Source organism: Thunnus thynnus, chromosome 3 (genome assembly GCF_963924715.1).
Source record: "Thunnus thynnus chromosome 3, fThuThy2.1, whole genome shotgun sequence".
NCBI classification, from domain to species: domain Eukaryota; kingdom Metazoa; phylum Chordata; class Actinopteri; order Scombriformes; family Scombridae; genus Thunnus; species Thunnus thynnus.
In genome coordinates this window covers 33,434,541-33,562,485 of record NC_089519.1, presented here as the reverse complement: position 1 = coordinate 33,562,485, position 127,945 = coordinate 33,434,541, and the positions used below count along the sequence as shown (strand labels likewise).

The following is a 127,945-nucleotide window of genomic DNA, read 5'->3' as shown; positions in this document are numbered from 1 at the left end:
CCTCTGATCCTTTTTACAGTGTTGAAAAAGGCAAAAACACTTGATCCACATGGCTCCCTATTTACACGCCAGTCGCGATATTAAACCCAAAGAAAAGTATATGGACATTATTGACCTGAGCACAAAGGTAGCTCCATAAAAAAAAAAAAAACATTTCCCAGTTTGGTATGGAAGAACTTTACTGGCCTACACAGATCCCTGACCTCAACCCGGGCTGTTAGAGTGTCTACATACTTTTGGCCATGTAGTGTAGTGGTAGTTTATATTTCCACCGTTGTAAATTTTCATTTGAAAGTTACTTTTAACAACGCTTTCTCTATTAATCACCACAAAAACACAACAATACTACAAGGTGATGCTATGTCCACAACCCAACAGTTAATATGTTCAGTGACACTTAATACTACAATACCCATAAGTCTCATCGGCCATTGCTCAGTTTTAGCAAACTGTTATTGCAAGTTGAAATATAACATCAGTGAGGCTGCAACTAACGATTATGTTAATTATCAATTAATCTGTCCATTATTTTTCTCAATTATTCGATTATAAGTTGCATCTTATTATCACTGTTTTGCAAAGCTCAAGATGCATCTTAAAATGTCTTGTTTTGTCTCAACCAACAGTCAACAACCCAAATATCTTCAGTTTACTATCACAGAGGATGAAAGAAACCAGAAAACATCCACATCTAAGAAGCTGGAACCAGAGAATTTTGACATCTTTTCTTTAAAAAATGACTCAAAACAAAAATAAATGATCAAAGGAGTTGGCAATTAATGATCTAATTGTTGCAGCTTTAACCAGAAGTGATCCAAACTCCAAAATAAAAAACTAAATTTATCCAACAAGTTCTACATTTCAGCCATTAGCTGCACAGCAACAGAACTTAAAGCTCACTGATTGGACGTTTTCTCACCACAATGCTCCTTGGGAGTCGTAGTTGATTTCTCTCCTCAGGTATGTATGAACACGGAGTCTCTTGTAACATTCAGGGGACCAGGATTCTTCTATGGAAGTTTCTGACTATTTGTACTCAAAAAGCTTCACACGCATCCAGTTTTTAGGCAAACTCTGACGGCCAGTAACCTCTCGCTGACTTTTACCACCAGCCAAATATAACCCCACCCACTTCACTACCCTATTTTTTCCCCCCACTTTTACTGCCATTTCTCTCTTAAGATGATATTTCAAAGGAATTTGTCCTTCTGGTTTTGACCCTTACATTCATTACTACGGGTTTCAGCTCTTCCAGCGTGCGACACAGTGCTCTCATTGTTGTGTCAAAACTGCAACACTGGCAGCTGAAATCTCCAAATTGCATGAGGCTGCCATGTTAATTAACCAGAGAGAAATGTGTTTCATGCAGCTTTTTGAGTAAGGCATGCAAAATAACTACAAATTAGAGCCGCATCAGGAAAAAAAAAAAAAAAATCTTTCATTTCACTCACACGGTCCAAACCTTAAACATCTTCTGAACCTTTTTTTAAGCGTTGAAAAAGCAATTACTTTGAAAACACTTGCTTTACATGGATCACAATTTATCTCCCAGTTAGAATATTGAACGCGGAGAAATTGCACTTTGATTTTTTTTTGGTCTCTATTGTGCAGCTTTACTCTCAACTAAATAATGAAATCACATGCTTGTACTGTGCGTTTGTGTGTGCGTGTGTGTGCACAGCAGCTGCACTCAAAAAGCTCTGTACATTTATAATACAGACATCTGAACATTTATCTGACCACAGCGGCGTGACATCTGTACACAAGTATGAGGAAGTAATGATATTAGTGAGAAAAAAATGTTTATCATAAAAATCAACACTGACAGATTTGAAGAACAGAGAGGAAATATGGAAGAAAAAAAAACCCCAACCTGCCTACGCCTCAATTAAGTCTGAGACGAAAATGTCTCAGTGTGTGCTTGTGTCTACAGACGCACGCTCGTTTGAGGGTGGGTGTTAGAAAATCTACCGGAATAAAAAGTTGCAGAATATAAGTGCCTCTTGGCAGAAATGAAATGAAACAATTCAAGAGATCCTTCAGCGAGCTGCAGACTCACGACGACTGATACGTTTCTATATCCCTCCGTAGGAAAAAAGTAGAGCCACAGTGAGAGACGCTCCTTCATCAGGTATCAAAATACAGAATCTGAGGAGGAAAAAAAATGTAGGTTGTGAGAAGATAAAGAAGAAAAAAAAAAGGAAAGGGAGATAAGGATGGAGATGAAAAGACGAGGAAGAGAAAAAAAAGTCATCGGGGGGGGATGAAGAGAAACAGGTGAAAAAGTATAGAAGAAGAAAGAAGAGCATAATGCAGAATCGAACTTCTTATGGCATAAGAGGACTGAAGAAAGACAGGAGGAAACAGAAGAGGAATATAGAGGATAAAAATATATAAGAAGAAGAAAAAAAAAGCAGACAAAAGAGAAGTGACCATGAGAAGCGAAAAAAAAAAGAAGCTAGAAGAAGAAGAGTGAGGATCAGCGCTAAATGAAAAGGATGAGTTGCTGGAAGAGAATAAAATAAAAAGAGAAGAAGAAATATGGATGAGACAGAAGAGAAATAGAGAGGATGCAGCGAGGAGGGAGGGGGGGGGGAGATAAAAATACAAGTGACAATTCTCCTGACGGTGATGAGGGTGATGGCGGCGGCGGAGCAGCGTTTGTTGCTTGACCTTCAGTTTTATTGGAGTGTGTGTGTATATGTGTGTGTGTGCGTGCAGTCTGGTGGGCTTGACACCTAACTGAGGGTGACACGGTCACACACGGTGGAGAGTTGAGAGCCCCCCAGCTCTAGCTAGTCCAGCCCGGCCCTCACACAGCACAGCTGGCCCTGTCACCTCCACTTATCCTGCACGGCTCCCAGTCTGCATGTACAGTAACTCTGTAAACTGCACAATCTGTGTGTGTGTGTGTGTGTGTGTGTGGCTCCAGTACAGAGTTGGGTAAAAGCCAGATGCAGAGACTCATTAACATAAAAGGTACAATAACAAAAGCACTAAATGACTGTAAATTAGCTGTGAGCGTTGCCAGGTTTGTTGTTCAATACTTTTCTACAATCAGGCGCCACAAAATCTGTTTAAACATCTGGTTGACATGGCAACTGTTAATCTTGCATGAAGCAACAGGGTTGCGGCTAGGATTGGAGTTCAATAGCATTTTATTTACTTTAATATTTTGTAATTAAAATGTTTAATTAGCTTTACCAATTTATACAGAAACATAACACAACACTTCATAAAACAGTGTGAATATTTACTTCTTGCTGTGTTTCTTTCTTTAAATACATCAAAAACTGAGACCGAACTTCCTAAAACTTCCTTTGTTAATTATTAGTCGTCGGCATTTGAGCTTCAAGGAAGTAACGTCTGTCATGTTTAACCAATCAGCTTCCACTGGTGCAGAACAAGCTCCAGTAAAACCTGCCAGTACAAGTCCAAATTCTTTTTTTGAAAAAATGTCTTGGGGGGAGATATGAATGTATATTTAGTATCTAATACACTGATAGAGTCCGAATATCTATTTATGTCTTGTTTTTGACAGTTTTAGGTTGCAAAACTTACAAATCTCAAATAAATACAAACAACTAAAATATGTTGTTGTATTAGATAGTATACATAATATACATGAAGTATATTATTATAAATAAGAATAGAACTACTGTAAATGAAATTAAGACTAAAACTTAATTTTGACATACAGAATCCATATTTACTATTTAGCTAAACAACAACCTGAAAGTTTTGCATGATGCTCTTTGCTAATAAAAAAGAGAGAGATCAGATCTATTTCCTCAAGCCTTAAACAATCATCTATGTAAAGAAAAATGAGTATTTTAAAAGTATTTTCAGTATTTAAGTATTGATCTTCTATTGAGGTAGCTAATACAGCTAATAAAAGCATGAACAGTCTTTCTATTTTGTTTTTTTTATTGTAGGCATTCATACTTAAAAAGGAGACATGTCACGTTCTGTAACTATGTTGTTAGAAGGGTCGCTGTGTCTCGACCATCTATGATCCGTCTCTTTCTGCCACAACAACAACAAACCATTAGCGACCAGTCAGCATCCTTTACCCGATCACAACACAAGCTAATAAAATTCAAAATTCAAACTAAATGTGTTTATCAATGTCCTTTTAAAAAGGTGCTAAATGAAGAATATTTGGAAGTTTGGACTACTTTATCCCCTTCCAGGTGTTTAGATCAAGAAGAAGTTGAAGTTGAAACTACGCAATAACGTGTTTATTACTAGCAAATGGTCAAACAGCACCATCTAGCTGTGATCTGTCATAAAGCAGTGATTCAGACTTTGGCCTCCACAGGTCAGAGTAAAGATGTTGCCAATATTCTTGACAGTGTTTACAGTAATTACACTAATCATGATTGTTTTAAAATTACACCACTGACTGATTCTGTGGCATGAAAACGCTACACGGAGCATCTTGCACGACACAGTTCACTATTGAGCCGACAGAGGAACATGCATCATACGACGCAATGAAACAGCGGCTTTGGATAAAGGTTGCACAAACCCACCACTGAAAACAGGCAGGGGACTGTTATGTGTGCTGTCGCCTCTCTGTTACCTGAAGGTGAAGAATCTTGAGAACACAAAAGAACCGTGTCGTAGGAAATTCAGGCTTCTCGTCAGCCGAACGTTCTCTACGTCTTTACCGAGCTCTAAACAAAAGAACGGGGATACAACAAGTGCATCGCAAACTCCAAGAAACAGACCGTGCACATCTATGCATGTGAGCAACTGAGAGTCTGAGTGAATGACGGACTGCAGGATAGTGGATTAAGAAGCAGAAACGGCTGGTTAGGTGGGAGTTAAGGTAGACTGTAGGCGGAACTGAAGAAATGGCTCAAGAGAAGTCCTGGAGAGAAAATCTGCATTGCTGCTCATCACATCTACGACTCACTGAATCTAATATAATGTAGAAACCAAAGCTTTAAACTCTACTTTATCATATTGTGGAGACAATGGCTGACCAGATAGGATAATAACTGGTCCAGTTACTGACAGTAAGGCTGCAACTACCAATTATTTTCACATCGATTGACTGAAAATCTTAAAATGTCAGAAAATAATAAGAAATTGCCATCAAAACGTCCTAACTCCCAATGTGATGTACTCACTGTTTGTTCTGAACAACCAAAAACCCAAAAATATTCAGTTTACCATCACAGAAGATGAAGAAAAACAGCAGATTAACAACTGAGAAGCTGAAACCTGTGCTTTTATTTGGTATTTTTGCTCAAAGTAATGACATAAATGAGTGAATATCATTCAGCTGTGACTGACAGTATAAGGATTTTTTTTTAAAAAAGGGGTGGAATGTCTTGCCCCCTTATCTGATTATTGACTGCATTTTCCTCCTTTTCACAAGTGGTAATTGAACTTTAAAATAATGGACTTGCATTGTGAGTCATTTCTCCACTTACAACAAACAATCACCTCCAGCTGCGGTCGGTCGGTCGGTCCGATCAGATCGCCTTCCAATCACAATGCGGTTTTTACCACCTGCGTTAACATGTGTTTTTCCTTTAAACGCCAAGAGTAAATTATGTTTTAACTTCCATCTTGCTGCTGGAACCTGCTGGCAGGCTTCCATTTCCTCCACCTCTGCATGACTAAAACATCCCATACTCCTCCATTTTAGTGTTTTTTATATATATATATATATATATATATATATATATATATATATATATATATATATATATATATATATATATATTGTTGGGTTTCTTATTATTTACAGTGCGTTGTTGTTCATCTACTGCTTGCTGTGTGGTGTAATTTCTCCTCCTATTTTTACCCAAATCACACAAGAAAGAATCAACCTCTCATTGGCTCCTATGACTCACCTACAGTGGCCCACAGGGGACAACTGTATTCATATGTGTCGACAATTAAAATATGAGCAAGGTGAAAAGCAAAAATGATTCTTTAAAGTATCAGGGTATTTTTTTTGTTGCTATATTTCTAATTACTTTGTTGTTTTATGAATTTTAAAAAGCACCTTTGCCCCTGAGCTGCCATTAATGTCTGACCCCGGTTAACAGACTGTCAGCTTTAGATTCAAATGCTCCCTTCATGTGACACTTCACCTCTAAATAGCAGATTTTAGCCTCATGTGTGCCCTGTTTCATTATGATAAACAAAAGTGTAAAGCCTCGCTAACAGCCTGCTTTCATTTTCATTACACTCCACTGCAGAAAGTGTTGGACAGAACAAAATTGTCTCAGGAGCAAGAACATGATTGGCAAATCTAACAGCGCTCAGTCCGTCAAACTGTGAAAAACCTTTTTTTTTGTAAAGATGACATTTTGACTTAATCTTAGTGCGACAGTAAAGGTTACTACAGTAGTTCCCAAAGCACAAGCTTATAAGACCTTTTTTTTTTGTCTTGTTACACCTCCTGACTAAAAAAGAAAAACTCACAAGCCACAAAGTGTGTTGTTGTTACTATGACAACCGGCAATTGTGAGCTCTAATTAGCCGGGGTGTTGCTGCATATTAAACATTTTTAATTCATTGATTTGTTGCTTCTTCCTCTGTTTTAATCTATTTTAGAACATAACATTAAACATAATTAACTGTAAATGTCACCTCAATTTAACAAGGTGAAATTATATTAAAAAATGCATCTTAAATGCAGAATAACATGAAAATTTTTTTTTGCAACAACCTTGGCCCATCCTCAAGGCACCCGAGACTGTTCAATATGAAAAAGGTTGTTTTTATGACAAACATGAATGTATTTGATACTTTTCATGAGTTTGTACTTATTAGATTTTAATTTTCATTGCGTACAAGTGGAAGCTTAGACCTGAAGACACCAAAAACATCAGGATTCATCCTCTGGGGATCACGAATCCACAGAAAAATTTAAAGGGAAATCCGTCTGATGGATGACAAACATTCTTGGAATCTCAAAAAGTATTGATCCTGATGTTGGAGCTACAGGAAAGGTTAGGAAGTTATTAAGAAGCATCTTTTCACAACCATGAACATCTAGAACACATTTCATGGCAATCTGGTGAGATATTTTGTTCTGGACAACCATCTTTGACAGACCAAACGACCACCTGACAGCACTCATCTCAGACCTCACTCAGCTCTTTCCTGATGACATCAAACGTCACCGTGTACAAGTGGAAGCTTGGACCTTATAGTAGCACTACAGAAGACACCAAAAACATCAGGATTCATCCTCTGGGGATCACGAATCCATAGAAAAATTTAAAGGGAAATCCGTCTGATAGATCACAAACATTCTCAGAATCTCATAAAGTATTGATCCTGATGTTGGCGCAATCTGGCGAACAGCTGTCGAGATATTTTGTTCTTGACAACCATCTTCGACAGACCGCACGACCACCTGACAGCGCTCATCTCAGGCTTCACTCAGCTCTTTCCTGATGACATCAAAAGTCCAAACACAAGCCGGCCGGTACGAGAAGCTTCTGCCCTGACTGTTGTTTTGTACGGAAGGATGACAAGGAAGTCAGTCTTCCTCGAGCGGTGCTTCAGAAATCAGCACATGTGGGGGGGGGAGATCCTCTGTTCTGCTCTTCACACAATGACCGCTGTGTGTTTTTAACGACGCTGACATCACCGTGAGACTCCCTCTGCGGTTGCCGGGTTGTTGAATGCGGTCGGCTGTCAAAACCGGCTTATTCTGACACGGCAAAGGTCGGAGGTTTGCTTCTCACACAACGTCTAGGTTAAGATTTATTTGCAAAGATAATGCAGCACAGAGAGAAAAGACTAAAGACTGTGAACTATGCAGACAGAAAAAGGGGAAAAATGCAAAATGAACAGACGCTGGAATGAAGCTGAAAGTGAGAGAGCGGCACTAAGTGGGGAGGTTGGTGCTTTCTCTCTTTCTCTCTTTCTACTCCTCTTTCTCTTCTGCTTTACTCTCTCTGTGTGTTCGTCTTGACAGGCTGTCAGGAAGAGGAAGAGAAAAACACGGCGGAACGACAGGTTTGTTGTGATAAAAGCTAAGCGAAGCAGATGAAGTGAGCATACAGGTTCAGATCCTGCCTTCCTCTTCCAGTCCTGTCACACTTGTTTTGATTTTTAACCGAACACTTTGAGGCATTTAGCTCTTACCCTGCGGAGAGTTGGCACACGGACAATGAACAGGAGGCACTTCAGTCTCGAGCGCACCTTCATAGGCGGGAACTGAGATCCGACAAGTGACCTCTGTGTTTCGGGGTGATGGCTGCGTCCCCAGGTCAACTTGTTTCAGCGTCGCTCTTTCTTTCTGTTCTCTAGGTTTGCTTCGATGAATCACAAACACCTGAATATATCTGTAACTGGTTAAAGCAAGTTTCTTTTGTTGACATTTAAAAGGATATTATCGCCTGTAAACACTGATTTATTCCCCCTGCTGTTTTTGTTTACATGAGGACGAAAATAGCTGAAGATATTCTTCTAACTGTAAAATTTACTCTGCGAGGGGTGAATTCATGGGCAGATTATGAGGACATGACGAACATGAGGTTTCTTAAAGTTATAGGTGCAACCATTAGTTGACAGGAAATTCACCTGCAACTATTTTGATAATTGAATAATCCATTTAAGTCATTTTTTTGAGCAAAAACGCTGCTGGCTGCAGCTTCTTGAACGTGATACATGATGTTAAACTGAATATCTTTAGATTTTGAACTGTTAAAGACGGCACCATAAAGTCTCGTTTTCACGTTTTATAGACAAAAACATAATCTGAAGATTAATCGATAATGAAAATTGTGCAAGAATGACGTCATCTAAGGCAGTCAGGTTGTCATTGTTTAGTTGTACCGGGTTGAAAATGTCACAAATTTCTATGAAATTTGGTGGAATGTTTAGACGTTAATCAATCAATAAGTGATCCACAAATTTCTAGAGGATTTCTCAGTATTGGGCGGACTGAGCATTTTCCCTTTTTTACACTTATTGCTGGCTGCAGCTTCTTGAATGTGAGAGTTTGAAGCTTTTCTGTGTGATACATGTTGTTAAACTGAATATCTGTAGAGTTTGAACTGTTACACTGAACTGATAAAACAAGACATTTGAAGACGGCACCATAAGGTCTAAGAATTTGTCACATTTTTTGTATTTTCTCGTTTTATACACAAAAACATAATCTGAAGATTAATCGATGATGAAAACAGCGGTTAGTTGCAGCCTGAACTGTATCAACTGTGCAAGAATGACATCATCTAAGGCAGTCAGGTTGTCATTGTTTGTTCGGGTATCTCTAAGTTAGTTGTACCGGTTGAAAATGTCACAAATGTCAATAAACGATCCACAAATTTATAGAGGATTTCTCAGTATCGGGCGTACTGAGCATTTACCCTTTTTTTACACTTATTGAAGAATATCAGCACTGAATGTCTGCTGAGATTTCTCATCTTATTCATTTGATCTAAATAGAAAATTTGCCAGTTTTAGATTAGAAAGAGGCTATATCCATCAAAGGAGGGTATCTATAAGCTTTAGCATCTGTGTGTTGGGTATTGTACTGGAGCTCTGGTGTCACATAGTATTGAAAAATTTCCAAGCAATACTCAGCTCAGCAAGATCTGATGTTTTCCACTATAAATCCGTATTTTGAATTAAAGGAGATTAATTAACTTCCATAAAGGTTTTTTCTCTGATTCATCTATGAATGAATGTCTTATCTATTGAAAATAACGATGGTGCTTTAATAGTTTATTGTATTTATGAACCACGGTTTACTGTCTGTGAGGAAGCAGTGGAGGGTTTACCTGTGCAAGTCTCCTGTCCAAGGCCAAATCATAATGAAGTGCCAGTCGCTCTTTGAATTGGGAATAATTGCTCATTGTTTCCATGTCATTTGTTGTGCAAACCTCATCCGTCATGTGCCCTCCCAGGGTTTGTTTTATGAAAGCAACATACCTCACTAAATACCCCCTCCTCTCCCGTCGTCTCTCTCTATTATTTCAACTCCTCTCTCTTTGAGGAACTTCATTTCCCAGGGTGCAGCTGTAAGCAGCAGCAGCGGCGGCGGCGGCGGCCTGGCTCGCTGCCATGCCCAGTGGGTACAGTCTTGAAACAAACATGCTCACATTGAACCCCAATGACACACACACACACACACACACACACACACACACACACACACACACACACACACACACACACTTTCACCTCAAACCGCTGATCAACAACCAGAACTAATGATACACAGTAATCACACACTGTAAAGTCACTTTAGCTCTCAGTTATATTGCAGCTTTGCTAAAATTATCACATTTTCTACAGTGTTTTTAATTAAAGGTGCAGTGTGTATAATTTAATGGTGGAATGGACTTGGCAGAAATGGAATATAATATTCATTAGTGTGTTTTAATTAGTGTATAATCACCTGAGAATGAGAATCGTTGTGTTTTTGTTGCCTAAGAATGAGCCCTTTATATATCCTCCATGGAGCCCGCCATGTTTCTACAGTAGCCCAGAACAGACAAACTTAACACTAGAGGCTCTAGAGACGGCTTTTCACATTTGTCGTAAGTTTCACGGCCACCATAGTTTCTCTTACACACTTGGAAGGTGGAGGAGAGGTATTCAAACTCACAGCTACTAAATCCTACACACTGCTCCTTTAAATTATTATTCCGTTTTCTTAAATTTACATATTTCAAATATTTAGATCAGATACATGAGATCATATTGTTATCAGGTGTTGAAGATGTAATAGTAGTATGTCTCTAAAGACTCATTCAGAACATCAAAAGGTTCGCAGGCTGTCAGGAAAATATCTTTTCTCCCTTTTCTGACTAAACGTTACCAGCTCGACTTCATTTATCATGCTCGGTGAAAACATTGGCTTTGTTACACTGGAACTAAGAGAAAGTACACAGTGGTACACAGTATAACAGCTGATTACAGTATTTGGCGGTGTGAGGGTACAATAATTCCAGCTCACATTGGTCTGATTTAATACTTAACAAACACACACACACACACACTGCAGTTTGCTTTATTTAATTTCAGATTTGTTAGTGCAGGTTCTACAAAAAAGGATGAAATAAATGTGTAATATTAATGTTAATTCTTCATTTTAAATATAGATAAATTACAATGCAATACAAATGACCATCATGTGGATCTGTGGTCAGTTTGTTGCAAATTAAGATCGTTCTGTACAAAAGAAAACATTTTCTTTACATGTTTATATCCAGTCAAACTGTCGTCTTTATGTCTGTAACACATCACTTCCTGCTGCGTCGAAGGAATCATGCACAGATCTAATTTTCCATCAGTTAGTGTTGTCGATCACATTCTTTGAGACGACAACACTGAATTTATGTATTTGTCAGGAAAATATGCATATATATCCTTTAATGATTGAGAGTAGACGTGTGCCCGCGGACTGTCCCTTTAACTCTGAACCGTAACACTGCTTAACCACTTGGATGCAAACCAGTGGTAACTGATTTTTTAGTATTTTTGTTTGATCAAGAGGCAAAAAATCACAACTGAATTAAATTTAGACTCAAACAGGCAACAAATCTTGAAGTTCTGATTAAATGTTTGCTCTTTTTATTTGATAAATGACCTGAAAATGAATATTAACTATTTTCAATTTATTAATATCAACTGACTTATTGATCATTTGACTCATTTTTTCAGTATTTTGTGTGCATGTTTGATTTCTTTTCAAAAAACAGTGAGAAGCTGTGAAGGTGTGAAGGACACAAACACACACATAGTTCTATACTTGAGTGTCCTTATTGACATACTACTGCATTCCACAACCTGAACCATCACAACTAAAGTGCCCAAACCCGAACTTTTCCTTAACCTTAACCCTAAAAACATCCATCTGAAGAAAGCACAAGATGTCCTCCTCATTCACACAGGTCTAAAACTCAAACTAGTCTTAGAAAACAAAAATAAAAGTACATCACACACACAGAGAGGCTCCTCTGTGCCATTGATCAAATACTCTGAAAAGCAAATTGCTCAAATATGACCTTCAACACAAAAGCAGCCATTATTGAAGAACTAGGAGGAATTCACTAAAGGCGGGTCCAAGTAAACATTCCTGCTGCTCTAAAGCAGGGCCTTGACACCTCCGAGTGTGTGTGTGTGTGTGTCTGAGTGTGTGTGTCTGAGTGTGTGTGTGTGTGTGTGTGTACTCCAAACACAAGCTCCAAACCCTGCATGAGCCCACATGGCGTCAGTGTCCAAAGAACTGTACCAAAGAGGTCACGCAGCTCACATAACAAAAGGAATTCACACACAAACACACACATACAACAATGGGACACTTAAATAAATTTTTGGTTGGAGTCAAGGACGCTGTGTACAGAGTTTAGTTTAAAGGTGCAGTGTGTAGAATTTAGCGGCACCTAGACTTGGCAGAAATTACATTACATTTCATTTAGCAGACGCTTTTATCCAAAGCCACGTACATATGAGACTGACAACAGAAGCAGGGATCTAGTCAGGAGACAACAACACCAGTAAGTGCTATAAAGCTTAAGTTTGGGCCCGACAGGACGTAGATGCCAACAGGCGGTGCAACAAGGTGATTAGAGTGCATAGAAGTATGTTTTTTTGTTTTTTTGGGGGGTTTTTTGGGTTTGTTTTTCTCCCTATAGTTCATCAAGTGCAGAGGTGTTCGCGAAAGAGCTTGGTCTTAAGTCTTTTCTTAAAGATTGAGAGGGACTCTGCAGATCGAACAGAGTTTGGTAACTCGTTCCACCACCTGGGAACTACAGCAGAGAAGAAGAGTCTAGCTGGTGACTTAGGGCCCTGTTGTGGTACCAGGTGCCTTTCGTTGGCAGAGCGTAGTGGGCGGGAGGGAGCGTAGACCTGAATGAGGGAGTTCAGGTAGGCAGGAGCCGTTTTAGCTGCTATTTTGTAAGCAAGTGTCAGGGTTTTGAATTTGATGCAGGCAGCAACTAGAAGCCAGTGGAGGGATATCAACAGCGGGGTGACATGTGCTGTTTTGGGCTGATTGAAGTTCTGGATCATCTGCAGAGGTTTAAGTGTACATGTAGGGCGAATCGACACGATCGAGCGACTGAGGCCACGTGAACCTTAAAGGTTAGTTGGTCATCGATCATGACAACCAAATTTCGGGCAGACTTTGTCACGCAGAAATGGAAGATAATATTCATGAGTATGTTTTAATTAGTGTATAATCACCTGAAAATAAAAAAAAATTGTGTTTTCGTTGCCTTAGAATGAGCCCTTTATATCTACAGTACATAGGGAGCGGGTCCGTGTTTCTACAGTAGGCAAGAACGGAGGGCCTTTTGTGTTTTTCGTGAGTTTCGCAGCCTTGAAATGGGGGAGATGCTACTAAATCCTACTCACTGGTCCTCTAAGGAGAGCGAGGGCTTTGGTTGCTGTTGGGACCCGAAGGAAAGGAAAGAACGACAGAGAGTAAAAGAAATTCAAGATTTTTGATTTACAAACTACAAACATTCATCAGGATACAGGATTTCCAAACATATGATTAAAATTTCCAAACGTATCTGCTAAAATACTGTTTGTCTTTAATTCTGTACATCAATGTAAAGAGATAATAAACAGTAAGAAAATATGGACAAAAATCTGAGAAAATTGTTTTTTTAAAGACTTAAAATCTTCAAACAAAACGGCACTAAAAGTCAAACAGTAACAGAACAGAGTGAAGAAAGAAGTAAAATCAGTTTAATTTGGCCCATAAAGATGTTTTTGGGAACAACGACAGAAACATAAAAGAAGACGTGCCGCCATGTCTTGGAGCAGTTGGAGGTTATCAGCAGGTTAATCACTGACACTGCTCCATCGGCAGAAGTCAAATAAAAACCTATAAATATCAGTAAACTGATAATGAGTCCAACTATAACATATCATAGTTTTATTCTTTTATTAGGTGAATATTGGCCCCTGAGCAATTCATTTTTATCTTCAGTTAGGATTTACTGTACAATAAATTCAGTAAAATATTTTTCTCCCCTTTCTAAATAAACCCCCCCCACACACACACACACACACAAGACTGGATCACTTTTACATCATACAGGTGTGTAAATGACTCAGACACAAAAACAGTTTGGGTTTCTTAACCCTTATAAAGCCCGCAGGACAAAAGTTTTCCATAATGTGCAAACAAACTAAACGCATATTAAACTACTTTGGATAATCTTTCCATTTTCTTAATCAATCCATTGATTGTTTTGTCTATAAATGTCAGAAAAAAGTAAAAAAACAAGTTCCAAAAGCCCAAAGTGACGACTTAAAACTGCTTGTTTTGTCCGACCAAAAGTCAGTGACACAAAAATATCATGACAGACTAACAAAACAAGCAAAAAACGACATTTAAGAAGCTGCCACTGATTGTTTTTTGAGCATTTTCGCTTAGAACATGACTCTTGTTCTCTAAATGAAACCAACTGACGTCAAATAAGCAGAAAAGGCTTTAGTTCATTTCAGGTTCAGGAGGAATAACCGCAGTTAATCTGATAATCAGACTAATTTTGTCCAAATCAACTCTGCTAACTGACTGTAACAACAAGCATTACAGCCTATGAGGTTTTCAAGACACTCTTGACGACACTCCAACCCTCACAAACAATAATTAACAGCTTCCCGTTAGTTTAGTCAGAATTACCAGAAAGCTCCCAGTGAATGAAAGATGTTAAAAAAAACACTGACTATAAAAATCAAAGAAGTAGGTTTATGTGAAAGATTTTTTAAAAAAAATAACAACAACCATAAAGGAAATAAGCTTACTTCCTCCTCTCCTGAGACTCAAAAAACAGTTTGTTCTTTTAAATCTGTCACACTCACGCTCCAATCACAGTCTGAATAAAAAGGATTATTTTCTGAAATATTTGACTACTTTCTTAACAGCCGACAAAACCGAGATGAAATAGTCGCTCGTCAGGAACAAATTCAGGCTGGATGATAAAAGGAGCACAAGTAGTATAACCAGAACCATGATGATGGCTTCAATCCTTTTCAAGTTTAGATAAATGTGTTTTAGTGTGTTTGAACGTTGAGGCAGGACGTCGCTGGGAAAGAGCAGAGCGCTCAGTGGACGTTTTCTGGATAAATAAAGGTTCACACACACACACATACATACACACATACACACACACACCTTCTGTCAACATTCGCTCAGTGCCAGTGGTGTATTTTGCTTTTCCACAGATTGCAGTCAAACCCCCCCAACCCCAAAGAGAGCAGCCCTCCTCCCACGGGGCTCCTGGTTGGCATGGACGAGCCCCCGAGATAGCAGCACGCACACACACACACACACACACATATTACTGTCGAGCAGAGGGTGTGTATGCATGCATATGTAATGAAGGAAGAGATTTACAGTGTTGGCACCCGGTCTGGTCAAATGGGTGGATTGCTGCCACTTTCAACACCAGCTCCGACGAATGTGCCATGTTTTGTTTTCCTTTTCAAAAAGCCCATGAAAAGAATTAACAAGATGAGAAAGTAGCAGGCAGATCTCTCGGGGCGTCCATCTGTCCATTACTGAAATAAAAGCCGTCCGCACAGAGAGGGAGGCGTGGTGGAGGGATAGAGGGATTTGGATGAGTTGCTAAGACGCAGATTTGACTTTGAGTACAGGAAGTAATCGAAGATAAATAGACAGATAGCCACTGTAGATAATCAGAAAGATCGTTATCAAAATAAAAATGCTATCGCACATGGAGCTTCTGTTTGTTCACCATGACTCAAAGTCTGGTCATTTAATGACACTCTATAAGCCAAAATGGATGATCTTGCACAATGTGGTTTAACTATGAGATACTGTATACAAGGAGGAGACATTTGCAGTCTTTATAGCCCCTGGGCAAAGCTGTCAAATCCTCCTGCAACTTCAGTATGAATCATCTCCAACTCGCTCACTAATCGGCTGTAAACAAAAGCAAATAAAAACCAAAACACACAAAGGACAAATGCAACTATTCATATGACATATCGTCAGGGACTCACAGTCATTCAACTAGAGGCAGAGCCACAGACATTCTGCCATGTAGATTTAAGACCTGTTCTGGAAAAAAATACCTTTCTGTACATGACAGCGGTAGAGTGGAACAGACTTCCAGTAGAGATAAAAGCAAGTCATAGATTTAAACGCGCAAGTGGGGAACGGTTATTTGACCAAAATGAAATTACGACTCAGGAATGTGTGTGGGTGTATTTATGTAGGTATGTGTGTAAGTGTATGTAGATATGTGCGCTCGGAGGACACTGTCATGTGAAAAACGTAATGAAGTGGCCTCACTCAAAGACGGGAGTGGCCTCCTTTCATGGGTGTGCAGGGGTTCCTGGTGAGGTGGCTGCAGGGTGTATATATATATATATATATATATGGATGTAAATAGATGGGAATGTGTGTAGGTATGTATATAAAGATGCATGTATGTACAGTAAGGGTATGCATATATAGAGATAGATAGATATATTTATGTGTTTTTCTTTGTAACTTCATATATATAAGGAGGTATTGTTTTTTCTACAGGGTACCTTAGTCATGTGTGACTTGTCGTGCTATCTTTGTCTGCCTTGAAAGAGGACCCTGATAGAAATAAGTTGTCTTTCAACTTTATTGTGTTATCCTTGACATTCTAAATGAATATGTATTTGTCGCAGCGTGTGACATTTTTATATATCTATTTGTTTTGATACATCAGATAAATCAAATCAAATCAAAAAAGACAGTGAACCATGTGAACCTGTGTACTCTTTATTGATGAAAGCCAATGTTACACATAATTTCGGTTGCAAACCAGAGCCAATTACACTGTTATTTCTCTGCCTTTGTTGGCAGGTTGGATTTGTACAGACTTCTCTCAGAGGCAGCATGATCTCAAGAGTTACACTTGAGCTTAACCTCAGTTTAAGTAACATTACACAGGAATCTTACTTATTTAAAAAAAAAAAAAAGGCCAAGTTAGCTATTTGAACTTGAGCTCAGCAAGGCTCAAACTAGCTTAGCATGTGCTTATATAGTGGAGCTTACAACCTATAAAAGCACAAACAAGTATGACCTCTATCAACTTGTTGCCAAACAGTTAGCAGTAAGCCCCTTTTTTTTTTTTTTAGCCTTTTTGTATTTGATATTTGACAGCAGCTGGTTAGAAGATAACAGGAAACAGAGAAGGATGGATGACAAGCCACAAATGCCCCCAGTTTGACTCGATGTGAACAAAAGGTTAGATGATATTACAGCTATAAAATCTTCCGTCATTGTATATGTAATTCTATAACGTATCATCGATGCATATAGTCTTTTGGAATTCGGAGAAACCGTTTAAGTAAACAGATGGAAATGTTTGTTTTAGGCTAAACCAGAAAAATAACTACTAAACAATCACACTTCTTCACCACAAAAACTCTTGCACAATTCAAATTGTTGTAATTGTTTGGTCTATAAAATGTCAGAAAATGGTGAAAAATGCCCGTTAAGAGTCTTCAGATGTCTTGTTTTGTCTGATCAACAGTCCAAACCCCAAAGATATTCAGTTTACTATCATGTGTATGACAAAAAAGAACGAAATCTCCACATTTGAGAAGCTGAAACCAACTCACTTTTTGGCATTTTTGCTTAAAAAAAAAAGAAGTTGCCAATTAATTTTCTGTTCCAACTAATTGATTAACCAGCGAACGGTTGCAGCTCTAGAAACTACATAACCGCTGTATGTTGAGAACTTCAGTCACACTGTAGCTACTCAGACGTTTGACTCAACCGGTGGCATTTCTTTCTGTGTTTGGAGCAGCTCTGCCAGTGTGAAGTGTCGGGGAGGTAAAAAAAATGCAATCTGCCACTCAGGGACTCACATCTCTCTTTCACTCCCTCACAGTCTGTCTCTCGCCAGCACTGCCACAACCTTTCAGCAATCAAATTAGCTGCACTCTCTTACCCAGAATATGTGCCAACAGAATCAGCAGTTGGGCTATAATTGCTACCAACTAATAATATTAACCTTTCTACGGCATATAGGACCCCCTACTTCATTATCAGTACAACACAGGGGCAAGAAGATGAGGCTGAAGCTAAACTACAGTCCGTCCACCTTTGCTACTTGAACTTGATGAACCGAATGTCTCGAAAACAAGGATCATTAAATCTTTGATAACAAGGGCTTGTATGACTCATGATAGGATGTGCTTTGCCTTTCATGCCAGCCGTCATTTTTTTCCCCCCTTCAACTGTAAGTTTGGAAAAGATTTCAACAGTGGAAACAAAAAAAAAACAGAAAATGTATCTCCAACTATTCTGAGAATCAGTGAATCATTTTTCAAGCAAAAGCGCCAAACATTCCCTTAATTCTAACCCTTAATTGTAAGGATGTGCTGCTTTTGTTGTCTTTTGTGATAGCAAATGCAATATATTTGGGTTTTGGGCTGACATTTGAAGGCATTTTTCACAACTGTCTGACATTTTATTGACCAAACATTTAATCAAGGAAATAACAATTTGCTGCAGCCCCTAATAATACCTGCCATTTCAGAAAAAAATGACAAGAACTCACAAGGTGACTGAAATGTTATTCTGGTAACAAGAAGAACACACTGAACATTTCAAAAGGACTCGAAGCATTTTTTTTTTTTTTTTGGAAGTGAACTCTTCCGCTGTGTTAGAAGACAAACATGCCATATGATGTTCCGGGTTTCTCACAGTTTCAGAGCTGATTAGCCTTCAAACAAATAAACACGTCAGACTTCAATCTGACTGCTGATAACCGCTGCTGCGCTCGGCTCTAAAAACCCGTCACGCATACACAAACCAATAAACGTCAAACAACCAGAAAAGAAGAAACATGCCGAACTAACGCACAACCTATTACCATGCACACACACACACACACACACACACACACACACAGAGCAACCCATATAGAGTTAAAGCAAGCTGCGATATCCAACTGTGAGTTCATTATTGTGTTTTGTGTGATTGTATCCCCAGTGGCATCATTGTGATATTACCACTTCCATTCAAGGTGCACAATAGTAAGCTTACAGTATGTTTATCACACTTATGGCGTTTGTATTGACTTTGGTATCGTTCCAGTGTGTCTACAGGGACTCAAGAGAAATCTGAATAACATCCTGCCAGTGATTATTTCAGATTTACATACAGCTCTTTTGGCATTAAAAGCAACCGCAGCCCTTAAAATGTATTTACGGGAAGTGTTAGACTTTTTAACGAAGGGCCAAACACCATCCTCTAATGCTTTTAACTCTAGTGACCCACTAAATCATTAAAACAGAACTAATTAGACTATAAATGCAGCAAAAGCAGGACACAAATTAGGCAGCACTGGAGCTAAAACTCATTTTTATTGAGTCAAAACATCTTTTTATGTGATCATCTGGAAATATCTCACAACAAGTAAGCAAAGTGATGTAAGACAAAAACGAAGAAAGGGAGGAAGAGCCTTTTGTTGCCTTCTGTTTACATTGCTGATTGTGATTCCTTATGGCTTTATACTGGGGGTCAGAGATTACCAAACCTTTAATTTACCACTACATCCCCTCATTAGGGAGGTTTTCTTACTAAAAAGCCCCGCTAGCCTACTCGGAATCAGGCCATGTGAGTTATTATAAAGCGGTCGGATGGGTAAGTAGGTGACAGGTCAACGCGCAACATCTGGACACAGAAATGGATCCAAAAACAAGTGGAGCCGCAACACCCCGAGTCTAGTAGTGCTGCTGCTGCTGCTGCTGCTGCTGCGGTGCTTATACCGCCGATAAAAGCCAGATTAGGAGCCGGGCAGAGAGCCGAGGAAACCCGGAGAGGTTAGGAGATCAGAGGCGAAGAGTGGATGATAATCTTGACATAACATCAGGATAGGTCGATGTAACCGGATTAAACTGAGCTAATGAAATACACCAGAAATGGAGGGTTGGGGTGGTGGGGGGAGGAGGAGGAGGAGGAGGAGGTGGGGCAGTGGGTGGGAGATATGTATGGATGAGAAAATCCAAAATAAAAACGGCAAAAAAAAAAAAGGCTGGAGAGGTTAAGAACTGAATGTAGGCTAAATTCTTCAACAACGCAAAGACTGACACATGTCAAGGCCACAGCTGTGAGTGATTTGTCTCCTGCAGTGACGAGAGATGTTTGTCCTGTCATAAACATTTGAAAAATCAGAAATGTGTCTTAATGTAAAACTGCGCCGGACAGATGTCAACCGCAGAGTTTTTTCCCACCGCATCCAGGAGCGCCGTTTCAACAAGTACCGAGCCCGATCCGCCGGCGAGCACGGAGGCTTTTTTTTTTTCTTCCACTGTCGACCCCCCGCCCATACCTTCCCCCTAAAATACAAAAATTATTTCCACTGACATTTCCCCCAATGCAGCAATGCGCGCTCCCAAAAGCCGATTTCCAGGGCAGTGGAGGAGGAGAAGGAGGAGGAGGGGAGGGGGGCGTTATGTTTGGAGATTGAGAACGCGCACCGCCCTCCCCCCTCCACCAAAAACTGTACCCGGCGGCGCGCACGCGGGGACGGGACAACCTATAGCGGGGGAGCCGATTGGCTGAAGCGCAGCTCCATCTGCACACGTGACATACCCTGCTTACAATAAATAAACAGCTATAGAATAATGTATAAAAAATACTCCCACGGCTCCGGAACCGCCGATAATCTGGATTAAACATCAACACTCAACAGCCAAACAGGTTACAAACACACAGTGTGCAGGTGAAACACCTGACGACAAGCCCGACATGAGCCCAAAAACTTGGGAGCTGAATATTTTTGGATATGTCCGGTGGGAGGCGGGCAGCGCCAGGCAACAGCCGTGCGTAACAAAAAATGACAGCTTCATGGAGAGCTATAGGTTTTTTCCAGTGGACATTACAGCCCCGGCTCTCTGCTCTATACACTTCCAAAAAAACAAACGCAAACACCAAATCACCGGCACCCTCCGGCAGCCCGGACCCCGCCACACACACTCACACACACAATACCAAGCGAGCTTACCTACACAGTGAATGAGTTTGTGCCTCCAAGAGTCAAGTTCCTGCCGAAAGCCGCGCCTCTCTATCGTGCATTGCTGTCTTTTGCACAGACTCGCCATTTTCTATCGGCCCCTCCCGTGGGCGCGCACATACTGCTGGGTGCTTCCCTGCGCGCACGTCACCGGCGGTTTTTATTCTAGGGCTGGGTGGAGATATGAGGGGACGGGGCTGCAGCATCCCCCTTTCTATAGCGCTCATTTGTCCCACCCACCAAAAGGGCCCCCTCCTCCTCTTACCACCACCACCACCACCCCCTCCATCCCTCCCAGCATCTCTGCGCGAGGATGTGCTGTCATTGGTCGTTTAAAGGGATGTTTGTCTGTTTTAATGTTGTGTAGGGTATAGCACATGGCGCCTGTGCTCCAAATTTGCCATGGCTTAAAGCTATGTGTGTCAAAGGGCGCCGGGGATTTAAAATGCGCATAAAGACACTGCATTGTTTAAATTAACAGATGTGTTACAGTGTAGCTCCCAAAGCGGTAGTAAATAAACTGCAGTCTAGATTATGAAGGCTATATACAAAGAGGCATTGTTATCAAAAATTGCTGGGGTATTATTCCACGAAAATAAAAACTCCCTGATATGACTGTAAACAAAGTGGGACTGTCTGAAAAAATCCCCGCAGTATTCCTTTAAGGCTCACAGTGTGTCTACTAAGGAACAGTAAATTCAGCCGGTGACTAATATTCAAGGATTACAACTTATCTTTTAAGGGATTATGTTGCCTTTTGTTAATGATTAATCTTAATCAAATTTAAAAAATAATTGATTGTTCAGGTATTTTCACCCATGCATTGCTTCTTCAATTTTTTCCATGACCTTCATCCCTGTAGAGGATCTTCCATAGTACTGGTCAAGAGGTATTGTTTTTATTGTAATATGGTGCCTTCTTGACCAGGTCTCTCTAAAAAAAGATTTTAATGTCAATGAGACTTTTTACCTGGTTAAACCAACCTCAAGAAAGAAACTCTTATTGATATATTTGTATTTTTCCAGGCAACATTTCAATCACAACATATTTTCTGCAAGTTTAAATGGAGCCTTTCTTTCATGGAGATTTCTCCAAAAATCCAAAACTACTTACATGGACTCAACACAAGTAAGTATATCTCTCTAGTCTCTATTTTGCTCGTATACCAGGGATGTGCAGAGATCCCAGTATTTGTATTTGTTGAGGCAGCAAAATTATTTGTATTTGTATTTGAATAAAAGTGGAAAGAGGCTTAAAAATCCTGTTTTTGTTTTTACTACGCTTTTAATTTTAGAAAATTAAAGTGTTACAATAAGTGTTCATAAATAAACTACCTCATGAAGTAGGTCCCCACACCAGGTCTTGAACTGGAGTCTCCCAGATCATAGACGACTGCACTGATTACTGAGCTAAAACTTTACTTATTGCCTCATTGCAGACAGACTTCTAACTAACAAATATTTTTCGAAATATGAAACAAATATTCGTAAAAAAAAAACATTATTTGTGCTTTGCTGAATAATGTATTTGTATTTGGGCTCACCACTATTGTATACCATGTAAATTTTTTCCAGGAAAGGAAGTGACAATATCTGATATCTTGTATTTTATAAATATGGAGTGTTACTTCAGTAGTTTATTTTTTTAATAAAGGTGTATCATTGACACAAGAACATTGTATGTTTAATTTGCAAAGTTTATAATTTGACACACATGGATACGGTATCATGTTTGCTTTTACAGTACCTGTAGGCAAGTCTAAGTAGAGCTGCGATGATTAGCCAATTAATTGCTAATCATTAGTCAATCAACAGAAAATTAATTAATTGGTTTAAATCAACTTTCAAGCAAAAAATTGACAAACATTTGGTGCCTCCAGGTTGTCAGATGTGGAAAATTGGCTGCTTCTGGCTTCCATACATTTGAGTAAATTGAACATCTTTGGGTTTTGGACAAAAGATTACTTGATAATGAAAATAATTGTTAGTTGTGTGGCCCTACATTTAAAAAGTGCATGTAGAGTGGGAGCCTTTATAACACTTGAAATAAAATATGAATTAATTTACTGGTTTGGTGTGTTGACAAAATCTTAATTTCACGATTTACATATATCCTTTTATGAGACTTTATTGTTGTATAAGCTGCTTTTTAGCAGTTATAGATACATTATGATTAATCAGCTTAACTTGCACTAATGAAGTTCAACATTGGCTATGTCTAATTGATAATCAGATAGTTAATCCTAGTCCTGGTTTCTCCCCCCTGAGAAACTAAATCAGGGCGGCAGAGTTTTGTTTAAGTTGGGTCACCTTGATTCTACCACCCACCCATCCACCCTCCTCCTCCTCCTCCTCAGCTTTTTATTGAATTAAACCCTTACTGGCTTTGAATCCATATCACCTCATTTAACAGACCCTCACCACCTCAGTGCAGCTGTTTTAGCGCACAGGGAGAACAATAAATCAAGTTCCATAAAACTCGCCAAAACGCAGGCCTAATCACCAAATTGAAACATGAAATGACACGGTATCATTAAAAGAGAACCTCGCTGCCGCTTTATAATCCTACAGAGACGGTGGGCAGCACATAAAAAGGCAAGGGCAAACGTTTTAACGGAGGAGCACTCCGGCTAATTAAGTCGTTGAACCCGTTGCCCTCGACAAAGATGTCTCCCATGGAGGGCTGGACAGCAGGAAAGAGCAACCAATAGAGGGTCGCTTTGAAAAGAGGTGGAGGAAAAGCGGACAATCGGAGCGCGGCACCTTGGAGAGACGCTGAGGCAACAGAGAGGAACAGAAATCCTCCAACTGCCGTGTTGTTGTCAGTGATGTAGAGAAAAAAAAGGACTGAATTGCTCTTTAATAAAACAGGTAAACCGTTTATTTTATTCCTGCTCCCTGTGTGTGTGTGTGTCTATGTGTGTGTGTGTATGTGCGTGTGTGTGTGTGTGTGTGTTTCGGAGGCTGGCAGCGTCATGCCGGCAGGATGAAAGGGATTAGGGCGCCGTTACTGTGGCAACATTAGATGGAGGGATACACACTCCTCCTCCCGTCTAATCTGACAGCGTGCCTGATGGCATTTGTGCAATTATTCAGCCTAATAAACGGGCTTTAGATGTTTTTCTCTCTTATTGCGAAGCCTAAAATGTTTCTTTCATGCTCCTGTCGGCGGCAGTTTGTCTGTAGCCTCATTTTTTTTTTTTTGAAACAACAGGAAAGAGGGGAGAGCCTTCACAGAACCACAATAAACACAGCTGTTTAAAGGGTAGGTTCACCGTTTTTTTTTAAGTCTGTCTTAAAACAGGTGTCCATGTGAACAGTGAAAGAGGTTTTTATCGCTGTAATCATTCCTAAAAGATCCTTCAAATGTGCTTTCAATGTAAGTGATGGTCAGTATGAATGAGAGGAATGATTATAGGCACCCGAATATTGTTTTAAGACAGACTTGAAAAATTGTGAACCTGTCCTTTAACAATTGTAGGTGTGTTTGAGTAAAACTGAATACTGAAAGTGGCATACAGCTATGATAAACACAGACAAGAGACAGAGGAGGTCTCTCAACACAAATAAGAGGTGTAAATGAGTTAAAGGGGACATATCATGCACATTTACAGGTCTGTATTTTAAGTCTGGGGCTCTACTGGAATATCTTTGCATGATTTACAGTTCAAAAAAATATTTATCTTATACTGGTCCTTTATGTTCTGACTGGTCAAGCTCTTGGAATCAGCTCCTCCGGAGACTTCCGCCAGCTCTGTAGGCTACGTCAACAAACAACAGTAGTAGGGTTTCACTTCTTTTTCTAGTTCTTAACTTAAAATGTCAACTTCTCAAATACATGCATACATGTTAGAGCTGGAATCTGATCCGAAACATGAGAGCAAACAACTCAAACAACTCATGGAAAGACCTTAGCAACAACCTTAGCAACAAAGGCCGTCAATGGGCGTGTGCGACGAGCCGACGTTAGCTTGTCGGCAAGGTAGGAAAAAGTGTTGAGAGCAGGTTGAAGCCCTTTTGACTTGCATTTCAACATATGTTCCCCTCAAGTTTTGGAACTTTGACCATGTTTGTCACAGATAGTGTAAAAATAACAGAAAATCACAAAAAGCATAATATGTCCCCTTAAACTTCTGACATGCTAGTGTGCTAGCGGTCAACTAGCATAGCTGTTTTCTAAATTATATAGAAGTGACAGAAATGTTTATCTGCCACCTGTGCAGGTTCTGCATCAAGTAAACCGACTGGTTTGACTGTATGAAGCAGAGAGAGAAGGTTGTTACTTCAACTGGCTGCAACTTGGCTGCAATTTACAATTATTTTCATAATCGATTAATCTGTCTGATCTATAAAATGATGAAAAATGTGGATCAGCATTTCCCAAAACCCAAGGTGACATCCTCAAATGTCTTCTTTTGTCTCGGCAAACAGTCAACAACACATAGATATTCAGTTTACCATCATAGACGACTAAAGAAACTAGAAAATATTCACATTTGAGAAGCTGGAATCAGAGAATTTGGGATATTCTTCTTTAAAATACACTCAGAACGATTAATCGATTACCAAAATAGTTGGCGATTCATTTTCTGTCCGTCAACTTATCAATTAATTGACTAATTGTTGCAGCTCTGCTTTAAACCCATCTGACACCTTTGCAATGAACTTCAACTGCTGAAAATTAAATGTCAGCAATTTGTTAATTGATTAATTGTGCAGGTCATTTATCAAAATGCCAAATATTCCCTGTTTCCACTTGCTTGAGGTCTGTGTTTAAAATCACAGTAAATAAAATCTTTTCAGGTTTTGGGCTTTTGCTCAAATGAAACGAACAATTTGAAGGCATCACATTGAGCTTTGGGATATTCTCATGTTGATTTTTCAATGTTGTTTAACATTTTAAAGCTTAAACAGATTACAAGACAATGGGGAATAATGCTAATGCTCTTGTGTCTGAATGGGAGCAAATCCCTGCAGCTGGTCACATGTGGGTGTAATGTTCAGGTGTCCACATACTTCTACAGTGTATCTTTACTTCCCTCTGAGGTTGTGCAGTGGAAAGTTTTCATTATAGTTTGTTGAACCAAAGTGGGGTTGTTGGGGCTGTGTAGGTTCTGTGGTCGGTGCTGCAAACACACTGCAGCGTTCAAAAACTAGCAATTAACCCTCGGCGGGTTGAAAGGTGGACACATTATTAGATGAACTCTCAGCTCTCTATGTGTGTGTGTCACAATGTCAGAGCTACAGGTGAATAGCTCCAGATCATGATGGTGGTTTGTGATTGTCGCTGTGTGTGCCAGCAGGACCCATGACCCTGACACGAGGTTCCTTCACCTACTCCAACGGCGAGGAGTACCACGGCGAATGGAAAGAAGGCAAGATTGATCTTCTCAATCACCCATTCATACTCCATCCATCACCGGCCACATTTGCATGCACAGCAGAAGTGTTGCTATGTGATTAAGGCAATAATGCATGTAAGGCAGAGCCTGCATGTAAATACCACACTTGTATTTGATTCATTTAATAATGCTCTTAGCTGAAGTAAGCATAATCACAGTAACATATGTGGAGTGCTCAGACTTTATTTGCATGTACAAACACCGATAGGGACATGTATAGAGCTTAGTGCTGTTTCTGGATCCGACGTAACGTTGAGTATGTGCTCGGCTCGCTGTATGGAAAGTGGAAAGGAAGTCAGTACTGGATTATTTCTATTAGGAGGAGAGCAAGGAGACAAATACTGCAAGGTATGGATATCACCTAGTTTTTCGGCAGGTGTAAGCACTGTCAGGGTAACATTTTTGGACAAAAGGAGGGTAAATCTTCCAGAACATTTCCAGAAATGTAAATGGAATCAGTTTAGGCAAATGTCACTGTGTCATTATTCCAAGTGTTTTCTGAACTGACGCTCTTATGGGGAGTTATCAACAGGATTATGTAATTTGTCTGTGCTTAAACCAAATCACTGTTTAAATATAATGTTGTGGTCAAGGTTTGGGCTCAAAAACCACTTGGATTACTTGGATTGGTTTAGGGAAACGTCATGGTTTGGATTAAAATGGTTAGGGGATCTTCATTGTCATGGTTACGTTAACAACCACGATGGTTGAGTTTTGGGGAAGATCTTGGTTTAAAAAAAAAAAACATTGTACACTTGTGGTTGGAAACGGGAAATGAACAGCAATCATTCATTTAAAGTGTTTAAAGTCTGATGTTTTGTTGACCTTTCCAACCACCCCGACTTCCTCCCTACGCAGACTTTGTCACTCTACAATAACATCACCTGGTTTCCTCCTTTTGCTCCCGTCATTATTAATGCGGCTGCTAGAGGGCTTTGTCACTTGAACATGAATATATGATGTTTTGGGGCGCTTGCATAAAGGCCTGATCCTGACGTTGTTCTTGGGAGGACTGACTCCAAATGGCAGGTGAATCTTCTCCAGTATCTGGTTCTTCTTAATCCTCCTGGGCAGTCACGAGGCCGACAACAGTGATTTATCAGAGTCACTAAGAAAAGTCTCTTATGTCGTTAGAACATAAAAAATGAGAGTCAGCTGTATAACCGGTATGTCAAAGGAATTTGTATTTAAAAGTATCTTAAGTATCTAAAAGAGAAACTGAGAAGGTGGGTCATTGTCTAGTTAATACATGTACTGCAGTCTTAAAAAACTATTTACATATCTGTAGTTTGACAATCCGTCAGAGCCCCTTTCCAGCATGCTGATACAAGCTTTCCCCAGAGGGCTGAGCAGTGTGATGCCCCAATAATTGGAGCAAACCCTCCAGTCTTCTGTTTTAACGGTAATCTACCACCTACCTTCAACTGCCAGTCAATCCAGTCCAACAACACACCCTCATCATTAAACGACCACGTGGGTCGATTGTACCTGCACTCCAGAACGACCCATAGGAGCGTTTTCAGGAGCATAATATGCATCTTTACAAAACCTTTATGAATCACTGTTTAAATATAATGATGTTTGGATGGACCAGCCATGGACCAGCCCTATAACCATGGTTGTCTATGAGTGAGTGAGTGATAAAGTTGGCGGTCAACCTGCTGTTGCTCTTTAAAAATGAATGGGCGTTAGATGATGGAAGCGGAGGGCAGCAGTGTTTCCTGCTCTGACGCTCTCAGCTCTGGTGTTAAAGACAATCAGTGAAGTCTTGTTTAAACAGACGCATACCAACGTCTCTGCGTTTCCTCCTCTACCGTCCAGTGTGATCGACTCTCCAGCTGGTAGCGTTGTCAGCAGCCGGCGGAAGAGACGCTCCGCAGTGCGTTTGGATTTTATAACTGAACTAAATACCAGGATGTAAGCTTTTTATTTCTCTGATGTAAAACATGAGACACATGTAGGCTGTTATATCAGTTTAGTGTGGGGTGGCTGCTCTGCAGGTGCGCTTGATTTGACTGTAACTGCGGTAACCAGGTGGAGATAAGCCTCCTGAATTTGCAACCAAAATGTTGTCAAAACTTTCATTTACAATTTCCATCACAGCCTCCATGATCATCAACCAGGAAAGAGGCAGAAAAAAGTGCATAGAGGGAGAGCACACAGTTAAAGCAACCCAAATAACCATCACTCTGATAAAACACTCAATGCAGAGTGAAACAGATGAAAGAGCAGGGGGAGTAAACAGATAGATAATTAAAATAGTTATAATTAGACAAGTTCAAACATCCCAAGATATGAGTGGAAAGTATTGTTCTTGCAACTGCATTTATAACCTTTTTTTTTTCACTCAAACGTAGCATAACCATGTCATGTGATGCTACTTCAGTACACTTTAACAACAAATATTACTGGAACCACTACAGATGAACATTTAATATCCAGGAATTCACATTATAAACACTACAACTGAGTATCCTTAACAAATTGGCCACAATTTCACACATTGACCATACACGGTTCAGCCATATACTAAGTTTTGACCTTGTTTATGGTGTGACGACGCTGTGGTTAAGGTCTGGTTAGGCTTGTCATAAAGAGAGGCAAGACACAATAATCGTTCAACTGGCGATAACAGTGAACACTTTCTGTCTCTCCGAAGGCATGAATGATGTGGCAACGGGCTGTACACATGACAAGTGATGGAAGTAGTTGTGTGGAGGCTGAAAAAAAGAGAGCTTACACAAGAAAAAACATGCTTCACTGTGCAGAATGATGTATGTGCAGTTTGTTTTCACATTCATCTGCTGAAAGTGGAAAGTTTCTTTGTGCTCACCTTAAATCTGAGTTGAAGGCCTACCTACCTATAGGCGCGATTTGTGACCTCACAACTAGTTTGGAGCCAATTGTGGTCCAGTATGCAACTTATGTAAGTGTGATGTGGATGCTTGAAGCTTCAAGTGCACATTCACTGAGAATGGACTTTACAAGGAAGTACACGTCTTGCATCCAGCAGTTAAACCATTGAAATGATTGATTCAAGATTTGGCAATGAGGGAGAAGGAGTTGATGTCATTTAAAGGGAAAAACCATATCAAATACAATTTTATATGTCTTAAAACATGTGTTGATAAGATCTTTTAGGAGAGAAGCTCAAGCCCTGCTCACTTTCTTGCCTTCGAACTCCTGGCAAATGCATTGCTGCATGAAGGGAGCCTGCTTGTCACATGATAGGATTTGGAAAATTACAAAAATTTCCAGAGGCAGCTCCCCCAATTCTGATGTCAGAAAGGTTTGGGAGAACTGGGTTTCAAACAGTGTTTGACTATCCAACAAGTAAGTAAGTAGCTTGTCGGCCAGATCCCTCAAAGGGTTCCTTTCCCAGTTACACCTACTCTTGTGGGTGATGTGTCCACATGGCACCCTATATTATTTCTTCAGGTTTAGCCTTACCAGACCCCATAGGTACAATCTCAGCCACCAGGCACCACTATTGTGAGCTCCCTATGAGGCCTGGTTCACAGAGGAGACAGGCTAGGTCACTCGTTCCCAAAGATACCAACCTAAAGAGCACTGTATTAGTATAACTCCTCATCTGGGACCATTTTTCCTTGGGAAATCCTACCAAGAGCTATTGCCCCTGACAACAAAGCTCCCAGGGACCTCCACCGCGATTCTCTGAGGGCTATATGTGAGTCCAGTCTTTATAGAATTGAAGGAACAGTTCATTTTCCAAAAAGAAAGTTCAGTCATTCAGAAAATCCAGGATCTTACTCATTCCTTAAGTTATCAACATGAAAAATAGGCGACACGTCCACATTTGCAGCACCTGGTAATGTTACATTTGCTCACCTTTTTGTTGGTGTGCATATTCTTGTAGTTTGCAGCTGTTTTGTTGCCAAGTTTTGTCTAATTCTCAGTGGATTGTAGATGAATTTAATCCATAAATCTCTTATTATCATTAATAGTGCTATGGGTAAAGCAGCTAAATCAATTTTGGGCAGCAGTAGATAGTGCTTTACTAATCAGGAACTACAGTGTGTCGTTCTGCAGATGCATGCAGGTCAACTTTGCATTTACTGACAAAAATATAATACATTTTGTCCCATCACATATTGACCATTTATCCTTACAGATGCCCCCAAGTGGTGTTTGTTCTTATTTAGAAAACAGCACCAGCAGAGAGTGAGAGGGACTGGATTTACACTTGATTTATGGATATATACCATTTTTATTTTAAAAATGGTTCTAAAAAAGTTACTTGTAGCAGCTTGGAGGAGAGTGTACTGTAAGTTAGTCACCACAGTAAAACTAGTTGGCTTTTAAATGAACCTGCACGCTCACACAAACAGATTGAATCTAATACGCAAGAAAAAAAAAACAGAAAAAGGTGTGAAACTGAATTCTGTAACTACAAGCATATCTACACACACACACATATGCACACACAGACCATCTGGTGCCAGTGAACCTGCTGAGATAGGATATCACACCACCTAAACCAGTATTTTCAGTTTGACAAAAACACTTAGACAACCTTTAGGGCAAGGTTAAACAAAGAACAAAAGCTTCGCAATGAAGCGGGTGCAAGGCTGCGGGGGGGAAACATATGGTCGCTGCACAGTTAGCAAAAAACTGTTAAACTGGTTTGGGTGTGATGCACTGATATGTGCAGGTTTTAGTACACAGCAGTGTCTAGTTTTAGCACAGACGTCTCTAAGTGATGTCTGGAGAAATTAATCCACAAATAAAACCGATGCAGCTCTGTGCAGTCTGTTCAGAAGACAGGAACTCGTTCATTATTTTCTTCAAAATACATGTTAGAAACATTCAAAAGCATGAATATGGAAGTTCATTCTTGACCTTAGAAACATGTATCTGTGATAAAATTATAAACACAAGGTTCACTTACTGTATATTATTCCAGAGCTCTTGACCAGCTCTTGAAGAAAAGCTGTGAGATACAGTCGAAACCTCGTAAAAAAAGTTTTGGTTTTTGTTTGTTTTGCATCTTCAACAATGTTCATTTGGCCCACTTTCCTTGAAATATGCATGTTTTAACATTTAGAGTATTTGTTTGACTATATCTTGGAATGGAGTCGCAACAATTAGTTGTAAATCGATTAGTTGATTGACAGAAAATTAATTGCCAACTATTTTGGTAGTTGATTTATTGTTTTGAGTTATTTTTAAGCCAAAATTAGCTGGTTCCAGCTTCTTAAACGTGAATATTTTCAGGTTTCTTTAATCCTCTATGATAGTAAACACATTATCTGGGTTATGGACTGTTGTTTGGAACAAAACAAAACATTTTAAGTTGCATCTTTGGCTTTTGGGGAACAATGATTGAAATTTTTAACCATTTTCTGACATTTTATTGACCAAACAACTAATCGATTAATTGAAAATAATTGTTAGTTGCAGCCCCTTTCTGGCAATAACTTCTGTTACGGTTTCACTTATTTCCTTGTATTTTACACCTGCTGTTTATAACATTTTATTTAAGTATCTTTCTCCACTTTGTAAAGTTCCTTGTGTAAACAGAGCTGAAGTGCTTCAGGGAATATATATTGTAACACTTTCCATTTCTTTTCCTACGACACAGTTATTCTCTGGCATTTCCAAAATATGCATAATTGCGCATTCACATGTGGATTTCAACACTACAAGTTGAATGAACGCTGCTGACGTTGCTCTGTAATAAGTACAGTGTGCATCGGGAAGTGTTGTCATGAACACAGATTGATGCGTGTCGTGCATCGTGTCTCTGCGTCCATGCATGCAAAGTCACTGTTTGCACACAAACATGTATGTCAGACAGAGGTCTACGGTGTCACATGAATAATTCAGCAGAGAGCGCCGGTTGAAGACAGGCCCGGGGGCTATCAGGTTACAGGAAGTAGGCTGGGTACATCCACACAACAGCCGAGGCACAGCCAGAAGCCATTTACTACTGTACTTTGCCCGTGTGGTCATTTAACATCTATGCATTACCGCTATTGATTGACATAAAAGCTGGACAAATTCAGCTAAACCATAATTAGCTGGAGACTGTGACCCAACAGAGAGATTGGAGAGAGGCGTTACTAAGAAGCTGAACGACAGATTAGAGTCTGTCTGGAGGGATCAAATCCAAAGAGACGAAGAGGAAATTACTGTCCCTTGCTGGAGTAGTCCGCTGCTAATCTGTCCCTTCAGTAAAAAGTAAACTGTTAGCTTCATAGCGGTCTGTAAAACTCTTACACTGGTGCCACTTGATTTTGATTATATTCAATAATACCATTCATACTATGACAGCGCTCCTCTAGTGCTTGATTGAAGGGACCGCTCTTGGCGTTCGTGGCCAGACTGCGACCTCTTTGACACTCCACAGATTGTTATATTTGAGTGGGCAGTCCGTGAAATTTTTGCCTCCAGCTCTCACTCGCTTGTCAGGGCTCTCCACTGGTTGAAGAGTTGGATTTAAGCCCCTGCTGGCCCTCTTCTTCACCCATATATATATATATGTATATATGTACTTAATGGAGTCCGGCTTGATGTTTCAGAAGAGGGGAAAGACTTTGAAAATGGAATGCAGAGCTCCAGATTTAGTTTCGGCCAAATCTCTTCTCCAAATCTCCCGTGAAAACCCTGCCGAGATTAGGCAGAGAGCAGCACTTTAAGCAGCCCTGACAGATGGACCGCCTAATTTACTTTGCCATTAGCTGGGAGCAAGGGAGAACACTCACTAGCCTTACCCCTTGCCTCACCCCCCTGCCAAGCAGCCCGCCCCCTCCTCCTGTAAATCCCAATCCGCTGTTAGGGTTTCCCCCCTCCTCCTCCAGATCTTCCCCTCTCCTCTCTACCAGTTCCATGCCACTTGGCGAGCTCACAGTAAATCCTATTCCTCGCTTACAGCTGCTACGAGGAACCCAGGATCTCCTCAGCTCGTGTCCAACTGTGCCTCACATCCAGTTATTCTCCTAATTCCTGCTGGGTCTGCTAATAGATGTTGGCAAGGAGAAATGCTCCTTCCACTGCCATCCTCCTGATCCTGGAAATTAGTCACAGAATTAAGGGAGGGAGGGGAGGGGAAATTGAGTCTCACCTCACTGAGAACATGTTAAGAGGTGAAAAATTAAAAAAGAGTGATTCACCTTTTCTCAGTTAGCACCAATTATGGATCTGCAGTTAAACAGCTAATTACAAAATTTGAGTTAAAAGAAAAACACCTGTCTTCTTCAACTGCCTAAAATCACTTGCACACCTTTTAATAAGGTTCTTAAAATCTTTAATGTGGTGAGATTTAACCAACAGGTTGTCTGAACATTATTGGATGGGTTTACTAGCATTTTTGTATTCATTTAATGACAACAAAGTATCTTTTGAGGCTTGCTGCTGTCTTGTAAAATAGCTTGAAGTCAGATCTAAATTTGTGCGCCATCACGGAGCCTGAGTGAAGCTGAGGGAAGAAAGAGCCATCAGGAACCGCAATGATCATGAAAGGCCAAGAGACCTGTTCATTAAGCAAATTTGCTCAATACATACCTTCTTTTTGCCTCAACAGGTTCTATTAATAAGTTGGACTGGAAAAAAAAGCCATTTAGATTAGACTGTCTTTTGAATTGATCGACTTCGGATTTCTAAAGATTATTGGAGCCAATTCCCAAATGTTGAGAAATCCTTTGTGAATCAGGATTGGTTTTAAACTGGATGCATGTTTCAGTTAATCCGTCATTGGCAAATGGAAACGTCCATTTATCCCATATAAGAGAGAACAGTTCTTGGATGCTGAGATGGATGTGTGTAGTGGATACATGGAGATGTTGAGCAGACACCTACCAGCACTAAGAACATCCCAATTCAGACATCATGGATCACTTCCTTGTCTCCTTGAAATTACCTTCATATACGTTTTGTAAGAAATGTAATGCTGGCTGAATGACGTTTTCGCAACATAATGAGAAAATGTTGTTAATCGACGTATTTGGTAATGTGCAGAAATGTTGATGAACGTGAATGCACAGCGTGAAATGTACAGAAACAAAGTTTTTGGGGGGTAAAATATCTGATCTTGCACTACAGTATCAGCTTGTAGTGATTCATGGCAAAGTGTGATGTGAAAAGACTCATCAACTCTGAAAAATAATGTCTAGATAAAGAACACATGAGATACTGTTGATGATAGGAGTCATAAGAAACTTGGCCTCCAAAGTTTGTTTGTTTTCAAGGAAAGAATCAACTGTGCTTTAGAAATATGTGTGGATTTCAATTCAGTCTGGTTCAAATACGACTATAAAACCTCTCTCAGCTGTTGTATATTCTGTATAATTACAACAATACAAACAGAAATTCTAACCGATGCAACAAGATTGTTTTGTTTTCCAGTTTATCGGCTGTTCTGACTCAAGTGTGGGACACAAACATGTCAAATCAACTCTTATAGACTTTACTTTTGTTTTTCCAATCCCATCCTTGGGGAAAAGGAAATGTAAATGTAACAAAGAAACAGGATATTTTCTGTCATTCACTCAACAAACCATAATATCTTAGAAGGCCAAATAACCTCAATTATTATCAAGGTTTCATATTCAGTTATTTTCACTTCATAATAGCTTATTTTAAAGGCTTTATTTAGCTTACCTTCAACACACGGGAGCTGATTGGTCCTTTTTGAGAAACAAAAATAACTACAGAGACCGATGTGATGTGAATTTCTATACAACTCTATACAAGCAGACAAACGACCCGAGGAGTCGTCACGATAACAGAACCGCAACACATGAAAATACACAAAAAACACATAGTAATAACAGAACGGATTAACCTAAGAATGCTAATACTGACATTTGAGAGTTAAAAGAAACAATAGCAATAGTAAAGAAAGCATCCAGTATGATTTATTTCATGCATTCATGCTTTTGGTGTCCGGTTATTTTAGTTTTTGAACTTCAAACTTCGTTATCTGGTTTCTGTTTACCTTCGTTTGAACTTTTTTCATCTCTCCGGAGCTGTTGAGATGATTTAATGAGCCTCTTTGGGTTCCCACATCTCACAAGTGGAATAAAATACTCCTTAAAAAGAAGTATTTAATTATTTTTATTTAAAGCAACTATAGTCACGTATGAGTTGTCAGTGTGTAATGTGTTGGTCGTCGCTCGTACTGATGAACCTACAGAGAATTATCAGCGACTCTGCAGCTCCTCTCGACTTTACGGAGGTTCAGCTCATTGTTTATCTGTCCGGCTGCAACTTTACTGTTCTGGTTCACTCTCAGGGCTCTCATAACGCTGTTTCAGTCGCAGCAGACAGCTGTTTTCAGAGAAAAAGGGCTAAACAGCAAACAGACACAGTTAGCTGTAGACTAGCTGGTGAACATAGTGGAGCATTTAGCAGCTAAAGAGCCAGATATTTCCCTCATGAGTTGGTAGAGAGTAAAAACAGAGCTAAAAGAGAGTGAATATTGGACTTACATTCACCAGGTGGACTGAAACACGACTCCAAATGAAGGATAATGTTGCTTCGTAGCTGCTCGATGTGGAAATAAGTAACTGTTCAACTTAAAAGATGATGATATGTCAGGTGTTGTGTTCACATCTTGTTTCTGCTGCCCCCAAGTGGCCAAAAAAAATCTGTTAATGTAGGTTTAAATGAACTAAACTTAAGTTGTCACAAGCGGTCAGACTGTATCTCAGCTCTGTGTGTTTGCGGATGCAGGTCTGCGTCACGGCCTGGGTCAGCTGACCTTCAGCGACGGGACGTGTTACACCGGTCAGTTTGAGAACGGCCTCTTCAACGGCTGCGGGGTTCTGGTCTTCACCGACGGCTCCAGGTCTGTACTTCATCTGCTGACCTCTTTACAATAAAATCTCTCTCTCTCTTTAAAAAAAAAAAAGATGTTCAGAAAGCTGATAAGATAAACAGAGAAGGAAAGAAAGTTCAGATCAGTTCGTTCAACAAAACCACATGTAGATTTACAACCTCCGAGTTGTTTGAGTGCTCTCGCTTTTAAAATTTTGAATATCAGATTGAAGGTTTTTTTGCTGTGAGGATCATTCCAGAGCAGAAAGCAGCATTTGTTTCTTTTATTTTATTTTTTTTTTTATTAGCAAATTTAATTAAAGGCTTCAGGTCTGGGACCATAAAAGATATTTCAGGCATGTCAGGCATTCAGATTTCATTACTTAAGAGTTTTTCATTCGCTCGTCTTTGTCTCATCGGAGGTGAAATGTTCAAGTGCAGTTAAAGATGTTTAGGAACCAAAAGTGTGGGCTCTTCAAGGTCCTCCATTGATGTTTTTTTTCCAAGGTGTTTGATGAATGCCCCAATGAAAATCTGTCTTTTGAGTATTAAATACTTTAGCTCATTGGCTACGGACTTGAAAAGAGGCTCTGAAAAGTTTTTTAGCTTGTTACGGTTACCATGGATTCCAGTGAAAAACCCCCAGACTTTCAGTGTTATTTAAGAAAGTAATATTCATTATACGCTGGTGAACTGTCAGTGTTCAGGCCACTAAGTCATAATTCCCCTTTTTATCTAGAAATCAAAATGAAAAGCAGGTGAATGTCACCGTTTGCTTTGGTGTTTCTTACTTCAAGTATGACTCTAATTAAACGGTTTTTAAATCACTTCTGCTTTCACTTATTGATTATTATTTGCCGTTAACAATAATTCTTATGGAGCAAAAATGGTGCTTCCTTCTTTTCCTGCAAATGTTTGACATTGAAATGATAGTGCGCATAGTGTTCACGCTGTATGTGTGTGTGTGTTCAGGCACTTTGATTCACACCGTTTTATCTCAGCTCTGTTAACCTTTGTGGAACTGAAAGCTCTTAATAATGCAGCAAATACAAGACAGAACAGGTTTAATTTCTGCTTTGTGAAAAGGTACTTTTACTTACTGTTGGGAGGATGTTATCTGTCTCGCATGCTTACAAAAATTCATGAGGTACAGTATTATGGATGAGTTTGTTGCACTGCATCACATTAAGCCTATATTATTATTATTATTATTATTATTATTAATGTATCATATCTTCAGTTAGTTATACTGTGGTTTCCAGTCAAAGCATCCACCCCCCTCTCCTCTCTCCTGCTCTGCATCTTCTTCTTGTTTTTCAACTTGTGCAGCTTTTAGGTTTGTGGCAGGTTTTTCTTGCCGTAATCGTTCCTCCTGTTCATAATGTTTATAATGTAATTACAATGTAAGTGATGGGAGACAAAATCCACAATTCTCCTTCTGTGCAAAAATGTATTTAAAAGTTTATCTGAAGCTAATCTGAAGCTTCAGCGTCTTTCAACGTTAGTCTTTTTAGTGCCAGAGTTTCTCTTTTTGTTACTATACTTCCACCGCAGCTCAACAGGGAAACACAAAGAGGGAAGTTGATGCTAAAAAGACTGTAAATGTGTCAGATATCCACTTGATGTGACTAACTCAGACTGATGAAGCCTCATATAAGCTTCACATTAACTTGCATAAAATGTGTGGATTTTGGCCTCAGTCAGTTGCAAAGAGGATCTTTTAATATCCAGTATGAACAGGAGGAATAAAAATTGTGAAAAAGAAAATAAACTGAATTAAATGCATTTTACATTCTTAAAAACAGAGCTGAAAACTGTCCAAGTTGAGCTGTGTTTCATTTTTTCTGCTGCCATTCTACGTTTCAAATGATATAAGTTTAAGGAAAACTTTGTGCAATTTTGACTTGTCACAAAAACTTGATGCCATTTAACACTTTCATACTTAAAACTCCAAACATTCAAGGCAAATATTACGACAACAACAGCAGTGACTGTTACTCTATAAGCATTCCTGATACTTTCTTTCTCCTCTCTGCTCTGCTCTTCGTTCTTTAATCTCCTGCCTACTCAAAAATTTCACTTATTTGTACTTGAATCTGACAAAACACTTCTAACAAAATATGCTTTGAGGAGCTTTGAGATGTGTATGTACCGCTTCAGCATGATTTGGTCACATGATCACAGCCAGGAAGACAATAATGGTTGATGTTGAAACTTGAAACCTTCAAAGGTGAAGTAGAAGCAGTTTGAAACAAAAAAAGCATTTGTGAATTACAAAACAGACAAAAATTGTTATTCAAAGAGTATTTTTACATGTCTTTAAAGATATTTTATAAATCTGCTGTCAGAGTGCTCGCCGTGTTTGGAAACGTTGGTCTTTTTTCCGCTGGTGAAACGTGTTTGTATGTGAATGTTTTGTCAGGTATGAAGGTGAATTCGTTCAGGGGAAATTTCAAGGCTCCGGCGTCTTCACTCGCTTCGACGGGATGAGGTTTGAGGGCGAGTTTAAAGGCGGATGTGTGGATGGTTACGGTAAGACTTCACCACTCAAACAAAGATATTTCATTGATGCAGTGGGAAGATCAAAACTTTTAAATTTTAAAAGGCTCTGAACAACAAAAAACCTTGTATTCCTTATCAGTGTTTCAGCTTGTGAACCTTTGTTACTTGCTGTACTTTATTATGATTTCATGCTTTTTATAATTGTGTGAACTCACGTGTCTTAAAGAGGAATCTACCAGTCTCACACTGTTACAGCACCGGGTTCATCTGTCTGTGCTCTTTGTTCTGATACCAAACGTTTTAAATACTTTTAAATTATATTAAACAGCGATACGTGTTAATTGTCTGGTCTGAAGCCCCCCCCCCCCCCCCCCGTGTGTCTGGGCTCGGGAGTCTCTGGAGGTAATCAACACATTTTTATTTGAAGGCTGCTGGGTGGCGAGGGAGGAACAATGTGTCACCGTGACAACTGGCTAATTTTTGTGCTTATAAAAATAGAGATGAAACATAAAGATTCCTTCACTTCCTCTCTGAGTTATAACAAGCTGAAATGAGAGCCAAGAGGTTGTTTTTTTTTTTTTTTTTTTAAAGGAAGGGCTTCATTCCTAAATGTGTTTTTTATGCAGTTTTCAGTTAACCATTAACACAGGTTCAGGTAACAGTTGAGCCATTATATGATGGAAACAAGAACTCAAGATAAGAGAAGCATAAACGAGACCGAGTTAAAGCCTCAGCTTATATATATATATGTGTGTGTGTGTGTGTGTGTGTGTGTATATATATAAGGGAACATCCGTCACCCTCTTGAAATATTTTTATGGTTTTGGCTGCATTTTGGCCCAAACAGCGGTGACGGTTGAAGGAGAGAAATCCAAAAGAATGCCAGAAAATTTCCACAGCACTTTGTCTTTTATGATGAAAAAACAACAAGCACCAAGAAGAAATTGCTGATTAAACCAAAAGCTCTTTGAAGTTTGTGTAGTTAGTTTTTATATCCGCCTTCATGCCAAACACACCAATAATTTACTAGACTTGCATTTTCCAGTAATACAGAAAAGATACCAGAAGAACAGAAAAGTTACAACATTATAAGTTTATTTATGTGGAAAAGTTCCAAATAAGCTTTAAACTAAAAAGTTTATCCTTTCTCCAAGTAACTGGCTCATTTAAATGGTTTGTATGTGCACAGCAAACTCAGTCTTTGTGCATCATAATCATCTATAGCGATGGCTGAAGAGCAAAACCTCCAATCTGAAAAATGCGCTTTTTTGAGAAAACTTGTTTAAAAGCATTAAAAGCAGAATGCTGTTTGTTAAGGTTCATAATTTTTCCTTTCTCTCATTCTCTACTTTTCCTTTCCTGCTAACCTAGACCCTGCTACTTCTTCTTCTACATATTTAAGTCTAACTGGAATCTGCCTGCAACAAAAGTCTTACTGTCAATGCAAATTTAATGAAAGTTTATTGGCTGTCCAGGATTATACAGAATATCGATGGCCGAAGGAGCAAAACCTCCTATCTGAAAAATGCACATTTTCAGGCATATAACATAAAGCATTCTGCAAGAAAACAACAGGTTTTTTTTAGTTTTCTCAAAAAAGCGCATTTTGCAGATAGGAGGTTTTGCTCTTCGGCCAATCTGAAAAATGCGCTTTTTTGAGAAAACTTGTTTAAAAGCATTTCTTGCAGAATGCTATTTGTTAAGGACACCCAATACATAATACACTGTTTTTGGGCTGTATTACTATATTATGTGGTATTGCTTATGGTATGTTTGTATGGTTATTACAGTATTGTTAACACATAATATAGTAATTTAGTCCAAAAACAGTGTATTATGTATTGGGTGTCCTTAACAAATAGCATTCTGCAAGGCAACAACAGGTTTTTTTTTAGTTTTCTCAAGAAAGTGCATTTTTCATATAAGAGGTTTTGCTCTTCCGCCACCGATATATAAGTTATTCACTCCTGCACAACTGCAAGATTTCTTCCGTTGGGTCACTGTTGAAAATAAAATGTTACTACACACTTGATATCCACATGTTATTCTTTATGCAAAACATGCTTCTTGTTCCAAGAATCTCAATAAGTTCTAGAGATATGATGTGTGTCTGTGAAATATGTCAATTATCACAATTTTGATTAGTGTTACATTCATGTTTGTCTTCTGCTGCAACTTCAAATCTGATTTTCTTCTACTTTCTTCTACTTGCAACATTTCGACTCGACAAAATTATGTGCATGTATAATGAACTCGCATTAACAGATACAATTAGTAGGAAACACAGTGCCACCAGGTTTCCCAATGTTTTGGCAAATAAGCCTGATTAACATTTTAATAGTTACGTTTAGGCAAATCAAAGCTCCATAAGATAATTGGAAAAAAGTCGACAGTGACTCGAAGCAAAAAAACAGGATGTGTTAACCTTTCCGATGTTTAAACATGTTTTTTTTTTTCTACTACTACGTCACTTGGATGTTTGAGCTTCTCTGTGCAGATTGATGTAGAGTTTGTTTTCACATTTATTTGCTGAAGGAGGAAAAGGAGGAAGTTTTCTCTGTTCTCCCCTTAAATCTGAGTTTAAGACGTGTTCGTACATGCATGATTCATGACATTACAAATAGTTTGGAGCCAATCATGGTTCAGTGCACGTACAGTGAGAACAGACTTTACAGTGAGCCAGGTATATTTATAGATGCTGGAGTTTTTTGTCAAACTATATCAGTTACATGATTATTAGACAACTTTTTTTGAAATCAGAATAATTTTTTATATGTCTTAAACCATGTCTGGAGGGGATCTTTAACCAATAGCGTGATATTTCTCTCACTTAATCAAGTATTTTAGCGGCCTAAGCGTACAAACACTTTTAAGGATGCAGGCTGCAAACCTCTGTGTGTGTCTGGAGTTAAAATCCTCTGCTTTGTAACCTCAACCATCCACCATGACTTCCTCCTTTTGATTTCTTCATATTTCCTGTATTGGAAACAACATTGACAATGAACATATGCAGCTGGGAAATTCAACCTTGTACTCCCCCAAATATGGAGGATACAACAGGTTTACATTTGTGACTTCACTGTTCCAGCAACTACCACTCATTCTTGGTGGAAAGTGGTGCTTATGATAGAGATTCAGTATGTTAAATGCTTTATTTATTTAAAGCTAGCTCCTATCTGCTTTGACGATATACTGTCTGGTCCAGGAGTGCTGTCGTTTGCGGACGGAGGCCCCGGCGGTGGTGGCGGCGGTGGTGGCGGCAGCAGCCATGAGGGCCTGTTTGAGACCAACCAGCTGATAAGGAGGGAGAACAGTCAGGGCGCCGTGCAGAGAGCGCAGGCGGCAGCCGCCAAGGCCCGCGCTCTGGCCATGTGACCCGAACTACAACACCCACAATGCCCCGGTGCCAGGATCATCCTCCTCCTATCATTCTCCTCTCGGTTTGAGCAGCTGATTGTTATTTATGAAGAGATTAACTCACTTTTCTTCTTTCTTATTGTATTTTATTTTCATGCCTGTGACTTGCAGTATTCCCTGGAGTACAACCCGACGGCTCCAGGAAGTTAATATGAGGTTTATATAATTCTATTTAATTGCGTTTCAGTTAGAGAGCCACTGATTTACGATCAGCTGAGTCCAACATAGATTTAGTGTTCAGTCAACTCACTGGTGCTAAATATGCTTCAGGGTCAGCTAACCTGACAAAACACAACTCTGGATTCAAAAAGTGCATACGGACATTTCCAAATAAGCATCGATTTGGTGACTTTAATGTCAAAGATGATCTTGATAAATGGGTTCAAACTGGGCTGAATTTGGTTTAAAGTTGGTTTTTTTTTAGATGTCAGATACCTTAATGAATCCCTCGTTGTACATAATTAAATTCAGCTTCCAACATTTGCAAGTAATTGAAGTTGTCTGAAAGATTTTTGTTGGATGAGAAAGAAGGAACAACTTTTTGTGATAATCTAACTAATTAATTAGCTGAAAATGAGATGAGCTGCAAAATATATGGGTTGTGTGTGACACGTTAGGAGAACAGTTGTAGCCTAGTTTGCACACCTTTTTTTAAAAAAAAAAAAAGCTACTTGATACAACTTGTGGAAATCCCAAGTTAATAAGCTTAAACTATTGATATGATGAGCAACTTTATTGTCTGACAAATCTTTAATGGATAAAATATTAACCAGATATTGAACATATGAATTAACGGTGATTAGCAACAGCTGATCTAATCCTGCTGCTGGTAATGTTTGAGATGTTTTAACTGGTGAAAGTGACGATCAGCACTGATTAAAAATGATCAATAAGAGATTTATTAGCATCAGAGAACTTTGCCAACCAGGAACCGGATTCAACTTTGAATTAGAACATTTAACCTGCTACATATTGAAATACAGTCATTTAAATACTCATTTAAAAAAGGTTATATATATAACACTTTGTTTTACAAGTCTGTAATTTCCTTATAATAAAGGAATAATCTCAATAATTTCCTGGGAAGTTTCCTTGAAAGAACTGTGTCATTTAGTACTAATTAAGGCAGAAACAGAGACGGGCTTTGAATTGTTACACTTTCAATTAATTCATTCCAATTAACTTATTAATTGCTAACATGACCTACAGAGTTTTTTACGGCAGTGCAGCAAAAGTCAGCTGAGCATGGAAAAAATCAATATATACGCCAAAATAAAACTTCCAATAATAACTGAAAGTTGAAAAAACTAAACTTTATCTCCTTTTTCTCTATATTTATCACCAAGTTGCTTAGTTCTCTCCATCAAACATCCAAGGATTAGATAAAGCATCACCAAATTTAGCCGAGTTCAGACATCAAGACATATTTTGACCTTCAAATCACCAAACCAGTGCTTACTGGGTTTCCTGCCTTCCTGTTTAAAGACACATTTTGTTCTGACCTCTTATTGGTGCTCAGGTATCAGAACATGAACTGTTTACTGAATGTTAACAACATATCAGAAGGATGTAGACCTCGCCTGAAGAAATATGTCAACAGTATCCTTTTTTTTTTTTTTTTTTTAAGTTTTCTTTCACTCAGTGCCGTTACAGCTCCGTCTGATCACAGATCGGTGTGAACATCCTCCTTAGTGCCAACCTCACACAGTGCCAACAGGCTGCAGCTGATCCACAATCAGTGGCTCGTCATCAGAGAGGAGGTTGAGGAAGAGGGTGGAGGACAGACAGGGAAGGGGAATATGAGTGCAATTTATGTTTTGGAGGTGCAATTTGATAAAAAATGTGCAATTTCTGCCTGAAAGCGAGGTTCCCCTTCCGGTGGGTTTTACATTTGGAGAAGAGAAGCTTAATGCTTTTGTCTGCAAAAGAGGCTTTGTAGGTCAAAGAGAGGCTCATCTGATGATTTAGACGCTGGGTGTCAACTGACTCTATGAACTCGAAGGGTTTTATTCCAGAAACACAAACACACACAGACCCATTTTTCAGCTGAAATTCGATAAAGATCGGTTCTATTTTTATCAGGAAGCTATAATGTGCTTTAAATTAATGCTAAAACATGATTTCTTGTGTGTGTTTTTGAAATGAAACCCTTCTTTCACCTAGCAAAGTAAAAAAAAAACACTCCTGAATGCTTTTTGCAGCTTGTTTTTTTATTTTCTACTCTTTGCATCCTTAATTGATGATGTCACTTTCACTGTGTAGTGTTTGTGTTTTTAAATCACCAAAAAACCCTCCCTCAGAAGAAAAAAAAGAAAAAAAAAAAAAAAGAGAGATGTAAGCATCACTGTTGTGAACTTAACAAAGCTTGTGATAAGCTCTAACTCACACATACTGTATTTCACGCGTGTGTCGTGCCTGCTGGGAATCAGCGTCTGTCTGTGTAATGAGACTGGTGTGTAGACGTGCCGTATGTGTGTGTGTGTGTGTGTGTGTGTGTGTGTGTGTGTGTGTGTGTAGTCGTACTGCGGGTGGGCGGGTTGGTTGGGGGGGGCGGAGGGGGGGGAGAGAGGGGGTATTAAATGGGAAATGGAGTTAATTGTCGTTTATGTGATTATCTCAGAGTGCGATTAATTTAGGATGTGGTTTGGGGGGCTGACGTCTTCCCCGCTGACCAATTTGACAGCGACGTTGAAAACAGCCGAACTGATGGAGGCATCTCACACCTTTTTAATTGGCTCTGGGATCCGAACACTTTTAAATGGAGCTGACTGTTGCCTGTAGCTGGTTTTTTTTAAACAGGAGGGGGGGAGGGGGGGGTGATGTGCACTTAAATGATCTGTCAGTTTTGGACACTGTGTTATTGGCGGGAAAAAAAAAAAATCCTTGTGACTTTTGTGTTTTTTTTGTTTTTGTCCTTTTATGTAACCGAACGATCCCATGTTCCTTCACGGTCATGAGAAAACATGGAGGATCACCAAACCCTTTAAAACGCACCTTAAAATCTCAACTTGAAACGTTGAATGGAAAGATTTTCACTCAACAGCAGCAGCAACACTGTCGGATGTGGATATGATTGATTTTCATTTTTTTTTCACTGTGATGAGTCTCTATGATTTACACAAACCGCCCAGAGTGCAGAAATCACCCTAAAACTGAATTTACGACTTTATATCTTCCTCAGGCAGTTGATCATAATTCAGATTCTTCAGCTGTTTGGTCTACATTAAAGAAAAAATATATTTGCTATGAAAGCTCAGCCAGCAACAGCACAAAACCACAAAGACGCCTCAAATTAAAGGGAGGACACAACTGTTAATGCTCACAAAAGTTGACCATAATTGTCCAATTAAAGGAGAGGTTCACAATTTTTCAAGTGTGTCTTAAAACAGCAGTCAGGTGTCCATAGTAACAGTGAAAGAGGTTTTCCTCGCTGTAATCATTCCTCCTGTTAAAAGATCCTTCAAATGTGCTTTCAATGGAAGTGATGAAGGCCAAAATCCACAGTGTGTCCACACAATGCATTTAAAAGTTGATGTGAAGCTTATATGAGGCTTCAGCAGTCTGAGTTAGTCATATCAAGTGGATATCTGACACATTTACAGTCAAATTTTAGCATCAAATTCCCTCTTTGTGTTTCCCTGTTGAGCTGCGGTGGAAGTATAGTAACAAAAAGAGGAACTTTGGCTCTAAAAAGACTGTAACATTGAAAGATATCTACTTGATTTGACTCATTTGGACGCTGAAGCTTCATATTAGCTTCAGATAAACTTTTAAATACCTTTTTGCCCAAAAGGAGGACTGTGGATTTTAGCCCCCATCAAGTCTTCCAAAATAATTGTTAGCTCAAAGAAGCAGCTCCAGATTTGGGGAAATTCGCCTATTTGCTTTTTTTGCCAAGAGTTAGATGAGAAAAGCGATAACCACTCTCATGTCTGTGCGATAAATATGAAGCAAGAGCCGGGAGATGACAGCTAGCTTCGCTCTGTCCAGAGGCTCCAGCTGTTTCCCCCTCTGCTTCCAGTCTTTATGCTAAGCTAAGCTAATTGCCTGCTGGTGAGAGTGATATTAATCTTTTTCCTTTAACTCGAGGCATTTCTCAAAATGTTAAGCTATTCCTTTCAGGGAACAGTCTGTTATCTCAGAAAGGAAGATAATTTTTATCTTGTTGGAAGGCTGATATTTCAACATTTGACATAACTACACATGCTGTTTCCTCCTACTGCTAGGCTTTGCGCTAAGCTAATTTAAACACTTCCTGGATCTCTTGTCAACCTATTTATTAGCTTTTATTTAGATCATCCAATATAAAATGTTTAAAGACCGATGAAAGATGAAGTTCAGATTGGAAGGAAATTATATATCTGAATATTCTGTTTTGGTGGTGACGTTTTTGCAATCTGAGCATATTTGACACCTTTTTAAATGGTTTATTTTAACAAACAGGTCAACTTTGAGCTTTTCTGGATTTTCTCAAAATCTTAAGTTGAATGTACATTTAGATTTTGACACTGTGTATTTCAAGAGGCAAAACCTTTAGCGTGTGTGTGTTGAGAGAAACTGTTTACTTGTGTCACTTATTTCACACACACACACACACACACACACACACACACACGTGAGGACTGGAAACATAATCAGTGTCATTATTTTCATTAGTTCCACACAGTATTCACCTCTCACACTCACACAGTCGAAGCCGACCGGCCTGATTCGTACGGCGCGAAGTAAACCAAACCAAACCCATTACCATAATCACCGACATAATGAGAACATATAGAAAGAGCATTCCTACGGCTCTGTAATTGTTGCTTAACAAGTGAGCAAAACAAGACTGGATATTTAAACAAAAAAAAACAAAAAAAAAAAAAGAACGACACAAGAGGGAGTTTAACGAGTGCCTGAACAAAAACCTTCTTCTACTGTGCTTTGAATACTTTGAATACTGCCTGACTGTTTTACTAACTTTTTCTTAAGTCTCACTGTTTTTTTTTTATTTGTCTTTTCTCTGCTTAATAAAGAAAAGTAAGAGAGGCAGTGTGTGTGTGTGTGGGGGCGGAGGTGGACAGACTTGTACAGTGTTTGACCCGGTGCATGAGATTACAGCCTGTTGACCGTAACGACACGACCGACTCGCTGACTTCCACTCGGCGGGCCTCCGCATCCGCATCCGCTCCGCTCTCTCGGTTATAGACGGAGCAGCTGGTTTCATATTACACTCGACGTGACTGCATATACATTAAAGCTTCTACAACGATGAATATACAGCTAATATAATGATTTGCAACAATAGAAGGAGAAGAAATGAACCAGGATAAAGATCCCACATTATCTAGCTGTCACACACACCATTGTTATCAATATGAATAACGTTATTATAATAAGAGGTTTAGTTAATGAGACACGACGTGTATAATGTCTTCAGTGGTTCTGGAGGAGCTTTCTAGAGTCTGATAATAACCCTGATGATGTCACAGTGATGTCATCAGGGTTATTTGGGATTGGATGTAAAGAAAAAGCAAACAACTTTGTAGCGGAGAGCCTGCACTTAAAAACCTTGAGTTTGGAGGCAGCTGGCATTTACCAGACAAAGAAAGAATTGCATCATGGGAATTGTAGGATCCAGTGTTTTTGGAGCTCAACTCATACTGGTGGCTAAAGTTGGAATATCTCTGGACTCTGATTGGCTGACAGGAGCAGATGGGCATTTTAAAACGAGGTAAACCAGCCGTGTGGAGGTGTTTCAAGTTTAGCTGCTGATTGGATGGATTTTTAAAAAATTGTTGATAAAAGGCCAATCAGGACCAAGTTCACTGATGATGTGTTTATTGAGGTTATAGTGAACCAGTTCAGTTTTTTTCACCAGTTTCTGGTAAAAACTGATACGTTTTTGAAGATCAAGTAATATTTAACACCTCTTAATTCAAACCAGTTATAACAAAGTTGAGCATAAAAGTTCATCAATGACATTGGAAATATTAGCTTCACAACAAAAAAATATTGACTCAAGGTCTGCTTACTAGCCTTTTTTTTCAACCTTTCAACCATATCTCACGTTCTTCATCAGCAGATGTTTTGACAGACTCTACATAATGCATCTTTTAATCGTATTTTAAACTGATTAAAATTATAAAACAGAACTCACTCGATTGTGAAACTAAGCTCAAAGGTCGACTTACAAGTTTCCTGAGCTTTCAGACACATTTCACAGTCTTCAGCTGACAAATGGAGCGAGCTCAGGTGTCAACAAATGACCTAAATTTGAGGAGCAAAGTATGTTTTACTAACATGTAAAGAGAGGTGAGTTTCTGTTCAGTTAGAAGCTTCATGATTTCCATTTTATTTCTTTTGATGGGCTGATTACAGGAAACAAAAGCTATTGAACTTGATCCACTGAGACTCTAAACTAAGATATCTTAAATAAAATCTAGATAATGTGGGACCTTTTTAACGAATCAGTATAAACATGTACGTTTCACACAGGGGGGGTTTGTCCCTGTTTTGGCACCTTTAAACACTTTAAAAACACTGGAACCTGAGAGCCGTTGTTGTCACAAAGCCATAATGTCACTTTTGTTGTTTCTGATGAATTTGTTGCAAGATGATGATGTCATGAGGAAAAAAAAAAAAAGCAGTATTTGGAATTTTAAAACGGAAACAAATCCACAGAGGAACAATAAAGAAAATGCATGGAAAAGAAACCGCATTACGAGTGTTTTCCTTCTCCTCCTCCTTCTTCTTCTTCTTCTTCTTTTGTGGGTTTTTTTTTTTTTGTCAAGCAGAGGTGTGAGAGGCCGCTGGGAGACATGAAACACTGAAACCTCAGAGCAATGAAAAGGTGCAGTCAACACACACACACACATACATACACACACAGGCATATGGAAGGATTTTGAACTCTGATCACACATCTCGGCAGGTCTAGCGATTATTTGTGGAGCTCGGCTGTCAGAAACCCCTCTCCCCCCTCCCCTTCCCCCTCCCCCCTCGCTCCGTCCTCCCCTCCCCCCACCCACTCTCTGCTCCGCTGTCACTAAAATAGCTTTAAGGTGTGTTTAGGTTGGACTTTAACCCCTCCGCCTATTTCGTCTCCTTGGCAACCGTCCAGAGTTCCCTTAATTTGTATCATCTCAATCCCAAGTGCTGCAGCAGTTTTGCCTGTTTGCCCCTAATCATAGAGCCTGTTGCCATGGCAAAGTATTTAAATATGCTCTGCAGATCATCTTCACCTAACACACCAGAAGTGGCAGCTGTGTGAGTGTGTATTCTTTTGTTCCTTCGCGAAAAAAAATGAATTTCTTCCTCCCTAACCTAAGGCTTCATGTCTTAACGCTCTTTTTTTTTCTTTTTTTTTTGAAATTGTGTTTTCCAAACATATGATTTCTCATTGCCCCTCTCCCTGCTTTTATTTCCATCTAATTCCACGGGGAAGGGATCTCCTATTTTCTATTTCATGCGTTCCTTAAAGAGAGAAGGCTTTGTCTGTTATCTTATCAGCGAAGCTTCACGGCTCCCAAAAGCTTTGGCCATGTTTAGAGAGGAAGTGCACGCGGCATACTGATAAGAGAGGCCTGGCACTGCAGGGACGCACGCTGCCACTGCACATGCGAGAAATAAAAAAAAAAAAAAACAGCAATATGGAGAAGAAATAGGAAACTCATACCCTGCGTAAGATTTTTTGCCAGGTTTTTAAGTGCTCTGGGTTCCCACTGCCTCACAACGGCACATTTGGGAGTTTGTGTATGTGTGTATCGGAGTGTAAACATGCATGTGTGAGTGCGTTGGGGGAGGTATATAATAGGTTTATTCATCTAGCTAAATAAAAATTTCAGTAGCTCTTACTCTTCCACTGTGAGCTGCTGCAGCTCAAGGATGAGAGGAGGAGGAGGGTTAGACAGATACATCAGACAATACTGGTTTCTTCTTATTAAAAATTGTATATCAGCTTAGCGTCTCAGAGCTGCTCACCTTAAAAACAGTAACAGTTTTAGTGCCCAGTGATCGTCTAAATGCTGTTTTAGAGGCTTTTTTGTTCTGAGAGGAAGCAAACTCTTTGGGATTTAAAGGTTAGAATGAAAGATTTCATTCTAACCTTTTGGATTAAAAAACACTATTTCTGGCACATCCAGTGGCCTGTTGAGACAAATATCCAATATTAACCGAAACGTTTCAGGTTCAGTTCCAGCTGGGGAACTTTTTTGCAGACCCCTTCTGTCTGTATCTCCACTGTAATTATCACATAAAGGAAAAATGCCCCCCCCCACTGCCACCACCACAACCAAATACCAGCAGGAGTCTAAGCAATACAAGTCCATCAAGACCAAATAGATAAACTGGTTGTTATTCTCCCAATATGCTGTTTACCCCCCCCCCCCCTCGAACGGTTTCAGCTACATTGTTTCCAGTTAATTTAAATACAATTTATTATAAGCCGTGATTCACAGGAAAGCTTTTAGATTAAGAAAACAATCAAAAAAGAAAAAAATGACAAAACATTCATGTCAATATTAGAACTTGTACTGAAATGATTTAGTTGAGAAGATGTCAAGAAACTGAGAAATTAGTCAACATTTAAAAAAAAAAAAAAAAGAAAGAAAGAAAAAATCAATTAATTGTAAAACATTCTCATAAGGATTTGCTGTTTTTTTAAATATGATGGTAAATTTAATATCTTTGTACTGCTGGTTGAACAGAATATAGGAAAATTTTTGACCATTTCCAGATCTATTTACAAGTATTGTGTGTGTATCCAAAGCCTGATGTATCTTATTCCTCTGTGCCGTAAACCTCAGTTATTGTCCAAAAACTATTAAAAACACATCAATGAACCACACTAGGTGACATGTTCCTTCGTCATGAAGATTAAGGTCACGTTAGTTTGTTTCGAAACAGCTCCAAAGACTAACGACAGCGATCACATTTTCAGTCTCTGGAGAGTAGTTCTGTGTAAGGCAGACGCTACTGAGCATGTGCGGGAATGCAGTTGTTTGCTAGCTTATCATGCTACATATCACAACATCTTAACTTTGTACTGAAGTTTTTTGAAAAATGAACAAAGTCAAGAGGTTGTGATATGTAGCACGACAAACTAGCACACAACTGTAACTGGAACCACATTCCCGCACATGCTCAGTAGCGTCTGCCGAACACAGAACTACTCTCCAGAGACTGAAAATGTAATTGCTGTTGTTAGTCTTTGGAGCTGTTTTTAAATAGTTTTTGGACAATAACAGAGGTCTACGGCACAGAGGAATAAGATGTATCAGGCTTTGGATACAGAGAGGTTGTGACATGTGATATGAGACGTGCTTTTAATAGTTTTCAGAAAACAACTGAAGTCTGCGGCCTCAGAGGTCTAAATCAGGCTTTGGATACACACAGAATACTTGTAAGTAGATTGATTCATTGTTAGCGTGGCTCTACACATGAGATTTGTTGACGATAAGAAAAATATAGAAAGTCGACTGCCATATCTCTTCAGTACAACCAGATTTTTCCGAAAAAAACACTTTAGATTTTAGATTATGTCTGAAATTCAGTATTCCCTATATAGTCCACTATGTAGTGCAGTCTGTCTCAAATTAAAGTGAAAATGATTACACCCCATATGGTTGACTCCAATTAAGACATCTGCCAAATGAAGAGACTGACCTTTGTAGTGAGGTTAGAGCTGTGTGACTTATGCTTCTAGGCTCTTTTTTTGATTTTGAAAAATATTATTAAAAAAAAAAAAACCCAAATTCAGAGAAGCCACACTCTGAGTCACATGTTAATTTTGTTCTCGACATAATCAAGTCAGGTCTTTATTACAGTTCTCCCTCAGGCAAGTCATCACAGCACATCTTGGTTTTAAGACCATGACATTAATTTTATGATTATATTTTAACATTTCAACAACCCCCACCCCCCCACCCTCCTACACACACCCCCACCAGGTGCTTGAGGCACAAAAAGAGAAGAAGAAAAAAAAAAGAGAGAGAGAAGAGCAGCAGATTGAAGGAGGGTGAGAGGGATGGAGTTGCATGTGTAAATATTGGAGAGGAGGAATAACACTTGCGCTCAGCCAACAAGACCAGAGGAAAGGGAGGCATGGGAGTGGGGAGGGGGGGAGGGATGAGAGCGTACTAAGGGATGTGAAGACATGATCTACATATTCAACATTTTGAGTCCCATCAAGGAAAAATCCACACTTTGATGCTCAGATGCATCTCATCCATCTGCGGCGTTCAGTGGGTTCCAGCAGCTATTTTGTAATGAATGTTGGAACAGACTCTGTGTTTTTTTTTTTTTTTCAGCTGTAGATAAGGTGCTTGAACTTCAACATTCAGCTTCAGGTGGAGAGCGATGGCGACAGCGGAAGAGCCAAAGGTCATGTCCAAATTAAAAAAAAGTCCAGCCTGTGTAGATGCTGCTTTGAATTCACATCAATTGAAGCGACTGCGGGTAGAAACTCGTCTCTCTCTGTATCTTTTACAGCGAAAAAAGTGGCTCCAGAACAAAGGCCTTCCTCTGTTGGCCCTCCACCACAACCGTTTTCCAGGAACCTGAGGTCTAAATTTGTTTCCCGCCCACCTAAAAGTCCCTGCTCCAGGAGTATTAAGTCCCTTTTCAAGCAGATAGCTTAAGAACTCAGTAACCACAGAAACTAAACAGAGAAACTAAATAATTTATGCCTCTATTCATTTATTTGAAAGGGGATGCAATTGTTGCAACCAAGGACAACAGTTGCCGCTGCAAAAACTTTCCATAGTTGTAAGATCCTGTCCGATGTGCTGTGTTTTGGCATCTGATAAGCCTTTAAACACATTAATCAGCACCTCCAACTTGACTTCTTGGATCATATTTCAATGTTTACGCAACACTCCCGTGCCAACGCAGACCCTTGCATTGTTTTAACACCATAATTGCAATAATAGCACTAACACACTGCTGACCAACAGGCAAACCAACAGAAAAACCAACGTTGCCGTCCCTAAAGCTACACCGCTAGCTAGGCTAAAAACAACGATTTGTTGGACACAGTTTTTACACAAAAAAATTTGTTCCCGCCCCTCCTAAAAGAAAAAAAAAATATGTTTATTTATGTTATTTACCTAAATTACATGCACTCGTTTCATTTCAGCTCGGTGTGAGAGTCTCTACCGTGTTTTTCTGTCGTTTATGGTTGCCCTCCTCTCCCCTGCTCACTGTGTTTCACATTCACACACGCAGTGGAGCAGAGGAGACACAGTTGCCGAGGAAACGCTGCACAGTTGTTGGATGTCAGGAAGCAAATTTGTCATTGCACAACTTTCCAAAGGTTGGATAATATTATCCCTAGCCCTGGTTTTACCTAATATGTTACCTGTGGTTGACCTGGGTGTGCGTCACTCAGAAAACAGTCAGCCAATCAGAAGAGAGGGGGCACCGAGCAGACACAAAATAGCATCCATGACTTGTACAACTGTAACTAGCTGCCTTTTGACCATAAAAACATGCAAATGTTTTTAAATAGACCATGAAAATGATAATATTAAACTGGGAAAGGAGCATAATATGACCTCTTTAATATTTTCTGCATCATTATAACAATGTCACACTACTTCTGCCTTTACTATTTAAAGAGATAAGATAGTTATTTGTCATTGTCAGATAAACAAAGATGTTGGTTGTGTAACACGTATGAACAATAAACGCTGTCTTTGTGTTCCTCTTGTGAGAATAGTCTCCATTTGAGGCAAGAAATAGGTCACGCAGCTGCTCAGTTATGCTTAATTTTAGATCTACGACGCCCAGTTGAACTAGTTGTTCACATGGTTCAGGATTTGTCGCTCACTTCAAATTCCAACTAGAGCATTTTCATCATTAAACCTGCTCCCTGTGGCTCTCTGATTGGACTGACATCCAGCTGTCAAGCGCCATCAATAATGAAATCTCACCGTGAAAACTGAGCTTCTATGACTTTACTGGACTAATCTGTACAAAGCATTATGTTTTCAGCAGTTGGCCTGTTAATGGGCCTGGAAATGCTACATACAGTCAGCCAACTACATCTGTTTCCTGACCAGGTTTGTAAGGATCTAAGCAAAGCGGAGACACAGATGAAAAGATTAAGTGTTTTTTTTTTTTATTTCTCTTTCTTTTGTCACTTCCTTTCAAAAATCCGGCATCATTCCTCAATCTGATCTGTCTGTGTTTTCTCTTTGACCTTGTAATCTTTCTTCTCTTTCCATCATGCGCATGATATTTCTTCTCCTCTGCTCCTCCGTTTGTTTGCCTCTCATGCCGTCCTTCCTCACTTTTGTCTCTCATCTCTGTGCGGTTCAAGGATGAGCATTGATAGAGCAGTGAGCTGAACTGGAGGTGGCTGGAGGAGACAGAGAGAGAGATAGAGAGGAAAGAAAAGACTGTCCGCACTGTTGCTGGTGTAAAAATGAACCTTGTCCGCACTAGTATTTTCATTTAGTTTCAATTCACAGTAAAACAAACAAAAAAAATGTCTAGATGTCTTCTTCATCCTATTTTTCCATCACAGAAAGCATCTGATAAGGAGGAGGCCTCATTACTCTGCTGATTAAACCTCTTTTCTGTCTCTTTCCTACTCTATGTGGTCGCCTACATTAAGTTTGAATACAGCTGAAATCACAATTTAGTCGCCCATTTATCTGTTTCTGTTGTCAGACAACGGAACAAACAAAACAGTAATTCGATCATGGATCAAATTTGGTGCCTGTTAAACAGGCAAACAGGAATTCCTGCGCTAAGATGCTCATCAAATCACTAATGGCAAAGACATCAGACGATATAAACTTTAACCATATTGCCAAAAGTATGTGGACACCCCTGTCCTGTTTTTGTCCATGTTTTTCGCTCCCAACTTTATGGCAACATTTTGGGGAAAGTGTTTTTCTGTGCTGACGTGACCAAAACAGGTTGTTAAGAAATAGTTTTCCAGGTTTTGTGTGGAAGAACTTGACCTGAACCCAATCCTTTGGGATGAGCTGGAACACTGATCGACCAATTAACACCCAACATTAAACTCATGTTGTTTTGGATGAATGGGATCAAATCTCTGCAGCCAGGTTCCAAAACCTGGAGGAAATCTACCCCAGAAAAGTGGAGACTGTTATAGCAGCCCATGGTTTTCAAATGTATTAGTTTAGGATGTTTCTGTCTGTCCGACCTTCATCAGTAAATGTCAAAAACTAATAAATATTCCAGCAGTAAATGAGGCAGTGCGCAGGTTGTGCTTTCCTTTAATGCACCTGTCACATATTCAGGTGTGAAAGTCCACGTAGCATATCGTCGTTTTTCAAAACCTGAGTTTTCCCTCACGCACATTAAAGCTCAGAGAGCGGCGTTTTTTTTCAGAAGCACGGAAGGCCAAAATAGATCCATTTTCATATACGTTGAGCTTCATGTGGATGTACTCTCAGAGAGCGAGAGAGATGGAGGGAGTGTGGTGTGAGTCAGGCAGCAGCAGCTAACCACAAGGAAGGAAAGAGGAGAGAGATGGGGGAGGAGGGAAGAGAAGGGAAGGCAAAAAGGGGGGGTGGGGGGGTGGGGAGGAGGAGGAATCTGGGAATCTTTTAAGCTTGGTTTTAATCTGGGGCGCCGCCAGAATGAGAAAGAGAGAGAGAGAGAGAGAGAGAGAGGGAAAGAGGGACTGAGCATTACATGCTACACTACACAGAGAGGTCACCACATCGCCTGGAGGGCTGGGATGCAGAGAGAGGAGAGAGGGAGGAGAAAGAGGAAAGTGAAAGCGAGAGCAGAGAGAATTGATGGAGGGAATAGGAGGAGGAGGAGGACGACAAACTGTCTGTTTGGAGGGATGATGAAGAGCAAGGGGGAAGAGTGTGTGTGTGTGTGTGTGTTTGTGTGATGGGAGGTTTTGACTCGATGTCCTCTCCGTGTCATCGTCACCCCCTCTGTGACGCTGCAGTGCTGAGGGCAGCTTTTGCTGACTCGCCACTCGCTCGCCCCAGGAGCAGGAGGAGTGAGATACATGCTGGCCCCTCCTCTCTCCCCCCCCCCCCCCCCCCCCCCCCCCCCCACCCCCCTCCCGCGTGCCCACCGGGAGCGTTGGCATCGCTCGCCCCCGGGGGTCCAAGACCGTCTAATTGAGATCAAAGGGATGCCCTTGACGCAGAGGAGCAGGCAGTAGAGGAGCAGCACGGTGGGGCGTGCCACCTCCATGTGGCTGCTTGTGGCAACTACAACTCAGACACAGATGAAGGAAACCAATTACAGCATCTGCAATTTCCTTTTTTTCAATTTAAGGAACAAAGAGCTTTGAATGATGATCCTCTAAACTGTTGAAATTATATTGATGGAACAGGGTCACAAGGGTCAAGGAATGTTTTACAAATAATGTCAACGGTTAATAAAAGCTGTGAAAGAAAATCTAAATTTTTCGGAACTTCAAGGAATGTTAAAAATGTATTTCCTTTTCTCTCCCTCGCTGTCTCGGAAATGAATGAAAACATGTCAACACAGGCATTCCTATTGGAGATTTATCTTCATTTAGTTCAATGGCAAAAATCTGAAGCACCGTGACCAACCTTGGAAAGAGTTTTTATAGATGAGAGAATGAAAAGAATTCACCTCGTAGTTTCAGAAATCCTTGAACAGGTGTCTTATAGGAAGGTTTGTAGATGTTTTTCATTGTTACACAATTAATGCCTCCTCTATGGCATGTTCCCAAATTGATAAATTAATATGAAATGGTGACTGGAATGTCTTTCAAAATAGAAAAGTTAAAGAGACTCATGCTGCTGTCTTCAAAAAATGTTGCTTCTTTTGAGCTTTTGAATATAAACTTACAATATATACTTTTGAACACTTTTTTAAAGTTCCACCAACCAGTATTTTTTTTAATTAAAGTTTGCAATGACTATAATGTCATGCGAAAATGAATTAACAGAGAATTTTCCCCCGACTCTACAAATGCACTGACCTCTTTAGCCTCTTTTATCATTATTTCATTATTTACCTTCATATTTTCATGTTTGGTTAAGTCTCAGCGCTCTCATTTCCAGATGTAGCAGGCAGCTGTTTTTGAGCAAACAGTCAGACAAAGTTAGCGACTAGCTAGTGAAGAAAGTGAAACATGTAGCTGAAGAGATTTAAATTCATCATGTCAGGAACTCAATTCAAAATGAATGTTTCTCTGTGATGTGTAAATAAACAGTTTGGTGATGATGAAGTTAGACAAAACAACTTTCTGAGGGCGGACTCTCGACAGTAGCGCTACTGCTAGCCAGCTAATATGCTAGCATGTTTACCTTGCTTGTGTGAGCTGTTAGCGTTATCTAATAGACGACACTAGCTGTGGGTTTGTCAGTCAATTCTTATTTTTTAAAAATGTTACAATGGACGCATTTCAGTAGGAGGGAATTATGTATGTTGTCCAGTTATTACAATAAGTTGTGTCGTCTTTAATTAGCTGCTGCTAACTCTAAAGAGACTTCTGAACAGAGTCTTTTGCTGGACAACTGGGGCCCGTTTCACCAAATTTGCAACATGCAAACTGCAACTTGCAACATGAGAAAAGTTCCTCGTGTTTGACTTGTTCAACTAATCGAAAGAAACACCATACTGTCTTAGACCCATGCATGGACATGTAAAAGGACTGTTAAGACTCACAAACGTACCTGCAATTTGTGGGTGACAATCATCTGCGTGTAAGCAGAGCTCGCAAATCTGAGAAAGAAAGAAAGAATCTGAGGGAAAGTTCAGTGATAATCAAACTTTAATACAAAAATAGGTAGGTACTTTAGTTGTGTTCATATGAATATTCATATTGGAAATACTGTCATTTTGTTGGGAAGTTGGCTTGGTGTTGTTTAGTTTGTCTTCTCGTAGTTGTTGCATTGTTCCAATCACAATTTATCAATACGAAATGAAAGACTAGAGAAACATGTCAGGCTGGTTAACTGTTAAACTGTGCTTGCTGTTTTACAAATTTTCAGTTATGTTTTGTGCTTCTTCACTGTTTAACTTCCTAAAGTACGAGTAGACAAGCTATACAGAATATATACAGAATATAGTTGACTGACACCTTCGGCTGTCTCCGTCTCTCAGTCATGTGACCCTAGCCTTGTAGGTTGTAGCGGTCCACGAAGAATCTCCCTTTTTAAAGCTGTAATATGTCAGATGTTGTGTTTTTCAGCTTGTTGTGGTGTTCTTCTACCTCCAAATCAGACAGAAGGTTGGGACACAACTTCTATCTAACTGGTACTGTATGTCAGATATATGTTAAAAAAAAATCTTTTTTAATATGAGTTGACCTGAAGTGGTCACCTCACTCACACACTCCTACACACTTTCCTATACACTAGACAATGTTTCTATTTTTATCAGAAGCATTTATGTGCAATATACTGTCAATCTATTTACCACTTTTGTGCAATACCGCACCCACGCAGCAATGTGCAATATAATGTATATGCGTGTATATTTTAATTAGTCTCTCGCTTATCTTTCCCTTCTCTCTCTCCTTTTTTTTATAATTGAAAATATTTTATTATAAACTCTAATTGGAACTAGAGCTCAAAGAAGCCAAATTTTGACCACTTTCAGTGTTGCCATCTGCTGGGTTGTTGTACATGTGATAATAAAAGCTCTTGAATCTTGAAAATACCTCTCTTTTCTCTTCCTGTAAAACTTTTTATTTCTGCAATAGGGGCTGTATAAATGCAATGTATTATGCATTCAAATGTGTAGTGGAGTGATATAATGGGTTTGAGCCATGTGTGTGGATATCAGGTTCCAAAAGTGTGTATTTGCAGACTAAATTATTTATTTTTTATTTATTAAGGTGTGAGTTTAGGCCAACAGTCCAAACTCTATACTAAGTCACGTCTCCTTTTATACAATCAAATCCCTTAACGATTCACTCAAATCACTCTCCAAATGATATCCTGCATCCCGTATTCTATTTCACTAAGAAATATTTCACATAACAGCAGCTATAGATGCTCTGACTGCCGCTTCATTGTCTCTTTAATCTTGGCTCCACTGCATTTAAGTCTCCCAGACAGCCATGAAGTCATTGTGCACAATACCATGGCAATGGGATCAGAACATAATGGAAAGCAGCCAATATTAACATTGTTTGACAAGTCAAAATTGCCACAGTAAGAAAGGTCTGCCACAGTGAATGAGCTTGTATGAAGGCAGTGATTTTAAGATATATATAAGCATTTTGAATATTAAATGGGAAAAAGAAACTATCAATGAATAAGCCTTTGAAAGCCATAAATATAACCAGTGATCCACTTAACATTGGGTGACTGCTGATTTCAACACACTGTTTTCCTGCAGGAGTCTCCTGTGCTGCGTCCAGATAAACAACAGAATTCTTCCTTTCTTTATGATCCAATAAGTATTTCTGAAAATATCTCCTGCTAAAAAGGTGCTAATTAGAGTCATGGTTAGATAAATGTGGAGAAACTGCTTTGTGAAAAAGCTGAAGGCTCTCATTGCCATGACTACCTGCTACATTGCTTTAATTACCGCAGTAATTACAGCTTTTAACTTTTTTCACATCATAGAGGCAAAGGCAGTTTATTCTGCTACAAACTGTGACTGTGACCTGCAGCTTTGCCGCCTACTGATCCATGGTGATCTGAAATCTTAAAAAAAAATTAAAGTAAACATTCATAATGTCAGTGTTTTAAACAAAACAACCTTCAAACCTTTCCTATCATACAGACAACCAGACAGAAACATATATGAACCTTTACTCAGAGATGTGCCCTGTGCAAAGATGCTCATCTTTACTGCGGAAAAAAACAACAAAAAAACAAAAACACTACCAGGTATTTTCAGTTATTCTGGCTGAGTAGACGCTCAGGTTGATGATGGTCAGGGCTGCACTGGGAAGGTCATCGAATCTACTGGGATGTACTGGTAAGTATGGGTCAGTTTTTTATTCCAAGCAGCATGCACCAATACTCCTGGGGAAGCGTAGTCCACCAAAAATGTTAAAATAGAGTATTGTGTGGTGTGTAGGTGAAGACTTTAGCTATTTATTAAGCACTTCACGTTTTTGCCCAAAACTCCTGTGAGACCTAGAAGCCAAATTTTTGCACATGGCTGCTCCCTTTTCCACCTTTCCAAACCTTTTAGCCTCATCTACTAATCAATTTTTAACAAATTAAGCCACGTTTAGAGCATTGGGGTAATATTTTGTTGACTGCAAAACAGATGCTATACTGTATACCTATAAGGGTTTGTAAAATTATTGTAGGTGAGGCCTAATGTATCTAAATTGCAATCATTTTTTTAAATATGACATGCAATCACAACCAAATTTGCACAAATCATAATTAAATCCTGCAAAATCTGATGTCATTTTGCCGATAGATCACTTCAGCAACATCGTACATTTAAATGGATCTGACTCAAGTGATCATAAGCATGACTTACTTGAAATTTTGCACATAAATTAACTAATTACACAAAGAAGAAGGAAGAAGAAACACTGATAATATTCAAGTGCAGTGTAGTTTTATTGTTAAAACACAGGATACACAGGATTCCCAACACTTATTTTAAAGTTTTTTTCCATCACGTCATAAAAATTATGTTGAATTTATATGAACAACAAAGACGACTTGCTAGATGCCGTGACAGTCGTTTCAGAGTAAATGTAAGGAAAAAACATTTCTTAAAAAAGTAACACTGTCAATCAGAAGGCAGCTACAGTTTAACACTACAGTTGGAAAACATGTTTCTATATATTAGTAGTCCATTGGCTACCATCAGCTACTGAAAAGTAGCAGCAGACACAGCAGCTCCCAATCTTGAACAATGTTTCAGGTTGTGGTGAGGATCACAACAAACAGAACACCGACACTCACAGATCAATAGTCTTATTTATTGTAAGCAAAAACAAACGCTGGAAGCCATCATCATCATCATCATCAGCGCTGATGTTGATGATGATGATGATGGCTTCCAGCTGAAACGCGTTTGTTTTTTGCTTACAATAAATAAGACTATTGATCTGTGAGCGTCGGTGTTCTGTTTGTTTGTTTTTTACCCTCGGCTACTCTTATAACCTGCAGATGGGTTGTGACACACTGATTCATGATCCAAACAGTTTGTTACAGTTTGTTTTTTCTTTTGTCAAACAATGATAATAATTTGCATATTTTTCTTCTGAAATCATTTCAAAGTTGTATGAATCTGTTTAAATTTTGTGATAAATGTGAAACTTTTTAAAAAAAAAACTGTGGATATAAAGTGATTTTGGCACAAAACTACAGCCGTTTAGTTTGTAAATGTTGTGCTCAGTTGCATTGTTACACTGCATTTAGCCTTGTGTGTGCTGTTAGCAACAATTATATGAATATTTCATTTAAACTGAAGAAGTTGATTAGGTTTTTGATGTTTTTATGGGAAGCCGTGAAGCTTTATTTTCTTTGTGTGTTTCCCCTCTATACCATATGACACTGACAGATCTAAACAGCTAAAAGGTTTCCGCACACACACACACATACACACACACACACACACACTCTCTGCTGGGTCGCCTCACAGCCAACCATTGGATGCGAAGTTCCTTCTCAGCTGCTGAGTCTCGGCCTCTTTGAGCGGCTGAAGAGGTGATCGACAGGCGCCGCCGTGGAAACCAAACCACTCCATCGCCTGCTTGAGGGCGGGCACTCCCAACCCCCTGGTCACCTAGCAACACAGAGCTCCAATCAGTCTCCAGACAACCCCCCCCCCCCTCTCAACTGAACTGAACTGAACTGCAGTATGGTTTCAAAGCTTTATCATCAGCGACACTTAAAGTCAGACATGTTTTTTTTAAGTGTTTGTGATCAGCGTCTGGGCTGGTGAGATACATTCAGACCGGGTTTCTGGGAGTGAAGTTGGGTTTTCATGATGCGGCGCGTGTGGAGGTGGTTGTGTGGTGGTGGATTGATGCTGTTAGGGCGGTGACATTTAACTCAACTCACCTTAACAGACACGTTTGTAGCCTGAAGCAAATTATTCAGAGCTGTTTTCTCACACATCTCACTCAAGGGCTCGGAACAGCTCCGAGGAACACGCTGAACAAAAATCTGACATTTAAACTCGTGTCGTGTTTAGAAATGCAAACCTCGGTCTCAATTTGGCGTCTGTTAATTCAGCCTCTCAACATCCAAACAACTGTTATCATTTCTTTATTGTTCTTCTTCTCTGGTCGACCTACGGGTAGTACCATCCTTTAAAAAGTACTTTGATACTGTAGTTTTAGTGCTGTCCATCATTTTGTCACAAATTTAATTAAAACATTTGGTCTGAAATCAACTTGAGAGCAGAGTTGCTTACTTTAGAACATAAGAGCACTTCTAATTACTTTTACTTTGTTACTTTTTACAGATTACATCATCTGTGTCAAATATAAACAAGATAAATTAGTGTAAAAGGAAAGCTTCCTTGTTTTTGGGCTGATTTTACCTAATAAATAAAAATTAGTATCACCAAATGAATGTAAACCTGCAAGACTACAGTTTCTGCTCCAGCCACTGAAGTTAAATGAAACCAGTGTGATTTCTTCTGCCTCCGACAAACGTCTCCTGTCACTAAAACTCTAGTTTGTCACTATTTGTGGCAGCGTGGATGCGAGCAGGCTGACGAGCATTTGTTTGGTGGTGCGATGGATAAAAAAGCGAGACCGCGCGGCAGATGGTACTCACGGCGGCGTTGGGCTCGATCAGGCGCTGCTGCAGGACTCTGGCTTCCTCCCAGCGACCGGACACACACAGACGCTCCAACTCACACAGCTCCCCGCCCAGCACATTGGCCAGCGCACACACTCCGCCCACCGCACCTGAACACACAAACCATCCAGAGTTAAAGATCAGAGTAGATTTTTTCTCTTCTTTTCATTTGCTGACTCTTCTTTTACTTAACAACTGTTACACAATGAGATCAGTGCTTGACCTTTTAAACTTCCTTTTCTTGTAGCATAATTAAACACCTGTCTTAAAATAATATATGAAGAGAGGAGCCTACTGAGTGAGATGCTATAATTGGTTATATGTATTAGGAATCAGCAAAAAACAGAAGAACAGCAGTGAGCGCTGACCAGAGGAAGGTTAGATATCGCTGGTTTGCTTGGTTTCCTTTGCTGCAAAGCATCAGATGTTGAATTTAACATTTTTAAAGCATTTTAAGATGTATAAACAATCTGCTTTTTCACCAAAAACTTCAGTTACTTTGTTAAAATCCTTGAAATGAGATGCAAATATTGTTCATTTCAACCATTTAACTGCTAGACAGTTATGACAGAGTTCATTCTAGGTGTTTGTGCACTGGAGGCTTCAGGTTTCCACATCACACTTGTTTAAGTTGCATAACGGATCCCAATTGGCTCCAAACTAGTTGTGATGTCACAGCGGTGCGAGCCTTAAACTCAGATCGAAGGTGAGCACGGAGAAAATGTCCCCCCTTCTGCAGATGAATGTGAAAACAGTGTCAAACTCAGCACATAATCACTCTGTACAGTGAAGCTCAAACATTCACATTAGTGCTGCAACTAACAATTAATTGTCTAGTCTATAAAATGTCAGAAAATAATGAAAAAATGACCGTTATAATCTCTAAGAACCCACGGTGACATCTTCAAATGTCTTGTTTTGTCTGATCAACAGTCAAAAAATCTGAAGAAATTCAGTTTACTATCATTTCTGATAAAAAAAAAGCTTTAAATTGTCACATTTGTGAAGCTACAACCAGCAAACAAATGACAAAAATGCTTATTTGATTATCAAAATAGTTGCTGATTCATTTTCTGTCAGTGGACCAAACGATTAATCAACTAATCGTTGCAGCTCTTAAACACATTCTTCAGTGAGACAGATAAGCTCAGTGAAACGGGGTCGTACACTTATTCACACCTAATTGTTGAAATTTGGTTTAATATGGTTGTGAAGTTGAAGGAGGTGGCCTGAGAAATCACATTTGATCAGTTTTCCCCTCTGGCCTTTTGCATGTTTTGAATATTAAATGTACCGTCCACCAATCATACACGGTGCGCTAAAACATTAGCATGCATCACAGTTAGATACATAAGGGCACTCGAATCGCCCGAGAGGTCCGTGAATTTCCTTTAACTCGCAGAGAAGCATGTAAATCCTTCAGCCGGTGTGAAAACATACTGGAGTCCTCACATGACAACGTGTCGACAGAATTCAGTGTTCAAACAAGTGAAGATAAAACAGAACAGGAAGGACCGGAGGGATGTTTTCTTCCTGATTTTTAAGCTAAACATATATTCCTCTTAAATAAAGCCATCCATCACTCTCCTGGTTTTACATTTCACTTGTCAACACACAGACAGAAATGATTTACTGTCAACACACAGAGGTTTGTCCAGCCTTCCATCCTCCTCCCTTCCTCTCCTGACAGATCACTAAGCAGCAGCAGCAGCGCTTTAGATGATGTCTTTTTTATTTATTTATTTATTTACAGAGATAGATACATTTTCCCAGGCAACAAGATATCATGGCCTTTCAGTGTGACATCTCATTTTCTGTGTCTGATGTAGGAGAAAAGCAGAGTCTCGGCCTTCGTCCGCGGCCTTGGAGAGTTGTTGTTATTATGGACAGACGAAGCCGGTGGATGCTGAGGGGCGGATTTTCCGTCTGATTAATGTTTCTGTGACCCCCCGTCGCCGCTCGGATCGCTCAGCTGACGGCGGCTTACCTGACGGCGCTGACTGACAGGTGAACGGCACGGCCCCGGAGTGACGGCTCATGAGCGGAGACGCTACAGGCTCACAACTTCTTATTGACTATGTTTACATGCACACTAATATTCCACTATTATCCCGAATATGACAATATTCCGAATTTGATACGGGTCATGTAAACAGCATATTCAGTTTGTTCCAAATTATTCCAAATGCAGCATTTTCCGATTAAGACATGTGGGATATGCCGATGTTATCCAGCTCTTAGGAGCATTCTTTGGACATGTATACAGCACGTTCAGAATATGCTGCCTGTTTACCCCTGCACAGGCAAAATGACATATGCTGGAGGTGTTCAGGACAGGCCGGAAAAACAGAGCACTCCTTCACCACAATGGGAACGAAGGGGATTGGTCATCATCCTGACATGCAGCCATGGACTGATGGTGACAAAAACACTCAGCAGTGTAGTAAACATCATGGGACAACTTAGGTATTTGATACCTGTAACTATAAATGTATAGTATCAGTCATATCAGGCAGCAGCTCACTAATGTTTTTTTGAGATCTTGTTATTCTCATTCCCACTAGAGCGGAGAGAAACCCTGAAAACCTTATGCATGTAAACAGGAATATTAGTGAAATATTCATTTTCATGTAAACAACTTAGTAGGAATGTTGTCTTTTTGGGAATAAGGGTAGAAACTGGAATATTTTGTGCATGTAAACATAGTCAGTGAAAGAAAACACAAATAACTTATTTTTTTTCCTGCTGTTGCACCTAAATGCAGCACGCCAGCTTCACCTGCAGCAATAAGGACGATGACTTGTTCATACATGAATTGCTTACATCTATTTAATCATTTTCATAAGTTATGTTGTTAAAGCTGCACAAATCAATGAATCAAATGACTATGGTTGCCATAGTGACAAACCCACAGAGGATTGTTACCTGATTCTCTTTGATTCAGTCTCTCACCGTACGCTACCTGCCAAGCACCAAACAGCAGACTGACATGGTGAACATGGTGAACATGGTGAACATGGTGAAGCATTTAGCGGTTAAAAAGCCAGATATTACCAGCAGGAACTGGTGGAGACAAAACCAGAGCTAAAAGGAGAGTGAATACTGGACTTACAGTTTCCAGGTGGCCAGAAACAGAACTCCAAATGAATGATGATGCTTTTCTGTGTCTGTTGGATACAGTTTTGGGAAGTAGGCATGCTGAGAGTATTTTGTCTTTATTTATCTGTTGTGACATGAAGGTTTGGACTGGATTCAGACAGCCTCTCCAGCATGTACAAAATACTCAGTTTTTAACCAACAGCAGCACTTTAAAGTGTGGTTTTGTCATGAATGGCTACTCTTTGTTATGCAGTGTAGTCCTGATGACTATTCTGTTCTCATGTTGTTATATTGTTTGGTGTATCATGCTGTCTGTTGTAAGGACCCCATACTGATTATTCTTTTTGTTTTGCTGATGCTGTATATGTAGCAATAAGGTGATCTGATATTATAATAATCTGTTTATTAAGGTGTTTTTGGGCAATTTTCACTGAAGACATGTTCTTGAGCTTTGAGGTTGGATGTGTAATTATGCATGTTTGCCAACACAACTACTTCATGAAGTGATCATATGTCAATGTTGGCTTTATAGCTTTCTTTGCTGTTCCCAGGTAACTAAAACAATCGATTCAAGTTTAATGTTTGCAGTTGTATGAAACAGAACTCATAGAGCCATGTACTGTTGTACTGTGTGTGTTTTTATATAACTTAACGACAAGCAATGAGTAACATCCTGATGTCACTTCTGCTGTTACACTCGCTTTTTGTGACTCAGACTGATTGAGAGTTTCTTTCTTTCTGAAGTGAAATGTGTTCCTGGAGTTTACTATCCATGTTGTAAGAGAACATGTGTTTGCAGGCATTCAAAAAACTACGGCTCCCATGAAAATCTTTTAGCACAGCAGTGCACGTATTATACTCCCGCCTTATCCGTGATATCCACCCACGCTCTCTTTGCATGTAATCTTTCCAACTCCGTAGCTGTAATCTGCAGCCAAAAAAAACATCTACTTGGTTTAGCCCTCCCTGTTGAGCTGGTGATGTTTAATCTGCAACAGTATTAGGCTTGTGGGAGATGATGTTAGTTAAAGGCTGCTAAAAACAGAAATATTAAATGAACATTTTTGCATAGTTTTTAAAAAAAAAATACCATTCCTGTTTAGACAAATGGACTGAACTACACATGATACTGTTTAAGATTATGTTCCAAGGTTGGAGTTTTAGTCATTTGCATTGCATTTGCATGTGATTTTAAATGAGATATCCTTACCTCTGAAAGAAAAGTTCCAGTTCTATTTATTAATCTTGGATGTTTGGAGCCAGAAGTGACCATATTTGTATGAGAGGGTGGGACTGACCCTGATGCTAGCTGCTAGCTTGGTTAGCACAATGCATTTACAGTCTACTATTAACTGTGATAATGGTAAAGCTAATGCTAATTTTCGCTAGCAAAAAACAGGCTTAAAACCATTAAAACAAAACGTACTTAGTGGAAAAAACTGAACATCCGACTCCTTATCGAGGATCTTTTAGTACAACCAAATACAGAATAAGACTTTTTTTTAGGCAACCAAAATGTTACAATTAACTTCCATGAACTGAAAACACACTGATATAGCGACGACTACAGCTACACCTTTACTCTGTGAATCTGGGCTATGCCATAATTACGTTACCTCACTAACACTGTTGCCGTGGTAGCGACTTGCCTGTGACAGTACCCACCTGTCACTCAAAGTGGACACACCCTTAATTACGCATAATTTTAAGCCTATATATACAAAAAAGTTCACAACCCCATACAGTTGTCATGAATGGGGAAATTAGCTAAAGAGTACCAGGCTGTAAACATGTTTATTTCTACTGTAAAGTTGGGTATTTTAACATGGGGGTCTATGGGGACCGACTCAGTTTTTGGCGTTGGCTTCATTTGTCAGCCCAGGGGGTTGCTGCTTGATTATCATATCAATCACTCAACGTTACATCGCTCTGCATTAGTTGTGTTAGTCAGTATCTCTCTCACACAGCCAGTTACTCCCATATTTCAGTTATGGAGATGAGAACATGTCAGGGAGCAAAGATCAGAGAGCTGTGTTTGTGTGTGTGTGTGTGTGTGTGTGTGTGTGTTCGACAGGGCTGGCAGCGGAAGAACATGACTCATTAGGTTCCTGAGCATCATATTGATGCCTATCCCCTATCGTGTTATCTAATCCAAGCTTACAGCACACTGTACGTGGCCAACATACCAACAAGAAAGAAGACATCACTTCATAACAGCTGCTGTGAAAGATTGCTGATGTTTTATGATTTACTGCAACTTCAAATGAAGGATCACCTGCTTCCCGCGGGATGAGAAAACTCTTCTAAACTTGGGCTGATAAGTATCCATGACGGTCAAGCTAAAAAAGGCTGATAAGGCAAGAAAATAATTAGACATAATGTGGCTGTCTCTTGGGGATAGGTAATATAGTAATATCCAGAAGGGGTGCTGGTTTGAATGGTCAGGGTACATTACCTGCAGGGTGTGACATGTAAACCTCTAAAATCTGAGTCTGATGGTTTTGTGTTCAACAACTTCTCTGGCTCTTCAGATGCTCCATGTTCCCCTTTTCTAAACCAGCTGGTCGCTAACATTTTCTCTGCTGTTTGGTGCTGGGCAGGTAGTGTGTACCTGCCTTGTCTGTGGTTTATTTTGGGAAACGGTTTTACATACTGTAGAGGAAGTAGATAAAAGCTGGAAGAGTCAACTATAAAATATAAAAAGAGAGCATCATGCCCCATTTTAAGCTAACCTCTTTTTCATTAGCCTCAGTTAGACAATGTATTTTCTCATAGATGGTTTCTTTAATTGGCTTTTAAAAATCCTTAAACATGATACTGAGGCTTTCAGTCCATATTATAAGTGAAATGTGCATATTTTCATTGGGTGTTCTTTTGCTAGTAGCGTCAGAAACACTCCCACAGACACGGTCGGTGCCTGCCGTTACTAGCTAGCTTACAGCTAATGCACAGGGATGTATTTTGGATGTTTGGGTTGATCCTGCGGTCCAGTTCGCTTCACGTTTGGTCTGAACACACCATCTTTTATCTATTCCTCAAATGCCCCTACCATTACTGGGGCTAATGTGTTGATAATACAATATTTTAAGTAACTGTTGGGGTATCTATTGTGTGTTTTACTCTTTTAGACTTGATGTAAATCTTTACTAGCTACACTGATTATTGTGTTGTACCTTTTATGGGGACTAAATCTTGATCTTTTGCTGATGATACCTTTTCTTCCGTGCATGAGGAACTCATTGAACATATGTTAAGGATATGTAGCCTGTGCAACTCAATATTAGAGAGAAGTGCCTAATATTCTGCACATTCAGTAGATGGGAACACACAATCCCTTCAGGGAGCTGCTTGGTTTCGTCTGAAGTGTGAGCGTAATGTGAAACGACTACAGGAAGTGACCCCAGATTATGGGATGGATGGTGGAGGTGGATATCTGATAGCTAGCAGTTTTTGACAGCTTTATTGACATTTGACAGCGAGGACCTTAAATGAAAGATACTGTATGCAAAAGACAACAAAGTCAATTTCTTCCACTTTGGTTTTGGATAAAAAGAAAACAAACAGAAGGGGGAGATTGCAGCCTGGGGGATATGAAGGCTGGCGACCGCTCCCTGTGAGGAACAACAGCACCGTTTTTCCTGTTTTAAGGCTTCTTACCAACACAATAGGCAGCCATGAGGAACCCCGCTGAGCCCGCCAACACCTGGAAATCCTGCGATTTGGTTTTGTGAACAATCAGGCCGATTCGTGTGATCTGAGGAACATGTAAAAAGAGACACAGAGAAAGAGAGAGAAGAAGAAGAAAGAGGTAAAAAAAAAAAAAAATCAGGACTGTTTCACTGTCATCACTCCTCCCTGCTGTCAAGACTAATATCTGGTGTTGTTTTTTTTAATCCCAGGGGATGCAGTCACAAGAGACAACGACAAACCCAACATCTCACAAAAGGTAAACAAATCGCTCAAATTGAGACAAGCATCAGCTCTTCACAGGGATGAGGTTTTGGGAGGAGGGGAGTGTTCAACATCCCAAACAGAAGGACGAGAACGACGAAAAAGAGAGAAAAAACAGACAAGTCCCAAGTGAGAAAAAAAAAAAGGAATCAACTTCAAAAGAGGAGGAGGAGGAGGAGGAGGATGGGAGAGGCTCATGAATAATTGATGAGCTCCCTATTTTGTTTTGCCTCTTTTAATTCTCTTTTGTCAATCCGGATATAAAGGACTGAACCCAAATAAACCTGAAATGTTCAAAGGGAGCATAAGACGACTCTGCGGCTGCTCTGCACATGAAGATGAAACTCCACAGGGAAAAACCTGCAGTCTCTAGTTTCAGCCTCCATCACAGGTACCGCAGAGGGTCTATTTTTAACCGCCGGGTGTCAGTCAGTTCCCCCCCCATATCAGTCATTTCTAACACGCAGGACTATAATTGATCAGTCAGTCAATCAGGTTATAGGAGCTCCTGCTGGTCTCCTGAAAGCAGGAGCTCTCTGGCTATTTCGATACAGCTCCCCAGTGAGAAAAGCAACATCGCAGCAAGGCTACTGTCTGCCCCAGCGACAGAAAAATACTCATTAGCTTCTATTTCTTAAGGCTCATTATTGTCATTAGCCTGCCGTGTGCAACTCAAGATCATGGGGAAACTTAACCCTCTACTGCATTAATTATGTTTTTTTTTTGTTGTTTTTTTTTGGTGTATTTTGATGATGTAATCAAAAACTTGATCACCCCCAACGACGTTTTTTGTTGTTGCCTCAGGGCAGCAATGTGTAAAGTATGCAGCAACATATGCATTATATGTGCATGTTTGCATTAGTTGTATTATAACAAACATACTTTATGTAATAATTCAGTAGTTTTTTTTGCCCTGGCGATAACAATGTCAGTTGTTCTGTCAAAAATTTACTACATACTACTACATACTGTATACTGGCACCAAATCCTGTACTTTTACTTTAAATGTCTCAACAGTAATTGGTTGGATTATCATGACATTTGCACATCCATTATACACCTTCATGTCCCCTTCTGGATGAATTGTTACTACTTTGAAGATTCCCTCCAGACATGTTTTAGGACTTCCACAAAATTTACTACAAAAAATGATCAGTTACCATGTCAAAAAAAACACTTCTACTTCATTAAAAATCCAGAATCTATGCACTGAAAAGTCTGCTCTCCATGTATGTGCACTGCAGGCTTCAAGTTTCCACATCAGACTTGTGTAAGTGGCATACTGGTTCTCAACTGGCTTCAAAGTAGTTGTGATGTCACAAATCATGCTCACAGGCACACCCTTTAAACTCTGCACAGAGAAGCTCAGACATCCAACTGAAGGGAGAAAAACACATTTTTGACTTCGAATATTTTGGTTAAAGGCCAAACACCAGTAAATCTAATGACATTCCCATCAACCTCATCTCGATATCGTCTTCAAGTATCAAGTAGTTGAATTTGACTTTTAGATACACCATGACCTGGATTACTGAGAATCTTCATAAAAGGAATAAAAAGTACAATATTTTCCTCTGAAATGTAGTGGAGTAGAAGAAGGGTGAACGTCCGCTTTTCAGACATTTTTCATATATGATGCCCCAATTTAAGTGAGAACATTTTTGTTAAAATGAAAGTCTAATCTCTCACTTGAAGTGTCAATAATTCATTTATACCAATTTCTAATTTTTTTATTGTTTAATTTGTCAAAATATGTCAAAAGTCCGGCATGGGCTTAATGGGTACCTAACGTACCCTTTGTATATATAAAGTTTAATCCTAAAGCTGTTAATCGTTATATATTAAGTGTTAAAAAATTGTTAAAAAAATTTAATTTATTAGTCAAGCAGAACATACTGTGAACGTGGGGGCAAAATCTTCAAATTCATTAAGCTTGTATTCTTCATCAACTCTGTACGTTTTTGTGACGATCGACGAAACAATTAGCGGCGTTAAAGTCTTATCATCTCATATTTAAGCGTTCATGACTACTTTTCAGGTGTGAGCTGTTAAGATGTAACTATAAATGCTCCTGGCTCTCTTACAGGGATGAATAATAACAGGTGTTGTAATTATTTCACTTTAAGACGATAATTGTTTGGATTGAACACATTTATTCAGCGTTCGAAGGCGACGAAGCCTCGCCACGACGCTCTCTGGATTCACATGTCTGACACATGCACAAGCTGAACAGACCTAAAGTTAAAAACACCTGATGTGTGAGCAACAGAAGGGCAGGAAGGATCAGATTAGAGGAGTTGACGTGACATTAAAGCTGTTTTAAACACATTTTTTTTGTCTTTTAAAGAGTTCAGATTGGAAACACTTAGAAAAAACCGGGGAATGACAAATACTTCAAGAAGGATTCAATTAAATGTGCCAGCTGAGCCTTCTGGATACCTTCAGCATATCTTATTCATTTATTCACAAATCTCCAGTTCAACATCTGTCGGATCTGACTGCTGTCACTCTCTGCCGATCGTCAGCATCGCAATATCTCATTGCATATAAAAATGTCTTATGTGCCTAAAATAGAAACACGTAGAGAAGAATCATGTTTCTACTGGGCTATGGATACATACTGCCTGCCGTGTGTTTATTTCAGAAACATCTGAGAGAATCGGAGGATGTTGCAGTTGTTTTGATCCTCTAACAAGCCGAGCAATCTGAGCCTCATAACAGCTGTTAAAAAAAAAACAGAAGACTCCACCGAAAACCTGCAAAAGTAGCTTAACTTTACTGCAAAGTATTTTGGTTTATGCTTTCCTATACTCACTACAATTCAGTGGGAAATATTTTTAATTTTTGCTCTTTTTCATGGAAACATTTTACTTTAAGTAAACAATCAATAAATGGGTTTTAACACACTATAATATAGTTGTAAGCAGATATAAGGGCATGTTTAAGTGTTCATTAATGTACAGTATTTGTCATCAATTATAACTTCTATGAAGACATATTTTATATTTTTACAACTGTGTTTTACTATATTGTCATTCATTATCTGTTTATATACCAGCCTCTATGAATGGGTGTCCACAGGAGGAGTATAGTTGTTGACAGATACATTATTTAAACACTTGAATATGTTTACAACTACATTACAGTGTGTCATAGATACTTTATTAAAGGGGATAAATCATACACATTTCCAGGTCTATATTTTTAATCTGGGGCTCTGCTGTAATATCTTTACATGATTTACAGTTAAAAAAAAACTCCTTATTTATCTTCTACTGGTCCTTTATGCAGCCCCTCAGTTCAGCCTCTGTCTGAAACAGGCCGTTTTAGCTCCTGTCTCTTTAAGGCCCGCCTCCGGATTAGCACACTCTGCTGATTGGTTGGCTTCCAGAAGCTGCGTCTCAGCCAACTTCTGGCTGCTCGGAAGGCTACATCAACAAACCATGACACAGATTATAGTTGTAGGATTTCACACACGTTTTGGAAATGTGACCATGTTTAGCATAAATATCCGACATCATAACAATATATAAATGACTGAAAACCAAAAAAAAACATAATATGTCCCCTTTAATCGTTTATATACTGCAAATGGTAAATATGGGGGTGTAAACCTTGGTCACTTGGGGGCAACAGAAACAAGTACTGAATACAGCGTTGACACATCAACAACTTTTAAGTTGATATGTTGAACTTGTTAGCAAACAGTTGTTTATTTCCACATCCAGCAGTTACGGAGCAACATTATCATTCATTTGGAGTCGTGTTTCTGTCAAACCGGTGAATATAAGTCCAATATTCACTCTGTTTTAGCTCTGTTTTTGCTCTCTACCAACTCCTGAGGGAAATATCTGGCTCTCTAAATGCTCCATTATGTTCACCAGCTAGTCTACAGCTAACTGTGTCTGTTTACTGCTTGGTGCTGAGCAGGTAGTGTACGGTGGCTTTTTAGAGCTTTTTCTCTGAAAACGCCCAAAAAGTTGTAGCTGGAAAGCTAAACAATGAGCTGAAACTCACCATAAAGCTCCATAAAGCCGAAGAGAGCTGTAGAGTCACTGATTATTTTCTCGATTAATCAATTAGTTGTTTGGTCCATAAAAATTTCAGAAAATGAAAAATGTCGATCAGTGTTTTCTAGAGCCAAAGGTGTTGTCGTCAAACGTCTAGTTTTGTTGCAACCAACAGTCCACAACCCAAAGATATTCAGTCATAGAAGACTAAAGAAACCAGAAAATATTCATATTTGAGAAGCTGGAATCAGAGAATTTGGATTTTTTCTTGACTCAAATGACTCAAAACGATTATTTGACTATCAAAACAGTTGCTGATTAATGTAATAGTCAGCAACTAACCGACTGATCAACTAATCATTGCAGCTCCAGCCCTAATTAACAACTCATCTTATACTAGCTAATAACTAATTCCAAGTCAAATTGATGTTCAGGAATTATTTACAGTTCTGGAAACGTATCCGTATTTTTGATATATCCACAAACCTTTAAAAAAAAGACAGAAAACACACACACGCACACACACACACACACATTCATTATGCACTACAAAATTAATGGACTTACCAGTATTGCAGCAGTATTGCACAAACCATCCCATATGCTGCTACTTTACCATTACTGTTCTGTTTAGGTCACTTTCTCTCATTTTTATCTTTTGCATCTGTATATATTTTTGCTTTTATTTATTGATTTTTTTTTTTTATGCTGCACACTGCTGAGGAGCTGCTAAACAGATTTTCATTGTTCTGAGCACAATGACAATAATCAAATCTAAAACCTTGATTATTGAGATTTCTTTATTTTGCTTCTGTGTCACAACACCATTTGCTGTTCATAGTTGTTTAAGCTTTCAGGTCATCATGCTGACCAACTTAAATTACTTCTATGTTAAAAGCATTCTGATTTACTGTTGTATAGCCACAAACGTATAAACTTACACTGTGCAGCTAAGGCGCATAAAAGCTTTGATTTACGCTGAAATTTTGTTGCAAACAAAGTTGCATGAAAACATTTTAAAATGACGCTAGCTTGTTTCCATGCAGCTAGAAACAAAGCCAGTAAAAAGGAAAAGAAAAAAACCATACCTTTACACACACACACACAACCAAATCACACGCAATTTCAGATCAATCAAGTATGATCATGCAGTGAGTAGGTGTGCAACGAATTGAAAGGTGGAGAACAAGCCTGTCCACAGCAGGCCTGTCTGCAGATAACACAATTTACTTTCTGAAAATATGCCCTCTTGTCCCCACAAAACCCTTTCAAATATAATTTGGCCAAAATATATGAAGATTCAATTCCATCTAAGGCTGTCCATCCTAAAAATGTACGAGAAAAACCCATCTGCCAAATAGCAGGAGCTGGCTGATGTGGGGAAATCTATTTGCCACTCATGTTCTGAATAATCTTTCTGCAACTTCTCTGCCTTCCTCAAATTGACCCATCACCTCTTGTTTTCTGTGTTTGGCCTCTTCACGCCTACAATTGAGCAGGGCCACTCTGTGCTTGAACTACACCCACACATCTGTCTCCCAGCAAGTGGACAAACATGTTATTTCCCAAATCAGAAATCCATTTGCAACTTCTTGCAAACACTTCCCACACAGACGAAAAGGTATTAAGAGCTCAACAAGAGCAAACTGTCCTTTTTTTTTTTCTTCCACCAAGTAACCCTGCAATCAACCCTGCAGGATAAAACTGCACACACTTTAGTTTTAGGTTCTTGAACAGTCACTGCTCACTTCTGTCTACAGCAGTCAGTTTACTAGAAATCTGCTGCTCATATAGACACAGGAACATGACTAACATTATATTTTATTGCTGCCGAATTAGTGTTTCTTTCTGTAAAGATTCTTTTTCAAATCTAAAGTGTTGACTAGCTTTTCTCACATGGTTTTACTTTTTCATATGCCAGCATAAAAAGTTGGTACAAAACCATTTGACATTATTTCCAGAATATGGTGCTAATTGGACAAAAAAACCCTGATACAAATGCAGTTGTTGGTGAGATGCTAGCAGATTCATACCAGTTACCTCAATGGGATTGCTGACACAATATTCTTTGCGTGATAATCAGACTGAAATTCCATTTTCATTTCACTTCATTCATTCACTCACTGGAAAAAAATCAGAGATGTGGGTTGTAATTCAGAGGTTTTTTTGAGATTTAATGTAAGGTGTAATTTTTAGCCATGCTAGCAGCGTGGTTCTAGAAATGGATGTCTTTGACTTTCATCCAAAGCACCACAACACTATTGAAGGTTGCTGAAATGCTACGGAGCTAAATTATGCTGCACTCACGCAATGTCGGCAGAACAGGAAGAACAAAAAAACTTCCCATCGTTCCAATTTGGAAGCGTCCAAATTTTTCCAAGATGGTTACACACACATGCTAACCTTGTAGCCACACAAGACAACTATCCCAAAATGGCTTCTTTGTTATATATTTGTAGCAGTTTGAAGTAAAACCTAATTAAAACGATGAGTAGTTCCTTTTAAATGATCTGAATTGAGTCTATTATTGCTAATATCCAATCAAATCAATCAAACTTTATCTGTGTAGCTCTTTTCGTACAAGTTAGTGCAATTCATGTAACTAACTGTGTTTTCCATCTAATTGTTCAGCACACTTTTGAAATGCTGCAAAAAAGAAAATGCAAATTAGGCACATTTCCATCAACTGGTTTGGCGTGAATAAACTAGGCTACGTGAAGTGTAGTTTTGTCAGGAGTTGGCAGTATAGGCTACATTAGGTATGGCTATAATAAACAGAGTAGAAGAAGTAGAGGTTGTGAACTGGACACAAAACCAGTCACCTTGGCTATCATGTTATAATTTTCTAACATGACTTTAGACTTTTTGCGTTGTATTTCTTTAGTGTTTTGGAGTGGATGCAAAATGAGCCTTGCAGCAATAGCACACAATATTTACCTTCCTCATTCTGGTCTGGCATTACTGAAGGTATTTGTTTCGAAACAGGTGAGAGTTTCAAGTGACTATAATACAGGAGAACATGGCGGCTGCTCAGGAATCACTATAAAATTTCACTTTAACTATCCACCATACCCATGTTATATATATATAAATAAAACACCTATTTTTAAAAGTTGTTCTCAAGGTTCAGAAGTTTTGAAAAATATCTAAAACACTCCTCATAGTCTGTTTATTGAGCTGGTGCACCTGTTCAGACTCTATTCTGTGTTTTCCAGGCTTCTCATAGAAAAAACTGACCCCATGGCTTAACTTAAAATAGCACGATGTAAATGAGATTCAAACTCTGATACATTACATGGAAATCTTCTGCCTGCTGCTTCACAAACACAGAGATACTTTTGTCTCTACCTGCAGCGCAAATACACAAAGACATCATGGAAAAATAAAAAGATGTATGAGAAGTGTTTTCTTACGTCTCCTCCGCTGTCTTTGAGGCCCAGGATGTTTGGGTGCTGAGACAGATGCACCACAGCGTCCAGCGGCAGCTCCAGTCCTGTGTTAGCCGGCACGCTGTACAGAACCACCGGCACCGGGCTGCTGTCGGCCACCTGCAGGAGGAGACAGAAAGACACGAGGTGGGCTCACAACCTCAAACACAACATGCTGCCAACGTGAACAAAAGGTCCCCACTGTGAATCCCAGGATGACCTGGAAATTTAAGCTGGAGAAAGCAAATCAGAAACACTAATCCTTATCACAAAATCTCATTTACTGACCAAGATCTGATTTCAAACTCTTCATATAAAGTTCTACAATGAGTGAAATTTGGCTTGTCAGTGATATTGTGATTTCTCTTGATCCCTCTGTCTTATTTAGTCCTTTGAAACCAAGCAGGAACTATCACTGCTTGGGGTTGAAGCCAATGCAGAAGTACCTTTAAGTGCAATACCACCAACAACCACTAGATGTTCCAATTGACTCCGATTCAAAAAGCCTCAACTTCTCCCAAGAAATACTGAGTAATACTTTTTTCAACGAGTCTCGATTGGTGTCATCACTAAATTCAGGCTGTCTAATAAGTGTGCTGGTGGTTATTTTGGAAATTATTACCAAGATTTGAAGACTTATAGTAGCTTTGATGTCTGTCAAATGGGCGTTGATCTACGACCATCTGTATATACAGTCAATGGTTGAAACCTAAGTTTCCCCCAAAATGGAGCTGTTTTTAAGTTAGATGCATGCATGATAAGTCAGTATTGCTTACTGTATGTGCTCTGGTTCTGTTTCCAAACCCTCACTGCAGTAAATGTATACGATGTCATATTAAATGTATTATACAGATGTATAAAAAGACAATACACATACTGTACTTCTTATGGCTGCAGCATCCTGTCAAATGGAAATATTCTGAATGTTTGTGAATCATTTCTCATATATTTCGGCTTTTCATGTACTCTATCTCACTCATGGGAACTAAATGTTATATTAACGTGAAAATGTCATCATCTGCACATCTGTGAACCCAATTATTATTATTACTATTATTATTTGTTACACTTGCACATTACATCCACTGTTTATATAATGAACACTTGCACATTCCCAGTCAATATATTATATATTTTATTTTTTAATTGTAAGATTTTATGTATATATTTCTATCACCTGTCTTGTGGTAGCTGTTCTTTCTCTTACCTTCTATTTTTTTGATTGTTATGCACCACAACACCAAGGCTAATTCCTTTAGTGTGCAAACCTACATTGTGATAAACCTGTTTCTTATTCAGACATATTTATTATCAATGAAAACTTTCAGAATTAGAAGAATTAGAGGATTTAAAATAATGCTTTGTGGGTTTGAACAAAGTTTTCACTAATTCATCTGTCAGTTGGCTGTTAGAAGTTAATAATGAGCACTTTCTATATGAAGAAGAACAACTCCAACTAATACTACAGTCCTTTAATCCTGATGGAGGTGAAGTTTTAAATCTTAAAAGTGAACATTTTGGCCGTTCTTCACTCCTTCAAATGGCTGTTGGAGGGTAAAGACTTAATTTTTGGTTTTAGGGTTATGGTTAGGGTATGTGTGTGTTTGTGCTGTCAGCTGACCTTTGTGAAGTGCTGGATCAAAGCGCGGCTGTCCATCTTGCCTTTATAGAAACAGGGCGTTACGACGAGGACGGCGTCGGCTCCGGCTGCCGCCATCTTCTCCGTGAGCTGCACCGTGGCTCTGGTGGCTGAGCAGACGGAGGACGTGTGGTGGGTGAAGAAAACAACTTTACAAAACACACACCGACTTTTTAACTGCACAACATATCTATCCCAAACCCTTTTATCAAGACACACTAGAGGAACTGGAGGAGGAAATCACAAGGTAACTCATGACTGCAGGTTTTATATTTGTTCAAGTTACACTTGTGGTTGTTTGTTTACCTTAATTGGTTGTATTTCTATAGTGTTTTTTTATATATAAACCTTCTTTATTACCTTCTTTTCTGCACATGGTGCATGTATGCCCTCACATTCAACGCATTCACTTGTAATAATGTCTTCGTTCTCCTACTTAATCATAAATGTAACAATCAAAAAAAAAACAGACGAGAGATTGAATACCAGAAAAAGAAAAGTGGGGGAAAAAAAGGCTGCTGGAGAAGTGATCCAGCATTTAAAATTCCCTCATGCAAACAAACAAGGCATTATTCATATTTTCAGCATTTACAGTACACAACAACAACAGAATGAGCTTCGGTTCCTCCACCAGCAGCAATTCTTGGAAGAAAGGACGAGCAGACAATTTATGCAACAAATACACCAGTGTCCCTGGAATATTTATTGAATAAATATATGTGAAATAATTCATGAAGAAAGAGCCCAGGAGGTTTTACATTATCAGTTAGTGAAAGAAGAAAAGCAAAGTGGAGGTACTGTAACTCTAGAGTGAGTTAATGCACATCTCTCCACTCTCTGTATGTTCATTATGTGCTGCAGAACTGAACGGCTCAACAAGCCAATAAAACTGTTACAGACTCATTTGACTTCAATTATCAGCCCATAAAAATTAATGACACCACCGGCTCATAATGAGCTTAAAAATCAAGGTCTCTAAAATCCATATTGGAAACACGTGCAGTCAATTTGAGCTCATTTATAAGTCAGTAAAATCCAGATGTGTGTAGAGAACTGAAATTTTTATTAAATGCACACTATTAAAGATGGTGTATTTACTTCCTGTAGAGATTTAATTCATTAGTTTCATCTTAAGAGTAAATAACATTTTAGGAAATATCTACAAACAGGAAATTGTGTAACATCTAACCTCAGTGAGGTTACGGACAACCATATTGTGGATTATTTGGATTTGGAGCTGCTGGAGAGCTACACAGCATCACAATTTTATTAATTAATAAACAATTTTGTAAGCAAGGACTCATCTAATGTGAAACTGTTGTGGTAGAAAGATCTGACAAGAGAATTTGAACAAGGTGAACGGTTGAATATCTTGTCAGAATGTGGAAAATATGTAAACTAGCGAAAGAGAAGTTTACACAATATAAGATATGACTTTTACTACCAGTCAAAAGTTTTAAAACACCCCCAGTTTTACAGTTTTTATCGAAATTTAAGCAGTTCAAGTGCAGTGAATAACCTTCAATGGCACAAAGGTAAGAGGTAAACTGCCAGAGGTACAAAAAATAAATAAATTAAATGCAATAAAGAAATTTGATTAAAGCAGTCTTGGAAATCTGGATATACTGATTCACACCTGCTGCAAAAATGTCTCACTTCTTATCTATGAAAACTTGAAGAATTTGACGTCCTTTATTATAAAAACATTATAATATTTAATTTCAGAAAACGTGATATGTTTGAAGACGTCTGTCTACAACATGTGCAAATGTTTTTGAATGAAACCAAACATTCAGTATTTTGACGTGTTTGAGTAATTAGTTTTATTTCAGTCATCAACTGTTTTGACACACGTCAACTTCTGAAAAATTAGAATTCTTTTAGAATAATTGAAAACTGCCAACATGAAGCTAAACTCCTCGTCATTAATGATTTTTTTTGTTCAACCCTGAACTTAAGCAGCTTTTCTTAGTATGTTTTACATGAATGGTGTTAATAGACAGAGTACACACACACACACACACACACACTCAGACTTACATTCACAGCCGGATCCTGCCATCACCAGTTTATCCGCCGGCAGGGAGCATCTGACCGTCCTCACCACCTCCACCCGCTCCTCCTCCGTCAGGTACGGATATTCACCATTTGAGCCCTGAACCACCAGACCTGAAACACAATACATGTTTGTTTTTATTGCATTTTTTTGTCTGTTTGTCTGTGACTGACTAACCTCACTAACACCTAACATATTCACATAGAAACCACCTCCAAATATGTGACCTTGACCTTTTTTTATTTGTACATTCACCAGATCAAGTAAGTTTTGATAATCTGATTTACCACATTCACATTTTTTCTACTACCTTCTGTTTAGAAGCTACATAGTAAGAAGTCGGATTCAGAATTAAAACTATTAATGATGTTCATCCTCTAGTCAAGCTTATAAAATCTTACTAACACTAATAGACAAGATGAAACAAGAGTAAAAGAAAAATGGAAGGCAGAATTAGAAATAGATATATCAGAAGATGAATGGAGGGAAATGAATATCAAAACTCACAAAACAACAAATTCACTTTTTTGGCAGGAGTATTGTTAGATGAAGAAGAAGAAGAAGAAGAAGAAGAGAAGAAGAATTAGTAGCAGAAGAAGAATTAGTAACAGAAAAAAAAGAAGTAGCAGAAGAAGAAGAAGAAGAAGCATCAGCAGCAGAAGAAGAAGTAGCAGAAGAAGAAGAAGAAGCAATACCACAGTATAAAAATACTCCATTACTAATAAGAAGAAGAAGAAGAAGAAGAAGCAATACCACAATATAAAAATACTCCACTACTAGTAAAAGTTTTCATCACCTTTGCAATTTTTCATGTTTTATTGTCTTACAACATTGAATCAAAGAGAATTTCCTGGTAAAGTTGCTTTTGTTCACACTGAACAACAGAAAAAGATGTTTTAATGTCAAAGTGAAAACACATCTTTACAAAATGATCTGAATTAATTACAAATGTCAAAAAAAATAGCTCCAATAATCTTGCAGTATACTACAGGTTCCACCAGCTTTAGTATTAAGAGAGAAATTTTAGTTGTAGTAGAAGAAGAAAAGCACCAGAGGGCGACAAACACCTGCAGGCTTCCAGTTGACTTTGCGTTTTTACTTCAGTGCTGAACTTTGTTCTCTCTGTCAGATCCCTAAACAAATACTGATGATTGACACACAACCAACGAGGCTCCACAGGCCTTAAAAAACTGTGAAGTGAGTTGTGCTATTAACCAAACTCAATTTGTGTCCAATATTTCTGAAGTCAGTGTTCATCAAAGTCATGAATATACTTTAACTACCTGCTGTGTTTTGATTGGATGTCATCCTGGGACCCAATCTGAGCCAAACATGCACATAATGACTGCTGATGAAACTTCACAGAATGCATATCTGTTCACCTGCAGACTAAATCTCAGACATTCAGTTGACTTCTTTTGAAATTAAATGATCCTTCATGTGACTTGGGACCACTTGGATCCCTCCTTATGACCCCTGCTGGATCCTAATTTGGGACTGCAGACTAAATTGGCTCTGCAGGATCCTTACTTTTGTTCACAAAACATTATATTAAACTTGTGATTCAAAAAGCTCTGGTTTAGTTAGAGTTGTGTAACTTCGGCCTGACCTTTAAACGGTATCTTTGCATATTTCTGCAGGTTCTCCTTCAGTTTCTGGTAGTCCACGTCCTCCTTGGCGGTGAACGGAGTGGCTATAGGCGGATAAATCCCGCTGAGGTCCAGCCTGGCAGCTGCTGTGCAGCTCTGGGTTCGTTTCCATAACGTGGAGTGACCTCCTCTGCACAGGGGACTAACGCTCCTCCAAGCCCGGACGCACAGCATTGTGAAGCGGACACAGTGACCCGAACTGCTCGCTCTCTGCGTACTGCGGCTCTGTGCAGCTGCTGCAAGCGAGGACAGTTAATCACTAATCTGTCTCAGTAAATATTGACAATAATGAGTGATTTCGGAGAAACTCTTTCACTGTCCCAACTCTTCACTTCTTAGCAGCTGGGTTCATGCGGGAGCAGCTTATAAATCGGTCACGTTTCGCTCCGCGCGGTGCATAAAAGCTGTGTTTTAGTTTGCGCGGTTGTCTTTTAATTTCACGTGAGTAACCCACATGGCCGAAACTTTAATTCACCTGGCTGGCACCTGAGAAACAGTTTAAAACACCGGTTTGTCAAGCAACGTTAGCAACGTTTGTTGCAACAGATCACGCAGAGCTCCGCCCAGGACCTATAAGGGCTCATCCAGCAGCAGCATGTCTCCGGTTTAACGCAAACTGACAGACAGCGGTCAAGTCCCAGGACGGGTCCAACCACATTCACCTGTCACCATAGAAACAAGTTGATGAAGAGTGTGGTAACATTAAATCTGCAGGCAAATATGTCGACCAGATATTGGCGGGTGAAGTGTTCGAGCAAAGTATCTGGAACTGATTTCATGCTTTTGAAAATACAATTTAAAAAATACACTTTACTCAAAATCAGCTCGACAGTTTGTCAGCTCACCAGCTGCTGGGGTCACGATGCTTTTGGTAACTAAAAACTTACTTATTGGACAGATAAGGTCGAGAAATTGTTACTTGAATAAAGATGTGTAAAAACGTGTAAAATACTTTGCATTTCTACTTTGTTTAAACTGGGTCATTTCAACTCTCAGATAGCAGCAACAATAGACAACTGATAACAAACACTAAAAAGAAAAGGCTTACAAAACAATCATAAAAACAGAGAGATAATTATGAAGACTGGCTGGTATTGGAAAATGTTTGAAGTGGCGTTAATTGAATTATCATAATTAATATTTTAATTGAAGTAACATGAATATTTTTTTTTTAGCAAAACAAACGTGTCTGTTTATTGTGACCATTGTCTCTTTATATACTGTATATATTGTGACATATTGAACAGTTTAGTGGATGTGATGAGCCACCACAGCCTCTGGTAGCCTTTACACTACTGCCACCATGTGGACAAAATGTATAAATGCATTTAGTCTGAATGAGAGACTAACACATTTTCAAAACTTACACACAAATAGAAAGACTCCTTATAACTTAAAGGATACAGCTGCAATTTTCTATATTTTTCTTGTTGTCAACAAATCTCATGTGCAGAGCCAAACCAACAATGAACTGATCTACTAACAAGCATTGTGTGTGTGTATCTAAAGCTATTTATGCTATATATACAGTACTATGCAAATGTTTTAAGCACTTTAGGTTCTTATCCATGATGCAACACCATCACAGAGGCGTCTGATTGGTCTCAAATGTATTCTGCGGCATGACAACGACCCCAAACATCCAGCCAGAGTCATGACGACCTATCTTCAGCAACAAGAGGAACAAGCAGTCCTGCTACAGATGGTTTGGCCCCCACAGAGTCCTGGTCTGAACATCATGGAGTCAGTCTGGGATTACATGAAGAGAGACAGAAGCAGCTGAGATGCCAAAATCCACAGAATCCACACCTTCTCTGTGTTTAAGAGTAGGCTTAAAACTTTCCTTTTTGATAAAGCTTATAGTTAGGGCCGACCAGGCTCACCTTGGATCAGCCCTTAGTTATGCTGCTATAGGCCTGCTGGGGGACTTCCCATGATGCACTGAGCTCCTCTCTCCTCCTCCTCCTCCTCTCCATCTGTATGCATTCATGTAACATCAATGCATGTCACTAACTTTGCTTCTTCCCTGGAGTTTTTTGTGCTTTCTCATCTCACAGGAAACTCATGCTCATGGGGGAATTGTTGGGTCTCTGTGAATTAAAGACTACGGTCTTGACCTGCACTATGTGAAAAGTGCCCTGAGATGATTTCTGTTGTGATTTGGTGCTATATAAATAAAAATTGATTGATTGAGAAGCACTGTAATACCTTCTCCAAGATGCAGGAACAACCAACCTGCCAAGTACCTGAAAAACTGTGTGCAGGTGAACCGAGGAGAACTGCTGCTGTATATTGATTTCATGTAGGTCTCTTCTGTTTACTGAACTTTGTATGAAGTTCATTGATAAATGAAAACTATATATATATATATATACAGACAGGTGACAATAATAATAACCAACATAAAGTGTCTTAGCAAGGTGTCGCCAGAACAGCTTCAATGCACCTTGGCATTTATTCTACAAGTCCCTGAACTCTTCTGGAGGGATGAACACCATTCTTCAAAAAGATATTCCCTCATTTGGTGTTTTGATGATGATGGTGGTGGAGAACGCTGTCTAACATGTCAGTCCAGAATCTCCCGTAGGTGTTCAATTCAGCACATGATTCACATCGTTTTCGTACTCATCAAACCATCCAGTGACCTCTCGTGCCCTTTGAATTGGGGCATTCTGGAAGAGACCACTCCCATCAGGATAGAAATGTTTCATCATAGGATAAAGGTGATGACTCGGAACAACTTTGTATTGATTTGCAGTGACCCTTCATTCTGAGGGGACAAGTGGACCCAAACCATGCCAGCAAAATGCCCCCCAAAGCATAACAGAGCCACCAGATCCCCTCACTTTCCTTTAATTTGTCATCCGTCTGTATATATATATATATATATATATATATTTATATATATATATATATGTATGTATGTATATGGTCTGTGTGTGTGTGTTCCTGTCGTGGTGCGTTCAGTGACAGGCCGCAGAGTTGGATGCTGGAGATTTAACTAACCAAAGCGATCCTTGAAAAGGTCTTTAAAAAGTTTAACTACACGAAAAAAAGGAGATTACAAATATAATAAATATTCAAAAGGTAAACAGCGTGCGATGACTAAACCAGTTCTTGCTTTGTGGTTTCAGGCATCTTTGCAGTCTTTTGTCTTAATTGGGTGTTTTCAGCTCTCAGAAAAAGTGAGAAAGATAACGCCTGAAATGGATAAATAAGTCTTGGACTTTATTGTGTTATCCTTGACATTTTGCTGATATGACTGGGTCCTCTCTCTCCTTGCATCAAATAAACTAAACTAAAAACACATAAGTTGAAGAAACTGAGAGTAAAATCTATAATGTGCATCGCAGGCATCAAGCTTCTACATTTCATATATTTATAATCACAATGATATGATATTATTTGTATGCTCTTCTGTGTGCAGGAGTGTAAATTCACAGTGCAGTTAAAACACTGCAGTTCTCAGTCATATTTATGGACTCAGACGTATTATATGGAAAAACTGAGTTTATGATCACTGAATATACTTTGTTATATATCTTCTTTTCTCTTGTCTTGGAAATGCAGAATACAGGATTTAGTGATTTGGGGGCCCTCGGCAAACGCTGTGTGGCTTTATTTTTTTATTATTGGTTTTGGCAGTGGTAGAAGAAGTACTCAAAACTTCTTTCTAAAGTAAAACAATTAACTATTGACCATAAATAGTAAAACTATTAATACCACACAGTAAAAGTAAAAGTCCTACATTCAAATTTTTACTTAAAAGTGAAGAGTAAAGAGAGGTATTATCAGCACAATGTACTTAGATTTACTTGTTCAAGGTGAAGCTTTTAATTCCAACTATTTTATATAATGCTGTATAGTTAAATGAATAATAATGATAATGCATTATATTTTAATTATTATATTTTGTGAGTAAAATCTGAATCTGCAACAACCAGTAACATTTATCTGTCAGGTAAATGTAGTAATACGATATTGGGGAACCACATTGGGAAAGTAATATTATGCACTTGTAAAATTATAAGGGGCACCACCTCCATTAATTAATTACTTAATCAACCAATTAATTACTGAATTAGGAGGAAAATTATTAGTCTTAAATATGAAATTCGTGAACTCTGAATACAGAGATCTTCATCTCTGTTGTAAAGGAACGATATTTATTGAACAATGAAGAGATGATTGAATGAATGAATGAATGAATGAATGAATGAATGAATGAATGAATGTTATCAAAAGTGAGTCAAAAGCACAATGAGGGGCCAAGACTCTTAACTAAAACCAACAAAAAAATAATTTTGAATACCACTGTGCATCAACTCTGAGACAGAAACATGGCAGATGGTTTTGTGTTTCCGTGGTGATGATGAATGAAAGTGAACTTCCCGGAAAGTGCCGAGCATTGAGAAGCAGACTCGGTGATCCTCGGGTCTCCAGAGTAACAGTCAGATGAGAACCGCTGCAGGTTCAATGAAGCAGCTGGTGTTCACACAGCAGGTGTGTGCGTGTGTGTTCCTGTTGTGGTGTGTTCAGTGACAGGCTGCAGAATTGGATTTAACAAACCAAAAGAATCCTTGGAAAGGTCTTTAAAAAGTTAAACTACACGAAAAAAAAGGAGATTACAAATATAATAAATATTCAAAAGGCAAACTGCATGCGATGACTAAACTGGTACTTCCTTTGTGGCTTCAGGCATCTTTGCAGTCTTTCGTCTTTGGGGGTTTTCTTTCTGGAGTTTTCAGCTCTCAGAAAAAGTGAAAAAGACAACGCCTGAAATGCAACAAACAGGGCATCACAGCGAGACTGTGAGGAGAAGGAAAAGAGCAGCAGCCAGCAAGCACCAGATAAAAGTAGTAAAACTTAGTCTAGGAGGCGTGTTTTGGAAGAAACGGGATCCTTGGCGTTCTTTTGTGGGAACGCTTTGGATTACTAATTGATTCCTTTGTGTGAGGAGAAAAAACTTGCCTTCATCTTAAAGGGGAATCATTTGCAGTTTGCAGTTGGATACTCACTCATTCATTTTCTACCCTCAATGTTGACAAAGCATGAAAACCAGTGAGAAAACACTTAGAAATGTGAATATTGATCAACCAAATAAATACAGATACCTTCAGTTTCTAGTCTGTAGCTAAACTATTAAAGGTCTACATGATCCTGGCAATCAAACCATTGCTAAATAATGCACTTTGGTGGTTATAATAGTGTGCTACTTATGTCATTTCAATTAACAGACTTTTGAAATAGTTTGAATTTTCCTACACAACAGAGGTTAACACCAGTTAGATAAGTCCAGTTATGTTTTGGTACACATATTTCAGACACTCATTATGAATAGAAAGGGAGAGGAGGAGAGAGACACTCAAGGAATGTGGTCTTATCCCAAATTAATGACTCTAGGGATGCTATGATGGAGCAGAAGAAGGGAGGACAGTCCATCAGTTCATCCTTCATGCCTTGGGGTCAGAGGTCATTGTGTCTGTGTGCTCTTTATACAGACAGACTGTTGGACTAAAACATCATAATGTGTCTGAAAGACAGAGTTTGTCCACTACAATGTTTTCCTCTGAAGTAGAAGTATATAGTTTTTTAAGTGATTTGGGGCCTTTTGTAAGTTATTTAGGGGTACAATGAGTTAGAATAGTAACATAATTCAATATTTTTCATATCTAAATATCATAATAACAGCTCTTAGCTCTTTGGGGCCCTTTTAGTTGGGGGCAAAGGGGGGATAAAAGTTTTCCCTTGAATACAACCTGTCAGTAAATGTTTCTGTAAATCTGAGAGACAAACAGTAGAAGGAAGAGAACACTTTTAAGTTTCAGGTTTAAAGTAAAGGAGTCGAGTGTGTGTGTGAGAGATAATGAGACGGATCCACATTCCTGTTCTCTTCTGTCTCCTTACAGTCTGATCTTCAAGGTCAGACTCTCTGTGTGTTCACTTAACATTGTTTCCATGTTTAGACAGTAACATCACGGGATCGGCAGCTGTTATCAGAATACACGATTTGGCTACAATAACACTTCAACTCCTCAAGACAGATTCAGCCAACAGTCATGTGACTACACTTGTCATCACAGTGCTTATTTAGACAATGCTTGACATGTTAAAGGGATCAGTAGATCACTTACAGAAAAATATCTTATAGCTACTGTACAGGTGACGGAATTTATAGGGATAAAAATATAGTAAAATATTAAGGAGACATTATTCTAATAAGACACGCTTCACAGAAAGGTTTATAAGTTGCAACTGATGGTTTTATTGGTGGTTGATAAATCCTTTGCTTTATGGATCAGTTATAAGTCATAAATGAAAACAACATTTAGGCTGCAGGGTTGTGGTTTATCTTTCCCATTTTCTAATGCAGTTTTAATCCATTACTGGACCATCATGTCTGTGTTATAAATCTTTGATCATCAATGAATAAATTGTTTTTACAGTAACTGTCAATTCAGCAGCACTTTTCCAGAAGGTTAGTGCTCAAATATTGGAGGAGTTTTTCCAGATTAACTAAAATGACAAAGCAAATTTTGCACAACATGGCAACCTGAAAGGTATTTTTTTTTATTATTATTGACTTATAACTAATCTGTAAAGCATGATAAACTATTGTTAAAGCCATTAATTACAAGCACTCCTGAAGGATGCCTTATAGTAACACTTGAAACTCGGTGTTGACAGCCTGCACGAGCCATAATTTAGGGAAATGAAAGGCTAGATAGCAAACTAGATTTTAAAAATGCAGTAAAGCACAGTTGGTTAATACGGTATAAACGGTTTAAAGCATAAAACTATACTCATAGTAGCTATTAAACATGATGATGTCACTGCAAAGTCACTATTTGTTACCACACATGTCGGTCGTATCAAAGTGATACATCATCATAAAACATAAAAAAGTCACTACAAACCACAATAGATGAAAGATGAAACTCCTGCATGACTACAGTGGTGTTTCAGTGATTTTTCATGGCCGAGAGCTCGAGGCTATTATTAGAAAGTTACGTCACTGCACAGTGTAGGGCGCATCTCTCCGTCAGTACAGCAGAACATCCTAATCACCGCCGTTAACGGAGGACTAACTGGTCCCTCCTTCTCCACCACATGGACCGGAACCACGCAGAACCACGTGACCCAGGAGCCCTGGACTGACCGAGCATCTCACACCGCATCATGGCTGCGGAGGATGCGGCCGCGCGGTCCCGAACCGGGGCTCCGCTGTCTCCGTCCCGCCTGCTGCTGCTCTTCCTCTTCGCCTGCACCCTGCTCCCCGCCCCGGCGCTCGGCTTGCTCGGCTTTCGGCCGGAGGAGACCGGGGCGGAGCTGTCCGTGGAGGACGGGGTGCTGAAAGCTACCGAGGGGACCCGCTTCATACTGCGGGTTTATTACTCCACCTCCCCGCAGAGGCTTAACCGCACCGCGGCGACTCGCGCCAACAACGCCGCGCCCTGGATCGCTTTCATCGAGGAGCCAACTCCCGGGCGAGAGGGACAAGTTCACCCGAAGCGGAACATGTGCATGGACAAAAACGCCAGGACGTCCGACATCGAGGTTTTGGGCTCTTTCAAGTCAGCTTCCAGTCAGAACTCGGTGCTGGTGGAGCTGCTGGCCAAGGACCTGCGGAGAGGGGAGAAGATCAAATACTACTCCATGTGCGCTTTTGACGGATCCAAATGGGAACACTACCGGACGCGGGATTTCTGGGTGGCCGTGGTGGAGCGCTCGGCTGTCCCGGAGCTATGGCTGCAGGTGTTGGTGTCCGTCCTGCTGCTCGGGCTGTCAGCTCTGTTCAGCGGGCTGAACTTGAGCCTGCTGGCGCTGGACCCGGTGGAGCTGCAGGTCCTTCAGAACAGCGGCACCGACAAGGAGCAGAACTACGCGCGGAAAATCGAGTCGGTGCGTCGGCACGGTAACTACGTCTTATGCACTTTACTGCTCGGGAACGCGATCATCAACGCCTCGCTCGCCGTGTGGATGTGCCAGATCCTGGGCATGACCTGGCTCTCCACGGTCATCTGCGCCTTTGGCATCTTCTTCATCGGGGAGATCCTTCCGCACTCGGTGGCGTCGCGCCACGGTCTGGCCATCGCCTCCAAAACCATCTGGGTGACGCGGCTGCTGATGGTGCTCTCCTTCCCCATCTCCTACCCCATCAGCAAACTGCTGGACCTCATCCTCAACCAGGAGATCTCTAACTTTTACACCAGAGAGAAACTCCTGGAGATGCTGCGCGTCACTGACCCGTACCACGACCTGGTCAAAGAGGAGCTCAACATCATCCAAGGAGCGCTGGAGCTGCGCACCAAAACCGTGGAAGACGTCCTGACCCCTCTGAGCGACTGCTTCATGCTGGCCTCGGACGTGGTCCTGGACTTCAACACCATGTCGGAGATCATGCAGAGCGGATACACGCGGATACCTGTGTTTGAGAACGAGCGGTCCAACATCGTGGACATCCTCTTTGTCAAGGACCTGGCCTTCGTGGACCCGGACGACTGCACCCCGCTGAAGACCATCACCCAGTTCTACAAACACCCGCTGCACTGCGTCTTCAACGACACCAAACTGGACGCCATGCTGGAAGAATTTAAGAAAGGTGAGGAGGGCGCGCAGGGGTTAAGTGTGTGTGTGTGTGTGTGTGTGTGTGTGTGTGTGTGTGTGTGTGTGTGTGTGTGTAGCAGGAGGTATTATTGAGGTAAAATGAAGTGCAGTCTCAAAAACTCATATAAGATCATAAATATAAAGTATTAAATTATGGCTACAATGGAAAAATATAAATATTTTAATAATATATCAGAATAATTTATCAGAAAAAAACTGATGTTGTTTAATTAGCCTGCCTTATAGATGTGATTATTATTATTATTGATACAAAACCACTTGTCACACATACTAAATTGCCTCCTCACCAAGTAAATGGTAATAATACTGTATCTACACTAATAATGATTATGGGATACTTAATCCTGGTCTCTCATGTCTCATGATGCATGATGTCTCTTCTGTGGTTTATCTTTGCAATATTCTGCAAACATGGTTTTTGGCCTGCAGCAGTTTATAATTGGAGCAGGTTTACTGTGGGTTTATCAGGGCTCATGAGAGCAGCGATGTTTGTCCAGCTGCAGAGTCAGAGTCAGTATTTACAGGCAGAAAAACGAAATAAACCCACTCAGAGACTGGCATCTGATGTGTGGTTTGTTACCATGGAAATATGTGGGTGTTGGGTACCACAGGTGAGGTTGCAGGATTCTGATTGGTTTGTTCATCCTGATGTCTTGACACCTTTGTAGATCTGACACATCCGTCACCTCTTTTCATCTTTTTTTTTCTCTCATCCTGCAGAGGGGAAATTCTGTCTCTCTCAGGACTTTTCAAATTTGCAGAATTAGCCAAATGAAACTTTAAAGTTGACGTCAAACAAGCTTTTGTTGTTTTTACATTTGTGAAAGGTTGAGATATGTAGAGATGAGATCAAAGGGTCAAACACAGATGATGGAATAGATAAATAAGCGCTCTGATTGGTCCGAAAGTACCGCTGGGTGATATAGACAAAATCAAATATGATATTTTTGATCAAATACCTCAATATACCTGAGACAATATTATAGGGATGACTATTGGTGCTTTCATAAAACATTCACATAATGATGTTTTTGATAAATAATCATCAGCAATGTGGATATAATGATTAAGTGGATAAAATAACAAATAATAGAACAGCTAGAACAGTCTGGTAAGTTAAAATTACATCACTTTACTGCACTGCAGCCTTTAAAACCAGGAAAAGACAACACTTATGCTGTATAACGATATGGATATAATATTGATATATTGCCCAGTCCTATCTGAAAGTGCTTTCCTGGTGTGCTGAGTCAATCTTACTTTATTTGTCGATCATGGTGAGGAAACTTAAGATGAAATTTAAGGTTTTAAGAAATTAAAAATACTTTTAAAGCTGCAACAATTATCAAGTATTTTGATAATCAGTTCATCTTCTATGGTTCCAGCTTCTTGAATGTGAATAATATCTGGTTTCTTTACTCCTCGATGACAGTTAACTGAATATATTTGGGTTGTGGTCTGTTGGTCGGGACAAAAGGAGACATTTCAGGTTGCATCATGCGCTTCGGGAAACAGTGAGTGACATTTAGGACCTAAAAGTTGCTGCTTTGAGTTCTGAACTGGCTGGAAAACAAAACAGACAGCAGAGTTACCTCCTCAGTTAAGTATATTAGGATGCTCAGTGGATGCAGAGCTGGAAAATAGCAGCCACAGCTCTGCCCTGCATCACAAAAAGACTGAAAAAAAACACACACACACACACACACACAGTTTGCAGTGGTGCTGCAGCAGAGAGGGCTTCTGTATGCGGTCTGCTGGCATTCCGCTTTATTGTAGAGTTTTAAATGGGTGGGGTGCTCACTGGCCAATCACGGGCCTCGCTGCTAGTCACTGCCTTCCTGCATGTTCAGGAACCCTGCACTGTCAGCGTTTTCTGTTTTTTTTTTTTTTTTTTTTTTTTCTGCTGGGTTGGTGGTAAGAACAGGAAGAGACAAATGTAAACAGAGGAGGACACCTTGACCAAGGAGGCTTCTGTTTAGAGGAGACATCAGACAGCTCATTTATTTTGCTTATCTTATAACCGCTGAGTAAAAATCTGGTATCACCTAAATGCCTCATTTTCAAGATCACTCTTTTGTGCATTTTACAATTTCCCAAATGTCCAAAATGCATCTCTGAAAAGCTTTTATACACTCAGGAAACCTAAAGATGTCATTTAAACGCACCAAAACTTCATCTTCATCTTATACATCCATCATCCAGCTGTCCAATCAGATATCCACACTTCCTGCTGACTTTAATGTACTGTATATATGTTTTAATACTGTATATATATTATATACGTTATGTATGTGTTCCTGGAGTGGTTTGTATGAGATACTATCAGAGCTGTAGGATGAACACAGACATGATATCTGTGTCACTGTTCCACACAGGGATCTGGAAAAGATAATCCACACAGACTAGAGGATTATAAACTGAGTCTTCAGGTTGCCCTGGTAACACTACTAACCCTCTGTCTCTCTGCGGTGCGTTTATTATGTCAAACTGGACTTCCTGGTTTGTATTTAAACATCTACCCATGCACCCTCTTGCAGTACACTCACAACAGCAGAGCCCCTTGTGTTGTTTTACTGTATCACTACTCTGGGTCTAAATGTGCCCAGTTCATATATATGCTGTCGGCCATATTGGAAGTCCTTAATGGTCTGGCTAATAGTGGCGTGGAACATCTGGTTTTGTTTCTGAAGCTGCAGTTATTCTCTGTGATATTAATACATTTGACTTGTTTACTTTAAGAAACTACAAGTAGCAAAATTGCAGCATATTTGCTTCATTAATTCAACCTGATGGTTATCTAAGGCTGTGGTCAGACTGACGTTAGCAAAAAACAATTCAGTGGGTCATCTGACAAAAAAATTGAACCTGGGTTGCAATGCAGTGCAATGTCATCAGCAGAGCTTAGCCAATCAAATGCATGCATGTGCAAACTCCTGGTAGGTCACTGTGTTGCATGAATGAGTGAATTCTACTAGTTACCTTGTGAATATTGTGACAGAAGAGTGCTGCACAGTTCAGTGTTTTGGTGTCTGATAAGCCTTTAAACTCTATTTCATGTTCTCATTGTAGCAAAACATGCACACGAACACAACCATCTGCGTTATTTTATTATCTGCTATTATTGTTTTGAAGGTTCTCTAAAATTTTATTCAAGTTGAATCAATATGCAGCAGAAACCGAAGCTCAAATGGCACTACGCCTGTGTGTAAAATGACCTGTTTCTGCTTGTAAATGTTAATATAATTATGCATCGTCTTACACAAAGGTAAACACATGGACACGCTCAAAACGAAGATGAAAGAGGCTCTGACAGTTTACAGAAACACACTGAGCAAAGCCTGCGAGCCACTTCAGCCTGTCAGCTGAAGCTACGCTGCTACACACAAGACACGCTCCTCTTCCTGCATCACCCGTGCAATGCAAACTTACAATTCAGCAGCATAAATCTTATAGATTATAAGGTTAAAAGAGCATCATAAAAGCATTGATCATCACTCAGGGCTCAGTGTAGTTTTTACAAAAGTTGCAGAAAAGAAATTAGAATTAATGCAAAGTCAACTGAAATGAGCAACAGCTTTTTTTTAAATTTGCAGGACATGCAAAGCACATGTCACCAATATTTATATGCAACATAGACATCTAAAAACAATAAATCAAACCTTTGCTCACTAGCAGAGCTCATTATAGCTGCAATGGAAGATGATGTAAAAGTGCAGGAGGAGTGAAGAAGAAGACGTTTCTTCTCCGCCAGCACTTAACAAAACACAATCTTCATTTAAAGCCACTGCGGAGATGATCTGGTGAGACTACAGAGGGATTCTTTGGCCTGGATGCAAAGCAGTTTGTCTGGCCAAGCAAACTTTTCCCCCGCTGTGCACCGCAGCAGTAGTATCCTGGTACACAGAAACTTTTTTTCAGTGCCAGAGAAGCTAAACGGTGAACATTACACACAAATCCTGAACGAGACTTTGTTTCCCCTTCTGCCACAAAGCTCAAATTAGTGACTTTCAACACTATAATTAGTCGACACATTATAAGAAGAACAGTAGGTTTAACGTTGAGATAATAAACGTCGGGCAGATCTGGACGGCTCTGACTTTAATCACACTGAAAAACTTCTGGCGAGAGTTCAAATTTGTCATCTGCAAGCACTCTGAAAGAAACCACAGAAAGAGAGGAGAGAGGAATGACAAAATATTTCTCTATCTCACGTCCAAAGTTAACCAAGCAGTCGCTAAACGTGGTAAATATTGACAAAAAGGAAAGATGAAAACCCGAGGAACTGTTGTGATGAATGTGAGACTCAAAAACTCTGATATAATATAAGGCTCTATCGCTAAATGATCTATTAACAGCAATAGTTTTGTTTAATTCACTGCTGCGCTTTTATTGTGTAATCTACACCCACAGATTTTGCTACTCTACACAACCCCTTGATTTTATCGCCCTCCGTTGTTTCCCCTCTCTCTCTCTCTCTCTGTCCTTGTCACTGTACCATCTCCCAGGAGGCAGCGTATAAAATATTCATCGTTGTATTTCCACAGTTTGTCTCCCTGCCATCTGTTCTCTGGATCCATGCTGCTTTTTTTTTGACATATTTCAGCCGATCAGCTCTTAACCTACAAACACAAACACTGCGATAGAATAAAGCATCATATACAGTATATTCTAAATAATAATCTAAAGTGTTTTCAATCATCAGTTCACAATTAAGGAGTGGATTCCTCTCTGGCTCACAGCACTCGATCAATAGTTTAATCCTTTAGGGTCTAAAAATCTATCAGGTCTGTGTTTATCTACAGATGAGAGCCTGCAATAACACATGACAGGAATTTACTACTTAGATCTCTTAGAGGGAGGATAAAGTAGCATTCCTCACTGAGCTCTTGCAAATATCCACTTGTAAACATGTATTTTTTTTAATACTAATGAGAAATAGTCTTCATGACCCCCAGAAATCACTCCTTGAAATGAACAAGGTGGTCGAACCGCAAAACCAAACCCTCCTCATCTCAGTCTCTAGATGTTTTAAATACACAGAGCTGCTGATCTCACCACTTTTTACTCAGACTCAAGCAGTTTTATTTCTGGAGACGAATCTGATCAGCACATTCCAGGATTAAAGGCGGCACTGATAACAGCTGTAATCACAAAGATGTGGGACGGTGTGCTATCTAAATTTGATGTGATCCTGTAGATTCACCCTGATGTTCAAGTTGACGTCAGGTGTGGAATAAAGTCTCCGCTGGATCCTACTTGCATGTCGGGAGCGATGCTGCAAGACTGAGGAACAGCTTATAAAAACGAAGGTGAAGAAATCCTGATTATCCTACAACGTTTAAAACCAGCTGTGAAACAATAATATGCAGATTCAGTGTCCCAGATACTTGAGATATAGTTTTCATTAAATATAAGCAGTAAACAGTAGAGGGATTATTTGGATTATGCAGAATAAGAACGATCAAGTGGAAGAAAAACTGAAGATTTGATTTGACCTTATGACCTTTCATCAGCTTTCTTTGCCTCACGCACATTTTATTTCACAAATACTTTATTGATCATGTAGTGCTTTTTTTCTGCTTTGAGTTTTTTGTGCGAATCCATAAAAATTAAAACATGTCTTGATGCATCAAACTGAATAACAGGAAAATGTTTCTCTTTAATGAAACGTTGCAGCCATTCATAATGTTGTCTTAGAAGCATCTGCCTTTCTACTTGTTTTGTTTCCATCTTTGAGGCTATTTAATGGGTAAATAGAGAAATATAAGGTCAGGATATTAAAGAAATACTTTAAAGATAAGGAGAAGTGTGAGTGAGACACTGATGGAGACGTTCAATCTGACACAATACAGAGTAGAGAGAGAGAGAACACACAAGCGCATAAGTTGTAAATGCTCTTCTCTCCTCCTCCTCCTCTCTCTCGGCCTGATCTGTATGTAAGGCTGACCCACTTAGCTGAATGCAGGGCTGCCAGAATCATGTGCATTTGTGTGAATGTGTGAATGTGTGTGTGTGTGTGTGAGAGAGAGAGTGTGTGTGTGTGTTTGAGGTAGTATTTGGCAGGCAGAGAATGTGGAAACAGAGAGCGAATCTCAGTCAAGAAGTTGAGTCGGAGCCAGACTGCCGAGGAGTGAACTCTCTACTAACAAGGATTCACTCTGTTTTCTGTCAATGTGTGTGTGTGTGTGTGTGCGTGTGTGTGTGTGTGTGTGTGTGTGTGTGTGTGTGTGTGTGTGTCTCACTAACCTCTGCACACGTACATATTTTCTGACTGTAAAAGAAGTTGTGAATTATGTAAGAGCTGGCTGACTGACACGACGTACAACTGCTGCTGCTGTGTCTCTTAGTTACACACATATTGGCATCAGGACAAAACACACACACACACACACACACACACACACACACACACACACACACACACACACACACCTCTTCTTCCTTCTGCTTCATTTACAGGCCTAACCACCTTGAATTAAATAAGTCCTAAATCTCATTTAAGACCCCGTCAGCCTGAGTAAAAAACGGCTCTATTTTGTTTTACTTTCTGTATTTTCTTCAGTAAAATCTCTTCTCCTGCAGGAGTTTTTCATCCAGAGCAGTGCATGGATTATTAATTATTCCATTTATTTTTGGAAACGCCCCAAGATTTTACCTCCGAAACCACACTCATCATCATCATCATCATGTTGCTCCACTTACTGAACATCAAACTGCACAGCCAGCCGTCGCTCCCACTCAGCGTGAGTCATACATACATGTGAACAGAAACAGCATTACTCAAATCGAATCCAAAATTTTAAATATAAAACCTAATCTAATCTTACAATGGCTCTGTTTTGTTTTGTTTATTTTTTCATCCGGCTCTGAACACGGATTATTAATTATTCCGTTTCTCTTTGGAAACGAGAACACACACACTCATTATCCTGAAAGTAAACACAGCGGACTCTGGATATGTCACCTGAGTACATTTATATGATAGATTGTGTTTTTCCAAAGACATGTGTGTGTGTGTTTGAGTCCTCCCTGCTGCTACACCCACTCCATTCAGCTCCTTCTGTTGCTCCACTTAGTGAACATCAAACTGCTCGGCTCCACTCCCACTCACTGTGAGTCATACGAACATGTGAAGGGAGGCAGGTTTACTCAAATTTAATCCAAAATTTCATTATAAATTCTCTTATATAAGAATATGTATACAAAGTATGAGGTATATATATATATATATATATTGTGACTGTTAGGTTACGGGTCCTAATTTTATATTAATTTCCTGGAAGCTTCTGTGTTATTTGCAGTTAATTTATAGGACATTTTACAGAGAGGGTGGTGCAATATGAGAAAAAGTGCAAATATACTGTATAACAATAAATCGGACAACTTTCCTCTTTGGGCCCTAAAATGCAAAGGAGCATAAATGTATATGTTTGTGAGTAAAAAATTGAATCCCTCTCTTACTATTTACATTTGTTAAAAAAATGAACCAAAGATGCAACACAAATGTCCCCTGACACACACACACATTGATACTCATGTCAGTTCCTTGTTTAGTTTCATGTACTTACTGTATGTTGGCACAGAATATATTCAGTATCAACTCTAGAAGCTGCAAAAAATGTTGAATTTCAAAGTGATTTTATCTTAAATAATAGAATCACAATTTTTCACGTCTGTCATAAATAAAAAGTTAGGTGTAAAATCATCGTTCCTATTCATATTGGCATTTGTAGCCTCAAGCCTCCTTCTGTGAAAAAATGTATTTAAAAGTTTATCTGAAGCTAATATGAAGCTTCAGCGTCCAAATGAGTCAAATCAAGTAGATATCTTTCAACGTTACAGTCTTTTTAGTGCAAAAGTCCCTCTTTTTGTTACTATACTTCCACCTGCAGCTCAACAGGGAAACACTGTCCGAGGAAACACAAAGAGAGAATTTGATGCTTAAAAAGACTGTAAATGTGTCAGATATCCACTTGATATGACTCACTCAGACTGCTGAAGACTCATATAAGCTTCACATCAACTTTTATGGACACTTATATGGACACCTGACTGTTGTTTTAAGTCAGACTTGGAAAATTGTGAACTTTTCCTTTAATGCTCCTTAACCTTTTTTTTTTTTTTTCTAATTTATTCTTTAGTTTTATACACTGAGGGTTAAAAGTGACACTGACATGAAGGTTCTTGTTGAATTTGTCATCTAGGAAAGTCCCACCTGGCCATCGTGCAGCGGGTGAACAACGAGGGTGAGGGCGACCCTTTCTATGAGGTGATGGGCATCGTCACCCTGGAGGACGTCATCGAGGAGATCATCAAGTCGGAGATCCTGGATGAGACCGACCTCTACAGTACGCTCGCAAACACGCTCACAAACACACTTTAGAGGACAAAATGTTTTGATTTCATTATGAGAGCTTGTGTGATTTGACCACACTGATTTTGTGCGTGTTGGTGTGCGTCTCTCCTGTCAGCTGATAATCGTACGAAGCGTCGTGTTTCCCACCATGAGCGGAAGCAGCAGGACTTCTCCATCTTCAAGCTGTCAGAGAACGAGATGAAAGTAAAGATTTCTCCTCAGCTTCTCCTGGCAACGCACCGCTTCCTCTCCACAGGTACTGACCAATCAGCTTCCTGCTTTGTGTGTGCTCTTGTGTTTGTTTAGGATTTTGTTTAACCCTCCTGTTGACGTCGGGTCAATTTTGACCCAGGAGGACAACAGGTGTCATTATGTGCTGTCATCAAAAAACTTAAAATGGTTTCAAAACAGTATCCTGACAAAAAAATTATGAAAATTAAAAAATTATGTCCTCCTGTTGTCCTCCCGGGTCAATTTTGACCCGGGAGGACAACAGGTGTCATTATATGCTGTCATCAAAAAAATTGAAATGGTTTCAAAACAGTATCCTGACTAAAAATTATGAATTATTTTAACTATAGTTGAGGTCAGAGGAAAATATGTTGACGGATTATGGCAGGCTGATTTAAAACCATTTAAAGTTTTTTTATGACAGCACATAATGAAACACGGGTCAAAATTGACCCAAGAGGACAACAGGAGGGTTAAAGGAAGCATATTAAACACATTCACATATCAATATTTTCAATCTGGGGCTTCAAAGAAATTATTTATCTCAGAGGTTCTCAAACTTTTTCACACCAAAGACCCCTAACATTAGACCACAGACCCCTATCTGCTTTTAGATGTTTTATTACAGAGAGTGTATGAAACCCATGACCAAAATAGTCAAACATTCTGTCATTGTGTGAATTATAATGAAAATAAATTCATCCTCTTTTTGCTTGGGACCCCCTGGAATCCCTTTGGGTCCCTGGACCTCACATTGAGAACCACTCATTTATCTTATACTGGTCCTTTTTGCAGCCTGCCAGTTCAGCCTCTGTCTGAAACAAGCTGTTTTGGCTCCTGATCATGTTTAGTGAAGCAAAAAATCTCTGTTGATAATAAATGAAGGGTGCTCACATAATGACACCTGTTGTCAACATTATGTGCTGTCAGCAAAACAATTGAAATGGTTTCAAAACAGTATCCTGACTAAAAAATTATGAATTATTTTAACTACAGTTGAGATCAGAGGAAAATATGTTGATGGATTATGGCAGACTGGTATATGGAAAAGTTTAGTCAGGATACTGATTTAAAACCATTTCAAGTTTTTTGATGACAGCACATAATGAAACCTGTTGTCCTCCCGGGTCAAAATTGACCCGAGAACAACAGGAGGGTTAAAGGGAGCATATTAAACACATTCACATGTCTATATTTTCAATCTGGGGCTCTAATGGTATATCTTTGTATGAGTACAGTTCAAAAAAATTATTTATCTCAGAGGTTCTCAAACCTTTTCACACCAAAGACCCCTAAACTGACACAAATTAGACCCCCATCTGCTTTTAGATGTTTTATTACAGAAAGCGTATGAAACCCATAACCGAAATAGTCAAACATTCTGTCATTGTGTGAATTATAGTGAAAATAAATTCATCCTCTTTTTGCTGGGGACCCCCTGGAATCCCTGGACCCCACTTTGAGAACCACTAATTTATCTTATACTGGCCCTTTACGCAGCCTGCCAGTTCAGCCTCTGTCTGAAACAAGCTGTTTTGGCTCCTGATCATGTTTAGTGAAGCAAAAAGTCTCTGTTGATAATAAATGAAGCGTGTTCACAACCCCACAGACGATGTCAAGAGGGTTCAGTTTACATCCTACTAGCCCTGAGGGACATATTAACCTCTTCCAAACCCTTGTTGAAAAGTTTTTGACCTTCATGAAGGCTTTAAAATGAGCATTTTCGCCTTTATGTATACATATTTCATGCAATGTTTGGCTTTTATTACATTTGCCTTTTCACAGAATCCATGAATCTTGTGAAGAAAATTAATGTGCAATCAAGGTCCACGAATAAAGTAAACTAGAAAACCCAGATTAAGTAAAAACCTTAGGCTACTGTAAAACATATTGCCAATTTGTCATGTTTTCAGGTTGTGAAAATGTTTTATTTCCAGATATATATGTTTCAGAGACACATTTTTTTTCACTGGACAGTGACAAAAAGTAGCTGCTTTTAATACGACATGCCATCCTCATAACGATTTTTAATATGACTCTGCTACCAACTAATGTTGTTCTCCCTTTATCAGAGGTGGAGCCCTTTAAACCAGCTCACATCTCAGAGAAGATCTTGTTGAGGCTGATCAAACATCCCAGCGTTGTTCAAGAACTCAAGTTTGATGAGAAGAACAAGCGAGCGCCGCAACACTTTCTGTTCCAACGCAACAAACCGGTGGAGTATTTCATCCTGGTGCTGCAGGTACCTGCTTTTATGTTTTAGACATTTATCTCATTGATGCTTTTATTCAGGGAGAGTCGAAGAAAACATCTTCTTGATCCAGACTGAGGCTGTTTGGTTCACTGTGGTGTTTCTCTGGTGTGTTTCTTCAGGGTCGAGTCGAGGTGGAGTTCGGTAAGGAGGCGCTGAAGTTTGAGAATGGAGCTTTTTCATACTTTGGGGTACCTGCCATCATGCCAACAGGTACAGATATACATACATGCATGCATGTACTTGTATTTTGTACTTGCCCTCTGCTTTATGGAGCTTTATAGTGAGTTTCAGCTCATTGATTAGCTGTCTGGCTGCAACTTTACTGTTTTGGTTCACTCTCAGTGCTCTCATAGCATAATTTTTGGCTGTTTTTAAGAGAAAAAGCTCTTAAAACCTACTGTACACTACCTGCTCAGCACCAAACAGCAAACAGACACACTTAACTACTAGCTGGTGAACATAGTGGAGCATTTAGCAGCTAAAGAGCCAGATATTTCCCTCAGGAGTTGGTAGAGAGCAAAAACAGAGCTAAAGGAGAGTGAATATTGGACTTACATTCACCAGGTGGACAGAAGCACAATTCAAATAAATGATAATGTTGCTCCATAACTGCTGGATATGGAAATAAACTAACACATCAGCTTAAAAAGTGATGGTATGTCAGTGTCATGTTCACAACTTGTTTCTGCTGCCCCCAAGTGGACAGAAAATCAGTTAATGCAGGTTTGATGTAAACACATAATTGTAATCCTGGTTATAATTTAGCCACTTAAAGCAGTCAGGAAGCAGCTGAAGTGACCTCAGGACATACAGACGTAAACTCAAAGTGTCTCTCACAACAGTAGAAGTGCAAACAAACATACAAAGTCACACAAACTCAAAAAGAAACTTAATTAAACCATTTATAAAAGGCTCATAAATTGGATTTCACACAGATACACAAAGTAAGAGCCATGTTGTATTTGTCAGGGAAATTACAGCAGGTTGAATTCATGAAAACGATAAAAACACAAAAAATGTAACGTGTTGTTTGTGAGTGAATATGTGTATTTGTGGATTTTAGTGATAAAAAACCTGATCATGATCACTTAAACTCTCCACAAATCTTCAGTCATGGCATTCAAAGGGTTCTAAACACATTATAATCTGTGAACACTCACAGATGTCATTTAACTAGCAAACACTTGAACGCAGCATTCATCGTGTGAAGTGACTGAAATGAATGGAAGCTTTCAGCTACAGCGGCCGAGCCCGTCACGTATTAACGAGGGCGAAGTGAAGCAGCGTCCTCGAGCTCACTCGAAGCTTTTTGTTTCCCGCTGCAGTCCACAGATCCCCGTCTCGCAGCAGTGGTTTGGACCGCTCTGAGTCGATGCTGTACGGGGGAAGCATGAGCCAACTGAACGGAGGGGGGAACGTCTACCTGCCTGACTACTCCGTCAGACAGCTCACACACGTGCAGATCATCAAGGTAAACACCTGAATTTCCCCACATCAAATGGGTTTTCCATTTTCCTGAAATGTAGAGACATAAAATCCCCAAAATTTGATGGAGAATAATGTAAGATTTGAGTTGAGATAATAACAACAACAAGAGGTAAATACATTTTTATATACAGTATGTAGATTATTTTATTGGAGGGTCAAAAGTAGAGAGATGGGGAACAACAAGTGACAAAGGTTCTCAGCCAGACTCAATACAGGGATGCTTTGGTTTATGGTCAGCATCTTAAACCCCTAAGACAAGCAAGGCATTGATCCTTTGGGCACTGAGAACGTATTTCATGAAAGTTAGTTTTTGAGATCACTTGTCATGATGTTGAGAAAGGAAAAAATTAACTTGATGGTCAGTGGCTGAACTGACCAGCTGACATTAAAGTCCTATCCTATCCTGGCTTCACCCCTGACGAAGCAAAAAAAAGTTGAACTGAGAGTCGAGAAAGAGTTAAAAAGTTGAATATGACAAACATATTCAACTGTGAGTTCTCAGCAGCTGTTGTGACTTTGCATCTATTTTGCATTACATGGAAAAGGGAAAAAACAACAATATGTAAATATAACTGCTGTAGGGTGACGATGCTTTTTATATCCTGAATGGTATCCAAATCCAAAACTGGCTTGGATTGTTTTTTTGAGTTTATCTCATGAGTCTTATAAGGTACCCAAAGTTTGTTTTCTCACCCTAAAGAGGAAAATGTGATTCTTCAGTTGAAATAAAATCCAATATCTTGAGTACTCCAAGTAGACTACATATACTTTTACTCAAGTAATGTCTGACAGCTGCACACAACCCTTGATAACACCCATAATCCTCTGCTCCTGTGTGTCAGATCACCCGGAGTCACTACCAGAATGCTTTGACAGCCACCCGGATGGACAGCTCTCCTCAGACGCCTGACGCCGACGCTCGTCTGACAGAGGCCAACACCCCGACCCCGGAGCCTCCGGCCCCGGAGCACGGCGCCACACTCATGCCCCCGGAGCAAACCACAACCACCACCCTCATGCCTCCGCCCAGAGAGCCCGGTCGGCCCAGTTCAGCCCGAACACGAGGACAGCAGTCCAGCGTCCCGCACAGCACGTCGCTGCTGAACGAGAAGAACCGCATCGTCCGTAAGTATCCTCCATCCCGGAGACGAGTGATGGTGGTGAGTCAGAAAAAAAGAGGGTTACACAGGAAATGACAATCCTGAAGCAGGTTTACGGTTCAGACAGACATCAATAAGAGCTGTTTTAAACTATCAAAGATATTATGACCCTAAACACGTTGTGTGTTCTATGTTATTAATATTGTAACACTTTGAGTTCCACCATGAATGAAAAGTGCGGTACAAATTAAATGTATTATCATTATTATGCAGTATAAATAGAGCTCAGTAACCACAGAGACGTGTTCAGAAAGCTGTGACAGAGACAGTGTGAGGAGAGATAAACAGACTGACAGATGACTGACAGAGATAATAGGAAAACATGAAGAAAAGACGGGAGGCTGCAGTATCTCAATGAACATCTCTGTTTTGTTGGTGTGTCCTCGTCGAGTTTTTTGTTGGTTGGTCCTCACTCTTGAGGGTTCTTAGACTGGTTTTAGGGCTAACATTAGCATAAAAGTTAGATAAAGAGTAAGTTTGATTTTATTGAGTTGTTGGTTGGGGCAGGGATCCCCAACTAGGGGTACTTGTACCCCAGAAAGAACTGAATTATGATTTGAAACATCCAGCCTCTGCCACAACTATCAAAGCAGTAGTTGAAGAAAACCTACTAAACTACAGAATAGAGATCAAGCCTGAAAATTGACGATTCCAGGATCATTGACCTCTTGTATGTACAAGCGTCTACAGCCATGCTAGCATCTCTGTCAGGCTGTCCTTGGACACAGCGCTTGACTGCTTTGAGCTAAATGCGAACATTTTGCTGATTAGCATGTGTAATGTTATGGTAACCGTTTTAGCTAGGTGTAATAGCATGCTAACATTTGTCAATGAGCACTTAACACAAAGTACAGATCAGGCTGATGGGAAAGTTTTGTAGGTATTTGATCATAAACTAAATTTTTGGACAACCAAAAATTTTGACTTGATGATGGCGCTGGATTAAGTCACGAGATCAAAGTTATTAAAATGTATCCTGATCTGTGTAATCTGTATCTGTGTAATAGTTGTCTAGCGGTTACAATAAAAAACAAAAACGTCAACCTCATTGTGACGCCATGAAAAGTCAGAGGATCACTAAAGTCAATTGGATTCATCCTCTGGTGACTATGAATGTTTGCACAACATTTCATGGCAAATAAATAGTTGTTGAGATATTTCAGTCTGGATCAAAACGGTGGACTGACAGACTGTCATCCCCACAGCCACGCTGCTATGACTGAAAACATTAGTTTAACAATATTCATTTATATATAATTCTACTACTATATTTGGTTTGGATTTTTTTGGGGTGTCACCCTTTGGTAACCAGTTCAAACTCTGAATTGCTAATAGAGCAGAAATAGATTTAGAGAAACAGTTAGAATGTAATAAATAGAAAAATCTCACATGTATTTTGATGCAAGTACATTTGTGTGTGTTTATGTGTGTGTGTTTATCTGCTGTAGGCAGTAAATCTGACGGCCAGAAGAGTCCCAGTGATTCAGTGTTTCTCAGGATGGATGAGATCCCGTACATCAGAGAGGACAGATGTGAGACTGACGCACACACGGGTACGACGTCTCCGTTTATGTCGCAGCTACTGTCAGACGAGCAATTTGATTGGTTACTGGTTGGTAGTTATTAGGAGCATCACTTTCTGGAAAAAGCAGATACATTTTCACATAAAAAAGTTTCCAGACATCACTCGACGCAACTTTTTCTGTTTCACCTTGTTCACAAACTCAGCTGAAAGTCAGGACTTTAATCTGCCCGAAGCTGTTCATCATTTGACAGCATCATAAAAATGCAGTTCTCTCTCTCTCTTTCTCTCTCTCTCTCTCTCTCTCTCTCTCAGACATGGCCGCTGTTCCCATAGAAACGGACACGTCTCCTTTCATCAGCAGCCTGTCGCTGAGCGGCTCAGAGGACACACTGGGCAAGAAACTCCTGCTCAAATTCAGTCAGTCACACACAAACCGCTCATTCACACAACCTTTTCTGTGCTTCCTCGGCTTTCATTCACATGCAAACACAACCGCATACACACTATACACACACACACATAGAAAAGGAATGTACACACACACACACACACAAACGCACAATCACAGCTTCCCATCCAGATCCTGCCTCCTACTTAAACTTCCATTATTGTTCCCAATTAGCCCACTTTGTATTCCCATGTTGTTTCTTATAGGACTACGACTGTGTTTCTGTTCAATACACGTATACATGAGCTCTGACAAATTTGCAAAGCATAGCGTATAAACCACAAACTACACAAACAAATGAAACTAAACACAACTAAACCTCCTTACCAGACAGTCATTGATTTATGATTATTTCAATCTGATATAAAAGTCACCTTATAAAAATTATAACTTGCTTGAGATCATAGTGAATATCATAGATTGTATTATTTGCAGATGTGATCTTTGTTTCTGTATGTTGGAAAAACCAGTATGTTAGTTCTTTGAAATGCTCAACAGCAATTAAAATACATGTAATTTGTAGTTAATGGGCTCCACGCAGACCGAGCATGTTTTCTTTATTTAGATTAATACAGGTGAGAAAGGTGTCTTTAAAACTGTGGTGGCACCAAATAATGGTCACTCCAATAGTTTAATGGTTTTTAAGCTATCCAAACGACAAACACTGACCTTAAACAGACGGTTTTCTATGGTGGTGGGTCGCAGTTGGCTTGACATGCTGTTGCTGTTTATGGATCTTTTTTCTTGCAGTCATGTTCGCTTTGTAGGAACTTTTGTACCTCCTGCTATTAAAAGCGCATCACCTGAGTTCATAGGTTGCACTGATTAAACTTAAGCTTTTACTAAATCCAGTTAAGACTAATTACATGCTCTTCACCAGATCCACTAAGTTTTACTATTAGTACAATATCTGGGGCTTAAATTTAAAAAGTCCCATGTTATAAGTATCTGGGTATCTGGTTAACTGACTAAAAAGCTTAATTAATAAAGTTTAAATGAGGTTTCTTTTATAGAAATAAACAATTCCTCTTGTACAGGCAACATTTTTATCAGTGCTTTACTATGCAGATGTTTTTATTTATAAAGCCATAATAAGCCTAAATAAGATAGCATTTTATTTATCATCACTTTTAAGACTTAGAAATATGGGATACCACAATCATTCACAGGAATGTATTACCTTGGATATCCCATATATGAAGCTATAGAAGCTTCAGGACTTCATTAAATTAGAGTTTTTATCCCTCAAACATTTTAAGATTCTGTTGAATGATGTTTTATATAATGAATGCTGCTGTTGTTCTTAATTGTGACTGTTTTGTCTTTGTCTTTGTATATGATTGACTTTTTGTTATATGCTTGTTTTGGTTGTGTATTTGCAGGGCACCATTGGAAATGACAGCTTTGCTCTCAATTGGTTTCCCCTGCTAAAATAAAATCTATCTATCTATCCATGTATCCATCCATCCATCCATCCATCCATCCCTCCTTTCTTTCCTCCTATTGGTGCATTATATATATAGACTATAATAGTGAGGGCCACCACCATAGCCCTGTTGTTGCCCCCTAATGGCCTGAAGAGCAAATGTCCTAATAATTTCATCCAAGATGAAAACATATTGGCTCCAACAACATTTAAAAGCCTGAAAATGTCTAAATCTTGAGGTCTACTAGTGATGGAGGAAGTATTCAGATATTAACCGATTTGTAGGTGTGACACCAGCCTTAACTGTTAACGTCTCCTTGTCTTCTCAGGCCACAAGAAGAGGAAAAAATCCCGCGAAGGAGAGAAAACACCGGAGGACATTTCAGAACAGCCGCTGGTGAAAACCTAGCAGAGCAAAGACTTGAACGCTCCATCAGCTGATGGTTCATTGAAGATGTTTGTAAAGACGATGTGGTTGACGCACAGCTATCAGAGTTTTATCTGAGTACAGCACACTCCACACCCCCCCCCACTGTAGGAGATTATAAAGTGGACCCATCACTAAGGATGTGCTGAAAATGTGGATGGAAGACACCATTTTATCAAAGAACACAGGGGGGGTGCAGCTTTGGCAATATGTATTACTGTAAACTGTAGCTTCTTCATCAGGTTTTTCATGCTGATGCTCACATATAAAGGAAGGACTGTGAATGTAAAAAAGAAATTTGTAGAAAAAAAAAAGAGTTTTTATACACTGTATACCCTCCTCACATGTGATCACTTCTCCAGCCGAGCTAAAGGGAACAAACGTAGACAGCAAACGGATGGAAGACACCAAAGATGATGTTGTTTTGTATTTACTGCTCCAAAATGCACAGGAGAAATCTCAACAGAAGTAAAGTGGTTGCTTTGTGTTTGGGTTTTGATTTGAAAGGTTATTTTATTAATGCTTGTTGCCTGATAATTAGATCCGTAGTCTAACACGTTGGTTTAGAGACATATTTCTTTTTACCCTTATTTATCAACAAAACAAGAATATCATACCCAGATTATCATGTCCAGATGTTAGCTCTGTTTTTTACCCTTCTGTCAGATGTGGATTACAGATGAGAAGGCCATTACCACTCTCATGTCTGTGTGTTAAATACAGAGCTGGAGCCAGGAAGCAATTAGCTTAGCTTAGCATAAAGATAACAGCTAGCCTGACTCTGAAGTTAAAACTTAAAAATATGTCATTTGTTTATTCTGCACACAAACAGAAATGTAAAAACAAAAAATTGCGGTTTTATTCTGTAACTATAAATTGTTGTTTTTACATTTCTTGTTTTACATTTGTATTTCTGAACTTTAGACAGAGCCAAGCTAGCTGTTTTCCTCTTTTCTCTCTGTTTGCTAAGCTAAGATAATCGCCTCTTGGCTTAAGCTCCATACTTAAAGGACCAGTGTGCAGGATTTAGTGGCACCTAGTGGTGAGGTTGCAGATTGCAACCAACTGAATACCCCCCCCCCCCCTTTCAAAAGTGAAAGGCCCTCTTTTGTGCTAGTGTTTGGTTTGTCCGTTCAGGGCTACTGTAGAAACATGGCGGTGCAACATGGCCGCCTCTGTGGAAGAGGACTCATTCTAAGGTAACATAAAGACAACAAATGTTATTTTCAGGTGATTATACACTAATTAAAACATATTTATGAATATTATATTGCATTTCTTCCAAATCTGTTCCACTAGATGTCCCTAAATTCTACACACTGCACCTTTAATGCACAGATATGAGCGTGTGGTATTGATCTTCACATCTAACAAGGAAGCGAATAAGCGTATTTCCCAAAATGTGGAAAGATTCCTTTAAATCAATATTTCAACACAAATATGCTCATATGCTTCCTTGATACGTCTCTCTGTCACTCAGACAGTTAGAAAAAAAATTGTTTTGCTGTTTCTTAATCTGCTGAAACCTTTTTATTCATTCAGGATCTTCTCAAACTTTGTTGTTCTCCTCTGCTCCTTTTATTTCAGTGTCTGAGCCTTTTTCATTTTCAGAGATGTGATTTAGATCGGGTTTTATACCTCATCAGGTTTTCATTTGTTTCTCTTTCCATTTGTACCTTAGAAGAATATCAGATGTGGATAAAAAGACAGAGAGCTGCCTGTCTGCATGCAGATTTTCCTTTCATTTCAGTTCAGATGTATTCACGACACGATTTTGCCTACTGGACCTCTTTAAATAATCATCACTTGAGCCTTTCTCATTAGATCCATTTCAATTATTAATGGATTTCATTATTTTCTTTATCTGAAATGAAACTGAGCTTCTTGCTGCAGTGACTTTTTTGCAACAACACAAGATTCGATCTCTCGTCTCCTACAGGATATCTTTGTGGAAATTATATTGTATTTATTATTGGGTTTATAACATCTCTTCCACTTTATCTGAATGGACACACACACCTACACATGGCTTGATTGTAGTCTTTCACGTAGGCCTTCGCTCCTCAATATCCAGTCATATCCTGATTGGCAACAGCTTGGCATGATAATTTAATCAAAACTACTGACACAAACCTTATCAGACTTCTAACCTTTACTTATAATATTCCTGCAATCAACCAGCATTCACACCACAAGTTGTTTTTCCAGACTTTGCTTCTTTTTTTTTTGAATGCAGCTTCTTTACCTCCATGTTGGCACTAAAACACACTGAAACACTTTGAGATGTATGTATTTTTTTTCTTGGCTGCATGTATTTTTGAGTGTGAATTTAAGGGTTATTTGATAAAGCTGAAAGGTTACATTTTTGAATGTGAATGAAGGGGGGGGGGGGGGGGGGCGTGATCTCTTTACCAAGCTTGACTCCTCTTTTCTTTGCTGCAACTCCCAAATGCCACCCACGTTTTTGTATGAGGGCAATCCTGAAAACACTGAATGTTATGAATGTGAATGATCCTGCAGAATGAAGGAAAAGAGTGTAGATTTGATATCTCTGCTAGTGTAAATATGTCGACCTCAGGAGATGTGAAACTTTACTGCTCGGATATAATTGAGATAATCGCAGATTAGTTGCTATTTACACAGAAGTAAACTAGCTTGAATTTCAAGTATTTTTCTATGATTTTCAAATACTATTTAAACTTCAACAGTTTGTTGTTCCCTCTGAAGCCTCCGGCCTCCTCACAGCAAATCACATCCGTCAAGGCCGATATTTATCATCGTCATATCGTCCAATAGGAGACATTTTGACTGGAAAAGCAGCTGATGATTCATAATTTTTCTTTCCAAGAAAGGTAAATAAAATGATCCCAACTGTGCTTATCTATACTGATGGTTAGTTAAATAAGATATTAAAATATTTCTGGTATGATACACTTGTAGTTTCCATTATATCTGAAGAACTTTTTTATTCACGTCTATTGGGATCACTACTTGGAAATCAAAGTTTGCATATTTTGAAAACACAACATGATTACTGGAACAATTTTATAACCTTAAAATCCTTAAAAAAACATGTTGCTTTCTTTATACTTACAGGACTCAATGCATACAGACTATAAGGGCTAATGGGAGTCTTATTTTGGAGGGATTTATGCCTCAGTGTATGCAAGTTCAACTTTTATCTTGTAGATTTGATCTTGATGCATCCGGTATGAAGGGAACAAAGTCAAATATGTGAAGCACTAATTACCTGCTTAAACTTAGTGGTTTATGTCTAATAATTGACCACACTGATTAAATATATAATCCAGCTGCAGCTCGTGGATGGATTCATCAGTTGTTATTGAACTTAAGCTCTGACTGTCTGTAGCCCCGAAACAATCAATCAATCATCAGCTCCACTCATATCTCTCTGCATGAACCTGCGCTGCTCTGCACGTGTGTTTGTCTGCACGGTGTGCTGAGGGGGACCGGAGGAACGGGGCGTGGCTCCGAGATTTGTGCTACTGCAGCCCAGAGGAGGAGGAGGAGGAGGAGGAGGAGAAGAGTACAGACGGAAGGGTGAAGCTTCCAGTTTGACTGATTAAAAAAGCTGTTATTTACCTTTAATGAGAAGCCAGTCAAAATAATCTATATAGCTGAGGTTACTACTGCTGCATTTACAGTTTGTAAAATGATATTTTCTTTGCATGTTTTATAGGAAATTCATCATCATCAAAAGCACTAATGCATTCCTCACTTTGTGCAGAAAACCAGTCTAACAACAATTTGGATTGTTTCATTGGAGAGTTTTAAGATCTCAACATGTTCTGACTATTTTGCTCTTTGGGAAACAGTTTGGGTGCCATTTTTTTTATTTTGTATCATCAAATTTAAAGTTCTGAATACTGGGAATAAATCCTGGCCATCAGCAGCCTCTCTCCCCCCAGTAATATCAGTTTTAAACAACCGGATTGATCAAATACAGCGGGAGGGGTCGCTGTTTTTTAACTCAGCTCATTGGTTAATGTAACAGGCGGAGGAAGAGAGAGAGAGGAGGGGGAAGCATCCCTCTCTGGATGTGCAATATATCAAACCTGCTGAGTCACTTTGCTGCATTGGAGCAGCGGCCGCAGCCAATCAGCATCATCCTTTGAGGTCAAAAGTAGACAATAAACGGGATTCTGCTGCTGCAGGATTATGTTGATTGGATTGAGAGGTTTCCCTGCTGCGAAAAGTCTGAGATCAGCATCTTATTTCACCATTTCTCCATATAATCTCTGAAAATTTATATGTTTTCAGCTTTTTTTTTGTTGCTTTTTGTAATTGAAAGACCTGTGTGAAAGAGAGAGAGTGTAAAGTATTTTTTTGGGAAAGAACATGAGAAATTATTACTTGTAAAATAAAAAAACAACTATGTGATGGTATTTTGCATTAAAATAAAATGAAATATAAAGATTCACAACATACTGAATCTCACCTGTCTGGTCTTCATTTCACACTTAAGTCTGCTGATATTTTATGTTTTTCTTATTGTCAACAAATCGCATGAAAAGACCAAAACTCACTATGAATTGATCCTACTAACACGTGTCTGTGTAGCCAACAGTGGTGTAAAGTAATTAAGTACATTATTATTACTATTCAAAAAGGAAATATTGGATATTTTACTATACTTTTTACATTTTTTTACACATTTATCTGACCGCTACACTTAATATATACTTTGTAAACTGAACTTTTTGTGCTTTTGTGCCCCAAACGGATGGAAATGCATACACGACAATGAGTTTAAGTTTATTTTACTGACCGTACTTGTGTATTTCTACTTAAGTAACATTTTGAATGCAGGATTTTTACTTTTAATGGAATATTTCACTACTTCTACTTAAGGATCTGAGGACTTCTTTTACCACTGGTTGCCCTGCTTCTCCTGTGCTATAGATCTCCATTTGTAGACTAAAAACCATTAAAAACACATTAATTCCTTCACAAACATCATCCTGCTGCTGGAAATACTCACTAAAGCAATCAAGAATTTAGAGGAAATTCAGAAAGGGAATTTATTGACATTAATAAATTAAAATACTTCCAGTGATTGCAACAGAATTAAAATACTGATGTTTATAGCTCACTTTTTCTCACTACTACCTTCACACATGTAGTTATTGTTCAGAAAGGGTTTACGGGGGGAAAAAAGGAGGCAGAGAAGCAGAGATTGATTGGTTCCTGTGGTTTATAATTTATTACAGTATGAACACACATATTGCTGCATGTCATCATAAAAACAACACCACATAATGGGAGTGTGTGTGTGCTTGTGTGTGCTAACAAGTGTCAGGCTCTGAGGTCTGATCAGAGAGGCTCATTACAACGACCGAGGCACAATAAAAAGGGCACTGCAGGGTGGAGAAAACAACAACAACAACAACAAAAACAAAAACAACACAGAAGAAACACAGAAGAGAGGTGATTTTGTTCATTATTGGCACACAAATCCGTTTTGAGTGATTAAACTGACATTACGACCTACCTACCGAGACAGGCACACGCATGACCTTTAAGTGACGTTTGAACCCGGTCACATGACACCCATAATGCCCTTCTTCTGACGTCAACGTAAGAAATGTCCTGGGATGAGTTTTGATAGTGCGTCTTAGTTGACTTGGACAACTAATCTAAAATTAAAACCGTACATACCGACAGTTGATATCAATCGTTTGTTACTTGACACACAGAGCAAGGCGGGTTACGGTACCCGGTTAATTGTACTGTAACGTCGTTATTTGTAACTTCTGATGGCTGGAAAACAAATAAAAGTGATTTGTCATGGGCTCTGAGCTAAAAAAGTAAAGTTCTTTTGCAGGAAATATCAGGACCTCTACCTGTGGTTACATATATTTACAGTAACTTATCTGCGCCTTCATTTGTTCAATACTACAGATACATAACAGTTAATCCCTTGAAGTGCTAGAAATGACAGAGGAAGCACAGAGTCGGATCGTACAAAGACAGGAAATCTTTATATGAAGGGACCTTTTTCGACTAAACGTTTTATCTTCTTCTACACATTTAGGCATACGTTTAGAGCCCTGCTGATTGCGTTCAAGTGTCTTCCTAAAATCATTGCACCTCCCAAAAAAGGTTTTTATACCTTCATGTGAGAACAGAGAGAAGCATTCGTCCTCCCATTGGTTCAACTGCAAAAAAAACAAACTCCCCTGCTGCAGATTAACCAATCAGAGGAGAGGATAAAGCAGGGTTTGGACACAGACATGATGGTGGTGATACTTCCTGCGGCGTTACAGGAGGTGGCAGTGGAAGCGGCCTTTACTGGACCTTGGTGACGGACTCGTGGATGGACTGGGCAACGTAGTCGATGTTCTTGCTGGTCAGGCCGCACATGTTGATGCGACCGCTGGCCATCAGGTACACGTGCTTCTCTTTGATCATGTACTCCACCTGCTTGGCTGTGGGAGGAATCACAACGCGGTGGTGGTTATTTAGAGGGTAGAAGAAGAACAGATGCTTCGTGTTGTTACAAGGATGGTGTGTATAAATAACTGGATGTGGTTTGATGTGTGAGTGTGTGTGTTTTTTTTGCACTTACGGTTCAGGCCGGTGAAGCTGAACATGCCAATCTGCTGGGTGATGTGGTCCCAGGTGCCCGGGGTGCCCAGAGCCTGCAGCTTGGTCTTCAGCTGATCCCTCATCAGCAGGACACGGTCTGCCATGGTCTTCACGTTACCCTTCCTACACAGAGGACAAAAGACGGTAAATTAGAATAACTATGATAAAATTTTGACGAGACGTTCCAGATGAAATAAAGATACTCCTCATACTTTGGGAACTTTGAGAGCATCAAAATGTGAACATGTTGCTTAAATATTTTAAAAGTAACCTGTAAAAGATGAGCATGTACTGCACTGAGAACTGAATTTCAAGACATGAGACAAGTTTTCTAGCCTTAGATTCAATCTTAGATAAAAGGTAATTAAAATATAATGTTGGTGCAGTGGGCAGTGCTAGTAGAAAACAAAGAGTTTATCCTGTGTGGTGGCAATTTTAGGCTATCTCAGACTCAGCTCTGCATTGACCAATCTAAACTGTACTCAGGTTCAGCTTTGCTTTGAGCTGGACGCTAACATGTTAGCATGGTAACAATAGCGTGTTGGTTTACATGTTAACAACTACAAGATGTCAACACGCTAACATTTAGCATGTTAGGATGTTAACGTTAGCATTTTAACACTGTTAATATGAAATGTTAGCTTTCTGACAAACATTAGCATGTTAATATGCTAATGTTAAGAAGTGTTAGCCTCTTGAATCAGCTGTGTGACCACTGAGTCTAGTTTACATTATTAATTTTTAATTGACATTGTGATGTGCTGTTGTGTGTAGCTTTGTATTTTATATGACGTGTTCTGTGTGTTTTTTTTGTATTTCTTTGCTTTGTTTTGTTTGTTGTTGTATGTTTTGATTGTGGTGGACTTCAGATGCAAATTAGCTTCAAGCTAACTCCGTTGCAGTGCATCATTTATGCTTAATACTGCACATTGTCCCGTTCAATAAATCAAATCAATAACAACAATAATAATAATAATAACATGCATGTAATAGTGGAGAATAATAATAATCATCATATTTTTGATAATATTACTAGATTAATAAAGTTTAGTTATATAAAATGTATCAAACTTAGTGTGCTTTACAAGGTAAAGGAAAAAACACAAATGTCCCAAAATGCAAAAATCACAGCCTCCAACATCACAAAGACGCTTGCTGACTTTGTCCTCATTTCTATCAACAAAGCTGTGCTGAAGGTGAACCTGCCTCGATTTATCAATGTCATGAACCTGGAAAAACGTCAAGTCTGTCTTGCACTGAGTGGCTTAAAGCCAGTAGCTAGCAAGTTAGCTCGCTGGTTGAATTTAATATAAACCTTTAGACAAGTTCAGATTTGGTACACAGGCCTCTCAAAAACACAGCAACCTGTTTAATTCTACAACCGTCTGCTGGAAAGTGGATGAAGTCCATCAACTGCACCGACATACGGCTGTGAGGACTGTTAGGAGAACAGATGACATCAAGAAGACAACATATGGCGCTAACTGGCACTTGCAGTAGTGAGTCATAGCTAACGCTAACTGGCAGTAAGGAACGTACCATTCTGCGAACAGCTCGGGGCAGTTGAGGGTCTTGCTGACGATGCGTGCTCCCTGAGTTGGCGGGTTGGACCAGGTTGTCCTGACAATCTTCTCCATCTGAGACAGGATGCGGGTCAGGTTGTCTTTGTCCTTAGCGACCACTGTCAGGTTTCCTACTCTCTCATCTGACAACGACAACGAGAAGAAGAGGGATTATATTCAAATGTATGGAGGCTTTTGTGCAAGTGTGTGTGTGTGTGTGTGTGTGTGTGTGTGTGTGTGTGTGTGTGTGCATCGTGTGTACTCACTGTACAGGCCGAAGTTTTTGGAGAAGGACTGAGCTACAAAGAGCTCAAAGCCCTGAGAGACAAAGTAGCGGATGGCCCAGGCGTCTCTATCCAGACTGCCAGAGGCGAAGCCCTGATAGGCCGAGTCGAAGAACACAAACAGATTCCTCCTCTAGAAAAAAAAACAGGAGATGAAGAAGAACAAAAAGGTTTAAAGGTGAGTAAAGGCTCCTTCCAACATGTCTTTGAGTAAAATAGTAACAGCAGCATAAACGTACAAGAACAACATTGTTTTACCTTCATGACCTCTGCGATCTTCTTCCACTCCTCCTGGTTGGGGTCGGTGCCGGTGGGGTTGTGTGCGCAGGCGTGAAGGACGAAGATTGAATGTTCTGGAGCTTTCTGTTAAAGAGAGGAAGAGTTTGAAAGTCACCGGAACGAGTGAAAACAGGAAGAGTGTCAGTCACATGTCACAGTTTATTCAAGGCTTTACTTTGCCTTGAGGTTCTGTTACATCCACTAATTAACTGTTTCCCTCCTGGATCGATGTCTGCCAGCACTTATACTGTCTCTCCTCCTTTTTCAGTCTCGTTAGCTACAGATTTAAAAGACGACGTGTCGTTTTGACTGATAAGTAATGAGTAAATACAGTCACAAGTTTTCTAGGACGGCCTGTTAACTAACTTCTTATTGGCAGAGCTTTTGTTTGTTTGTCGAGTCATCATAAAGTAAAAAAACGCTGACATTAAGTAACCTTTACACCTGGCTGTCCTCACCTCCAGGTCATCCAGCAGTCCGGTGAGATCCAGGCCCCTCTTGGCAGCGTCCCAGTAGTGATAAGGCCGGATGTCTTTGAAGCCAGCATCAGCAAACACGCCGTTGTGGTTCTCTGGGAGAAAGACGCACAAAAGATGTTGTTAAAATCTGGCAGGTCAGCGATTCAGGTGTCATGTTACCCTGACTTTCCCCCAGCTGTTCACTAACCCCAGGTAGGCGCTGAGACGTAGACAGGTGTGGCCGTGTTGTTGACGCCGTTGTACCAGCGACGCAGGAACTCTGCCCCGATCTTCAACGCACCGGTCCCACCCAGACCCTGGCACGCTCCCACCTGAGAGGACGACAGGAAGGAGACATGAATAAGAGGAGAAGCTAAAAACCATCATATGTATGTGTGTGTGTTTACATGAGACACACCGGCCTCAGAGTCTCATGTCTCGCGTCTCACCCTGTTCTCCTTGATGGCCGGGCTGTCGTCTCCCAGGGCGACCTTGGAGGCGGCTGAACGGAAGTCAGGCAGGCCGAGGATGGGCAGGTACTCGTGGTTCAGGCTTTCGTCCTCCACGATGAGCCGCTCCACCTTCTTCACCACCGGCAGCACCCAGGGCAGGCAGTCATCAGTACGGTAAGCTGGAGGGGACACAAAGCCACAAAGCTCTCGAGTAAATATTACATCAAATTGCAAAACAATAGTGTAATAAAATCCAAGGCAAAAAACCCACAATTTACGCAGAAAGTCTGTAAAAACACACTACAATAACAGGCTAAATATTCAGTAATGTATTGACATGACTAGATATATTTTTCTCTTAATTGTCAGCTAATAACACAACAGTAAAATAAACCAAATATCTTTACTGTGCTCCTGTTCTTGTGCTTCCTTTTGCTACTTGCTTCAGGTCATATTGCCCAAACTACAGCCCGATTTCTCAAGACTGTAAGTCTCAATGAACTATTTTAGTCTCTGGAACAAGGTTTATTTTTTCTTTTATTTCAAAGAATGCAGCCTAAATATACACATAACAAAACACTATCTGAAACAATAAGATAGAGAGACACAGAGTGAAGTGAGAGAAAGAAAACAGTACTATTTAATTGAATGTAATGTGACACTGAAGGTCACCTTTACTAGCCAGACTAAACTAAGTGTACGCATGTGCATGTGTGTGTGTGTGTGTGTGTGTGTGCGTGTGTGTGTGTGTGTGTTGCTCATATTTGACTCCTGAAGAACTCGTGCTCAGTCATACTGATATAATATGGAAGCCTGCATCAGGGCTGTATCAAATATCAGGCCTTCAACACAGCTGTGGGCGACTACTATGGATGACAGAGAAGACGCACTTGAAAAGGTCAGAGATAAGAAGGTTTGTTATTTTGGATCTGTGGATCACCTGGAGGAAATATTTGGTGGATGTGAAAATACTTTAACAGAGTAAAGAAAGAAATAAGAAAATTGAGGGTGACATCAATTATAAATAAAGACTCCCAAGTGTACCAGAGACCGGCGATGGAGAATGTTGTGACCCTAAAACATGGGTGAGGCTCTCTGCAGTCTGCTCAGTGTTCCCAGACCAGCTGGTTCACCGCACTTAGATATGTTTTGGCATCAAGGTTAAAAAATAGACAAGATGAACTTTAATTATCTTGTGGGAGACAGTTAGGTCACTACAGTGACAAAAAAAGAGGAAAAAACAACACGACAACGACAAAATAACAATGAGTACAATACTCCTGTCCAGATTTCCAGACTAACAGATGTTTGCGTACAGATTCTTGTGAAAAACACATATGCAGGGTATGCACATGCAACGATGAGTAGCTGTTTACATCATAAATACTACGACTGCAGTAAGAGTTTATTATCTGAAATGGTATTTTGCCTACTTTTGACTGAGATAACTGAATATACTGTTGGGTTGTTTTTATTAAAGGGAAACTCTGGTGATTTTACTGCATATGTGAAAAAAAAGTAGTATAAAGCCTTTTGTGGCTCCAGAGGGAGCTGCACAAAATCTGATAAATTGCCTCAAGTGATGTCACTTGACTCAGCGTCTGCTGGGGCTGAAGGGGTCTGAGGCTGCTACATTAGCTGCTGCAGGCATAAAACACCAGAATCTCTGATCAAACTGTCGGCGGCTGGGTTGCATTGTGGGTAATGTAGGCGCCAGGTTTTGACAATGAAGTAGAATGCATGGAAAAATAAGGACAATAACTCTGATTTTGTTGCATCAGTTTTGATATTTTTTGTACAGTTGTCCATCAAGAGTCCAACAATATTATAAGAGTGAGATGCTACATCGATGGAGAACTCTTTTATTATAATACTGATTTCATGATATGTGACGACATAGCTTAGGGTATTTTGGTTACTGTAATGTTGAGATAAAGCTCAAATTCTTTAAACTCATACAATTTCTGTAGAAATGTTGAATGAACTTAATAAAATAAATAATGAACTCTTTTCTGTTTGCTTATTTTAATTTAGTTTAGTTGATATTATGAGAAGCAGGACCTGACGTCACATGTAACCTCGACCAGTACAACCAGTTCTAGTCTGGTGAGGATGAGTTCACCTCAACCTTACAACACTACTCTGACATATTCAAGGCCTTTATTATAAGTTGTAGTTGTACAGCCCCAACCTTCAAAAAGGCACAGTAATACCATATAAATATTACAAATGTTAGTTTCTCAGCCATCCTGCAAAGGCATTAATTAAAGATAACATCATCCCTGCACCTGTCACGCAATGCAACAAGCACAGTTTGTCTCTGACATCCGCCAAACAAGCAGAACTGGCGAGTTTAGATGTTAAACATGAGGTCTTCATGTGACAGAAATGACAGGACAATATGTCATAAGTTTGACAATAGCCCTGTTACGGAGGAAATGATGCGTTCAAGGGCACGTGAGACAGTGCAGGAAGTCTGTCTTTTACAACATAATAATATGATTCTCTTTAAATGAGAGGAGCTTGAAGGGTAAAAGGTGAAACAACAGTCACAAGACGAGGTACTGCTTCCATAAAAGTGTCGTTTCATTCAGTATGGCTGTAGCATTTACTGTGCGCTGTGTTGACAGAAATAATGAAACTGTAAACATGAAGCCTGAACCAGCTCGTTAGCTTCACTGCTAGCTTGAAGCGAAGGTCAAATCAAAGAAATGCTTGTGTTGGATGGTGTAACACCAGCACCGCTCAGACAGGGTCGCGCATGACTAAATTACTGACTGATAGAGCGATGCAGGACAGCGCTTGCTGGGCTGACTCAGTGCCAGAGCAGAGGAAAGCTAACGTAGCATTAGCATTAGCGTTAGCATTAGCGTTAGCATTAGCATTAGCAGACAACGATCAAATCTTACCTCCAACACCAAGGTTCACTTTCTGCGGGTGGGTGTCCTCCCTGAAGTCAGCGGTCAGCTTGAAGACGGCTACCGGCGGGGCCTGAGGGACATCGCTAAATACGGACATGGCTCGGGGCAAAGCGGATGATCCCGGTGCAGTGCGAGAGGAGGAGACGGGGGTACAGGGTGCGTGCAGCGGCAGGTAGAGAGGGAGACGGGCCGGGTTCACCTTCAGCCCGGCAGGCTCAGGACATACAGAGATAGGCGTCAATCCGCTAGCCAATGGGATGGCGCGTAACGCTGACGTAACTCTGAGAGCCAATGAGAGCACAGTAACTGAAATATCATATTTTTTATTTATTCAATATAAAATCAGTTCAGTCGTTGTTTATAATTTAGATGGCTCTGTATGTTTTTTAAATTTTAAACATATTATATTTACAGTAAATAGTAGCAGCAGTAATAGCAGTGGTGTAAAGTACATTTACGCATGCACTGTACTTACAATTTTGACGTACTTGTACTTTACTTGAGTATTTCCATGTGATGCTACTTTATACTTCCACTCCAATACATTTATTTGACAGCTTTAGTTACTTTTCAGATGAAGATTTGACACAATGGATAATATAACAAGCTTTTAAAATACAACACATTGTTAAAGATCAAACCAGTGGTTTCCAACCTTTTTGGCTTTTAACATCTTACAAGAAGCAGTGTGTAGTGAGTTGTTAACCAAAATAGTGATTTTCCCCCTAAACTCACATGGTTTCATCTCAATAAATGTTCAAATGATCCCATATTTTACCAAAAATCAAAGATAAGAGAAAAAGCTGGACCACTGGACTAAACTAGCTAACTGTATATAAAGTAGTTGAAACTAGCTCCACCTCCAGCAGCTACAACAGTAACATGCTGCTCTAACACTGATGCTTCAGTATTAATAATCTAATGATGTCATATATAATAATATATCAGTCAGAGGGACAAAATTAGCACTTTTACTTGCATACTTTAAGTACATTTTACTTAAACTTTATGTACTTTTACTTAAGTAGGATTTTTCATGCAGGACTTACATTGCTATATTAATACTTTTACTAAAAGTAGTAAAGTAAAAGTAAGGGATCTGAGTACTTCCACCACTGAGTAATAATAGTAGTTGTATAGTGGTAAAATAATAAGAATGTGAATAATTATATTCTCTGTGTGATATCATATAAGAATAAAACTAATCAATTAAACGATAAGAAAAAATAATTCAATATTAAATACAACGACAGACTAATGTGACACCCATCTCCCTTATGGCTTCATTTATGGCACTAATTAAGACCTGTAATAGAGTTTTGCCACATTTTTTATTATCATCTAGGCTATAATTACATAAATGAATGCTTTTCAGAAAATGAAATCATTATAGCTCATGTAGCTGTTCATGTAGATGATGATAACTGCCTGGAAGTTAAAGCTTAGCCCACGTTTTACTGACATCTGACGTTGTATTTTTTTTGTAATTCCCATGTTAACAAAAACATCAAAAAGCTTTTTCTACCAACACAGAGCACATGCAGCACAACATGCACAATGTACAAAATAAAAATGCTGTGTATGAGAGTGTGTGAATAGTATACACACAGCGTAAGAGCCAGAATGAATGATGTCACAGTAATCCAGCGGCTGTTTCTGTCTCTTGGGAACTGGCATCATTGCTTTACACAAACATCCAGCGATAAGAATTAAGTGGTTCAGATAAACTATCAAAACCATCACAGTGGAGCATTTCAGTGAATATCCAGCAGCATGCAGCGAACCTCCGCTCTGCCACAAGATGTCAGTGTGACCATGCAGAGGAAAGTGCACAGTCACAATGACTACAAGTTCTCCTTCAGTTCACTTCAATCCAAACATGATTTAACCATAAAAAAGCAATTCAAGGATGTAATCTTGTGACAGTTCTGCTATTTTCTGATGTTTTAGACAAAACAATGAATTAATTAACTGAGATAATAATCTGCAGATTGATCAAGAATGAAAATGATTTCTAGTTGCAGTCCTAATTGTATGATTGCATGTAAACAGCATCGTTAAAGCTGATTAGTGGAGCTAATTTAATCAAATTTTATTGGGTAGTTTAATCCATTAAAATGCGTATTTCATTAATTTATGTTTTGAATGAAAAGATGGAAGTATAGTAACAAAAAGAGGGACTTTGGCACTAGAAAACACTAAAAATTACAACAAAATACATCAACAAAGACACACTACAAGCAAGAAAACACAAAATCCAGTGAAGATGCAACACTGAATGAATGCACCACTGTGCATCGCTGCATGCTAAAAAAAAAATGGCATTTTAAATTTGCACGATTATAAAAACATTGATCTTTCTCTCACGCACGTACACACAAGAGAGCCGTGTGCGGACTCACTCTTCTCATCCTTGTCTCTGCTGTTAGGGGAAACTTTGTGCAAACATCCAGGTGTGTTTCTCTTCTCCTCTTCCTCTCTCTTCCTCTCTCTTCCTCTCTCTCTCTCTCTCTCTCTCTCATGTGTTTGATCTGAAGTGTTTGATGAATAGCCTCGGCTTCACTTCTGTATAGCCTCCACTTCCAGCCCTCCTGCAGCTAAAGTAGCATGTTTTTGTGTCAGTGAAGTGTGACTCTCTGACACACACACACACACACACACACAAATGCACACACACACACACACACTCCTAACATTTCTTTTCATTTACTAATAACCTAATTGCAATTGTAAAATCAATCCAAAATCCACATTGTAGGCTAAATTAAGTCAGACTGAACGGACCTCACTTCTCAAAAAAAAAACTCCAAATGGTTTTCACAAGCAGTACATGAATACACACTCACACTCACACTCACACACACACACGTGGCACTTCACACATCACACAGTTCTCCCGCTGTTACCCTCTCACTCTGTCATTCCCAGAGATGATGAGGCCTCCTCCTCTCTTCCACTCCTTTCCTTTTTCCTTTCCCTCTCCAGAAACACTCCGGTGAACCGTCAACAGTGTTGAATTTCAAAGGGGCGAGAGGCTAATGCTCCTGGATGAAGCTGATTGAGTCAATTTGTCGACATGATGGACGTTCCGCGGCCTCGGCTCCCGCTCTCCCGCTGACTGCAGGCTACAGAGGATTTTCAGGACATTTTTCAGGAGTTTAAAAAAAAAAAAAAAGATGTTTTACTGCTTAGTGAGAGGTGGAGGGGACCAAACCTTGATTTGACAGGTTAGAATGTGAACCAGGTTTTTTTTTTTTTGCCCAGTGCATTTTCAATTTGACCACTGGGAGAGTCTACTGTACGCTACATCCCATGGATCCAGATCCAGTCCAAATATGGGAAAACTAACAGTGCAGACAAACAACAAATTTACAAAGTCGGTTCACCAAAATGACAAAAAACACCTTTTGTCTTGCTGCTAGAGGTACATGGTCATGCAGGTAATTAGGTTTTATCTGTTTAGATCTTGCATTTCCATCCCTGCTCTACAAAGCGAGGCCACAGTGGCCTACAGCCGTGCTACATATAGTGATGCAGCACGTAGTAGCGACAGATAATGCTCAATATGTTTGTCATCTACTTCCAACATTTTAAAACTTTTGATTCATCTTCACTGTTCAGTAAAATTTCAATAATCTGTTGTTTTCCCATTTTGGTGCTTCTTGCAATCGGCAACAGACACGGATGGAACCAGAGTCTGACTGATTGCCATGATATCCTCACACTGAACCTTCTCTCTGAGAGCTTTACTCTGGTCTCCACTTCAAGTTAGCTCATAATTTAAGAGTCAGGTCAGGGATTGAACCTAAAAAAATCTCCAGAATTAGAGCCAGTAGTGGACGAAGTTGCCTGTATAGTTCAGCTGAAATCCCCAGTTGATCCGATCCGCCGTGAAAAGACCAAAAATGTCAGTTTTGTTGTCAACTTTCTTGACAGAAACAGCGTTCGGACCCCCCTCACATCCACATGATGAGTTCCAGCTTCTAGAAGGATCAGAGCTGCCCGATGCAGACTGAACCACTACTCTTACTCATTTCTTCCTGTCTGTATCAGGACTCTAAACACCATGAAATGAAGGATGCCATTAACCACATGTTTATGATGAACAGATGAATGTGTGGGTGACTAATATGTGTCTCATGCTGTTGGTTTTATTTTCTTGGTTATCATGCTACTGGTAGGGGTGTGCCCAAATACAAATACAGTATTTGGCAAAGCACAAATAGTGGGGTTTTTTTTACGAATATTTGTTTCATACAAATATTTTAAAAAATCTATATTTTCAGGAAGAAAAATAAACCTTGTTAAATACCACAGTGCAGGTCGGTTACATCGCTATCTCAGTGTCTCTCCTCTGCTCCGCTGTGACGTCAATCAGCAGGTCTCAGTGAGGGGAGTCACATCCACCTGCTACATGACGCACATTTCCTAATTCGGACATCACTCCCAGAGTTATGGGTGTTCCCCAGAGATAAAGCTGAACTACTGACACTGTGGTGTAGTTTCATTAGAAGTCATTGGTGTGCTTAAAGACAATATTAAGCTATGCAGATTGATTTTACAAGTTTATAAGCAATAAGGGCTAGTGGGATACAATTTGTATTGGTGTAGTTATAATCTCACGAACCATATTTAATCACACTGTACATATAGAGGCACAGTAGAAGAATCATAATCATACACTGGAGAAATTTGAGTGTGTTTGTATTACATGTCATGTTGCTTGGGTCTGCATTAAAGTCTTCACCTTTTAGAAAAAATTCCCTCTGAAAGAGATCAGGAAATAGGGGTGTAAAATGACTAGAAATGACTTATAAAATAAGAGGCCAGAAGACAACTGGACAATAATGGTGTAAAGTGATTCCCAATATATATATATAAAAATTGGACACAATCAGGAAGAATTATGTGGGCCGGGATATGCCCACAAACAGCTCAAAACATGGTCTGAAGAGTTTTTTGCCAACAACGAGTGACGAGGAAAAAGTAACATAATAATTGGTCAAAATTAGGGGGGTGGATGATAAGGTGTGACCTAAACAGACCCAGGGACATAAAAACAGATGCCCCCGAGGGAGAACCTTCGGAGCGATTTGATACTTTGTAAAAAGTGCTACTCGTTCCCCTTTTTTGCCGGCATTAAAGAACACTTTGCTACTTGGACCTCTGACTCCCTTTTTATTAAGAGAGAGTTTTTTTTTGCTCTGATACATTTTTCTGCAACAATTCGACACAACAACACAAGCTTCATGAACACTTATTGTAACACTTTAATTTTCTAAAATTAAAAGCGTAATAAAAACAAAAACAGGATTTTTAAGCTTCTGTCCACTTTTATTTGAATACAAATACAAATACAAATAATTATGCTGCCTCAACAAATACAGATACAAATACAAATACTTGGCTCTCTGCACATCCCTAGCTACTGGCTTTGTTTTTGATGCTGTTGTACTTAACTGTACTTATGTATACTTTCCAGCTCTTCTTAAAACCTTTAGATATGAGTTTAGAAACATCAGAGCAGAGCATAACACCACAATAATTTTACTGTTGATATAGTAGAGGCAAAAACTAGACCTTCTTCCAAGGCAGGTGTACAAAATCAGCCAAACATTACAATGTCCTGTACTATACCAGTAAGGTGTAAAAGGAGAAATCACATCCATCATTCAAGCAGTCATCTCATCTGAAACGCATGCGGCCGTAGCAAGTTAAAGTAGGCAGAACTGAGAATTTATGATATACATTATGTGAACGCAGAATGAAAGTAAATTCATTGTTTAATATATAGCTCCATGACTATAACACTAGAATGTCCCGCTGCACTTGAATGGTCCACTAGATACAGAAGTATTTGGAAACCAAAACCCATACAGACCTGGCAATGATAATAATAATAATTAGTCAAAGATAATCTGATTTCCTTCAGCTGGAAAAACAAAATCTGCTCTGGCTGCTTGTTCTCAGTCATCACCTGTTATCCTGCGCCGAGGCCCTCTGAACGGCACTGATTTGTGTGTGTGTGTGTGTGTGTGTGTGTGTGTGTGTGTGTGTGTTTAACAAGGGCATATAGAGGGCAAAGCACCTGCATGATGACTCTCATACTGTTCCCACTCGTCCAGCACACACCATCTCCCTCCAAAACCTTCTTTCAAGCTCCAGTTGTTTTCATTCCTCCCCATGTTTCATGTGTGAAACATCTGAGGAATGAGAAGAAAACTCTCAGTGTGTATGAATATATGTGTGTGTGTGCGTGTGGAAGAGTAAAGGAAGAGTAAAAGAAGGATCTAATGTGTCCTTTTATGTACGTCAGCCACTGTACGTCTGTATTAAGCTATGAGCATGTTTTCTATAGAGGCTGTTCAGCGCCTATAGGGGAGGTCTGGGCACGGGGGTGTTGGTGGGTGTTTGGTGGTGGTGGGGGTGGGGGGGTGGGGGGTCAGAGGGATTCATTGTCAGGTCAGTAATTATCAGATTTGCCGAGGCACCAGCAGGAGCAGGACACACACACACACACACCTTAAGCCGCCCCGGGCCAGCTGAGGCGAAGCTGAGAGAGGAGAGCCGTCAGTGGGACGAGTTGACAGGTCGACCGCCCGGGGGAGACGATAGCCAGCGCTGCTCTGACAGCTGCTTAGTGGGAGATTCTGCCTGCTCATGCTCAGAAACACACACACATACAAACACACATTTTAACAAGCTCTGACATAAAGACGCAGAAAAATGCATCTACACATCATTTCCTACACATGGAAAATCCACAAGAACACCCAGCAGCTGCAGAGTACAAACAAACAAAGCTACACGTGTACTTCCATATAAAAACAGCTG

General features: G+C 39.5%; 5 protein-coding genes across 6 annotated transcripts in view; 2 read left to right on the top strand and 3 right to left on the bottom strand.

Annotated features, from left to right (window-relative positions):
• lcor (ligand dependent nuclear receptor corepressor) overlaps positions 1-21,136 on the bottom strand; it is a 90,376-nt gene extending 69,240 nt beyond the window's left edge. The window contains exon 1 of the mRNA XM_067585476.1: positions 20,970-21,136. Within this exon, the coding sequence (XP_067441577.1) occupies positions 20,970-21,066 (97 nt within the window). The 5' untranslated portion in view covers positions 21,067-21,136. The remainder of the gene's footprint in view (positions 1-20,969) is intronic.
• A 2,572-nt stretch (positions 21,137-23,708) lies between these two features.
• On the top strand, positions 23,709-43,150 carry LOC137180187 (MORN repeat-containing protein 4-like). 2 transcript variants are annotated; one of them, XM_067585474.1, is made up of 5 exons: positions 23,709-23,848; positions 26,278-26,352; positions 36,073-36,187; positions 38,579-38,688; positions 41,864-43,150. In XM_067585474.1, exons 2-5 carry the CDS (start codon positions 26,286-26,288, stop codon positions 42,031-42,033), a joined length of 462 nt encoding a protein of 153 aa, XP_067441575.1. In that variant the 5' UTR covers positions 23,709-23,848; positions 26,278-26,285; the 3' UTR covers positions 42,034-43,150. The 2 variants fall into 2 exon arrangements, with proteins under 2 accessions (XP_067441575.1, XP_067441574.1); XM_067585473.1 differs by having other exon boundaries at positions 23,710-23,848; positions 26,281-26,352.
• Positions 43,151-60,550: 17,400 nt separating this feature from the next.
• hoga1 (4-hydroxy-2-oxoglutarate aldolase 1) lies at positions 60,551-83,182 on the bottom strand. The gene is made up of 7 exons (XM_067585461.1): positions 82,564-83,182; positions 80,939-81,067; positions 78,881-79,008; positions 77,245-77,379; positions 69,528-69,624; positions 62,748-62,881; positions 60,551-61,746 (listed from the first exon to the last, which is right to left on the bottom strand). The coding sequence occupies exons 1-7, from the start codon at positions 82,775-82,777 to the stop codon at positions 61,597-61,599; spliced, it is 987 nt and encodes a 328-aa protein (XP_067441562.1). The 5' UTR covers positions 82,778-83,182; the 3' UTR covers positions 60,551-61,596.
• A 6,583-nt stretch (positions 83,183-89,765) lies between these two features.
• Positions 89,766-109,039, top strand: LOC137180181 (metal transporter CNNM1-like). Its single transcript, XM_067585460.1, has 10 exons — positions 89,766-91,205; positions 99,436-99,579; positions 99,703-99,843; positions 101,891-102,060; positions 102,192-102,282; positions 103,398-103,543; positions 104,403-104,685; positions 106,169-106,273; positions 106,558-106,662; positions 108,449-109,039. Exons 1-10 carry the CDS (start codon positions 89,783-89,785, stop codon positions 108,526-108,528), a joined length of 2,688 nt encoding a protein of 895 aa, XP_067441561.1. The 5' UTR covers positions 89,766-89,782; the 3' UTR covers positions 108,529-109,039.
• Positions 109,040-113,743: 4,704 nt separating this feature from the next.
• Positions 113,744-121,335, bottom strand: LOC137180180 (aspartate aminotransferase, cytoplasmic-like). Its single transcript, XM_067585459.1, has 9 exons — positions 121,100-121,335; positions 118,188-118,369; positions 117,947-118,070; positions 117,739-117,851; positions 117,260-117,364; positions 116,984-117,134; positions 116,695-116,860; positions 115,136-115,278; positions 113,744-114,995 (listed from the first exon to the last, which is right to left on the bottom strand). Exons 1-9 carry the CDS (start codon positions 121,206-121,208, stop codon positions 114,856-114,858), a joined length of 1,233 nt encoding a protein of 410 aa, XP_067441560.1. The 5' UTR covers positions 121,209-121,335; the 3' UTR covers positions 113,744-114,855.
• Positions 121,336-127,945: the final 6,610 nt, after the last annotated feature.

Bases quoted from the DNA above. Each gene is read 5' to 3' on its own strand.
- LOC137180187 (XM_067585474.1), top strand. From the start codon at position 26,286: ATGACCCTGACACGAGGTTCCTTCACCTACTCCAACGGCGAGGAGTAC. The intron at 26,353-36,072 runs GCAAGATTGATC...TTGCGGATGCAG, and splicing joins CCACGGCGAATGGAAAGAAG to GTCTGCGTCACGGCCTGGGT. The intron at 38,689-41,863 runs GTAAGACTTCAC...TGTCTGGTCCAG, and splicing joins CGGATGTGTGGATGGTTACG to GAGTGCTGTCGTTTGCGGAC.
- hoga1 (XM_067585461.1), bottom strand. From the start codon at position 82,777: ATGCTGTGCGTCCGGGCTTGGAGGAGCGTTAGTCCCCTGTGCAGAGGA. The intron at 81,068-82,563 runs GTCAGGCCGAAG...ATTGTGTTTCAG, and splicing joins TGCAAAGATACCGTTTAAAG to GTCTGGTGGTTCAGGGCTCA. The intron at 79,009-80,938 runs GTAAGTCTGAGT...CCGTCTGCTCAG, and splicing joins GGCAGGATCCGGCTGTGAAT to CCACCAGAGCCACGGTGCAG.
- LOC137180181 (XM_067585460.1), top strand. From the start codon at position 89,783: ATGGCTGCGGAGGATGCGGCCGCGCGGTCCCGAACCGGGGCTCCGCTG. The intron at 91,206-99,435 runs GTGAGGAGGGCG...TTTGTCATCTAG, and splicing joins GCTGGAAGAATTTAAGAAAG to GAAAGTCCCACCTGGCCATC. The intron at 102,061-102,191 runs GTACCTGCTTTT...GTGTTTCTTCAG, and splicing joins ATTTCATCCTGGTGCTGCAG to GGTCGAGTCGAGGTGGAGTT.
- LOC137180180 (XM_067585459.1), bottom strand. From the start codon at position 121,208: ATGTCCGTATTTAGCGATGTCCCTCAGGCCCCGCCGGTAGCCGTCTTC. The intron at 118,370-121,099 runs GTAAGATTTGAT...TGTCCCCTCCAG, and splicing joins AGTGAACCTTGGTGTTGGAG to CTTACCGTACTGATGACTGC. The intron at 114,996-115,135 runs GTAAGTGCAAAA...TTCCTCCCACAG, and splicing joins CAGCTTCACCGGCCTGAACC to CCAAGCAGGTGGAGTACATG.